Here is a 144,179-nt window from a genome sequence, read left to right as displayed (position 1 = left end):
TTCTCCGGTAGGTAACCCTTGGTGGGTTATATACAGGGTGTCCCAGCTATCATGCACCAAGATTTAAAAAAAGAGCAATTGCGTTACTCGAAGAAAACCTAGTGCGTAATGTTTGCAGTACTGTGGAGAAGCGGTCAGTAATTTTTTCGTTAATGATACTTAACTAATTAATTATCTAACTCGAGAAGTACTGTCCTAATTACTGAATTGTCAAATAGGCCTTGTAGGCCTCGAGGCCACGAGGGGTACCTAACTTCGCTATTTTCAGCGACGAACTAATTGCGTACTCATTTATTCTGGCTGATGAAGAAGACCCGCGGAATATGAAAAATACCACGTGACGGCGCCTTTGCGCGCATTGTAAAGCAATGCCCTCAAACAGGCTGCCTCTGAGTTAGGCAGGACGAAATAAATAAAAAAAAGAAAAAAAAGAAATCGCGACCGAGTTTGTGCCTTATCTGCACACGCACCCCGCGAATCTCGCTGTTGCTGCTCCTTCCATGCATGCCATTATCACGGTGATGCGCTGTTTCTTCGGGCGGGTGACAGGCGAAGCAGTTGCTTTCAGTCAGCTTATTTGGGGACGCTGCTGTACAATGCGCGCGGAAGTGCCGTCACGGGGTATTTTTCATATTTCGCGGGTCTTCTTTATCAGCCAGAATAAATGAGTACGCAATTAGTTCGTCGCTGAAAATACTGCAGTTAGGTGCCCCTCGTGGGTACCTACAAGTGCCTCATTGACACTTCAGTGCTTAGGACAGTACTTCTCGACTGAAATAATTAATTACAATTAATTAGTTAAGTATAATTAACGAAAAAATTACTGACCGCTTCTCCACAGTACTGCAAACATTACGCACTAGGTATTCTTCGAGTAACGCCATTGTTCTTTTTTTAAATCTTCGTGCATTATAGCTAGGACACCCTGTATACATACATACATACATACATACATACACACACACATACATACATACATACATACATACATACATACATACATACATACATACATACATACATACATACATACATACATACATAATCACATACATACATACATACTACATACTCACATACATACATACATACTCACATACATACATACATACATACATACTCACATACATACATACATACATACATACATACATACATACATACATACATACATACATACATACATACATACTGTAGGGATTCTACCCTCTCAGCCGTCGCGTCGCTGCATTCGAATTACCGCGCCCCACCTCAGGCTCCTGCCTTCTGTAAACGCACGGCGGAAAGACTGTGCGATGGAAGGGGGCGTGGCACGTTTTGTGCACCCTAGATAAGCGCAGCGGTGCTTGTTAGCGGGTGGAGTCACCGGCCGGGAGTGCCGCCAGCCAGAAGAGACAAGCCACCGCCAGCCACCTTCAAGGAGCCCGCACGGCAGCAAGCGGTCAGCCGTCCGTCCCGTCGTGCCGTAAGCCTCCGGACATTGAAGTGCTTTGGTGATGTGCGTTGGTGATTGTATCTTCTGTGCCCTTTATATTTCGTTTCCACTGCTTCAGTAAATCCGCTTATTCCTCTCGCAATGTTCTGTGCCGTAATGTTTTGACTAGGCTGTTGCCTGAACCCCTTCGGTAAGCAGAATTACCTAAAATACATACATACATACGTGCATACATACGTACATACATACATACATACATACATACATACATACATACATACATACATACATACATACATACATACATACATACATACATACATACATACATACATACATACATACATACATACATACATACATGCATACATACATGCATACATACATACATACGTTGCATGCATACATACATTGCATACATACATACATACATACATACATACGTTGCATCATCTCTCGAGAAAGCACCCCGGACTAGTCCCTATAGGACGTATAAGGGCTGGGCGGGAAAGTGGCTGGTGCATTGTCGCTGTCTTCGGTTTTAGCTAATATCTGCCCAAATTGTTTAAATTAACTGTTTGGCATATATGTAGCTATATCTAAGGATGTAGGCAACCTTCAAATGTTCGCCAGGCTCTCCAAAAAAAAAAAAGACAGGAAGTGAGCGAAGAAAACCAAAAACTCTACGCAAATTAAATTACTAGCATAAATAATTATTAGTGTGCCGACCCACCGAGTTACGTAGGAATAGTTAACAGGATCGACAGTTTGTTTAGTGGGATAAGGTTGCGTTATCACACAGGAGCAGGCCTGACGTGCGGGACGACCAACAGCGGGGACAGCTCCGATGCTTCGGAGGCCACGGAATGTGTGGTGTCTGTGGTTGCGGAGTAGGTGTATCGATCTTGGCGATCAATAATGCCGTGTATGCACGCGCGAAGCAGGGCCGAACGGGCATTGCAAGCACGTGGGCGTCCCGGCGCCTTGGGCCGCTCCGCCGCAGCAGGTGGGCCCACGGTCGGCGGACGCGTCTCGCGCTCGCGGCAAAATGGGGGCGTCGCCGCGTTAAATCGCATCCGAAGGCGCGCTCGGCTGGACGTCCGACTGGGCGCCCGAGCGGCCTGAGTGGCCCGTCTGGCGAACGCTCCATTAGCCAGCAAATGGACGCATCGGCGGAGCGAAAGTCAAGAGATTCACCTGTGCGCTTTGTTGGTACAAACTCAATTACCAGCCCAGCGGCGTGAACGCTTTAAAGGGAGCCACTGGAAGCCCCCGAGATATTAGTAGCGCGAAGAGTCCAATAAAACCCGATAAAAAGAGCGGCTGCGTTGCGGGGTTCCTCTCTCTCCGAGGGGCGCCGTTCGGCACAAAGGCCGCGCCAAACAAACAGGAGGGCGAAAGTGCCGTGACGACAGTAATGAAATGACGCGCGAGCAGGCGTCTCCATATGGCTCACGGCCCAGTGCCCCTTTCGGCGCGGCCCTCCCGCTCGGAGCGCGGCTCGAAATGAAAAATCACGGCCCGCTTCGCTTTCTGTTGTTGGCTCTCCGAACTTTCTCGCCCCGAGCCCTCGGAGCGAGGGGGCGCCCCGTCCGTAATGGCCCCCCGATTCCATGGGCAGCAGCGGCAAAAGCGCCCGAGCTCGGCTCCCGGGCCGGCTTCCGCTCGAGCGCGCCTTCCGCGCCGCCACCGCGCGCACGTGCGTGCGGCCGAGGCGCTAATTGTGGCTAATGAAATCACTGCTCGTCGGCGCGGAAGATTAGCTCTTGCGTGAGCGTCCAGGCGGCCGCCTCTGTATCAACAAAAATCGCCAGCTCCCCGGTGCGCTCCACTATGAGCGCCCGCGGGAGGCCGCCGCGAAGCATGCCGGGCACCGACGCCAACGCGCGCCGGGCCAGACACGAGGGTCTCTTCTCGAATCCATGGCCCTTGGCGCTCATTGCAACTTTATGGACCGAGGTTCGAGAGGCGACCGCCGCAGATGACCGAGCCGCGACGAAGCAGCGTAGCAGGTGCGCGAACCATGCTCGCACGCCATTCGATGCGCATTCTCGCCTGCTCTTTATATGGAGAGACTGTTTAGTGGGAAGCCGAGAACTGTCAGTTTCATTGGCGGGCGTGGTATCCTTCTATAAGTGTGCAAGGACCAAATATCCGCCAAGTGCCCTTTCCAACAAGCAACTGTATACACGACCACTGCTTTCTTAATACAAGCAGTATAAAACTGTCTCTTATGAAAGAGGTGATCATGTAGATTTGTTTTAACAGCGAATCTTGACTTGGTCGAGGCTTTAATAATGGGACGAGGCGTTGTAACGCGGGCGCAACGATTTGGGGAAGTCGCGGGTTCAATTCCCGGCCGCGGCGGCCGCTTTTCTGATGGAGGCGAAAAGCAAAAACGCCCGTGTGTACGAGATTTCGGCGCACGTTAAAGATCCCCAGGTGGTCAAAATTAATCCGGAGCCCTCCACTACGGCGCGCCTCATCGCCTGCGTTGCGTCGGCGCGTTAAATCCTACAATCAATCATTTGGGGAGGGCATAACCTAGCGAGTATCTAAAAAGAGAGCACGCGCCAAACACCGCAACGCAGTGGAAGATACGCAAGTAGTCCGCAGCGAAAAATAAACAAATTGTATCGCTCCGCCTCGCGTCGTGGCTCAGAAGTGCGCGCCGGGGAATAGTATCTACATGGCTGAAAGGAAAGGCAGGAGTGGCGAAACCGTTCGTTTCGGCTGCTCAGGATTCAGACGCTCACGTTTCGCAGCATTTCGCTTGACACATGGCTTCATGTCTGAGTTCCTCTTGTAACAAGCACTTAAATAAGCTGTAAACGTACGTAAGTTTTGTCAGTCCAGATAACACTAGCAAAATCTTAATTATAATAATTGAGTTACCAGTCTTTGGCAGTTTATTGCTTTAAGGAGCCCTGCTCCCTACTTTCCTCGTCGCTGGAAGCGCTCGATCCCACGCTCTTATCCTTGGCAGCGTTGCACGCTAGTTGAACGGTGTATGGACGAGGAGGCATGTCGTTCATTTCTGGAATGTTCGGAAAACCGCACAGCAAATCGGTCTGCTGGCCTTTAAAAGTTTTGGGAAGGTTAGCCTTACGATTAGGTAACGCCAGGTAACTTTGCCGTTAACATAAGCGTTCGTGACGTTGTCAGTGAAGCTGGAATATATATATTTTTTCATGCACGGGATTTTTTTTTTTTTTCAAATTGGTGCAAGCTGAAGTTCGTGAAATTAACTCGTTCAACAATGAATTTTCTGTCCGAAGATACAAGGAAGACTCGATGGTTCGGTGCAGCCTTGATATCTAACCACTTATCAGCGCAAGGTGCCTCGAACTGAGTTACTTTCGCAATAAGACGGACCTGGCCTAAAAAAAAAATGAGCCGAATGGGCCTCGGGGCCGATTTTAAAGCGGAGCTTTCACCCTCTCACTGATGTCGTCTGCAGCCCACCCAAAACGCAGTGCAGGAAAGCCAGCTGTTTCTTACGATGACGATGATCGTGGGTGAAGCGAAGAAAAATTAAAACGCATCCCGTGGTGGGAATCGAACCTGGGTCCCTCGCGGTATACGGAGCCGACGTCTATCTAATTGCGCCATTCCGGCCCTTTCTTTATTGTTTTTTATTGCTCGCCGTTACGGCACGGTCGAAGCAGATTGGATATGTAGAGGGGAGCGTGGACGTGCAAAATTAGGCAGAGGATGCACACCTCCGTCTAACGACTAGGTTGATTGAACGGCAGGGGCAGTAATGGAATACCCGAGCACAATCGCAGTGCAGTAAACCGTCCCGATAAGAAGCAGGTGTTAGCATAAAGAGCGCATAGTCTTACGTCACACTCTCGACTAATAGGATCCGCTCGTTTCTGCGTTGGTTCGTTTAATGTTGGACTTGATTTTGGAAAGCTTCGCGTTCACTTACCTTTGTCGTTTCGACAGAGGGGTAGTTGGCTGCTTTCTATTCGCGCTGCATCCAATTTTTCTCCCCAACGGATACCAAAGCGTAAGAACGGCTACCAGAGATGATGTTTTTACTAGGGTCATACACAAATACATAACTCGCCAAGTTAAAATCATTAAAATTTCAAATTATTCTTGCACGCCTCTCGGAGTGCCGGTCGACAGAGTGTACCCTGCTGTCGCACGAGTGCACTTCCCGGGTCGAAGGGCGCGGCGGAAGCGGATGTCTTTTCGTTCTGATTGGCTGCGCGGGCCGTGGCTCGTGTTTTTCCACGCGCGCGGACTCAGCGAGGTCCGTACGGGTCTAATATCGGGCGGGGCGCGGCCCCGTGGTCCGAAATTACGGCGACACTTCCTGGAGACGGCATAGAGCACGGCCAACAATGGCTCACTGCTGAGGATGTGCGCGCGGCCCCTCGCAGGGGTCTCGTAATTACAAGGCCCGGTGCCAGGCAGCACGACACGCGCCCAGTCGAAGACGCGTTCCGCGCGCGCGATCGGAACGTGGCTGCCGGCCGTGGACGCTGCAGCCCCTTCCGCGCGAGGCCGCATTCCTGGCGAAGGGGCGGCTGCAGCCCTGGCTTGCCGCGGTCATGTGAACGAACTCTCGGCACGCCGTCCCCTCTCCGCATTGTCTTCTGTCCCGTGCACTCCCCGTGGGTCGATAATGCGTGTCCATCAGAACCGCCGCCTGGTTGAGCTCGGTGGCCTCGAGAAACGGAACAGGATCGAATAGCGCAGCTCACATATTCTCCTTCTACGTATCTCAACAGCACAGGGGTTGAGTATTTTGCCTGAAGAACCGTATGCGAGGTAGAGTTTACGTTCTACTCAGTACACAGCAAATATAATGCTTAGGAGGACTTGATTGTTGGCTAGTTGGTTCATGATGTACGAAGAAATAAGTTTGCGCAAAATACGAGGACGAAGACAGAGAGGGCAAGACGAGCGCAACTTCCAACTTTATTTTGCATGAAATAACAACACACATGCATATCTCCCACCGGTATCACCCTCAATCCTATCAACAGCCGCACCACCTGATTCGGCGTAACAAGAATGAAACAAACGAAACAAACAAAACAATTCCATAAAACGGGGTAACCAAACAGTACGCACCAAATAACGGATCCAACTTAGACAGTATACACGTCTACCAAAATCAACACGTGCCGCACTTACAATCAAAGATGAAAGAACAAAATCAGAGCCAAAAGGGCACGAAACCACTAAGAATAAAATGATAACCGGGGTGGGAGAATCGAAGCGATGGACAAACACAGAGTTTGCGTTTTCAAGGCTTATCAGAACCTAAAACAGATCAAACTTAGACACTGCACACGGCTTTTAAAATCAACACGTGTCAAACCTAAAATCAAAGATAAAAGAATAAAAACATAAAATCGGAGCCAAAAGGCATAAAACCACTAAAAAAGAATAATAACAACAGAGGTGGGAGAATGGAAGGGTTGACCAGCACGGAGGGTTCGTTTCCAACATTTATTAAAAGCCTAAAAATCCCCAAAAGAAGTTATTTTGAACATGTCCTTCTAAGAAGGTTAAATCTGTGAATAGGAGGGTTACCGAGGGCGTGCTGACGCAATCATCCCCATAGTCTCTAATTCTGTAGGCTTCAATAATTTCTCTCGAGAGGAATTCCTTATTCCTTCGTACAAATATAATGCGTGCGAGCTGCTGTCGACGTATATTTCGAAACAGCCGACAAAAACCAGTAGAGACCTCGCTGCACAGTTTCTTTTGTTTTTCACTAGTGACTCATTTTATTCACTTGCATAAAGAACCATTAAGGCTACTCAACTGTAAGTACAGAAAAAAACTCACTCTGCCACGCTCTATGGCTTTCCTTGAAAAAGGAGAATTGGTCAATTCATAACAGAGAAGATAGAACATCCCAACGACTGCGGCCATATTCGTAATTTGTGAACATAAATAAAAGAGCGTACCTAGACACGCGTAATGGCATAGGGATGCCAAAGCTAACGTGAATTAATGCAAAAACACATTTTCTGGCTATAACAAGCGAATCTGGCAACGAATTGCATGACGAGTGTAAAAATTTGAAGGCACTTTTGTGGAAAAGAATGGGACCATGTATAAGGTGGAGGATGCTCCATGGTAGCAAGACTGGATATCTAATGCATGTTTTGGATGGTCGTGTTGTTCCTGCGAGTACAGCTTTTTTGCTTGTTCAGAGCCACTCACAAAAATTGGCCGAGTATCTGCTTGTGTGGCTGCAAATTCCGTCGAGAGACGCTAGTCTTCTGTCGCTCCTGCTACGTAACTGCCCCGCCCCCCTCTCTGCCCCTCCTACCCCCCACGCTATTCCTTTCCTCTATCGCTCCTCCTACAGTGAATGCAATTGAGGTTGTTCAATTCAATGAAATTTACCCGCCTTTCCACTGATCGCGCGCCATATGTTGGAACAGCGCGCGTTCTTTTTTTTACGTTGTTTTTTACTATGCTTCAAACAGTACGAGCAGGAAATTTCTTTCAGTGTTTGCTTTTACCTTGACCCTCTTCCACATTGTTTAACGAGTAGTTTTTTTTATTTGCTATCATAAAAACCAATTCAACGTGTCTTCCGAATAAAAGAATGCAGGTCCTCTCAGTTACTTACATTTTGCCTCAAATACGCCTTTAGTTTCGTTTTCGCTTAATTATGTGGATATGTATGTATGAGCCATGCCAGCGGCGACTGAATTGAGTGACAGACAGACAGACAGACAGACAGACAGACAGACAGACAGACAGACAGACATACAGACCAAAATTTACCCTTTTAGCTGGCCCAAGGAAGGCTGTCATTTTCAGGACGTAATTAATACAGCTAATGCGTTTCCTGCAGGGCTGGTCTGCCCCTGGATCCAGTAATGAAAACCTCGCCTACATTTACGCCCATGGCAAATTAGCTGAGGTTCTAGACTCGTGCTAAATAGACAAATAATGAATTATATACACGGGTCAAACTGCAAAAAGCAACCCCGAATAAACTTGTAGAAAATTCACTTTAGTGTACCTCGCACTTAGTCATCTCGCACTTATATCCAACCTCCAGAATAGGTTATATTATGGAGGTTTGATATAAATACAAGGTCGAGAGAGAGAGAGAGAGAGAGAGAGAGAGAGAGAGAGAGAGGGAGAGAGAGAGAGAGAGAGAGAGAGAGAGAGAGAGAGAGAGAGAGAGAGAGAGAGAGAGAGAGAGAGAGAGAGAGAGAGAGAGAGAGAGAGAGAGAGAGAGAGAGAGAGAGAGAGAGAGAGAGTAAACATTTATCTCGCAACCCGTGTCCGGGTCCGCGCTCCATGAGGTTGAGATCAAACGATCTCCCCCCTGATGGTGCGCAAGTGGTCAAGAAGGGTTGTCCACGACGAGGTCGTCTTGCCCAGGTGGGCAACCCAGGCCTCCCAGGTGGATACGTGGTGGGGTAGTGAGTGACGTTGTGGTGTGTAGGCTCTGGGGCAGGTCCAGTAAGTGTGGGTGAGTGTGAGTATTGGGAGGTGTGCGGAATCCGCGGGCTCCAGTACTGGTTTCCACCACTACCTACGGGCACTTTCGAAAGAAGCCACGTAGAACTTCATGTTGTGAAAGGTTTTCGTCAGGTTCTGGAATCGGTGTATTTTGCGACCAATTTCGCCGACCTGTTCATCTCTCCCAGTTCCAAGTTGCCCACTGTGGTCACACGATGTCCGGCTGCAGCGTGAAGAAATAATGTGCACTGTGCTTCACGTCACGCCGCTCGAAATGGGCAGACATGCTGTTATAAACGTTCATCGCGATTTGGCAGCAGCGTTTAGGCGTTAGCTAAGTCACTCCATAGCATGATCGTTTAATTAAAATGCTAAAACAAGTCGATTTCCTTACGGTCCCTTACGGGTTGAACCTTCCAACATAAATTTCCATCTGGCTTCATTGAAGCGGTGGTCTTTTTTTGGGTATGTATGTGATACCTCAATTTCCCTCGTGCGAATTCCTCCTGGGCAGAAGCCGTGTTCCCTGTGCTTGCCTCGCTCTTTGCCCCCCGCGATATGGTGCAGGATTGTTGAGATGTTACAGTCCCACAGAATGAAACGAGGAAACACTCTTTCTGTCCGTGCTCGCTTGACAGAGCCATGAGCTCCACAGAGAGTCGCGGGCCTTGAAAATGGCAGCGACCCGGAGAAAAAAAAGGCGCGATCGGTAGAATTATTTGGCTCCCATTCTCGGCGCCGTTCCAACGGCAGAAAGTCAGGTCCCCGGCCGAGAAGCACGCTGTCGCGGCCAGCGGTCGGAGGTCCGCAGCCTCGGCCTTTGCGTCGCGCCTTTTCTTCCCCCCGCCGGGCTGACTTGGCGCGGGGCTTTCAGCTTCCGTCCTGATTGTAAGCCTTGTATATGCGAACGGCGGAGACCCCCCCCTCAGGTATGGGAAGTTTTCCCGCTGTGTTGCCGCAATGTTGGCGCCGCTCGAGTGTTGACAGTTGGGCACAATGGCCTTTCTGTGCCCGAGGAAGCGGCCCGTCAGCGTGCGGACACTTAGCGGTTTTCCAGCGTACACACACGCACACCCAGGCGTGCGAGCCCCCTTTCTCCGCGACCCGTCCACCGGCCGGGCTCGCACCCGTGGCATGGCCACCCCCGCAGAGACTTTGTTCCCCGGTGCCGAACCCTCGACGCTCGACGCGTTCTCGCGGCCCGCGAGGGAAAAGGGAGGCAAAAAGCTGCCAGCGCTGCCCTGCAGGCCGCAGTCCGCAGCATCGACTCAATCGCTCTCCGTCGAGACCCGAGCGAGGTGACGCACAACGACACTCGCCGTCCACTTCTCGTGGCGCCGCGACTACAGGGATCTCCTTCGGGGTCGGCTAACTTCCGTTCCCACTATCCGATAGTCCGCCGGGACCGAAGTGGAATGGTGAGAGGGGAGAAGGCGAGCTGTGAAGTGTTTGATGAACACGTGTAAAACAACGAGCATCCAAGCGCCTGGGGTAAAATGGGGTCATTAGAAATCCAGGGTATCGCAAACTGCCAAGCTTTGTAACAGCCCTCCAGTATATTTAATAAAATCGCTGCCAGATTTTTCGGACGACCATTTTCCCCACAATTCGGAGGCTTTTGCTGGAGCGGTCTGGTAGTGTATCAGTGGTTTTACCTACTAGATCTTTTGTACATTTTTATTTCAATCTCCGCATTAAGTCCTCAACGCCCCTGATTTTCCCTTTAGTATTTTACTTCCTTTTTTTTATTTTGTATTTTAATTCGTCCTTGCTTCATTTTTTCTGCCTTTAGCTTATTCATGTGGTGTTTTGTCTGTTTATATTTGTATTGTTCATAACTGTTTTATTAACAGCAGAACTGTTTAGGCTGACCCAAATCCGTCCGGCGTAGACAGAAAACCCCGAGCGCACGTGAGCGCGTGCCTCGTGGCTTCCGCCCGGCGTCGTCCGGGCTTGCGCGTGGGCTTACGCCACATGAGGAGCTCCCGCATTCGCCGTCGTCGTCGTGTAGCGACACGCGAGCCACTGGTCCGCCGCGCCAAAGGCGAAGACGACGAATCTGTCAAGCCATCCCTTCACAATCCACACATGGAGACGGCCACCGGACCAGCTGACGAAGAAGTGGAGGTCTGCCAAGGCGAGGACGCGCGCTACATCAGGATTTGTCCTACGCGGCTGCGCCGTCGGAAGACGACGACGAAAGAGATGACGATGGTTGCTACTGAATAAAACACTGTTCATACTTTAATTATCTTTGCTTTGCAGTGCCGTCCAAAGCGGTTTTGCACTGCTGGGATCCGGCTGCTCCCTCTCTCCTGGGATCCGCTGTCAGTGTGGGGAAAAGCTAGGTCGACCCCCCCCCCCCCCTCGGCTGTTTCCCCAGCCTTGCACCTCTAGTGCACGCTGCACCATCTTTTCAATTCCTGATTTCCCTTTCGGTATTTTCATTGTTTTTTTATTTCAGTAATTCTACTTTAAAAAAAATTCAGATAAGGCGCCACACGTACGTATTTTTTTCGTTCTTTCAGAAGCCGGCGCTGTCGCTCCGCTGTGTTCTTCTCCGTGCGATGATTTCGCTACGATTCGCGTGTTTTTGTTTCACAAGTTTCTCCTCTTTCAACAGTTTGGGCTTCAGCGCAATGATCGCAACGTTATTGTGTTCCCACCGTTTGGCGAAATCAACATGTGAACAGTTACCTGCAGGCTCGCTGGAAGGGTACGTGATTCTATGGCAAGGGCATACTGGCCGTTTCTCTCGGAAGTGCTCCGATCCCCACGGGACAGCCGCGCGGCGCCGCTGTCATGGCCAGCGTTTCTAACTTTGGTGATGGCGGCGTGGCCGAAGCCGCACAAAGCGGAGCCACCATGCAACGGCACATGACGTTCCGTGCATAATGATTACAAACTGGTATACCAAACGATGTGAACGCGATCGAAGCTCACTCATAAATGTTCTTTGGCCGCTAGAGGCGCATTGTTATCTTTAAAAAATCGACCATGTAAACTCCAACCAGGAAAAAAATATTCAGCCACCTTCGCAATTGAAAAGCGAATACTGAGAAAACAGCAGTGGTCTTCACTAGGCTCAACTTAGTTTATCTTAGGTCTTCCTTTTTCTTAAAAGGAAAATGGTTGAAAAGCGAAGCTTTCTCCATGCAAACTGAGTTAAGTCAAGTCCACAATCCGCCCTCGTAAAGCCCAAAATCCAAACTGCTAAAGTCCGAAGCCAAAGTCCAACTCATCCAAAGTCCAAAGCCAACCGCGCTACAAACCCAAAGGAAATACTGTGCGCCACAAATGCGATGGTAGCGTACTCATTCTGTTTCCGGCTGCCGATAGGAGCGGACGCAGGTTGGTTGGCTCCGTGCGAGCTGGCATAACGGCCGACGCCGGCCTTGGTGAATCCATAGAGAACGAAAGACAGTGAATAGGCTTCTACGTTTCCAAAGGATTACCGTGCTGTTTGCCCCCCCCCCCCTCCCCCCTCCTGCTCACTGGAGAAGCGATAAATTGCGTGGTCGTTCTGGATTGCGAGTTGCGACTTCGCCGGTCGACCATAAATTGACGACTTTAGACAGCCGTTGAAAGACGCTGAAGTGATAAAGTGACAGACGACCCTGCCTCGACGTAAACCCTGTAAGGCACGAGCTCCGGGTGAAGCTACATTGGGTCGCCATCAACGTGACTAACGAGACCATACGCAAGGTCCTCTCCTAGTACGGCGACGTGAAGAATTGGCGAGTGACAAGCGGCGTTTCCAGGACTTTGAGAATTCCGAGTCGACAACACGGATTGTGCGCCTTGTTTTGCGCGAGGGTGTCACTCCAGACCGGCTGCCTTACCAGCTGCGGTTGGGTCCCGGCACTGCGCTCGTCGCGCGCGGTGCCTGGACGAGCCCCAATGTGCCTCAGGTTTCACAAGGCCTGGCATATTCGCCGAGAATGCCGGGTACCCAGGTGCAGTGAATGCAACGCCATCGGGCACGAGAAGGCTGACTTCACCCGCTCGTACTCTCGGGCGGTCGGTCGAGGTTTGGAGGGAGACAACAGTGACCTCGTTATGGACGAAGAAAAAGCAAAAGGCGCAGCGGCGCCCGTAACACCTGAACCCCTGACCCCTAACCTCGGGACGGCAACGGGCGCGGCCACAACGGGAAAGGAAGATAGCAAGATAGGGACGAAGCAGGAGAGCAGCGAGCCACCAGCCGACTTTTCCCGGGAGGCGGACGCCGCCGCTCAAGAAGGGGCCAACGCTGGAACTACCAAAGCCGAGAGCGGAAGGATAGACTTCGAGGTGCAGTCAAACAAGCGCCGTCATCACGATTGCCCGGAGGCTGCAGAAGAACCCAACCTGTGAAAGGTAGAGCGACCGTGGCAGGCTGGATGGGGAAAGAAGAATGAGCGATCAGGTCGATACCTAAGAACAGCGGCAGGAAGATCGCCTGACCTTGAGGCCAACGTACATCATACAGTGTGAGATTAACGTAAGCGCCTTAGCTCGGCCTGGTCCCTCTAAATTGTTGTCCATACATACTAGCTACCCTCAATATACGAGGACTTTCAGCTAAGAGGAGGGAAAATCAACTGCACCGCATTGGTACGGAGAAAGACCTTCACGTCGTCGCCATTGAGGAGACGAAAGTCGAAAGTGAGGACAACACCGACGTTATGGTGCGGCCTTATACTATACATGTGTTAGCCACGCTGTTGGAATCTCGGCAGGCTGTGTTGTTTGATACGCAAGTCGTTGTAGGTGGTAATAGAAAACGTGTGTGTGTGTGCGTGTGTGGGTGCGTGTGTGTGTGTGTGTGTGTGTGTGTGAGAGAGAGAGAGAGAGAGCGTGTGTGTGTGCCTGCGTACGTGTGTACGTGCGTGCGTGCGTGTGCATGTGCGCGTGCGTGTGTGCCTGTGTGTGTGCGTGCGAGGGTGCGAGCGTGCGTATGTGTGTACGTGCGTACGTGTGTGTGAGCGTGTGTGCGCGTGCGTGCGTGTGTGCGTGTGTGTGTGCGTGCGTATGCGTACATGCGTGTGTGTGCGTGTGTGTATGTGTGTTTGCGTGCGTGTGTGTCTGTGCGTGTGTGCGTGAGCGTGTGTGCGTGCGTGTGTGCGTGCATGTGTGTGTGCGTGCGTGTGTGTGTGCGTGCGAGTGTGTACATGAGTGGGTGTGGGTGTACGTGCGTGCGTGTGTGCATGCGTGTGTGCGTGCGTGTGTGTGTATGTGCGTGCGTGTACGCGTGCGTGCGTGTGAGTGCGTGCATGCGAGTGTGAGTGCGTTCGTGAGTGCGTGTGTGTGTACGTGTGTGCGTGTGTGTGCGTGCGTCCGTGTGTACGTGCGTGCGAGTACGTGCGTGCGTCCGTGGGTGTGTGTGCGTGCGTGTATGTGTGCTTCCGTGTGTGTGTGTGCGTCCTGTGCGTGCGTGCGTGTGCGTGTGTGTATGTGTGCGTCCGTGTGTGTGTGCGTCCGTGTGCGTGCGTGCGTGTGTGTGTGCATGCGTGAGTGCGTGCTTGCGTGTGTTTGTGTGCGTCCGTGAGTGCGTGCGTGTGGATAAAAGGGTGGGTGGGTGGGTGTGTGCGTGCGTGTGTGCGCATGTACGTGTGTGTGCTCGTGCGTGTGTGTGTGTGTGTGTTTGCGCGTCCATGTGTGTGCATGCATGCATGTGTGTGTGCGTGTGTGTGTACGTGCATGCGTGTGTGTGTGTGTGTGTTTGTGAGGGCGTGTGCGTGCGTGTGTGCGTGCGTGCGTGTGCGTGCGTGCGTGTGCGTTTGTGTGTGCGTCTGTGAACGAGTGCATGCGTGCGTATCTGTACTTTCGATTTGTGGGTGTGTGTTTGTGTGCGTGCGTGTGTGCCTGTATGTGTGTCTGCGTGCGTGCGTGTGTGCGTCTGTGTGCGTCTGTGTGCGAATGCATGCTTGCGTGCGTGTGTTTGTGTGCGTGTGCGTGCGTGTGTGTGTGTGTGCACCGCTTTTTGACAGAAGTTTTGTAACCGGCTGAAGAGATTGACAAGCGTCAAATATTAGAAGCCGAAAAAATATAGTTCTCAATCAGGCTGCGTCTGCACACATTCTGTGAGTGAGTGAGTGAAACTTTATTGAACACTCATGTTAAAGCACATGAGGAGGCAACCTGTTAAGGCGCCAATACAGGCCGACGGTTAGACTTCGGTAGAGGGGTCCATGGACATCCCAGGAGCGACTCGATCCAGGTCCCGGACACTCCCGGTGGTCTCCTGGGCGCTGCTCCTGGTGGGCTCCTCCTGGCATTGACTTAACGGCCGTTGTAGCTCCAGTGCTGCGATGATAGTGTTGACCGCCTGGAGCTGTGTGTCTAGGTTAGCGCTGAACTTGGCGTCTTCTATTTCCTGAGGAAGCGTTGTTCCCGTTGCTGCGTTGTTGCATTGCCGTAAGATGTGAGCCAGTGTAGCCCTCTGGTCTTGACATAGGCGGCAGATGTCCGTTTCGTACACCTCGGGGCAGACGTATCGGGCAAGGGCTGGTGTAAGGACAGGAGTGTGTTTGTAGTTGTCGGTAGAGGACTGCTTCCGCTCGAGTTAGGCCCGGGTGTGGAGGAGGCATGGTCCGCCTGCTGAGTCGGTACCAGGTGACAATCTCGCTGAAGGTAGTCATGCGTTCCTTGCCCGCGTTGTACGACTCCGAAGTATCAGTGTCGACTTCTGCTGCAGTGCGGTTGGTAAGATCTCGCGCTGCAGCATGGGCAGTCTCGTTATGGTTGGTGTTCCCCTTCCCAGAGATGTGGGGCCCCATGTGGGCGAAAAACCACTTGAGGTAGATGGTGAGGTTGCGTTCCCGTATTTGAGAGCAGCCGCGCACACATTTCCCCTGGCATAGTTCGTTATCGCTGACTTGGAGTCGCTGGGGATTGTCGTGGTCGTAGGAATTGTGATGGCCAGGGCGATAGCCATCTCTTCTGCTTGCGTTGCACTTGGAGCCTGGATGGATGCTGCGATCTTGACGTGTTGCCCGTCGTTGCCGCGATCACCGTGGCTGCGTAGGTGTTTCTCTGCTGACATGGGCCGCATCTACATATACAGCCTCGTTGTCGTTGGCGTGATGGTCGATCAGAGCTTTTGCCCTGGCCAACCTCCTTTCCCGGTTGTGCTCTGGGTGCATATTTCGCGGGAGCGGGGGCACCACCAAGTGTTGGCGTATCTCCTCCGGTATCTTGTTCTTAGTTGTCTCTCTTTCTCTCGTGGGTGCGAGGTTCAGTCGATGGAGAATGTATCGACCAGTTCGTGTTGCTGATAGCCTCTCTAGCTGTGCAGTTCGTTGTGCCTCCGCAATTTCCTCCAGAGTGTTGTGTACACCTAGGGCGAGAAGCCGTTCAGTGCTGACACTCTGGAGGAGGCCTAATGCGAGCTTGTATATTTTGCGGATTGCTGCATTGAGTCGGTCCTGTTCTTGCCGTCTTCAATTGTGGAACGCGGCTACATAGGCTATGTGACTGATGGAAAAGGATTGGATAAGTCGCAGCAAATTTTTCTCCTTCATGCCCGTTTTCCTGTTTGAAACGCGTCGGATTAGGTGGGACGCAGATATTGCCTTTGATGTGATCTTGGTGACCGTGGCGCCGTTACCACAGCCGCGCTCCAGTAGAAGCCCCAGAACTCTGATTTTTGAGACCTCAGGGATTCTTTGCCCCTCCTTTGTATGCACCTGGATGTTATGGGCATAGTATTTCTTTCTCTGACCCATTGGCGGTATGATCAGGAGTTCTGGTTTAGCCGGTGAGCATACAAGGCCCGACTTCTCGAGTTGTTCCTGTATTGTATCGACCGCTTTCTGTAGCGCGGCCTCAATGTGACCGTCGCTGCCTCCCGAGACCCAGAGGGTGACATTGTCGGCATAGATGGTGTGCCGAACACCCTTTACTTGTTCGAGGCGGTTGGTGACGCCAATCATGGACAGATTAAAGAGCAGCGGGGAGATGACAGACCCCTGCGGGGTCCCCACGCTGCCCAGTTGCTTTTCGGGTACTTCTAGATGACCCGCGCAGATCTGAGTGCAGCGCTCAGTGAGGAAGTCTCTGATATAATTGTATGTGCGTTTGCCCATGTTCAGGTGGGACACCTGGTGAAGGATTGCAGAGTGTCGAACCTTGTCAAATGCCCTTTGTAGGTCAAGTCCTAGTATTGCTCTATTGTATCTTGTGGAGGTGTTATCCACTATTTCGTGCTTGAAGAGCAGCATTGCGTCCTGGGTACTCAGCTTTTCTCGAAAGCCCACAAGAGTGTTGGGATAGAATGCGTTGTCTTCCAAGTAGCGTTGCCAACGATTCAGCAATACATGTTCCAAAACTTTACCTACGCATGAGGTCAGAGAGATAGGCCGGAGATGTTCGATGCTGGGCGGTTTCCCGGGTTTTGGTATTAGGATAGTGCGAGCAGTCTTCCATTGTTGTGGGAGACAGCCTTCGCGCCAGAACTTGTTGTAATACCTCGTGAGTGCCTCGATCGCAGGGTCGTTGAGATTCTTGAGTGCCTTGTTAGTGACCCGGTCAGGTCCCGCTGCCGATTTACAGTTGAGTTTCTGTAAGGCCGCTCGAACTTCCCAGACCTCTATATCGCGATCTAAGTCCTCGTTGACGTTTCCAGCGTATTCCGGGTGATTGTCCGTAGGTGTTGTCGGCAGGTACTTTTCGTCCAGCCGGCGTTCCACTTCACTTTCTCCCATTTCTACCACGGCTCTGTGCAGGATTCGATTGAGCGTGTTGTGATGGTGACTCTTTGTCCGGGTTTCGTCCAGGAGGTGTCTAAGTAGGTTCCAAGTTTTGCTCATGTGGAGCTGCCCGTCGGCTGCATTGCAGACTTCGTGCCACTGCTGGGTGCATAGTACCTTTCAATGGGCTTCTATTTGTCTATTAAGGATTGCCACCTTCTTCCGGAGTCGACGGTTCGTACGCTGCGTCTTTCAGCGGGCCATTATAGATTTCTTGGCTTCAAGAAGATGGGCCAGGCGGCTGTCCATCTGTGTGATGTCGTCAGTCTCTATTTCTTTGGTTACGTCCGATGTCGTTTGGACGACCGCTTTCACCCAACAATCAATATCGTCGATTTCCATGCGCTCTTGGGGTAGGGATTTGCGGAATGCGACCCAGTCCGTGATCTTGTGCTTTCGAAGTGCTGGCGTCCTTTCATGAAGGGGGACGACGATTTCGAGGACGTCGTGGTCACTCCCAAAGTCTTCGTGAGTGTTTCTCCATTGGATGTGCCGTGCGTTGTTCTTGACAAAAGTGAGGTCCATGGTCGTGCCCCTTGTTACAGATATGCCACAACGCGTTGGGTCAGTGGGGTCTGTGATCAGGTGCATACCGACTTCCGTTCCTTCCTGCATCAAGAAGCGGCCTTTGGCGGTCGATATCGGGTAGCCCCAGTTCTGGTGCGGAGCGTTAAAGTCTCCACCGACGATCAGTGTGTTATCCTGGGCCAATCGCGACGCCTTGTGCAGAAGCGCTCTGAAACGTTGCTGGCGATGTGCAGGGTTACTGTATAAGGTGACGAGAAAGGTGCTGGCCTTTCGCTTCTTTCCGGTGACAATTTCTACTGCGCAGTGTTCAATGGCACTTCTTCCGATTAAGTCGTGTTCTATATAGGTGATCCCTTTGCGTATGAAAATGCAGACCCCACGTCCGGCTCCCTTGGCGTCTGCACGGGTGCTTGGCGGGCTTGCATACGTGCGGTAGCCAGAGAGCTTTGGTGGGGTCTCGCTGAGTGTTTCTTGGACCATGATAACGTCCGGGTTGCGACTAATGTTCTTAAGATGCTGCTGTATGATCGCTTTCTTATTTTGATACCCGTTACAATTCCATTGCCATATGAGGAGATCTTTTACTGGGGCGACCATGACTGGTAGGGGATGGGTAGTGGCTGTGGTTGTTGGATGACCGACATTGACGGTGGTCCCGGGGCTATGTGCTGTTCTGCTGCCTGTGCGTTGGTGTTGAGTCTTTCCGTAATTGTGGCCAGCTGTGTTTAAATTTGGACGAGGATACTTTGTACTTGTTGGTGCCTTTCGTTTGTGGTCTTGATGAATTCATCGAGCCGATCTTCCATCTTTGCCTGTCGTTCCTCTAGCTTATCCTGCCGGAGTCGCAGCTTACGGTCTTGGGTAGACATAGCAGTGTTCGATGGGGCTGGGTCAACAGCCCTGCGCTTGCTGGTCGGCTCTGTTTCAGTCGTGCGCGCCTGCTCTGGAACAGGACCTGGGGCAGGTGACGCTTGCTGCTCGCGGGTTTGTCGCGTCAGGAGTCTATCTAACTTTTCGTTAATTGATCTGTTTGTCATTTCGAGATTTGTGATTCTCTGCTTCAATTGTTCATTTTCGGCTCTAAGGGCTTTAAGAACAGCTGATTCGTCGGAACTTTTTGGTGCCATTGTATTTTGTGGGGTTTCAAGGGTGTCTGCCCAGGCTACTCTCTCTCGTGTTTGAGAGTGCTGCCTACTTGCACTTCTGGTGCTCTGGCTACCATCTCTTTTCTTGCTAATGTTCCTGGTTGTAGATCTACTCCTACTGTTCTTTTCAGTTGACTGCTGTCTCAGAGGCGGGAAGCTTGTTGCGTCAAGTTCGCTGAATTCGCGCAGCTGTTGTTGACGCAGCTGTTGACCGTCCGATAGCTTGCGGGCCCATTGTCTTTTTTTAACGACGTAAGGAATTTTGAATTTGTTGGTGCATTCTTTAGCCCCGGTCATGTGACTTCCGCCACACAACTTGCACTTGGGTTGGCAATGGCCGGCATGCTCAGCGTTAGGGTTCGCTAAATCGCAGGCTATGCAAACTTTTGTGTCTGGAAATGGGCATACATCGCTTCTATGGCCTATTTTTCCGCATTGCCGGCAGACATCAAAATGTTTTCGGTATAGGCTGCATTTGAGCAACAAGGGGCCGTATGTAACATAGTTCGGTACCTTATGTCCTTCGAAAAGCACTATGACTGTAGTTGTAGTACCAATTCTGTGAGCCTGCAGTGCAAATGGATTGAATTCATTGATAATATTGGCATTTATATCCCTCTGAGTGTCTTCAATAGCCACTCCTCTGATCACTCCTTTCACCGTATCTTCCTGCGCGGCTTGATACGTGCATATTTCATGGGTTTTGTCTCCAATCAGTAGGCTCTTCATTCTTAGGTATTGCACTGCCCGTTGGTGAGCTGGGGTGCTAATCACTATAATATCCTGGGCATTATTAGTGCATATGGTATCAGCACTTGCTTCCTGTCTTGGTATCCCATATGACGCCAAAATGGCAGCCATCGTTATCGTGGCCTCTGTCCTTGCTAGGTTAAGTCCACCGCGTGGCCGAACAATGATCTTGATTCCTCCCGCGGCATAACTGGTGGCATGCGGGCTGCCTTGGTGAGTACATTGGCTACCTTCTTGGGATAAGTGACTCTCTCTCGTGGTGTTGATTGACGTGCATTGGTTGAGGACTCACCAGTGGTTGACTTGGCTTGTTGTGTCCCACGTCGCACGGTGGTAGTCCAACCGGCCGTGTCCGAGGGATCGAAGTCTTCTCCTTGGAATTCGATGCTTGTAGTACCTTCGTAGGTTCCAATTTGCATTCCGGAGGTTGATTCTCCTTCCGTCGATGACGTAGTATCCATTGCTGTCGCCGTGGAGCACATGGCGTGTTCTGTTAGGCCTAGCGTGAGGCCTAACTCCCCAGCGCAGCAGCTGCGGCGGCGGGCACTCCGATCTAACCTCCTGGTGGCTCGATGACTGAGATGGTGGTGTCCAGGTGATCCTCGTGACTTAGCGATTACAATGGTACCACTCTCGATGGCCTGGGTAGCGGTTAGCCAGCGTGAGTGGGAGCGAAACTTGGAGCCGATGCAAGGGGCTTGTGCATCTTGCGGCCCCCTCGCACACATTCTGTGTCCCTCTAGTGAAAAGAATAGAAGACCATTAAGACCATTATAGGCTGGTATATTGAAGTGTAGAGCGTCCACACGTAAAAATGCCAGTTTTTTTTTCTTCGCAATATACCGTGTTGAAAGTCTGAACTTGTAACTTCGATTTTCCGTCCTTCGTCTTCATTCGCGCCATTTGTCTAGTTGTACGGATGTCAGGTTTAGCTCTGCAAGGTGAGGGAGAATACGACGAGGAAATATAACACCCTGTAGAGAATAGTGAATGTTAAAATTATTAGCATCACGGGACCAGTATGTTGTACCCTTGCAAAACTGCGCAGGCTAATGTTCCGCCAATTAGAATTCAGGTAAACGGAATGAGAAACGATATTAGAATTGGACTGGAAAACCTTTTTTGTGCCCCGCGCCCCGACGGGGCCTACGCCGTCTTCGGAGCGCCTGCCGCGCTGCTTTGGTCACGGAGCTCGCGTTGCCGGTGTTGCCGGTGTTGCGTACGGGAAGGCCGACCCGAGCCGAGCTCCGTCGTCTCCGACAAACGTTTGGTAGCGTGGTGTGAAGCGAGTGGCCAGCCGCTCTTGCAGCCGTGAAGAAGTCCAGAAGCCGTAGGCTAACGTAACTGTTTACTTCATAGCGAGAGGTGGACCGAAGCCAAAGAACAACCCCCGTCGGGCGAGGTAACAGTACAGACTGGAGCAGAGTGACAGCAATGATTCACTGCTCAAACAGGAATGAGTTATAGCGCTTGAGGAGCTCGTATTTATACCCAAAAGCGCCAATGGTCAAAACAGCGTTCCCTCTAGATTGTGCACCCGCCACGAACGTCACAGACACACAACGCTCTTTCCAGAGTTCGCGACCAGTCGGTAGTAGCGGCGCACGCTGAGTCCGAGAGAGGGGAGAGAGGAGGTCCCACCAGCGGACGGGGGGGGGGGGGGGCTTCTGTGTCCTTGGGGCAGGTCTGGGCCTGTTGCGTCGGTACGCCATCGAATGTTGATCGCGCCAATAGATAGGCGCGCCAGAGATCCTGGGCTTGTCGAGACGTGAAAGCATGAGTCACCGACAGGGGGGGGGGGGCTTGCGTGAAAGGCGCACGTAGCGGAGGCTTCGCCGCACAGCCGAGGCGTATTGAAACGAAGCCCAGCGGCGGGCTCAATCGTAACAGCTTCTCCGCCGGTGGTCCGAGATCCCGATGGATAAGGGTCTTCAACCGCTGCCCAGAGGGATGCTTTCGGAGAGAAGTGCTCGCCAGATGATCGACTCCAGGTCTGGGCTGTACGACACCGTGCTGGAGCTTCACCGGGGCCGGTCACTGGACGAATAGTGGCTTGCCATGAACGTTTCAGGCTTGGTCAGCCAAGCAACAGAACAACACTGGAAGACACAACCGCATTGCCATCAAGTGCGAAGACAAATCCACACTGAAGCTCTACCAGGCTTTTAGTGGCGATAAAATACGCGAATAACTAACTACACTAGTTATATTTTAGCCCAGCAGTACTTTAGACAAGCATACAAACCTGAAAGGTGACATTTCGCGTGATTGGAAATGTCCCACACAAAAAGAAATGTAATCGTAAAGGGCGAAACCTGATTCAGGAAAACCAATGAAATTGAGAAAGTCAGGCGTCTACAGGCCACTTCTCGCACTGAGAGCTGCGATTGAAGCTCTCGTCATTGCCCTGAGCTCTCCCCATTTTGTACTGCACTTTAGGTGCGCCCGTTCTCTGAAAGCGACTGCGACCGGTCGAGAGGACATCGGCCTTCTTCCAAGACGTGTCTCGGGCACGTGGAGAGAACTGCACTGCTTTCCACCGCTCGAGGAAGGCGTGCGCTTTCGTTCTCGGCCGCTGCGTGGTCTGCTGAGACCCGGCGCAAAGCGGGAGAGCGCCGCTCCCACTCGGCAGGCCCGCATAGGAGCTCTCGCCACACTTATTCGCGACACTGTCGGCAAGCGAACACCGCAGGGTGCTTTCGCTCTCCTTTCCGTCTGTCAAGGCCAATCTAGGCACAGGCAGCCCGGACTCAGACGACGGCTCAACCCCAGGCGACACCAGAAGGGCTACGTGCTCGGCTGGCCGTTGCCTGACATCGAGTATCTGAGTTTCAGGTGAAACGCTAGCGACTCGCTCCGTTGCGGCGTCGTCGTTACGCTTAGCTTCCCCGTGAAAACCGTTCAGTGTCTCGACTGCCGGCTCTGCCACAGCGTTGCTCGGTTCGGAACTCGCGTCCGGAAAACAACCGCCGTTTCAACAGACTCGTGTTGCCCGCTTTCGCTAACGTCACGGTTTAGGCTTTACCGCGGAACGTCGGTAGCCTGCGAACTGCGCGCGTTCGGGTCGGTAGACGTTTTCAAGGCCTCCCGTTAACCTGAGCACTCGGAACACGACGACGCTGACACAACTCCGCTCACTGTAGGGTGCTTACACACAGTGTATTACGCTGCCCTCTGTCGTGAGCCTCCGGAAATGCCCCATCCTCGCTATCTGTCTGAGTTTCGCCGTTCCTCTTAGAGGTGGCGACACTATCGTTACTTGAGCGCTTCGCAGCGAGCTCAGCTGACTCTTTCCTCGGCAGTTTCTCGAAATTGTACCCCTTGTCGCGTAACAGCTGATCCGACCTGTTCGAGAAGAGGTACCTGTATTCCGGAAGAAGTTGTGGGGATACCACCGCGGCGTGACAAGTTCACCAAACGGACCTCCGATGCTGACCTTAGCAATCGGCTGGCGCACGTTTCGTGCTGCTACGGGCTGCTTCACCCAAACACTCTGTCCCGTCAGCTGATCCGGTGCAACGTACGAAGGGTGGATCATGTCTACCGTCGCCGCGGAGTCGCTAAGAACTCGGCACGGTTTACCGTTCACCACTAGCTCACGTACGTATGGCTCTAGAAAATGCCTGCTATCCTCACTCTGATCTAGCACGTGAAAGACGAGCGCCAACGGTCAAAACAGCGTTCCCTCTAGATCGTGCACACGCCACGAACGTTACAGACGCACACAACACTCTTTCCAGAGTTCGTGAGCAGTCGGTAGTAGTGGCGCACGCTGAGTCCGAGAGAGGGGAGAGAGGAGGTCTCTCCAGCGGACGCGGGGCTTCTGTGTCCTTGGGGCAGGTCTTGGCTTGTTGCGTCGGCACGCCATCGAAGGTTGATCGCGCCGATAGATAGGCGCCAGAGATCCTGGGCTTGTCGAGACGTGAAAGCATGAGTCAGCGACAGGGGGGGGGGGCTTGCGTGAAAGGCGCACGTTGTGGAGGTCCCTTTAACCGCGGCGCCGCGGGTGAGGGGAGAGAAAAAAGAGGAGGGCAGCGGAGAAGGAGGGAGCAGTTGGCGCTACCTTAGTAATTTTAGGGACCTTCCCCGGTCCCTAAAATTACTAAGGTAGCGCCAACTGCTCCCTCCTTCTCCGCTGCCCTCCTCTTTTTTCTCCCGGTCCCTAAAATTACTAAGGTAGCGCCAACTGCTCCCTCCTTCTCCGCTGCCCTCCTCTTTTTTCTCTCCCCTCACCCGCGGCGCTGCGGTCCCTTTAACTCCGCGGCGGGGCCGCCATGTTTGTTGGCTTCCTCAGAGCAGACGCCCTCGCAACGCTTCGGGCCGCTCGCTGCAGTTTTTCGTGCAGTTTGCTCTTGTTTTCGCGCCGCAATCGCTCTTTGGTAGCATTAATAATATTTCTAGAGCCCCGTTTTACCAACACGCAATAAGTGAGGCTGCTTTGTTGTATATTTGTGTCTAGAAGGGGATATTTGCGGGGTGGATGCCGCGGGCGCATACGGACAGCGCGGTGTTTGTTTACGTGTGCGGCATGCTCAGGATAGTTCGTGAACGCCAAATGATCGAACGTGGATGTTTCAAACTGCTCTGTTACATAGTATTTCTAGAGCCCCGTATTACCAACATGCCATAAGTGAAGCTGTTTTGTTGTATTATTTTGTGTAGAAGGGAATATTTGCCGGATGGATGCCGCTGGCGCATACGGACAGCGCGGTGTTTGTTTACGTGTGCGGCATGCTCAGGATAGTTCGTGAACGCGAAAGGATCGACCGCGGACGTTTCAAATTGCTCTGTTACAGTAATTCCGTTCTTGCATTTGCTTGATTAAGTTGTGGTCGTGCAAGCGCTGCACAGAGGGCTTGCGCATGGTTCGTGGTGACCTTGGTTCGCGGCAGTTCGAGCGCTGCGCTGGCTTTTTTGCGTTCGCGTTTCTTGCGTTAGTTGTAGATCATTAGGCAGCGCTCAGTGTGCGTTCCGCATTAGCTACTGACATTCATGCCACCTTTATTCCGTGCACTTTCCGGTGCTTTGACGCTGTTTCAAAATATATGTCACCTTCACGCCGTTATAGGCTGCTGTCAAGGTCAAAGTTCTCGCATCTCCTCGTTGGCCTAGCCCATGACGGCTGTACTTTTGGCAGTGTGTCCGGGGCATAGCAATGTTCGTGCGATTGGCGTTCACAATTACTTCGAGTAAGGCCCTGTCGGGCATATCTGGAAAAGGCTGGCACAAAGAACGCGCACTTAAAGAATGCGCTCAGCTTACAATTAGCTGTAGTGCCCAGTTCTATAATAACTACTGTATTCCAAAGCCAGAAGCACGCTAACAAGCGCAATTGTGAATCCTTTTTATGCTGTACAGCTAACATTGATTCATGTGTGGGCTTTGATAAATTATAGCTTGCTACAGCCGAGCTGGCCGTGACTGCACTGACCTTATTCGAGCAGCCGAAGGCACAACAACTCAGCATCGCGAAGCTACATAAAGTGACGCCGACGCAACACTTATTTGAAACGAGCAGCTGACTCTTCGGTTGTTATCGGTTCTTATACGCTGGCGGCTTCGATAAGGCCTGCTCAGAGGCAGCTGAGCCTAAAATGGCGAGTTTAAATGGGCAGTGGCGGCGAAGAGAAGAAAAAACAAACAACGCGGGGACGAGGTACTACGTCACTGGCCGTTGGCCAATGGCGCGCGGCGTTCGCCGGCGAAAAAGAAAATGGCAAAAAACGAAGGAGGAAAGGAGCGCGGGCGAGGGCGAAAGGCGGCGAGATCTAAAGATGGCGCTACCTTAGTAATTTCAGCGCCACACGGCGATCGTTCCGGAGCCTATTGAAACGAAGCCCAGCGGCGGGCTCAATTGTAACCCCGGCTAGCCGGAACCCTGCTGGGCTAGCGCCTCGATGACCTGCTGGACGGCCCAGTTCTATCCTTCCGGACTTGGCTTCTTCTGGGCTCTTGGTGCAATCCCAAAGAATGTGCGTGAAGCTTGCCGTATCTCCTCGGCAGATTTTGCACTTGTCGGTCGGGTGCGCCTCGGGGCACATGCGATGCATCAGTGACGGGCTGCCGAGCTGGTCTGGAGCTGTCTGAATTAAATGGCTTGTTCTCGACGTAACCCCGAGCATGGGGCGGGAGAGATCTGCGAGCCAAGCGAAATGCCTTCGTTATGTCGTTGTAGTATATGGTCTTTGCTGCTGAACCATGTCGGGCAGTCAGCCGGGGTGCCGTCCCGGAGTGCTCGTGCCTTGCGTGTGCCGTCTCGTTGTGGTTGTCGTTGCGGTGCGACGCGTTGCCCGCTTGTGCCGGGAACCACTTGATCGTCACTTTTCTGCCGTTCTCGGTAACCGTCTGCAGTATGCGTGCCACTTCCTTTGCTATCCTGCCTTTGGCGTAAGTTCTTACTCCTTGCCTCTAATCACACAGCACCGTGTGACAGTCGCAGTCCGAGATGGCCAGTGTGATGGCCACTGCATCCGCTTGTTCCGACTTGGTGCATCTCACGCCGGCGGCCGTCCGCACGACATCGGTCGCGTCTACGGCTGCCGTGAAGCCGTTCTTCAGATTTGGCGTACTCGGCCGCGTCCACGTAGCACGCGTGCCTGTCGTTGGCGTGCAGGTCGACCAGGGCCTTGACCCTCACTGCCCTTATTCCCTTGTTGTACTCGGCGTTCACGTTCTTGGGCATCGGGTTCACCCGGATGTCGCGCCGCATCTCGTCTGGAACGGGGAGTTTCGTTTCCGTTCTGTCTGGGTATTCTATTCCTAGGTCCTTCATGGTATCTGTTTCCCGACCCTGGTTGCAGACAGCCGCTCAAGATGGGCGGTGCGCTGTGCCTCAGCTATTTCCTCGAGCGTGTTGTGTATTCCCAGTTGCAGGAGACGAGTCGTGCTCGTGGTTTCGTACAGCCCCAGTGTTGTCTTGTACGCTCTTCAAATGAGGATGCTTATCTTTTCTCGCTAGTGCTGCAACCACTTGTGGTGGGCGGCTAGATACGCGACGTGGCTTATAACGGAAAAGTGAATGAGCCTGGTTAGGCTCTCTACCCTCGTGCCCCTTTTCTGGGAGTGACTCGTTTGAGTTGTCGCGCTGCGTTCGCTGCGTTCGCTGCTATCGCCATGAGCCGGGCAATGGTTTCGCCGTTTCTTCGACGCGTTTCGATTACCATGCGTAGTATTCTGATCTTGCTGACCTTTGGGATTAGGTTGCCTGATCTAGTCGGGATTCACCTTCTCGTGGGTTGGTCTTGGGTTTGCGTTGCCTGACGGGAGGAAATACTAGGAGTTGTGATTTGCTCGGCGAGCACCTCAGTCCGGTGTCTTCCGGTTGTTCCACAATTGCGTCGACCGCCACTTGCAGTGTAGAATCGATGTGGGCGTCGCTGCCACCTACTACCCACAGCGTTATGTCGTCCGCGTAGATAGTATGTCTGGCATCTTCGATGCTAGCGAACCTCTCGGCCACCCCGATCATTACTAGGTGGAAAAGCATCGGCGAGATGACCGTATTAAGGGTAGCATCCTATGCATGTTGGTACTCCGTAACTAAATAAAATAATTGTGCAAAAAAGGGGAGACACGGACGAAGTAAAGACGGACACACACATGGCTCCATGTGTATGTCCGTCTTCACTTCGTCCGTGTCTCCCCTTTTTTGCGCAATTATTATGGAGATGACCGACCCTTGGGGCGTGCCGGTGCTGCCGTGCTTCTTCTCTTGCGTTTGATGGTTGCCTGCTCGCAACTGGGCGGTCCTGTCCATGACGAAATCTTTGGTGTAATTGTAGGATCTTACTCCAATGTTGAGCTTGGAGACCTGGGACAGGATCGCCGAGTGCTTCACCTTCTCAAAGGTGCTCTGCAGGTCGAGAGCCAGTATCGCTTTGTTGTCGTCGGTGTTGCCGTCGATGATTTGGTTCTTGAGCTGCATCATTGTATCTTACGTGCCTAGGTGCTGTCTGAAGCCGATTATCGTGACCTGCCATTCCAGGTAGTCGTTCCACCTGTTGAGCAGGACGTGCTCCAGCACCTTGCCCACGCAAGACGTGTGCGAGATGGGCCGGAGGTACGTTGTCCGTGTCGAGTGGCTTATATTTACATCCAAGTATGTGCGATGGGTTCAGCACAATATCTGACCAATAAAGTTAAAACAGGCAACCTCCTTTTTGCGGCAAATTTATCTGAAGCGAGGAAAAAGGAAGTGATATTTCAAAACATGCATTTTTCTTTCACTCTCCTTTGTAGCGTTATCAAATACACAGTTGTGTATATTACAGTTGATAACCTCCCACAAAGCCAATAAGGCCATTGCATTGAACATGGTAAATTTATTCGACCAATAGTGAAACGAAATTATATTGTGCTTAATATTACATTAACAATAATAACAACAATTACAGTATATATCGATATAATCCTGCTAAGGGGCGCATAAAACAATGCTGCCACGTGTTCCATTACTGTATCGATTGTTCCCATTCTCTTGGAATAACGAATGCAGCTCTCCTGAGTCTACGATACATGCGCTTTGATATAAGCGTCTGTCCGTAGGCCCGCACCGGCAACAGCTCATATCACGATGTCTGCCGCAGTGAAAAATACCTGGAACCATTCCCGCGAGAAGGTCATGAACCTTTGAGACTGAGGTTCAGCAGCTCCTCTTTGCAGAAGGAAATTTAGTGCCAGAAGGTAGGGGCCATTCGGGTAGTTCGAAGGCCGTTTTAGGACAAGAGGCGGCACTCCTTCCGTGTAAGGCATATGACAGGGGAATCGGATCTGCACTGAAAGTCAAACGTGGGCACCGACGGGCACCCAGCTCATAAGTCGAACTTCACCTCTCTCTTGACAGCCCTCGAAACGTCCCTCGGCTTGGCAGGCTGAAGAACTTATTACTTGAATGTGTGGCCTTCCGACGTGTCCACCATCAGCGCGAGCACTCCACGGTCCTGTTCACCATGTTGGAGGCTTGAAGGCTTTTTTTCACCATCTCGCTATCAGCCTTCTCTGCGCTGGAGAAGGATTCACTGGGGCGGTGTTTGGCAACCTGTAAAAGCTATTTTTTCGCTATTCCTCCTGGTCATATCCATGCGAAATCGTGTGGAAAATGCCACAGTTTTCCAAATCCCAGGGGTTGCCATCTATCCTCCGGAGGGCAGCTTGTCACTCGGGCGAACTCCCCTCTCTTCTTGGGCCTGTTCCTTGTTGGGTGTCAGAACGGCCTTCACGTAGTCGGTCAAGGGCCGTCGGAGGCGCGTGGACAAGCGCGGATGGGCGGGGTTGATCCCTTTGGAGACACTCCGGAAGAGCACAAACACCATCTGTTGTTGGAAGTAATGTAGGGCATGTGCACGTGTACCGTATCCGGTTCTTCACAAATCCCTGTTCCACAATGGTCACGCCCAGGTCCCCGTACTTGAGCTTTTCTTGAGTACTCTCCTGCAGGTCACGGGGTACCTCCGTTGCAGGCGTGCGTACAAACACAGGCACTCCCAAGAGTCGAGTCCCAGCAGGAGTTTTAAGACTCAAGGCCTGCGGTCCGGCCTCAGTTAGTGGTCTATGAACAGCCGGCGATCCAGGAACTGCCAATGCAAATAACTCAAGAACATTAGTCCAAGCTTCAACATGGATGGACACCGATAGAGGGGACTTCAAAGATCCATTGGGCAGCCGGTAACATACAGGCGAGAGCTGCAATCCAAGCGAATATCGACGATGACTACGACGACTTGCGAACAGTTCATGCCGCTTCTCCTTCGGGAATCCGCTCGTCATTGGCCTCCCCATTGGCGGGAGGCCGAAGGTAGTTCGTAGCGGATCACGTGGTAAAGCTCCAGCGTACAGCACGGAGTGACCCAGCTCCTACACGGAGTGCACTTCCACACCGTCCACGTCATGGTCCTCCACTTGCCCCACTGTCCAGTGGGGCTCTTTCCTGTAATTGGCCGACATCAGAATGACCGTGCGAAGCAGGAAGATCAACGATGGGTGTTCGCTGAGGTCATAAAGGCCCACCTCTTGCTCTGGCACCTGCTTAATGTTTGAGTTTACTTCGCTTATCTCCTTATCCCCAAGACCAAATTTCACCTAAAGAAAAGTGGCGTCATTCCAGTCACAGGTTGGGTGGAGCTCGAGGAACGAGAAGTCACTTTCCAAAGAGGCGGCTTTCAAGAAGAATTGCGCCGTGGAGTTTAAGGCCAACATCTCACTGACCACCCCGCTGGCAGACTCCCTCACGGCTGCTCGGACGATGAATACCGCTCGTATAAAAAGCACTATCCCACCTCTCTAAGTGGCTGAGCTCGTCTCATTGAAATAGCGCAGGTCACGTGAGCAGAGACTATCCTAATGGCACCAAGTAGTGCCCGTACGCAGCGTAGGCAGTCGCACTGGCCACTTTTTCGGCGTCTCCGGGGTTCGCATATGAGGTTGCTGCCGGCCATTCCACAAAGGTTGGTCGCTGGCTGCCCACGACTCTCGGTTCCTCTATCCTGCGGAGAGACGTACTTGGAGGCATGGCGGCCCTCCTTATGGCTGATTAGGAGAGGCCTTCGACCGGAAGTAACTGGGCCGCCTAATTCCTCTGAACACGACTCAAACGCGTGTATTATCGTCCTCCTGTCGAGGGTCCTCTACGATGATAATAATGATGACCCGTAACGTTTTACGTACGTACTAGAGAGGGGCATTGTTCAGGATAATTACTATAACGCCGATGTTTATCCTACCCAGTGGAATCTTGCGGATGACACCCTCAGCGAGTTTAGCACGTACACGTAATTGTCTACGTTGTACTGTCTTTATCATTATTATAATATTTACCAACTAAACCAACAGTATCCCAAGATGGATAATATAGAATAGCGAAAACTCGTTCTAAGCGAAGTTGTGCAGTGTATTGTTTCCTACCAAGGTTGCCGCTGCTGCATCGGCGCTGTGGCCCTGTCAAGCTGTCTCTACAGCTTTTTGCTCGAGTGACCGTCAACATATCGACACTGTTAGCAATAACACTTGATTTGATTTGATTATTAAGGGAGGGGGCGTATTCCCAGCGTGATCGTTCAGTGCATGGTGAGCCGCCTGTTGACCCAGGGAGTTAATTTGTAAACTTCAGGCGACGAAGTGCATGCAAACAGCTGTGGCACCGATTGCATTCAGACGATCTGGCTTTATTTATAGTAACCGAAGATCCCCTCATAACAGTCTGCTAATTGGAACGAGGCGACCATTTGGGAAAAAGGCAATGCGTTTGGGTTCTCTGCTAAGCCACGAAAAACAAAACTCCATTGTTGTTGTTGTTGTTCCACGTCTTATGATGCATACCCACGCGGGTGATTGGCCAGGAATCGGGCAAGAAGGGGGTAATGCGCCCGCTCACAACTTAAAAGTGGGTACCTATCCATTTGCATCCAGTAACATCGCGAGGTTAGAAGAAAGAATTGGTTACAAATTGAAAGTTTTTGTTGAATTTGAAAAAAAAAACGTACCCGTAATAATCGAGGCTAACAGGGCAGACGCCTGGTCTCGGACACATATGCATGAATGGCTGCAGCCACCCCTCTGTGACAATATCCCAGTTATGTGGCCCCTAGCGACAGTAGTACGGGCATGGAGAGGAAGTCCAATTCGTTGTAATGGCCTGGCAAGGTGACGTTGTCTGATAATTGAAAAACCACGGCAATGTAATAGGAAGTGCTCTATAGTGTCTCATGTTCATCGCAAATAGCACATAGGGCGGACCTGTGCATATAGAAGTTCAGCTGGGGAACCCTACATCTGAAGTTGGTTAATGTGACCTGGCATTGACGGGATTCATGCAAATGGGGATTCCAATTATGGCATACTCTTCAAAATTAATGATGACCCCTTTCTGCGTTCTCGTTAGGCGCTGATACCTACGGAACCTTGCTCCTACTACACTAGCCGGAACAGGGCAAAGATCAACCGAAGGGCCATCCAAAGACGATCGCGCCAAAGAGTCAGCCTCTTCATCAAGGAGTAAACCTTTGTGCCCGGAAACCAAAATGAGGCAGATGTCCTTTAAATGGGAAGGCATTAGAAAGTTGACTGCACGGATCAGTGGTAAATTTTGCGATGATGCCAAAGGGGAACAGACCGATAGAGAATCAGTAATTATAGATGTATTCAAGTGCTGCGGTGGCACTTCTTTTAAGGCCAGTACTACCGCCAGGAATTCGGCTTGAAATATTGGAGTGAAGTCTGGTAAACGCAGCGAGACTGCCCAGTTAGGCTGTGGACTAAAAATGCCCATACCTACCCTCTCCTCACGTTGCGATGCATCAGTTGTCACAATTACATAACCATTCAAACTTGCCAAACCCAATGTAAAACTGCACGGGCACCCTCCACTCGAAAGAGACTTCTTCTTTTCCTCCTTCAAGTAGGGTGGTGTCGCATACTTACGAAGGGGGACTGGCCAAGGCTTGTGAGCAGGCGGCAGAGTCAACGGCGCGTGGTTAATAATAGGAGATTCGGCGAGTGCACTTGCCTGTCTTCGTCGCTGTAGCACGGTCAAGGAAATGGTCTCAGGGATGCTTCCATCTTCCCTTCTGTTACAAAGGCATAGGTGTCGTAAACGCCCAAGAAAGTAGGGAGAGAATGCTCTCACTCATACTGCGGCATGTACGAGCTGTTGCACCCGATCATGAAATAGGTGCACGCGCCAATTCTGCTTCTTGCCTATCTGTCTGTCGGAATTTAGTGCTGCTTTCATTCATATGAGTCGCGTCTTTATTTTTCCCCTCCAATGTGGCGTGGGCCTTTCATTTTCCTCGGAACAGGCGCCACCACCAGATGGAGCAAAGGCTTCACGCGGCGCGCTCCAGAAGGGTCTCGGTGTCCACCGGCTCAGCGACTCTGCTCCCTAGGCCGGCCTCCGGGATTGACACTCCCCCCTTGCCTCCCTGCGAAGATCCGGGCGCCTCAACGAGACCGCGGTCACGATGTTCGGGAGCGCTTCTTCTGGCACGGAGCTCCTGCTCCAGGGAGGCGATATCCGGTCGCTGATGCAGCACAGCCGCCGCAGCGCCAAGGCCCCCGTTATCGTGGGATCCATCATCTTTGCTGCCTTCGTCATTTCGGTATCGGTGGCCGTCGCGTCGAAACATCGCTCAAAGAACCAAAATGCCTCGGAACCGCCACACGCGGTTATGGCGCGGCTCGCAGCTACTGAGGTGCAGTTCAACTCGTCGGCGCATGCACGCAACAGTTCGGTTCCAGAACTAGTGGACTTTACCAACCACCGAGGAAAGGGAAGTGACTACGGGGAGCTTGATAAGATTTGAGGCGGCCGACAGTGCGACGGTGTGTACGCCCCACGCAGAGAAACAGGGAAGTGTCCGGTGAATTTTTCAATGGACTTACGCGTGCCGAGCCATGAAAGGCCTTCAGTTTCCCTGATCAAAAAGTAAAGGCTTTTTGCTACTTCCTTATGAGTAAATACGTGTTATTATAATGGTACAGGGACAAGTGCGTGTGTGTCTGGGGGGGGGAGGGGGGGGGGAGCGCTTGTGTGTATGTATGTGCGGGTGTGTGTGAGAGAGGGAGGGAGGGAGGGATGGAGGGATTACAGCACGGGCGGTGATTGAGAGTATTTTTCATTTGCTGTTGGATGGGCACGGCATTGCGAAGGCCTCTTCAAGTGACTACCATTTACCCCTACCCTGCATCGGACGAATCAGTTATGTCCAGAGCATTTCATCTCCGCCGCTAGTGTTCTTTTTCCTAGTTGTTTATCGTCCTGTCCCTGGGTGATCAAGCCCTGTTGCTTGTTTGCATTCCCTGTCTATTGTCCGTCCTTTACACGCCCTGCACGACTGCCCTGTTTATTTTAAATGCGAATGCATTTCTTAGTCGGGGTTGTCGTGCGTGCGTTGGCCGGCGTGCGCCCGCAGGTGTTATCTCTCCGCGCTCCTCCTCGCCCCTAGCAACAGCTGTGGCGCGCCTAGCAACCGGAGCAGGTGGTAGCTCGGGCGGGAGTAGCGGAGGGCAAGGGGAGAGGAGGAGCGCGCGCGGGCGTGTGAGGGCGCTCGCATCGCGGGGCGGGCGTGTTGCGCGGGTCTCTCACTCCTCTCCGCGTACCCCTCTCTCCGCTCGCTTGCGCGCGGAAATATATATAAATGCAGTGGAGCGCGCCTCTCTCCGTGACTGCTTGCCGACTGGCGCCTTAATAGCGATGGACGCCATTAATAATAATTACTCGCAGCGCACTCATCGGTGCACCCAATGCATTCGCATTTCCGCACGATCCCCTTCGGGGAGGTGGGGGGAGTTTTTTGTTTGTTTGAGCCAGAAATTAAACCTTTTTTGCTTGCCCTGTTCACTTTATATCTTTATCACCCTAACATCTTACCGCGGCGTTTGGGATAATCAAAGTTGTCTTTTAAGGAGCTGCGTTCGATTCTATGTCTCTGCTCCACACGGGAGCGTGCAGAGAAAGCATATATGCGTCGAATGTCAATTTTATTTCTCGGCGTGAGCATCGTCTCCGTGTTTGTTGGTATTTTTAATGCTCGCCGAATCCAGCCCAGCTTATGCCAATTCTTCGCCCTATTGGACATCGACTAGTACTGTCTTGAGATGCTTCATGCGTCGCGTCACTAGCATTGCGAATCAAAACAATAAAGCTGACCCTTTAAAGATCGCTTAATTGCAAACCTTTTTGGAACGAAGGAAAGCCAACTTCGTATAGAACGACAAAATGGTCAGCATATAAGTAAAAAGTTTTACAAAAATCTTTAAATACGAAAGCATATCTATCTCTCCAAGAAACATACTCGGAAGAAATGGCTTGCGGCTTTGCGCATCCGGATGTCTCAGTATGTTGACTCCAGTCGTCACCAGAGTTGACATGGAGCGTCCAGAAACTATAGATTGGGATTTTTCTTTCTCCTGGGGTAAGGTTTCACTGGGGAATGGACAATGGTAATTGTATTCCTCCACTTCCTTTAATATTTCCTTACTGATGTTGAATAACGGGCTTGACTAAAGAACTCAAATTTCCCGAGTTGGTTTTTTGGCGTCACTGATGATTTCTTCCCAAGTATCGTTTCGTCAGCGTGGCAATCACTGAGACGCTGGCCACTATCTCCACGACGCAAGTCGCCTGGGCAGCCGCCTCTGTTGAAGATCACATCGCACTCCCCGGTCTACTCCCAATGTCCAACTAGATGGACGCCACATTCCTTCCGGAGAAATCCGATTGTTAAGGCTGCTGTACTAGCCATGTTCAGGGCAAAGGAAGGAAACGCCCACGCCGAGGAGTTGGAAGAGCGGTAGGTGAGCCTTTATGACCCCAGGGGACACCCATCCTCTTTGTGCCTGTGTTGATTTTTCCTCTTGAGGCTCACCAACCAGAACAAAGTACCCGAGTATACAGTAACCCTGTTGGTCTACCTGTACCGTAACCTGGAGAGTGCAGAGGCACGCAGGGTAGCGTGCTTGGTCACTCTGTGCTTACCGCTGGAGCTCTACTACCACTTTGGCCTCTACGAACACATGTGGCTCCACGCTAACGCGGCGGCTGATGAGCCATCTCGCGTCTGGGTGCGGCTTGTCAGTCAGAACGAAGAACCGGCATCTGAAGAGGACAGAAGCATGCACTCCCCAAACTCCGTCATCGTCAGCGTCGAAATTTGTGTGGATGGAAGCGTGGAGCTCACTCCTGTATGTTCTGAGCTTCCCGATGGACCTTTCAAACACCATGCATCGGTGTCCATAGAGGTAGAAGCTTAAATCTACGTGCTTCAGTTTTTTGCGCTGGCTGGTCCTAGACCACAGTCCGTTCTAAAACCACTCATTCAGACCGGAACGCAGGCCTTGCCTTTTGAAACTCCTGCACCAGGGTCTCAACTCTTTGGCATGCCTTTGTTCTTAGGCCCACCTGCATTGGAGGTGCCGCATGGGGGGGGGGGGGGGGGGGGGAAGACTCAGGGCAAGTCTAAATATTGGCACCTCAGCATGAGCAGAAACCCGAGGCGGAACACGTGCACATCCGTGCGAAATATGATGTACATATTATACATGCGGCTATACTACACGACAAGTGAACCTTGCTTCCAACAGCGCATGATGTTTGTGCTCGTGCAACGGGTCTCCAGTGGGGTCCACCCCGCACCTCCGCGGCTTCGATGGATTCTGAGGGACTACATTGAGGCCGACCTGCCCCCCAACGAGGAATAGGTACAGGAAGAGAAGGGAGCTCGCCCGAATGAAAACCTACCCGCCGGAGGATTGATGGCGATTTGTAGGAGTAGTGGAGCTGTGGCATCTGCTTTCTGTGCTTATCAACGTTATGATCGCAAGGCTCCCAGGAAATTGCAAGTCATTTTCTAATGGGCCTTACACGCTGCCAATAAAGCTTCCTCCGCCCACCCCACTCCAAGCAAGGGGTCGAGTAGACGCAAAAGATTAAGATGCGAAGGATGACGCAGCGAAGGCTGCAAGTGAAAGGGTGAAAGGAAGCCTTCAGGGTGGTGAACAGTTCCAGGGAGTACTCACGTTGGTGGAAGCAGTGCCGGGGGCCACAAATTCGTGTTCTCCGTTCTTGAGCTCTCAAGACGGCGAGGACTGCCGAGAGGGAGGACTCTTGGCAAGAACTCTTGGCGAGGACTGCCAACAGGGAGATGAAGACCCTCATCCCTTCGCTGTCGAAAGTTGGGCCTTTAGAGATTGTAGGGACCTGCTTTCTCTGCAGAACCGATGCACGCTGCAGAGGCTCCACAAGGGCGGCTTGCTCCTTTTTAACGTGAAACTGGGGCTCAACAACCCATAGTCGTCTTCGCTCTGCCACTAGCTTCCCTTCAGGAGGAGCCACAACTGTTACTAACATGCCGAACAGTGGCATACTTGGGGGGACGGCACCCACGGCAGTAGTTTTGACATTATCCTTATCATGACCGCATTGAGAACAAATGGTTGTGATTATTATTATTAGTAGTATTATATTATTATTATTATTATTATTATTATTATTATTATTATTATTATTATTATTATTATTATTATTATTATTATTATTATTATTATTTTATTACTGGGCTGTTCAATACAGTATGTTAAACATCCATGATGTCTCTGTCGTTCTTTTTTCTCGATTCCTGGAATTTATACGCGTTTCTGTTTTAACCAAATGATAGTTGCCTATTTTTGAAACTGTTTCCTGTGATTTGTTTGTCTTATCACTTTTCTCTATACTCTTGCCGTTGTTTTGTCGTATTACTGTTAAGCTTTGTTGCTTTGCTTGTTGTGCGGTTTTTACAACATGCAGAGCCTCAATGGCGTCTTTGTTTTTCTTTTTTACCTTTACCCAACTTTCACTCCACGTGTTTTATTTGTCATTTTCCCTACTACTTCAATTTGCCTGTCTTGTCGCTTGTTTGTTTCTTGCAATATGTTTCTTCTACTTTGTTTTTATGTAACTATCCATGCGCCAGCACTCAGGCCTTTGGCTGTTCCTGGGCACGTAAATAAACATGATTGATTGATTGATTATTATTATTATTATTATTATTATTATTATTATTATTATTATTATTATTATTATTATTATTATTATTATTAAACACTCAGTGATTCTTTGATTGATTCATCGACTTATTACTGGTTGCTGAAATTCATCGTGTTCTGGGAAACGGGTTCCCAGTATACCCGCTGGAATATACTGAACTCCAGATTTTCATAATGCTAGTAATGAGAGCGGGAAAAAAATGGCTGTTTTGAACTCGCCTTTTATTCTCTTATTAGAGCTAAAATTTCACAAAGGAGGTTGGTTTGACGTCGAAACTATCGCTCAAACAAGTTGAACCGGGTGCATGTAAACATACAGGTCAGCGCTTTCATGGGGCGCGGTACGCAACGGCTCGCCCTCCGGTCGATTATGAATTGAACTGGATTGATTGATTGATTTTTTTTTTCGAGCGTATTGACCTGGGGGTGTCGGTAAATCAGCGTATAGTTGTTGACTTATTTAATTGAAAGGAAAGCCAGAGGCCAGCGGGGGGAGGAAGGGCAGTGGAGGAGTAGGGTAGTAGGAGGGTCAATCTGTATGGATGTCGATTTGGAGTTCGGAGCACGTGAGAAATATTCCGCAGAAATATGAGATAAGGTCGCAGTTTGTGCATTAATGATAATTCTGAGCCCCGTGTCATTTGATAGTATTGTTGGATCAACGTGAGTTGTGGCGGTGGTGAGGCGGAGGAGAGGTGAATGTGTGAAACGGATAAATTTTGGGTGCTGGGATGGCGTGGTTGCTGTGGCATTGTGCAGGTAGTACAATTTCCGGAGGGGGCGCCGTGGAGGTGTTCGTGACGTTATAGTGGGGCCCTTTAGAAAGGAAACGCAAAACCGGGAATTCATATCAGTAAGCGTGTTGACCCACCAAGTCCCCCAAAAAACCCAAAATCATCGCACCCGTAGAGGGAGAGAGAGAATGCATTTTATTGGTAGAAGCGAGGACAGCCAAACCTTTTCGCATAGCTTGCTGCGCCATATGAAGAAACAAGAACACGAAGGTTGGGGAAATAAATAAATAAATAAATAAATAAATAAATAAATAAATAAATAAGATGACACGCACGAATTTTCAAGCTCATATACAGAGCTTGGCAGTGAAGTTAATCACAACACTTGGTACAAGCCAGTGCTACGCAAGGACACCAACAGAGCTTTGGTAGCCCGTACGGCCTGACGTAGGTCCGACTAATGGTCCAAAACTGGCCTCAGTTCAAGGTCTTCGTGATGTGGCATACACAAAGATGTTAGGAGTGTCCGCCTTGGCACTGTGAACTTGGGACAGATGCAGTGCCACACGCATACCATCCCGTCTCCTGCATCGTCGTTGCAGGACTCGCCCGAAGCACGCGACTTTTCCGCGGTTTACAGTTTACATAGGACGAAGTTTACATAGGGTGGTGTTTACGGAGTTTACGGAGTTTACGGAGTTTACGCAGTGTACATAGGGCGGATTTTTTAGTTGTGCCCGTTTGAATGCGTCCGTTCAGCCTCCGCTTCAAGGCGTGGTCGTGATGTAGCTCCTGTCGCGTGTCATTTGCGCTAAAACCCACGGTTGATTTGTGCCACATCCGTCCGGGTCGTCTTCCTTCAGTCAATTTGGTCCCGTAAACAGAGGACACCTTTGAAGTGGACCAATCTCAGAATTGTGTACCTGGACGGTGTCGAAACGACCGCTAGAGACTAAGCATTCGCGGCCGCTATACACTAAACACGATCGCCTTTACTTAGGGATTTATCCTACCTCGTAGCAGTGGCGTACGGACGACTTCCTTTCGAGGGGCCGGACCCATTAAAACTGGCAAGAGAAAGGAGGAAAAAGTAGAGAAGAGAACAGCAAAACAAGAAGAAAATCCAAAGCAAGTAATCTAGACAAATTAAAAATACTCAGACTCCGAGATGACAACGTACTCCACATAACTCTCCCATTAGTTTGTCGATTTTTTCGCCACTAACTCTGCAAAATGGCTGATCTCGTTGTGAGAACTACATTTCTGGAGGGCCCCGGCCTCTCGCACTCTTCTGCGTAAACCGTGCTTCAGAGTTATTTGTCCTGTTGGAACTTCCTCGAAGGATAGTTCCTTTTAAGCAGACAAATATTTGAGCCGCTAAAATTTATTTCACGTTGGTTCTGCTGAACCTGTTGAGGCCTCCTCGAACGTCTTCGGGAACCGGCGGCTTCATGTCACTTGTTTTAGAACTGCGACGGCTAATTATCTGATACTGACGGAGATAAACATACGCACGGTTGTGGAGTTGACTGAGTAGTCAAACGCACAGCGGTCTGACGTATAGAGCTCGTAATTTGCTTAGATGGAATTTGATTCTATTGGAGTGACAGGTAATGTGACGTCACGGAGAAACGGGGTGTTACAAATGGTTCTAGCCACAAGGCATCTCTATTGATCGGTGTTGCGTATGCTTCTCGCATCCTACACATTAACTTAGCCACAATTTGCCAAATGTTTTGTGTTCGCTTTTAGAGTCACTCTGTTGTATTTATTCGTCGTATTCTGTCTCATCTTTCGACGCCAACCCTGATATTCGCACGAGTCTGCCTATCTACAGCGCACTCGACTGATCATTCAATGCTATAAGCATAGCAAGGCCTACGAGCGACGAAGCCCCGTATACGATTTTGCCCCACAACGCTAAATTCTCAGGGCATTGAAGCCTTCGGCCAGGCGAGCCTGACTGAGAGCGGCGAGACTGCCGCGCAGAAGCCAGTCGCGCACGCTTCTCCCCGTTTCTCCGCCGCAGCTGAAAGGCGTGCTGGCCTTTGTGGGACGTCCGGCTCGCGCTTGGGATTCAGTCGCGACCCAGACCCGCAGGGGGTCCGATTATTTGTGACTTCATCTGTTCTCCGCAACGCCACACGGAAGCTGTATGAGCGCCGTCGGGGGGCTCGATGACGCTCAATATTTCAACTCGGCTTAGGGCGCTGAGTGATCATGGCCGGCCAAGTGGGACGGTCGGACTGCGGCGCACAATGGCGTAGAGGGCGGGATGCTCCCTGGGCCGTTAATTCGGACCGAGAGCCCCTGTTGTGCGACGCGCAGCTCTGAATGCCTCGCGGGAGGCGATGCACAATGCTGCTCCAAGGAAGATGCCGTCAAGAAGGCGGTGAGATTAATGACGCCATCCCCACATCTGACTCGCACATATCTCGCAAAAAAAAAAAAAAAAAGAAATAGAAATAGAAAAGAAAACCTCGCGGTTACAGCCCACACAGGCGGGACCTGGACTAAACAGTTCATTGTGCGCCGTCCCCGTCCGACCTGGTGACTATATCTTGAAGCGTAGCGGTCCTGCCGTTCAGTGCTTTCTCAAAGCATTTGAGTAAACGTTACCCAGGTTGGTTACTATATAAATTACTATACGCGCAAGCTAATTCCTCTTTCAGGGGAATTGCTAAGGTCAAAGAATGAACAAGTCTGGCTACTTTTTCTGAAGAATTAGTAAGCACAAAGAATGAACGTCCTTGCGCAATGTACGCATATGCTGTGCTGCGCGCCTTTCGTAACCCCTGCGCGTATATAGGATGCAAAAGCAAGCGCTCAAGGCTGCGGGACAGAACACCTCGTTCCTTATCGGCGGGGAGGAGCGAGCGCTACATGGTCACATGACGCCAGAGGGTTACGTGTGCTGCACTGCTCTCTCAGCCGCTTTTACACGTTTCCTCCAACGGTGCGGTTTCGGAGGCACAGAGGAGACGGGGGCCACCGCTACTGCAGCACTCGGCCTTTCCCCCCGCGCCGGCCACCTTGTTATGGGAATATGCTTGGTTTGTTTTTGTGCGCCGCTGACAATCTCTGAACACCGCAGCTACCGTCACTACGCGGTAGTAAGACGCGTTGCGTGCGTGACGCTCGTTGAGTCTGATGTCGGTGTGCTATACAGTCAAACCCGGATAGAGCGAATTATGCTATATATCGAATAAAAGTAAATCCGTTGCGAAAATGCTTGCGAAACATATTTCTTATAACGAAGTTCACATCGGATATATCGAACTCGGAGCGCCTACAATTGCCACCGAAATGCATGGTCTCGGAGCGGCGATTGAGATGCTGACTGTTGGGATGTTGAGATGCGACGATTGAGATGCGACTGTTGAGATGCGACGATTGGGATGTTAAGCCTTGCATGGAGCAACGTGACGCCTGGCAGCTTCCCTAACTGTTTCCAACGTACGGGATTCAGGACGGAGTACATCCAGTCAGCGAGGCGAGGCCGGACCAAGACGGCACCATCGGCGAACTGCGCGAAGAGCTCGCCAACGTTTCAGATGCTGTGCCGAAAGAAGTATCCTTTGAGGATTTCCTGAGTGTCAACGACGACTTTGCCGTCACTGTGAGCACCTCAGGCACAGACAGCGTCAAAGATATCATGGCAGCTGTTGCTGCTGAAAGCACCGAAGAGACTGAAAATGTCACAAGGGACATCCTCAGTCTCTTCGGTGTTTAATGAATGTTGAGGAAGCGCTTTCTCCCGTCGATGTGCTCTGCCAATATTATTTCGATATTGAAGGACACGGACGTGAACTGGCGCAAACGACGTCTCCACAAAAACGAAGGTGAAAACAAAAATCACCGCTTTTTTTGTAAAATAGGCAGTTAAGGCGGAAAGCGATAAACGGATTGTTTTGTGTAAGGTAATGGCATAATTTATGCGTTTGTTTCTCTACATGGGAATGGCAGGGGGGCTCCTGCGTATTGCGAACTCGTATCAAAAAAATTCGTTATATACGGGTTCGGCTATATTGAACTGTTGGATATATCGAACTAATCGCGGTACATATTACAGTTCGCTATAACCGGGTTTGACTGTACATGGGGAGACGTACCCCGCGAAGGCCGTATACGATCGAAGGCTGGGGCTTATTCGCTGAATTCGTTTTTTTTTTTTTTCATACGCTTTCGCTAGCTAATGGTGGCTGAGCAGGCTATAATCCCTTCTACTACTCGACTAGCAACCTTGCACCGAATAGAAATCGGAATTCGTTGTATTGGCGCTGCTGAGCGACTGATTCGACAGCTTATATATGGTGTACGAATCGGACCAAAAACAGGAGGATGATATAGTTGCGTCCCAGTGTGGCCAAGAGTTGTGTCAGGTTGTTTGTCAGAGACCTCCGTGATGTTACGAAGTTGCCATCCGACCGCTGGCAACCAGTTGTTACGTACGATTCATTGATTGATTGTGGGGTTTAACGCGCCGACGCAACGCAGGCGATGAGGCGCGCCGTAGTGGAGGGCTCCGGATTAATTTTGACCACCTGGGGATCTTTATCGTGCGCCGAAATCTCGTACACACGGGCGTTTTTGCTTTTCGCCTCCATCAGAAAAGCGGCCGCCGTGGCCGGGAATCGAACCCGCGACCTCGTGCTCAGCAGCGCAACGCCTTAGCCACTGAGCCGCCGCGGCGGATAGTTGTTACGTACGAGAAGGAGTACCCGAACTGGGCTCTGTCGCCTTCGTCATGCGTGTGGTAGCGTGGTGGTGAGCGGCCAGCTACGGTTGCTGCCTTGCTGACGACGACAAGAAGCCGAAGGAAGCTTAACTGGTTTACTGCATGGCGAGAGATGAGCCGAAGCAATACAAGTGGGCGAGGTTACAGCACAGGATTCGAGCAGAGTGACAGCATGAATTCGCTGCTCCAAAACAAATGTGAACTATCCGCCCAGAGGACGGTTTTGTGCACAATAGCCGCAACGGCTGCGCACCTTTCCCCGTGCTTTCTGTGCACACGGCACGAACAACACACTTTCTAGAGTTCGTAAGGGCGGGCAGTAGCTGTGCTCGTTGAGTCTGAGAGAGGGGGGAGAGGAGATATCGGGCTGCGGCGTCTGCCCGCCCAGACAATCCGCCTCTTTCACAACCCCACTGCGCATGCGCAATCCCCTAGCGGCCAAGTCCCTAAGCAGTCCGGTAGGGGCAGCAGACGACATTCCCCACAGCTCCTGCACAAGCGGGAAGGGGTCGTGGTTGCATTTACATCGTTTGATTTTTTGTGTGTGCTCGTTGTGCGCGGAACAATGCCCACAACTTGTGCTGCGTTCCGCTGTAACTCGGAGTGCCGAAAAGGGAACGGTGTCGGCTTCTATCGCTTCCCGTCGGCCGCACGCGATCGGCTACGGCGGCTTGCGTCGCTCGCGTCGGCTCGGGTGATGGGAACTTTGGGCTTAGCATCCTGGCGGATATTTGATCGCCGCTATCTGTGCAACTGCGAATGACAATCCGCAACACAACTTTTCACTACACTATCATCCCCTTTCTCGCATGAGGAACTCTATTTAAGCTATAACTGCCGTTTGAGCGATCGGTGACCGAGACGTCTGCGTAGCCTGTTTCGATGGTTCCGCGCAGGTATCGCCATCTCTGGGCCGCTCGGCGCACCGCGCGCCCCGGCGACCGGTCAGCGTAGGCTTGCATCGCGGCAGATGTCTGATCGCCGCTTTTAAAATAAGCCCTGACAACAATCCTTAGCACAATTTTTCACCACACTAACACCTACTTTCTCGCATGTGGAACTTCTTTTTAGCAATCAGATTGATTCAGAAGAGCAGCGACAAGCGCGGTTGCTACCGTGGTCTGCGCCGGTTCGAGCCGCTGAGTGTGCCGAGCTGGCAGGCGCGACCGGCGTGTGCGCGGACTGTTTCCGAAGGCAGAAAACGCTTCACGATTGCTTGCTCTATCCATTTCTTGCGAACAAACGCGCAGAATCTACAAATTCAGCTCAGCGATCATCGTAGTTGACCATGGAGCAAAAGCAGTGGGCGGAGCGACGCCGTCGACGCATCTCATGCGCGCATCGGGCTGTCTCAAATTCACTCGTACGACTAGTCGGGGCGACAGTCGTAACGATCAGTCGCATGCGAATCGCGTGTACCAATCGTACATGTGTCCAGCGCTTAAAGGCATTTTGCGAACTGCCGGCCTTTGTTGAGCTGGCGATCGCACTTCATGCCAGACGACTCCAAGTACTGCTCGCTCTGCTACTCGGACGGCACACGGATCTGTCCGAGATTTCTCTGCCAGCCCTCATTCAGTGATAAGAAGCCGCCTGGTATTATGTGATGACCAGGGGCTGTCATCTTAAGGCGTTATAACACCAACACAGAAGAAAAACTTCGGCTGCTCCTCGCCGTAATGTGGGATTGCCGTGCATACAACGAGAACGCAGCCGGAGGAAACGCCGGCAAACCCTACCGCCTCAACTTCCGCTAGGCACGCTAGGTGGCAGCACACCGCAATGAAAAAGGCGGATTCGCTACACGAAGCGTTTGCCGCTGCCGAAGCTTGAATCGCCGACAGCGAGACGCCCGCGCACCGGCCGTTTTGCGGCATGTTGTGATCTGTCCGAGTCACACTTTCCCTCGCAACTTGAAAAACGCGTGATCATGGTAGGGGTGCGCAAAATCGTAAACAGTGATTACAACTAGAAGCACTGGTGTTAGCTGAAACAGCTGGGTGCCAGCGTGGCCAAGGTGTGCGGCAGGCTACAAATCTGATTTTATTTTCGCTTAACAACTGTATTTGCGCCCTGGTGCAGTAGTCGGCCTTTACAGAACCCCGATCGCTTGTCAAGGGAGCGCTTTACGCTTGTCTTCGGCATTTGTTGATTCCCCCACGGGGTATTCGCCTCAATCATCATCAGCCAGAGCGATTACCCGTGCCATTAAATCAATCATCACAGTTTCGAGCAGCCATGGCCACAGTATCCCTTGATTCGTTCTTCCGCTACAGCATTCGTATGTTTTACTGAGAAGCTGTTAGCCCTACAGGTGATAGTCATTTATCGTGCCATCGGGGCCCTCACATAAAAAAAAAAAAATGAAGCGAGAAATTCTGATGCACGCGCTTTCCTTTCCGTTCATTTTGTTTTAGATGAACGCGCTGCTATGGTATACGCGTCGCAGTCAACGGGATTCGAGAGCGAGGGTTGGCTGTTTTGTGGACGCTTTTGCGGACACCATCCTGGTGCGCGCTTTCGCCATGCAGACAATCCAACCATTGTTTTCGGGACAATAAGGGACCCGCCTATACTGATTCCGCTTTTGCGGAATTCATTGCGGTTACCACAGTGACCACAAGGTGGTTATCACTACCATCACTGCAATGTAATAAAAAACATTTCATCCCCCCATCAATTGATTGATTGTGGGGTTTAACGCGCTGACGCTTCACAGGTGACGAGGAGCTCCGTAGTGGAGGGCTCCGGATTAATTTTGACCACCTGGGGATCTTTTAACGTGCGCCGAGATCTCGAACAGACGGTCGTTTTTGCTTTTCGCCTCCATCAGAAAAGCGGCTGCCGCGGCTGGGAAACGAATCCTCCCTCCATCAACAGTTGTAGTGGTTTTTCAACAACTTTGCAGGCCATTCCCTTTCGCAGGGCCGTGGTGACGAGTCAATTTTTTTATCAAAGGTTTCCGATGACATTTTTCGACCCGGCTCTACACAGCACGAGCTCACCACTGCATATTATTCCGAAACTAATGGTCTGACGCAACGACTAAACGGGACGCTCACTCACCTGGTGTCAATGAATACGGGCCTACCGATCATCGCAACTGGGATGTATCTTCGTATACAATCCATCATGACAAGTGATGGCTAGATTTTGTGGATGTGAATGCACCTTGCCAATGGACACATTGCCGCCATCGCTTACATCGGCGACCAAGTACGCCAGCGAGGCTATTGCGCGTGCTGATCATGCCCGTCAGAATGCCCACTCCCGGTTCTCCGCGTCGCAAACCTCTGAAAGGATCCTTATGACTTCAGGCTCCACAGCGTCCATATTTCTCCAGAATCACTTGCCTTGCTGTAGACTCCTCGTCGTGGTGGCCTTCTTACGTGCCCCGCCAGTCCTTACCGCGTGATGTATCAGGTTTCCGACGTTACGAACGAGATATGCTCTATCCAGGGTGTCGAACCGGAATTTTTTCGGGTTCGGTTCGGGTTCGGGTTCAAGCCTTTCGGGTTCGGTTCGGGTTCAGTTCCAGAGCACCATTCCGTTCCGGTTCGAACCGGTTCGAACCGGTTCAAACGGGTTCAAACGGGTTCGAAGAAAAAAAGCAGGCGTGATTTTCCTGGTAACTTTTTTTGCTTGTTTTTCGTTTCCTTATAAAGTCGGCATAAAAACAGTCATAATGAAGGTTTCTTTGTCCAAATATTTTGTCTTCGCCAAACTAATGCGACCCTGCAACACTTTTTTCAACTTTTTTCTAAATCTTGAGTGCTTGCAGAAAGTAGCCAACCAACACATTAGATTATGGGGTCGCAATGTGCCTCAGCCAAAAGTTACTGCTACCTCCTCATCAGATAACTTAGAAACTTGCTCAAAATATTTTTCTCTCCTTCCCGGTCTTCGCATTCTTCGACCGCTGAATGACGTCATTACAGTGGTGTAGCGGCTGTTTGCCGGCTTTCCTTAAGTTGCATAATAGAGCGCATTTGATAGCCACTTAAAAAAAAGCCACAAAAGCGAAGCAGAAACGGAAGGTGTGTCCGCAGCGACGAGCAAATCACGCACTGTTGCTCTGTGCTGGCAATAGCTATAGTTTTCGCAGTGCTTCCAGATGCGAAGAAGAGTGAAAGCGTTTATGGAAAGTGTTGATTTATTTATTCACTGCTTTTTTTATTTATTTATTTATTTATTTATTTATTTATTTATTTATTTATTTATTTATTTATTTATTTATTGTTTGGTTTAGCGCGCCCACGCAACGCCGACGGCGAGGCGCGCCATAGTGAAGGGCTCCGGAATAATTTTGACCACCTGGGGATCTTTACGTGCGCCGAAATTTCGGACACACGAACGTTTTCGCTTTTCGCTTCCATCAGAAAAGTGGCCGCCGCGGCCGGGAATCTAAATCGCGTCTGTGTGCTCAGCAGCAACGCCTTAGCCACTGAGCCACCGCGGCGAGTTTATCTAAAAGTGTTGAAGAGCTCCTTTAACTGTACCTGCAAAATGTTTTCTATGGTAGTGTGACGAGTATGTGGCGCCCGCTGCCAAGCGTGGGAGGTGGCATTTAGAGAAATTTCCTTCTGCTCCTCTTTTATCTGCTAACAGAGCTGTTAGAAAGAAAGAATGGATACAAAGACTCATTGGACGGCGTGTATAGGACGGCATTGGATAGGGAAGCACCGGAGATAGGAACTTGCTAATGGCCCTTCAGCGACTGGTGACAGCAATTGGGCTCTAGGAAAGATGATAGCCAAGTGAAGTCACAAGCAACAGTAATGATCACTTGTAGAGAGAGAGAGAGAGAGAGAGAGAGAGAGAGAGAGAGAGAGAGAGAGAGAGAGAGAGAGAGAGAGAGAGAGAGAGAGAGAGAGAGAGAATGAAGTTTAATTCAATCGAGGCAAAGTTTCAGAGAGGCGACCTCATTCGAGGGGGTTGAATCGACAGCCGTTTCCATCAAGAGCAACTGATCTTCCAGGCCGGAGCTGGCCATGGCTGTCTCCCAATTCTCTATGAAAACGTGGAGGTTGGATGGATCTACGGCACACTTGTCGCAGCCGCCTACTATGTGTATGATGTTCCCAGGCTCTTCACAGAAGCAACAAAATGGAGAGAGTTGTGTCCCGTCAAAGAGGTGAAGTCTGGTGTTGTGTGGGAAGGTGTATGCCCACAGGGTGCGGAGTAATCTTTCCTGGTTAATCGGTAGCAATTTGTGCTGGGAGGAATACGTTCTATGGAAGAGGCCATAGTGCTGAGTAACTTCCTGGTCTATGACTACAGGATGCATGCACTCGGGCCGGGCTTCATCAGCGCTGGCTAAGCCAGTCAAATCTCGACCCACGAGGTTGGTGATCTTGTTTGCCGGGGATGCCAGTATGAGCTCGTGCTCATACAATCGTGACTGGTCACGTTGGTGGTCTCTAATTTATCATCGGAAGTGTTGTAAAATGCAATCGACCGTTGGCAAAGTTGGGCCATGCTTCTAAGAGTCTGCTATGAGAGTTTTGGCGCCGCTTTGGCTAAGCGAACGTGCTATCGCCGCTTCCTCAGCTTAGAGGGGGCTGTGTTCGGGGGTTGAGATGCTACACGTGTGGGAGGCTGCAGAACGGTAACACAAAGAGAAGGTATTAAAGAATGCTATCGGGCGTCTTTGCATCAAACCAGTAGATCGTCCCTCCCTTTTTTTCTTGCAGTTTAGTTTCTTTCCAACTGTCTCCCCTCATATATACACACGTTTCGAAAACCATTTGATGAATATAAAATATGCATTAAGCAATTAGTAACTTTAGTCCGAGATGCCAATGTTAATATAGCAAAAACCTAATAGCGCAATACGGGCATAAAGAAAGACTTTTATAGCATTCAGGCGTCGTCACATAACTTTGCGGATACTTTGTGCGTGACAAAATTTCCTGATTGGTCGAGAAGGAGAACGCTGCAAAATTTCTAAATGCCAAGGACCCCAAAGATATCATGTTTGGTCCGACCGTCGAATCCGCCTTAACTGACCCGCTAATTCCTTTATTCCAAATTAATCAACACACCAGTCCCACTAATTCACATTAGCTCATTCACTCACTTAATTCACCCCAGTCTACCCGCTAACCCACACTCATGGACTTCAATCCATCCGCCTCTTAAGTTTAAGGTTGAGCAGATTCAAGATAACATGAAAATGCTATAAAATATACTTTAAAAGTGGAAATTAGGTTTCCCCATTTTTTTATATCTCATGTTCTCTTAGAGCAGTAACCCAAGGACACAACGGCTCTGTATACAAGAAAAAGTGACGTTAATTTTGAGAACTGCGAGTGTTGGTGTCTCAGTGCTGTTTGTATATAACTGCCCATTCAAACTAGAATAAGTGGAAGATATGGATTTATTGTTGACGGTGTCCCTGAAGGCCTTCACAAGCGGACAGGTATGCCTGCAAATTAACAACACATTGAAAACTTTACACGATTTTAAACACCATGTAGATAGAAACCATGAAGAATATTCCATGATATGTTGCCTCGCAATATGCGTTATAACTTAAGTTATGCTAAATGTAAAAGATAATTGGGAGAGATGGGCAGTACCTAACCCAAAGTGATTGTATATACGGACAACTTTACATTAAATTGAGGGCAATACCGTAATTACCCGATTCTAACGCGCACCCGATTTTCCTGGCAAAAAAAAAAACTAAAAAACTTGCACCTCCGATTGTAATGCGCACGGAACTTTGTGAGCAAGAAAAACGAATGCGAGAGAAACGGGCGATTTATTTTCCGAAGTAATCTCACTCATCTCACTCCTCGCCGCTCTCCGCTGACCACAACATCTTGTCCTCGGTGCCGTCAAGCGCGCTCGCGACTTCTGAACGAACGTTCAACCATGGTCGATGGGATCGTGGCCCACGCCTCGCACGCCCATCCCGCGAGCTTCTCCAGAGGCGCACGCTTCAGACGACCGCTCGTTTTGAACGCGTGAGAGCCGCTTCTGCTATTGCTGTTATCAAGCGCGCAAGTGGAACGATTTGACGATTTGTGTGAACGCCGATAGAAAAGCTTAGGCGCCTATGCTTCCTGCGTCCGAAAAATCGTTGCTAAAAGTAGCTTTGGCGCCATCTTGATATGGCGATGGCGATGGGTGGGAAAAAATTTCCGCTGTTTCGGCAGTTTCGGTTTCGTATCCGATTCTAACGCGCATGCGATTTTCGACCTATTTTTCCGGAAAAAAAGTGCGCGTTAGAATCGGGTAATTACGGTAATTAGAAGAGAACATGATAGGCCTTGGGAACTGCAGACTACGCAAAATATTTCATGGTTCTGTCTGGCGAGTGGCAAAATATCTTCAGACGCAAGGTAGGGTACCGAAATGGAAAACTAGAAATCGCATTTTTGAGGCCCCGGAACCGGTTCGGAACGGTTCCTTCGATTCGTTCCGGTTCGGGTTCAGTTCCAAAATGGCGGAAAAAATACGGTTCCGGTTCAGTTCCGGTTCAGGGCGAAAATTCGGGTTCGGTTCCGGTTTTCGGTTCGGTTCCGGTTCCGGTTCGACACCCTGGCTCTATCATCGCCCGGTCACTGACGTAGTGCACGTCATTCGCCTGAAGCCATGCTAGTCCTCGGGCTCATTTCGCGTTCCTTATTGCCTGCAGCGGGTCGGTTCTCTTGCGGTCTGGGGTTGTGTTGCAGGAAGTGTGCCGATGCAGCTCGGCTACGCGTCTAGGCAGCTGCGCTAGGCACCAAGACGACAAGGGGAGTGTTCATTATGTCCGGCGATGTCCAGCAGCGGCAGCGAAAGATAAGGCTCAGAGCACAGCCGATGAACGCGAATCTCCCTCCATCTTTCACGGCTGCGTATTTCGATTCCAGTGAACACGCCACTATTCGAAATGTTCTCGCGTGCGTGTCCGAAAGTGCGCGTGCTTAACGATTGAAAAAGTGGTGTAAGTTTCCTTTAAAAACACGGTAGGGCAGAATTTTGCTGGAATCAGCCAAGGCGTGAAAGCCGGAGCCCGGGAGTTACCTGCAGAGATGCTTTGCCTTGATTACGCGAAGACAGATGTAGGATTTCTGCGCACCTGCGCGTTACGAGTGCGTGAAATATGCACCCGAAGCTGTGCCAGTAAGCGCCGGCCTTCAGTTTGTGCCGGCTGAGCTTGGTCTTGCTTGGGCTGTATAGCGTGTATAGGGCATGCGCCCGATTGAGATGTTCGCAGACGATAAAGTGCGGCCATGCGTCAAGGCCCAATTGGCGCTAGCTTGGGCGGGGCGGCCTGTCACTGCTCGGAGCGGGGGCGCCGCCACGCGGCCGAAGTCGGGCCACCGAACCATATATATGTACGGCTTCTCGCGTGGGCTGCTCGCGGGATCCCCAGCGTGAGCTCCAGGGGAGTGTCCCGGCCGACTCGAATGTGCTAATGGCGCCTGCCGGGCACTGTGTTTACGCGGAAGTCATCGACGTGTGCTAAGGCTTAGACATGCGGGCAGCGCTTCACCTGCCTGTCACGCCTGCACCTTGGTGGGCTACGCAAGGCAGCTGTAATGCGGGCCGAAACGCGCAAATTTGGAAAGCGGGCCTTGGACGTCCCCTCGCCGCCTCTCGCCTTCTGTGAGCGTTGCTCTTGCGTTGAAAAAATGTCATGTATACGTAGCTTTTTAACAACAGAAAAAAAAAATCTAAACGTAAGGATCTCTTAACAGAACAGGAGCTCCGGTGCAGTATTTTGCCGTAACAAGAAGATTAATTCTTTCTCTTCGACATGGGTTTCACGAATGCATGCTTTATGCTTTCGGAAAAAGAACGTGAGCACGTGTGAGGTGGCAAGAAAATCGGACTCTAAACGTTTTAGAAGCAAGCCCTGATATTTTGATCCGACGTAGGGAACGGAAATTCTGCAACTATAGGGCAGCAATTTTTACGAGGAGTCGCTTTGCTTTCCATTTTCATTCATACAACGAACTTAAATAACGTTAAATGCTACGAAATTAAAGTTCACATTGGGCTGTTGTGCACCGATGCTGCATTTGGACTATGAAGCACGCCGCAGTGGAGGGCAATGAACTAATTTTAATTTAGACCCTCTGGGGATCTTTAACACGCGCTAACTCTAGACACACGGGAGTTCTGCTTGTATCCCCAGTCAGAAAAACGGCTGCAAAAGGCGGGAATCGAAGGGAGGGCGTCGAGCTCAGTAGCGCAACGCCATGTGCAGTGAGAGTGTTATAAAAGTATTGCATGTGTGTGCATGTGTGCGTACGAAGTGGCAGGGGGGGGGGGGGGGGGTTAAGCCGTTATGATACGTACAAAAACATTTCAGAACAAGGCGAATCATTAACAATAGTCAATGAGTGTACAATAGAACAATGAGAACAAAGTGGACGTGTAGAAATGGGTAATTAATGACAAGGATATGTTGTGAACCTTGGTTATAACGACGTAATCGAGAAGGAGAACAAAATGTTGTAAACGGTATTTGGATATACGTTATGGCTACTTAAACGCACATGCGTTGGAGTATGACCAAGATAAGTTTGCAAGAAGGGCGACAATTTTATTACAACAATAAAAACGATGCCTGGGTTATTGCTTGTTTAGGAAAACTTGGTGCACGGTTTTTACTATTAGCGGTCTGTCTCAGATACGAGGACAATGCCATGCGGAACATGTAGGGAAAATAAGAACGACTGTGCCCGGCAAACGCACAGAAGTGGTCGGAGAACCATTCAGATTGGCTCCCCTGAAGTGTCTGTCTGACTCGTGGGTTTGCGGGAACAAGCCGCGGACCTAAGAAAATGAAAAATTGTCCTCCAAATTTCACGTTTTTGGAAAGAAAGCTACAAACCTCTCTTGTTGCGTTTCTTTGCATTCACTAAATAAACGAAAGTACCTATTTATTTCCTCATTTATTGCACAACTTAAATCTTTTCCTGTAAAAGTAATCCCTGTGTAATAGTAAACCCTCGACGCTTTTTTTTTTTTTGTTTCAGAAGAAGTGGCGCTGTGGGCTTTAAGGGGCTGTAATTTAGACCAGCGTCGGCATGGGACGAAGCGAAATATCCGGACAGTAGCTAAAAGCTACACTCGTGCCAGGCGGCAAATAGCCCCTTTGCCCATGGGCGTAGCAAGATTATTTTTTTAGGGGGGGGGGGGGGGGGGGGGGGGGGGGGGGGGGGGAGGGGAGGGGGGTTATACCCCGCCGATAAAAAAAATTAAAAAGACAGACTGCGCCTAAACATTAACTTATTTCCTTTTTTTTATCTTATACCCCTGTTACACTAGCGTTCGAATGTCATTTGAACCGAATGTCATTTGACTCAAATGCCAAGCTGTGCGACTACATTAGGTTTTGAAATGCCATTCGGCTCAAATGACATTCGAGCCAAATGCACCGAGAGAGACATTTGGGATTTCAAATGTCATTTGTAGCACTCTCGCACGCAGCGTCTTCGATCGGCAATAAAAAATGTAGTACTTCCGTACGTAAAACAAACAAAATATTTCTGTTTGTGGAACTTTAAAATATTAAATCAACATATTTAATTTTCATACTCTCAAAACCACTGGGTCAGTTGCAAAAAAATAATAATAAAACTACGCAAACAGCCACCGCATTAGAGTCAAAACTGGTGTCTTCTAATTTGATATCATTTTGCTGCCTTAGACTGCTCATAAATGTGATCGTCGTATTATTGTACGAAAACGTAACGGGGCGACAATAGCGCCACTACAGCACGGCGAGCAATTGTGAAAGCTTTCAAATGCCATCGAAATCGTAGTGTAGGACGGCGGATTCTGAATGGCATTCGAAGCGCCCCATTTGAGTCAAATGGCATTTGGTTCAAATGAAATTTGACCCTAGTGTAGCCGGGGTATTATTCTCGTGTTTACATTTGATCTATAGATGAGTGTGTAAGAAGCATGAGCGCGGAAAAGCCGAAAGGAGGGTGGATGCGCCACTTATAAAATTTCTGGGCGTGTTCTGACGCCGAATTACCTCCCTGGCTACACCCCTGGTTGTAGACATACCGAGGGAAACTCCTAACGCCATGAAGTCATGAGAATACCTTGCACCGCAGGCGCAGCAAAAGTGCGCGCGATTCTGACGTTTCGCATCAGCTCCGGCAGATGGTGCCAGCACTTGACAATTGCGCCGGCGTTAGTTGGGGTCGTTTATCTTCGTTGACCTCGCGCCTCCGACGCTGTGGCGCATAAGTGGACCGTGAAGATTGACCATTTGACGCTTATTAAGGCGAAAGCCTCATATGTCATAATCTTTTAAAGACCTTGAACGTCTATGCAGCAGAAACACACGGTCTACTCGAAACTGCGAAGGATCGAATCCATTATGATCTTGAATGTCGCAGACGCGTTACGTAGGCCGAAGGGCATGAACTTGAATTAATAAAGGCCATCGCGAGTAACAAAAGCAGTTTTTAACAGCAGAGCGGTTTAGGCCGACACAAATCCGCCCGTCATAGCGGAGAGTTAGCAGAGGTAAGGAACAATAACATGTGCAGGCAATCAGAAAAGAAAAAAAATGCTTCCCGTAATCGGAATCGAACCTGGGCCCCACGCGTTATCACACCGGCGTCATCCGATTGAGCTATCAGCGCTTTCTTTTTCTTTATTTCCAGACAAACACCGCTATTACAAACATAATACACAACAACAAAACAAACCCATTACACTAAGACATAAAATCACTGTTCCACTCTAGGATACAGTGCTGACTGTTAAAATATTTTCATTTTTGTTAACTTCTCCACTCGTGACAACCAGTCTGCAACACATTGGCGTGCCTTTTGAACTTCAAGAAAAGAGAATATGGCCTCTCAGAAATACTCATTTACTGGCCGCGCATCAATGTCCGAATGGCGGACTGCCATTCGGCATCTCCACATACTGTGCAGACCTAGTAACATTATTAGATCTAGAGGGACGCCATCATCATCATGTTCAACGGACAAATACCGAATACCATGGGCATCGATTGACAGATCTTTTTTCAGCGTACGTTGCAGCACATCCCAAAAGAAGACCCCGTCCCAACAGTCAATGAAAACATGTTCAATGGTTCCCGGTTTGTTGCATAACCAACACTGTTCACCCCACGGCATAAAAAGGCCCTTTTCTTGCATCCATGTTTTCACAAGGAGTGTCCCGGTGTGTAGTTGAAAGAAAAATGTTTTACATCCCACTGCAACTGGCATTCTTTTAACCCGTTTTAACACATATCGACCCCTGCCAGCCGAGTGAGCAATTCTGTACATAGGAATGGGAAAAACAGTGTCGCAGAGATCGGTATACAGTCTCTTACTAGCGGCTGCGCTCAAATACTCTAACGAAAACCGTGCGCATAGAAAACGTAACGAGTCCACAACTTCTTTTAGATAGCCACGGATACCACCTGGCATACACAATGTCGTAACGGACAACTCAGGCAAAACCCTGCCTAATCTCACTTGGCAAATGGTGCGCAAAAAGGGATCCTTTACATCCCTCCAAAACAGAAAGCGGTTTGCCAACTGACGTAAAAAGAGATTCGTTAAACCTAACCCTCCTTCCCGTACACGTCGAAAGAGATTTGTGCGACTCATCCTCTCCCAGGTTGAACCCCAAACAAAAACTGCGAAAACATGATGTAACTTTTGGACGTTTGCCCGTGAACAGTGGAGTACCTGTAACACATACCAAAGTTTTCTCGCCATAAAAATGTTGCAAATCATTCTGCGAGTGAAAATAGATATATTCGCGCCCTTCCACTTCTCTGCCTTTTCTTTAAGCTCTACGGCTTGTCTCCTCCAGTAAGGGTCACTGTCGGAATAATACTCTAGGGGAACACCAAGGTACTTCACCGGTGTCGTCACCCACTTTACATTTTGAAATACCACCGGTGTTGAACTCCACTCTCCGTGCCAGATGCCCATGCACTTGTCCCAGTTTACAGCCCATCCACTAACATAACAAAACCATTTAACTGTATTAATGACCCTAGCAATGCTCTGTTGATCTGCGCAGAAGATAGCGATATCGTCCGCATATGCTAAAACTTTAACTTCAGCTGCATGAAGTTGAAATCCCTTGACAGTGTCGTTTTTTTATTATGCTTAAACACAATGATTCTATGTATATGCAAAAGTGGAGGGGGGAAAGAGGACACCCCTGCCTCACGGACCTCTGCACTTCTATACGCCTTCCAACCACTTTGTTAACAATAAGTCTAGTTGTACAGTTGCTATACGCCATGCGCATACCCTCTAGAATGACTGACCCGATGTTACTATGTTCCAAAACCGCCATAAGTCCATCGTGGGGCACACGATCAAACGCATTTTCTAGGTCTACCTGTAGCCAGTGCCGGATTAGGAAACTTTGGGGCCCGGGGCTGCTGTGTCCTTGGGGCCCTAATGATTATTATTATTATTATTATTATTATTGTTATTATTATTATTATTATTATTGCTTTGGCGATAGTAGTAATTATAACCCTGGATCGCCCTCTTCATTGACACTATCATGCTTAACTTCCAGGCGGAACAAGGCTGATATTCTCTTCCTCTTTAAAATTATGCACGGCATAGTGTCTTGTGGTGAGCTGCTACAACATGTTCGTCTTTATGTGCCGCAAAAGTGGACCAGGAAACATGATACCTTTTGCAACTCCAATTGTCTGCGTGTCTTGTGCCCTGTGTGCCGACTGCAATGCACGTACAATCGGTACTCGGATTACCTTGATATATTTAATGATTGTCCTACTCTGTTTCGCAAACATGTCTGTGAGTTTGTATTGGCGTAACTGCCAACTTTTCTTATTCTGCATTTGTCTTTTATCCTTGAGTTCATGCACTTAAATGACTTTCATTCCGTAACTTCAACATAAGCTATTCTTTCGTTTTTTTTTCGTATTTTATTTTGTATCTGAGAGATGTGTACATTATGTTTCGTGTGTTTCTGTTTCCGTGCGCCAGCACAAAGGCCCCCCCGGCTGTTCCTGGGCACGCAAATAAATGATTGATTGATTGATTGATTGATTGATTATTATTATTATTATTATTATTATTATTATTATTATTATTATTATTATTATTATTATTATTATTATTATTATTATTATTATTATTATTATTATTATTATTATTATTATTATTCCGCTTTAATATGCGAAAATTTTCGAAGCCCATGTTATGCTCTCTGATCAGTGCTAAATTATACATAATTTTACGCTTTCCGGAAACTAATTTCTTGGCTTGACGTCTAGTATTATAGAACCGATTTTATAAGACGTAAAAGTTAGTATGGTTTGATTGCCGGTGCATCACCGATTCACATTTAATCGAAGCGCCGTGTCGGCCTCACACGCCATGGTACAGAAGAGCATCTTCTTACAAGAAGCATATTTTATTAAGCCTGTAAGGTTTTAGTTCTATTGTAAAGTTCTCCACCTGCATATACGGGAGGGCTCAAAGTCCGCGTAGGCAGCTGCCACTCACAGACATCTGCCAAACAGTTAGCCGCCACGGCTTACCGGCCAAAGTCCTGTATAGGTTACCCGCGCAGACGCGAAAGCACGCGGCGCTTAGAGCACGCGCCGCCTTTGAAGGAGGTTGGGGGCAACATTTGCGTTGGTTGGTAGGGGGGGGGGGGGGTGCGCTCAGACGTGTCGCGCAACGCAACCTTCCTATCGCAGCACGATTGGCACAAAGACGATAAGCAGAAAAATATCGCTTTTTGGGCTGGGGAGTGGTTCGCTTCGTGCGTGGATTTGCGCATGGCCGTCGAATTTTCAGCGGCGATGAACTGCTGTTGCGCAGCTGTGATGGTCAGTCGGCAAGCCGTTACACATTAACGGGTCCCCTTTGGGTTGGAGGGCGACAGGTGAGCACGAGAGATGGCATCAGACAACAGTTTAATAGGGATAGAATGTATCTGCTCACTCCCGTGCTGCTGCTCCCGTCGGTGCCGCGCAACAGTTCCAGCAGTCAGTAGTTCGTTGTCGATCGGTCGGGTCGTTCTTCGGTCGTAACTGCCAGTGGAAACACGCTGAAGCTTCTCGTCTTGATTCGGGGTCTACGACGAGTCCTCAACAGGTTTGCCGCATCCACTGTTTTACCGCGCTCCTTCGGGGGTTCCTCTCCTCCTGCCGCCGCGCTCAAGCGGGACCAGATGTGCGGGCCGCCCTTTGGTCCGCGCCGTCCGCCGGCTCATTCCAAAAAGAAAAGCACCTCGTCCCCGAGTCGCGGCGGAGGTGCGTTTTCAAGACGGCATTGGAGGGGCTGCATGCACGATGCATTTTTAAGTGGACACAGCTTTCGTCATCCCGAAAGGAAACAGGCGTTGTTGTTGCTTTGTTTGGCGTCCACGCCTGAGCTCTTCACACCACCTAGGCCTGCTGATTCCCCAGCTCGAAGGGAGCCGCTAGGGTCGGGCTGGCCCGGCGGTGTCTGCGTCCACACGGAGTGGGGCCTAGAGACTTATGCTACGACTGGAGTCGCGCGGATTGTTGCTCAGACAGCCTGCAGAGGCTACAGCACAGAGGCGCGGGCTGAAGCCGAACGACCCCGCGAGTGGCCTACACAACCTTTGAACATTTAAATAACCATATATACGCTGACCATTCAGCGAGAAATATCTAATCGATATCAATGACGTTGGTGTGATTCAACTAATCCACTACAGCATTTTTGAACGGGTCGTCATCGCAATGAACTTCCTTGTCAAGCGCTATACATTGAAATTTCTGGCAAAAACTGTGTATGAGCCCGTAGGGCAGTGCTTGAGTTGTCAATAATTACATATAACGTCCCTCAGGCTTAAACAATTTACACTGTCCTTCGGACATTATTTCATCATTCGCATGCCTGACCCTTTTTTATACCGAAACGTGCGCGCGTCGAAACGTCCGCGTACTATAGATGTCCTTGTACCGAAACGACCTGTGCCGAAAAAGACTGGAGCAGAGCTCGGGGCCTTTTTAATGGCTTCTTAGTCCCGGTCAAGCTTGTACCCACGATTTTTGTCCAAGACGTCTTCTCATAAACCTCGGGAAAACAAGGAAGAGGAGTAGGAATAACTACATTAAATTGAAATGGAATCGAAGGTTGTCAACAATAACGTGAGGGGCCCCTCACTCCTCCCCACCTGTCAAGAGTTAGTCAGCTTCGGTGGGAAGGTACACACTAAACTTTTTTACACCCTTTTAGCCAAAAAGGGCGTAGCATAGGTGGAAAAAAGGTGTTGGGAGGCCTTTACACCCTTTTTCTTGAGTCTCAACACCCTTTTTCTAGCTCTACGCCCTTTTTGTTTGAAAATAAAGGTGTTGATCAACTTCAACACCCTTGGTTTTTCTTAGGGTGTTTAAAGGGTGTGGAAAAGGTGTTCAGCTGTTCATTGAATAAGGCCATGTTCGGATGCATAATAGCACTGTAAAGAAGAAGACATCCCCTCATATACTCCTCTACTCGCAAGAAATTTCCAAACGCAACAAAAAAAATAATTGCTCTTATGCAATGATCGCTCGTTTCCTTATTGGGTGCACCTCATGCCCCAAGTTTAGCTTTGGCACGTGAAACACCAATTTGAACCTTCAAAATTAAGAAGACTGTAGTCGTGTGGCGAAAAGGATGTTTACGAACTGCAACACGCTTGGCTTTCTGTAGGTTGTTGAAACGGTGTGAAATAGGTGTTCAGTTGCAAAAAAAGAACAGCGGAGCTGGGGGTCGACCTAGTTTCTTCCGGTGTTGCTAGGTTTGGTTATGTTTGCTAAGGTTTACAATGTTCTTGCTAAGCCAGGATGACCGCTCAGGGATGAGGCCAAATATAACCAGATTTTACAAGGCTGTTCCAGTGTGGCCGCCTCCCCCCCCCCTCCCCATTTCCAGGAGATCCAAGAGGGAAACAAGGTAGGTCGGCCCCCAGCGTTGCTGTTTCTCCAGTCTTGCACCACTATTGCAAGCTGCCCGAATTTTTTTACCTTTTAGAATCCAAAAAAGACTAGTACCTTTGAAATGGTACAGTAAGAGGTGCGGATACGCATACGCTCCTTGTGCTCACACTCTAACAAGCTCGAAAGCCGACTTCACTGTCATAATACCCTATCTGCGGTGGTGCACCCTTTACAGGCGCCCCAGTTTTTTCTTTGTATGTTTTTGCTAATGTTGCCGAAACTACCTCCTGAAGCTTAAAGAGCTTCACTGGTAATAAATTATGCCAATTCATATTGCTGTAAACATCGTGAGGCACAACCCCCCCCCCCGCCCGCTTGTAGAGAATGTTCAGTCCACCCGTGTAAACAGGTACAAAATGCCTCCAAAATTGGAGGTCTCTCCACCTTTTTTCTTCGGTGGCGGTCTTTTCTCACACCCTTTTTTTCTTTACGCCCTGTTTCTTAGTTTCGAACACCCTAATTTGTAGCTTTACACCCTTCTGGAAAAAAGGGTGTTGAAATAATGAACACCCTTTTTGAAGGGTGTTGAGGTGGCAGGGAAGATTTGTATGATATTTAATAAAATTCTTTAAGTTACGGATCAGAAAAACTACCGCGTAATTAAAAAGTTTTTGCAAATCCGCGTGTTGATTTGATTATTCTCGTAGTAAAATCCATACTTCCAAAATTAGCGCTAAAATATCAGTTTTTTGCGACAAGCCCACCGACTCCATCTGGGGGCTTTCCTCTGCTGGGTATAAAAGCAAGAACAGCACATGTATTGCTAAGTAAGTATGCACTCCCTGTGCCGCTCGCATCCCGTGTTCCAACTGTGACTTGTACGTATTGGCTGTTTGTGTTGAATGCTGCGCGCTCCGCCGTTTGACACTGCCTCTGCGCATGCCATCACCTCAAAAAAAGGGTGTGAGACTCCACACCCTTTTTTTAGGGTGTTGAGCATCCTCAACACCCTTTTTTAAAGGTGTTGAGCTCATCACCCTTTTTTCATCCATACACCCTTTTTTTGCCAAAACTCCTTTTAAGGGTGTTAGCCATGGGACAAGATTTTTACACCCTTTTCGGCCCAAAAGGGTGTAAAAAAGTTTAGTGTGTAGGGTTGAAGCTCGTACATTCAGCTTTCAATGCAGGCAGCGAGCACACTCAAGATATTTTTTTTTTCATATGATCGATCGAGGCCCCTGACAGCTGGGGGCTCGGGGCTGCAGCCCCCGTAGCCCCCCCGTTAATCCGGCCCTGCCTGTAGCATTGCGACGCCTGATTGCGTCACGTCGCAAATCTCAAGCAGACTCCGTGCCTTGTGTATGTTCGTAAAAATTGACCTGCCTTTAATACCACATGTTTGATGCGGCCCCACTAAGATGCTAATTACAGTCTGCAACCTTCTAGCCAATATTTTCATTAGTATTTTATAATCAACGTTTGTTAAGCTTATGGGCCGGTACGGTGTGACTTGATGGAGTTTGACCATATCTTCTGTTTTGGGAATTAAAATCGTGTGGGAAGCCGAAAACTATGGTGGAAGCGTTTCTAACATATAAGCTCCTTCAAACACAGCAGTTAACACTGGGGATATGTCATGTTTAAAAGCCTTGTAAAAAGCAGCACTCAGGCCATCTGGGCCTGGTGACCTTCCCAGGTTTAAGTTGTCAATAGCTTCCTTAACTTCCTCGACGGTGATAGGGGATTCCATAAGTGACTTTGCTTCATCATCAATTTCTGGCAGAAGTGACACAAATTCACTTTCAAACTTTGCCAGTTCAATGGGACTTCGAGAAAACAAGGTCCTATAGTGTTCAAAAAAAGCACGTTCAATATCTACTTTTTCACTGCTAATTGTGCCATTATATTCAATCTCCGTTATTTCGTTACGGCGAGCGTATCTTTTTTCCGTCCCCAGCGCTCTCTTGGTGGGCATTTCACCCGCTATAATTTTTTCCGCTCTCGCTCTGACAAGCGCTGCGTGATACCGCTCCGCATCTATCTGCTCAAGTTTAGCTTTTGTGGCCCGTATCTCTTCTTTAAACGCCCCCGGTGCTCGGCTTTCTTCAGCAACCATCGTCTGCAACATAGTGCGCAACAGGCTTTCTTGTTTTTGTTTCTCCTTTTTAATGGCACTTGCCCTTTCGATTGCCCCCATTTTTATTTCTTGTTTGAAGTGTTCCCATTGAACGCCGTATTTTTCACTGCTGCAATTTTCTATTTTTTCCAAAGAGTTTCTTACTCGTTCCATAAAAATATCATCTTCTAAGAGTTTGTCATTTAATTTCCATAAATCTTATGTAAGTGTATTGGTGTTTTCCTTTTTACTACCAAGGTAAAAGCAAACTAAGCAGTGGTCGGAGAACGAAACAGGGGATACGCTATAGTCACAACACGATGGCAGCAATTCGGCTGAAATGTATGCCTTATCCAAGCGAGCGTGGGTAGCCCCTTGGAAATGTGTAAACTGGACATCTCTTCCGCTGCCAAAACAATCTCCCACGTCTTCCAGACCGAAATCCTTCACAATTTCGCACAATAATACAGTGCTTACGTCACGATAAGGCGTATTGCTGGTTTTGTCCCATTCTGAGCAAACACAATTAAAGTCACCCAATAACACTGTATATCGTTCAGTGCTGCAGTATTTTCCTATTTCTTCAAAAAAATCGCGCCTTTCTTGCACTCTAGTTGGTGCATACACAAATCACTCGCCACTGCGCTGATGATAATGCGAAATCACAAAATACAAAGCGCCTATTTTGGCATGCTGTTACGTTTTCTATCACCACCTCTAACGACTTGCGTATCAGAAGAACACAGCCTGCCGACAGTCCAACAGCGTGGCTAGTTAAAAGGCCACACCATAACGTCGGTCTGGTCCTCACTTTCGACTTTCGTTTCCTGAATGGCGATAATGTCAAGGTCTTTCTCCGTTACAATGCGGTACAGTTGATTTTGCCTCCTCTTAGCTGAGAGTCCTCGTACATTGAGGGTAGCTAATCGAACTGGCTTATGTAAGGACAACATTTAGAGGAACCAGACCGAGCGCATGGCGCTTACCTTAATCTCACGCCGTATGATGTGCGTTGGCCTACACGTGTTCACGTAATCTTAGTGCCGCCTTTTCCAGGTGACAACCCTCCTGGCTTGGCTGCTGCTCGATGATTCTTTTTCCCCCGTCCGGCCTGCCACGGCGCCTCTGGCTTTCGCTGGTTGGGTTCCTCCCCAGCCTCTGGGCCATCTTCATGACGGCGCTTGTTTGGCTGAACCTCGAAGTCCATTATTGCGCTCTCGGCTCTGGTGGTTTCAACGCTGTCCCCTTCTGGAGCCGCGGCGTCCGCATTCTTGGCGCACAGCATTTTCTTTGGGTTCGTAGCGCGGGCGTTGGCTTTGGACGTGGCCGCGGGTTCTTCTAGCGCGTGCTAACGCGGTACGCTTTGGGAGAGATGAGAAAGCTGAGGACGAAGCGATCCGGGCCTCCCAATCATAGAGAACTTTAGCGGCAGGTTCAGAAATAAATGTGAGGTGACGGCACATGGAGCGGAAACTTGGCACCTTACAAAACAACTTGAAAGCAAACTTAGGTCGACTCAACGAGCTATGGAACGAATAATGATCGGAGTAATACTCAGATACGGGAACAGAGCTTCCTGGATTAGAGAACAAACTAGAGTAGAATATATCATAGTTCGAATAAGACAAGAAATGGACTTGGGCTGGCCACGTAATTTAGGCGAAATGACAATCGGTGGACTACCAGGGTGACAGAGTGGACACTGAGAGACTGGTCTAGAAAAAGAGGAAGGCCAATTACTTAATGGAGGGACGAAATAAGGAACTTCGGAGGCAAATAATGGACTCGAGAGGCGCGGGGCAGGAGCGGTTGGAGGTCGATGGGAAAGTCCTTCGTCCTCAGCCGACCTAGTGGGCTGCTGCTGATGATGATGATGCAACAGCTGGGTATTCGACGAAGGGAGAGGGGCCGCCAGCTCTGCTGTTTCTCCAGCCTTTCACCGCTAGTGCAAGCTGCGCCAATTTATTTCGCGATTCTTTTCATTCACTGCGATTTTCCAATACCCCGAGCGAAGGTCTATAAAAGAAAGGGATTTTGCCCCGTTAAGAAAGTATGCCTTAATGGCCCCGTAACGACAACGGCTTGAGCTGCTGTCTTACTGTCCAATCTTTGTCACGATACAGAGTGTGTCCCATGCGACACAGTTATATCCCCCCCCCCCAAAAAAAAAAAGAAAAAAAAAAAAACTTGACATCTTGCCCTATAGTGTTAGATTCTTGCCTTTGGCCAAACACCGCTCCGTGCAGTCTGATCCTTTTGTGCCCATCGGGTTGTTCAGTCTGCGGAAGTGTCGTATGATTGACCGCCAACTGCAATGCGTTGGAGGCTCGCAACCCATCAGTGAATTTTCTGCGAGCAATGAGCTCTTGTGAATACAGTCTGTCGGGCTCAGTTTCGGCTGTCGAACTGGATTCATTTTCTTGAAGCATGTGTATGTGTGCATCAGCTAGTGAACGTACCGTCACTGTGGATACCATGTGATTTTAAAGCTTTTGGGGGTATTATTTCGTGCAATAAACAAAAAAGGGGCATAATTGTGACGGTGCTCTTATTTGTTTTTGTTATTTTGAGCATTTTTTGGTTCCTAAGTTAAGTATTCCTTTTCGGAAAATTTAAATTGTTGGTTTTGTTGCATAGCTAGATTACATTAGGCAGCGCAATGGAGTGCTCGCTACACGCGGAGTTACGCAAGAAAACTCAGTAGTAAGGCACTTTAATGGAATTCTTACAATGCCGTTGGACGTACGCTAGACACAGCATTAAAATGTTTGTAGACTTGTTATTACGACGGGTAATCGCGTCTTTAGGCGTCCCCCCGTGAGCGCAGTTTCGACGTTTAGCTGCTTCGTCGTTGAGCCATTTTGCCATCTGTGGTTTTGTCGCCGCGTGCTGTCTTGCCGCACGCTGTTATGACGGCGGCGTTTCGCGCTGGTGCCGCCTTAAGGCACATTCCCACTGGCGATGCGCCTCGTCGCGCGACGAAAAGCGACGTCGCAAAGCGACGAGCCGGCCGTCGCTTTTCGGAGTTTTGCGACGGCGGAGCAGATCGCTCTAGGTCCGAATTCCCTCGTCGCGCGACGGCCCCGCAAAACCGGTAAGCCAATCATGGCCGCGGAGTAGGCTGCGCTGCGTTCAGCTGCGCTGAACGCAGTCGCATCATCGCTCATCGCAAGTGCGAACACCACCTCAAGGCCTCATCGCGCGACTCGCGCCGTCGCGCGACGAGACAAATCGCCAGTGGGAATGTGCCTTTAACCACTTAGCCGCTGCTGCGGATACCTTATCCAATCTCTGACGTCAGCTTTGACGAAACGCTCACAAGTTCGCTGGCCAACGTTTTCACGGATTGTCGCCCTTTTTATTTCGTCGAAACTTTGGTTCAACGAGCCCAAAGTTGGCATCGACTACAGTATAGGCAACTTATGGAGTTTTCAGGCCTGAGTTACCGTCAAACAACATTGCAGGTCATTCAGTGCGACGCCATCGCGGTATTCTCATCAGGCATCCGCTTTTTTTTTTACAGCTGTGAAAGTAAAATAAAGCTCTAGAATTGCACGAAACAGTGACAAAACAGTAAGCGCACCTGCAATATGCACGTTCGAACAAGACTTTGACCAGTTAGTTTTAGTGTCCCTTTACATCGTATTAAACAAGCGCAAAAGCCCTGATCTAGCGCCACGCGGTCCCAAAGAATGTGTAGCATGTCCGTTTAGATCGCTTTCGACAGGACCAGTTTCGTAGCACCGTCTTCCGCCATACCTTATCCGTTGTCGGACGCATCGGACCCGCTGTTGAGGGAACGGAGGTCTTTCGAGTGCAGGAAAACGAGTTCATTCCAAGGCATACGGGACTCAAAAGGTCCTATGAGCACCTGCTGCTTAATGCTTCGGAATGGGCTCGAAATTATTCATAGTCAAATGAGACCAAGGACACCAACGAATACGCCAGCTACAACACTTTGAGTCAGCCACCCAAAGATAGAAAAAAATCTCGAAAATTTTTGGGGGAGATTCGTTGCCTCTATAGGCCTGAAAACTTGTCGACGTTTTTAGGGGCCGCTACCTGTGCCCCCAGGTATACGCAAGTGAAAAGTTATCGGTAAAAGCGCGCTTTAAACGGGGTGAGGAGTAATTTATCGCTGCACTCTTAAAAAAAAGGTCGGAGCATTCACTAATGGAATACTAACAAGTTACTTGTCCCAGTATACACTAGGTACTTAGTAACTGGAGGTAGTAAATGTAGCACTTGTCAAAATTACTAACCGAAGCAGGCAGTAAGCACCACTACCCCCACTAGTAAAGTCCCAGCGATAGCACTTTTCTGAGCTACATGCGTTTACTAACTGGCCATGCACAACCTAGTCATAAGCACGACCTTAATCTAGTGCTACCACTTCCTACACTCAGTTAATTTACTAACCATGCCGTTGTTAGTGCCAGAGCCTAGGTACAAAACCGCGGGGTAGTAAGGTTCGTAAGGAGTTAGTAAATACGGCCGTTACTGCCTTTTTACGACCTTTTTTATTAAGAGTGTGGTATATGGAAAGTGGTACGAGGTTTGACCACATGGTTTGTGCCTGCACGCCTATCGTCACAAGCGCTTTTCCTTAGTTCACGGGAGATAGCGGCCGGTGCATAAAGGCGTACGAAACAAAAGCGACCGCCCATAGAAGTGTTTGTTCAGGGTGTATCCACGAATTGGAAAACTTTGTGAGCACTTGCGACAAAAGCATACATTGAGCGAGCCGCGAAAACGTGAGAGCACCGACCGAGTCATATGTTCCGGTGATTTCAGACTTTCCGCTACCACATGATCCACGGAGTAAGGTCAGCGGCTTACTGCCAGCGGCAACCTTTCGCTACCCTCACTTTTTCACTGCCGTTTATTAGGCTACGCTTACCAGGCCCCTTAGCGCATGGCCGAAGCCTCGAGCGCGAGTATTCTGCACCCAGAAGTTGTTCTAAGCATGGGCCGCACGCAGCGCATCTATACTCATGCGGTTGGCAAACAGTGACCGTTACCCTTGCCGCATGTGTGGCGCATGTTTCTACCGAATATGTATGGCGCGCTTGTTAGTGCCCGCCTGGCCCCGAACAGATGCCTTTACGCATGTTTCTAAAAGAAAGATTACTTTTACGTTAATTGATGTGCAGAACGCCCTCTTTGGTCATTTCTTAAGTTGTGATCCAGGCCCCATGCATATCCAGAAAGGCTACACAAGACTCGTTCAATAATGCCTGTTGAAATCTCTCGTGTGTAGCCGGATGGCCGTGGAACAAAAACATGACAAGGCGCCAGAAAATCACAAGCCATCCTACTGGTTTGCGGTTCTGCGGTCAGAAAGGCCTCCCGCCTAGTTGTTGTAAACACTTCACTCTACCTTACCTGATCTTTACCTGAGTTGTGATTTCTAACAAGCAATATGTATATTGTTTAAATAATTCATACGATTTAATTACTGCTATTACTTACCGTTTTGTTTGGCGCGCGTGAGAACAGAAGCTCCAGATTCCTCTTATCAGTTCTCCGTTAACGCTGAGATGTCTCATCAATTTTAAATTCTACAGTGGAATCTGGATAAACAGAAATCGCTTAAACGGAACAGTAGCCTGTAAGTTCGCTGGTTTTGTATTCGGTAAACTCGGTAATCGGAACTAAAATTTCCACGTCCCCGTGTAAACGGAACCGGAAATGTAACTTCTTGTGAAACCCATTGGCATGAGAATCAGCTTTTTACGGTTCCGGCTGTTTCGTTTTTTTTTTTCCTGTTTTTTTTAGCCTCGTTGGCCTCGTAAGCCTCGTCTCGTTAGTGGTCAGCCGTGTTAGCGCAACGAATGCAACATCGCAGTTCTTGTTCCAGTCGTTCGGTCTCGATTCAAGACGCCTGGGTTACAGGTCTCAGTTCCTGCCGCCTCGTTCGTGCAATCGTGGTGCTATTCGCGCTTCATTACCGCGTTGCCGTCTTTAAATTCCATGGCTCCTAAGCACTCGCGAAGTTGAGGCCACTAGCATCCGTGAAGATGAAGTTTGAAGGACTCAAACAAAATTAATCGATGCATGCTGTAGTGAACAGCGACTCTTTGTTGCCAAATCAACTTTCTGAATCTCTTGTAACTTTGTGAATCTCTTGTAAATAACTTTGTGAAACCTCCTGTAGTTGTCTTGCTTTCTAAAAAATTATCAGCTACATTCACCTTCTAGTGCTTAGAGTTCCATGAAATGGTGCTAAGAAATGGTGGAGTTCCATGAAATGGTATTAAGAGTGTGTACGCACATAAATTTGCACTTTCACATATCTATCTCAGTAAACGGAACTCCTTTTAAACGAAACTAATTTTTTCGGTTCCTTGAAGTTTTGTTTACCGAGGGTCTACTGTATTTGGATCCCATTGCGATGGCTCTGAATAACCAAGGAATAAAATAGTATATTTTATATTGGCTTCTTCGCCCAAGGGATACGGGAAGGGCATTAACGCAGCCGTTTCTACCAAACTGGCCTTTGTGGTAACCTTGTTGGTATGTGCCGCTATATGCAACTCTGTTACAAAGAAAGCACACGACAAAGAGTTTTGTTTATATATACGTATTTATACAATCCTTCGCATATACAGCTATAGCATTACACATAGTACCCCGACTAGACTCAGTCCTTGGTTGTTCCATTGACAAAAGAGAATTGCTTCTGCCACCACAGTGATAAAAGCGCACGAAGGGAGTATGAATACACAAACAACACTGTGCGCTGCACTCAAAAATATGGAAATGAGAACACATTTGGGGGGTCAGAGCTGGGAAAGGGGCGACAAGAAAATATATAACATCGTCCAAGGAAATTTGGCTCACTCACACTAGATCACAGATTGTTCCGTTTGTCGCCACATCAAAACTTCCCGGTGAGCACACACCACGGTAACAGCATATTTCTAAAACGATCTCATCGGCGAATACAAAATGTTACAGTTGCATTCCTTAATATGAAAAAATTCCCTCATAGAGCCGTTTCCTTTAGCTAACTTTAGCTTAACAAGCGCGTATTTCTGCAGGCGGGACATGCAGCCAGAATGCAGAAACAACGACATATTCGTCGATTCTGTCTTCCATACACGCCTCATAAAGCAGTATTGACAACAATGACGTTAATGCTGCGATTCCATAAGAAACAAAACAGCAGAAAGATTTCAGAAAATAAAAGAAAGCGAGAAAGATAGAGGGAGAACAAAATTCGCAATCCGCGACAAACATTTCATTCGGCTCGGACGAGCGTACGAACTTCCGCATAACATTGTACATGCATGAATCAATAAAAAAAGAAGAGAAAAGCGTAAGGTTTAAGGAGACGAGCATGTAGCTTGCCGCCTTGAAGCATCGTTTGAAAAACTGGGTGGAATACAGGAAGCAAGGCGGTGACACAGCCGAGCAAAGCGACGTATTCACAATATCTACAGAAAACAGTGGCAACCAGGAGATTTCCGCTTACACATGTATGCACAGATGTCCTTAAATGTTTTGGTCTTTTTTTGTTCATTATTAACTGTCTTTTTTGTGCCCACATCCCCAATAAGCAAACGGTAACCTCGCAAGCGGTATCTCCTCAACGCACTTGACGCAGATGTGGAGACAGTTTGGGTACGAACCACTGAATGTGGGTTCTGGTTTCAGTTTGAAAAGCGTATACGAAGCAAGCAAGCCAGGAGACGGGTTGACGGGGTCGCTTGCCCAGTTATCTGAATTCTTAAGAAGGGAGGTGAACCCGATGATGCGCCCCAACACACGTACCCAGAACTACACCTCCCGAAAGGAAAGCGAACTCTCTAGAATATAAATACACTATGGTACATGCATATAATAACTGCGAGCAGCGAAGCCGAGGCTCTCCCGCTGGCAATGTTCAGGCCTGGCTGCCACGCGTGCCACGGTGGCCTGCACTGGGCGCGCTTGGGGCCAGCCTTCGCTAGAGTTCCTGTATATAGCTCCCCTAGGGCAGCAATATACAGGAACTCTAGCCTTCGCGGGGCACAATGCCGCGCATGCGCAGTAGGCTCGTCCGAGTTGAGCGCCGAGCGTGGGCCTCGCTGCTGCTTTTCACAAATAAGGCCCCTCATTCGACACGGATGCGTGTGAACACGCTGGCGAAGCGGCAACAGAAAGCCAAGCGGTAATACACGCGGCCACAGCACGTTGCACACTGTGACTGCGGAGCGCGCACACACGCTCTATCCATTGAAGGACGTCCGTCATAAAGGATTGGCAAGCGCGATGGGTAACGATGGGGTTTTTGTATCTGCTTTTTGAATGACGTTAGTGAGACATTAGCTAGAGAACGTGCTGAGGTGTTTCATTGTGGTCCCCCGCACTTTAGCGGCACTCTTCATGGCGTGAGTGTTTCACTGCGAGCAAGAGACCTACACAGTCAGCAACGAATGAAGCCTGAACAGGAAAATATCGAGACGAACACACGATTGTCTTAATAACCCGCAATGCTGAAGCAGTGGAATTGTTCGAGAGCACGTTATAGAGCGTAACGACAGTACTCCATCCTATGTATGAGCCACGTCATAATTGATTTTTTTAACCAAGTCCAAAAATGTGTGCGCATTTAGAGTTGATATTCTCACGTTCGTGTTTTTGTGCTGACTGCGCGTACCATGTGAAGACCACACAATGGCTTGCTTTTGAATTTGCTGGTACTGCTGATCAAAAAAATTATCACGATTTACTATATCATTTTTTTTTTGCTTCGCGATTGAAATATTTGTCCAAGAATCGAAGCGAGCACTCAGGGTGAACAGACGCAGCAAGATGAAGCAGCAGCAAGTGATGGTGTCTTGTACATCAGAATCGCGTGCCGTGGAAACCTATATTGCAGCAGCCGTGTCCGGGACGACGCATGTTGGACAAACTACGCGTTCGTCCAAAGCCACGAAGCTGGATGATGCCCGATGAGGGGGGTGCGGATGCTTCATTGCGTTGTCATTTCATGGGCTCAATTGCTGGCAGATCCTCCGCGATCGGGGCTCAGTTCCTGGTGTTTCCTTCTCGCCTGCACAGAGGACAAAACAAAGGTTGGGGTCAAGGATTATATCTGGAGATAACCGTCAACAGGACGAGTCATTACCACTTGGAACAGTCCTTTGTCTTAGCTGCTAAGAACAACACCGAGGCTGTCGTAAAAGAGAATAAAAGAATCCTCTTTTAGTCCGCGCCCGGCATATTGAACATATTAGGTCACAACAACAACAAAAAAAACAGTAATGAGGTGAGCGATTACGCAGAGGTATTAAAGCAAGGCAGTAATAAAACAAAGGGGCCAGGAACCGGAAAATCGAAATAACATTTGTAGCAGTGACGTCCTTACACTTTATGTGACATCGCCGACAAACACGAAGCTTCGAAATGTCTAGCGCGGTTTGGTGTACGAAGGAAAAATACTGGCTACGACAGCGCCCACCGCCCTGAATACGCATGTGGTGTGGCCGGCAGATGTTTTCGTTCGGTTTCACGCTCCCTTTGCCCGGAAAGCCAAGTGACAAAGACGGTCCCGTTGAGAACATTTCATTTTTTTTTTCTTTTGGCTGACCTGCTGCGCCACCAGGAGACATACCCGGAACAAACGTGCTTAACCCTGGCTCTTTCTCGGCGGCCCCTTTTCAGTTGAAGCTCCGATCCTGTTACCGTCCAAGACAGCGTGGAACCGACCCACGGTGTTGTTGCTGCCGGGGGGACCTCTATGGGAACACGGGTGCGTGTAAACGTGCGGGAGCCGGGTTCAAGGAAGATTCGAGCGGCGTGGATGAGCTTCACCTTGAGCGGACACGGAACATGTCTCTCGGAAATATCTATTGTAACCCAAATCACAAATACGTAGGGATAAGGACAGAGTGTAATGGAGGGTTAGATCTGATGTCCACATAAGCTTGCAGAACTCCACCATCATTGTCACCATCATCCTTTTCGTCATCATCAACCGATAATTTCCCATGGCAAGCCGATGACCAATTAAAGTGATATTCGGCATTATAGCTATCCTTAGTTGCGCCAATTCATTCCTTCTTCCTGAATGCTCCTTTATCGTGCTTCCATTTCGGCCTGAGCGGTTGCTTCGGTCCGTTTTATTCATCTAACAATCCACCCGTCACTTACACTGCATGCGATGCCCTTCTCTTAGTTCTATCTCGAACATACTCTGCATAAGATTTAAAGGTCGGAACACGGTCCTTGATAGTGTCCTGCATTCGACTATATAATTTAGGAGTTCACACCAAGAAGAGTAATTCGAAAAAAGTGGTCTTTATACTGCCTCGCCATCAACTAATTTGCCTCCCAAACTCTGCAAATTACGTTGCAGCGACGATACGCCCCGCGGAGCGAGACTGCAAACATTCACGAACGTCGCATGCTGTCCACCCATGTTTGCCAGTTTATTTTCGACGGCGCGCACAGGGCGCGGGCGGCCAGCCGGTTACCGTTCGTGCCCGCACGTGCCTCACAGATGAGAAGCGAGCAAGAGTGCTCTTTCATTCCTTGTTCCCGAAATCCCGCGTTACGTTGGCGCTGCGCTCCTTCTCGTGCGAATTTTTTTTTTCTTTTCTTTTCTCGGTTATTTTTCGGGGCTGAATTTGGCGCGACTTCACCATTTTCCCCTCGTGTTTCACTCAAGAGTGCTCTCGGAGCGGCTGCCGAGCTTTGGTTCCCGCGCAGTTTTGTTCGCGACGCGCACTCGCCGGGCGCGGTTCGCACGCCGGCCGTGCGTTTACACCCCCCCCCCCCCCCCCCCCCTTCGTGGCCGAGTGTCGCTATCACCACGGCGTGCCTTCAGCTATTGCAAGTTGATCCGAGCGCATCCGACGTGAGGAGCGGCGATCGCTTTGTCGCGTGGGCGGCTCGTTCGGTCGAGCGCGAACAGCCGCCGAGGCGTTCGCTTTTGACCACTGTCCACTGCTGGACCACGCAGAGATGTGACTGTGGGAGCAACAGGGGAGCTGCTTCGAAGGTCTCACGTACAATTCGCGCTATGCGTCTCTGCGCGAGGCTATGCCCGAAATGCTCACGGTAACAATACTTTCTGCATCGCTGAAGCAGGAAAGCTCTCTCTCTCTCTCTCTCTCTCTCTCTCTCTCTCTCTCTCTCTCTCTCTCTCTCTCTCTCTCTCTCTCTCTCTCGTACTTGTAATTACAAAAAACGTGCGTGTTTGTTTATTTGTTGCTCCGTATTCTTTTATTGGTTTCACTCTGGGGGCCAGAGTGCGAGAGAAAGGGGAAGGCTTCATTCCCAAGCCAAGCTAAGCGACTTGGCGTGTGAAACCTTCTCCGCCCTGCGGGTGGAGAAGGTTTCACACCCCCACATTGCTTCAGAATGGCCAATCGAAGTGGCCTAGTGTGCAAATCCGGCGGATGACGTGGCCTAGCATTCAATTTAATTGACAAGGGGCATCTGTGCAGGTGCATTGCGCAATGCAAAACGCCATTCAAGACTTTGTTGTCCCTGCGCACATGCATTGCTTTTTTTTTTTAGTGAAACCTTATCTTGGGCTTCGTCATTCGCCTAATTCGCACATTTGGCCACTTCAATTGGCCATTCTGGATCACTGTGGGGAAGACGACCTACAGGGACTTCTTAGAATGTAGACAGAGGCACCCACGTTCGGCTTAGTAGGCATTTCTTAAGAGCGAGGATATCTTTTCACAATACTGAAATTTGAAAAGTTCTTATGTCTCGCCTTTCAGCAATCTTCGGAGCATTGTTTTTTCGGGGATTGCGCTAGAACCTTAAAACCTCGCAGCTTTCTTCTTCTTTTTTTCTCTCTCCTTTCCTTTTTTTCGCGGGGTCCCGTCCGAGCATTGCGCCAAAAGGCAATAGTTGTCGCCGCTTATCCTCTCATCACCTCTGGGCCGCGACTGCACCTTTCAGCGCGTGCTCTCATGCGCAAAATCACAAGTCAGCGCGCCAATATCACTTCTAATCCTCGCCACGGAAAAACGCCGGCTGTCAGGACACTCATTCAGCGCGGGAAAATATTTATACGCGCCATAAAATAAACGCCCCACTCCCGCGCAGCAGCGCCCCCGACGGCTTGTGCGCCGCCGAGGATTATCCCCCGTATAATGGACGCTAATGCGGTAATCCGGCTTTTGTAGACGCGCCATGAAACATATGCGAAGAAGGCCCCGTGCCCCTCTCGCCCAGCTACCGCCAGGTGCGCACGAGCCCGGGTCGCGCTCGGGGCCGCCGCCGCCGCCGCCACTCATCCGGGGCCGTTCGAGCCTGGCCGGCCGCTGTGTACACACTGGTCGCGACGCGCGCTCCGATCGATGGGCCTGCTGTTTGCCGTGCACTTTGCAGTGGCCTGCGCGGCTCAAGGACTGCCGCTGCTCTCTGCTCGGCGCTGCCGGGGCTTCTTCCTCATTCGAGTGGCACCGCTGTTTCTCCTGCTACGCGCATCTTCGCCACACGGAGGCATTCGGAAAAGACAAGCGTGGCTTTTGCCCCCTGCGACACGGCTTAATAAATCGAAGCGGCATATCGGTGCACAGGAGTTGCGATGACTCTGCGATCAGTACATTTCAATTTATTTGCATGTTTATATTTAAGGAATCTGTTACCACCGGATATACGTGAATGGCTTAAATACTTTTTTCCCTCTCGCCGTTACGCTTATATCTATTGCAGCAAGACCTATACAGTAGGTGCTTGTAAGTGCACTTAGTGCAATTCATAGAGCCCTTGTACCGTGAAGTTGGCGATATAACCGCCATAATTGCAACGGAAATTGTCAAAGTGCTTTACGAAGGAAATCTACGACGTTTCGTCAATTAGTTCTTTTCTGCGAGTCTGCAGATGTTTCCCGAATCGGTTGGCGGGGCGCAGTTCGGTCTCGAACTTTCTCAATGAAGACCATCTCCGCGTAGCGACGGGCACAATGAGCGTCGATCGTTCGTTCTTTGTGCCCCAAAATTCTACCCTCATATGCGCTGGAAACGTCCGCGCGCTCTATGGAGGAGGAAGCCTCTTAACCTACATAATCGCGCTCCCGTTTCAAATCTGGCTCCGTACGCGAGATGATCGAGCTACGTTGCCTGGCGCATTTCCCTGTGGTTAATGGAAATTCGGCGAGCGCATTGTCAGTCACCCCCTACGCTCCCCGCTTTTTTCACTGCGGCTCGTGCGGAATTGATGCGGCGACTGTGCACGGACTCGGGGACTTCGCTGGTGCGGCTTCGCTAGGCTGCATTTCGCTGCTTTTTCTTCGATACCATTTCTGGCCTGTAGCATGCGCTTCTGGTCCTAGATGCGCGCGTGGCAAATGAAAAAAACTGTGAGACTCTGCTTCGCGAGCGGCCAGTGTGCACCAGGGCGTCGGTTAACTATTCGATGGCTCATCCCTTAGCAACGGCCCGAAGGCCTGTAAGTGACAAAGTTACTATTCCTACTTACTACTACCAAAAAAAAAAAGCGTTGCTATGTGGCTTAGCAACTGTTTTCAACAACAAAAGTTATATTTTAAGTTACTATTCCCAAACAGTCACAAAATTACCTTAGTGACCGTTTGCAGCGATCACCTCCAGCTCTTTATAAAACAAGGTCATGGAGGACGGAAGCAAGAAGCCAACCATAGCTCAGCATTCATTGAGGAGTCCAGAAATTTTTGTTAGAAATAGTGTCCATGCAGGTGCAGGACATCCGGTGGTTATTTTTTGCTTTAAAAAGAAGAGCCACATACATTGAAATAAAGCCCATGAAGCGTTCATCATGTATTATTCATTGTTCAGAAACAGTCGCGCGTTCCCTCCATCAATGCGCACAATGATCGCGACCACACCGTTGGGTCTTTGTTTTTCGGTTGGTCGATGCAGTGGAATGTCAGCTTTCTTTCTTTTTTTTTTTTTTGCTCGCCATATTCACTGCAGGCACGTGCCACAAGATGTGCGTTGACCAAGGCGCGGTCTAACCCATCTCAAACATGGTCACCCAAAAATTGTTTGTCGGCAACCTTTCTGTGCACCGGTTGCCTAAACTGGGTTTTCCGTGGCATAACAAAGCCGCGGCATAACAAAACAAAGCTTTGCTGTATAAAAATTCGCGACGAATTTTGGGTAATTGCTGGGAGGTTCACGAAAACTTGGGAGCTATTTGGCCAGAGGCGGTCCAAGGAAAATAAAGATAGTCCTCCTCCCTTTGACCCCCGAAAGTCGTGTGATCCGCTAGCTACCCTCTGTTCTCCCGGTGCTCCTCCTCCGGTGACGAGCGGAGCTGCAGAAGTCGTTCCCGTGAACACGGCCACGCGCGTTGGGTGTCCCGCGGTGCGCCCGTGGCGCACCCAGCGTGAGGCCCGCAGCGGTAGGCGGCGGCTTCGGAGCCGTGGGCGCTAATCCCGGGGACGTCTTAGGGCGATCCATCTGGCCGCTCGGGAGCGCGAGGAAGGGTTGAGCGGCTGGGGATTACTGGTGCGCCAAGACAGAAGGCAGATGCGCGGTTGGGGGCCAGCCTAGGGTACCGGATTAACGCGAGCGCTTTGTGCTGGCCCCGTGGAAGGGTTGCCAGCAAATGCGGGCTCGTTTGCATATACATACTCGATCCTTGACGCCCACGTGTAAGGGGCGACACGGTTGCCTTGAAAACTCGTGTCTCTGTTTGCGACGACACCTTTCGGGTCTGGCCCGCACCCCAAGTTTTGTATTCAACGATGTTACGGAACACAAAAGCTAAACAACGAGTTCCCGTTATGTCAAAAGCTGTCACCACCCACTTATCGGCGTTGCCAGCCGCTGTGATTTTGCGGCATTATCGGTAGGAGTATACCGACAACGTTAACCCCTAAGCTCTGCGATTGCTACATCACCCAGCGTGGCCAACAAAAAAGCAGCTGTTTCGGGAAAACAATCTCTTCAAATCTTTCGTTCAAGGAGACGCAGTGGTGCACTCGCTGCGGTCTACATAAGTGTCGTGCACCGCCATTAATCGGACAACCATATTTAAGCCAACACCCATGGCGGCTTAAAGTGCGTCGTAGCGCTTACCGGCAATATTTTGGGAGGGGGAAGGGGGGCGGGTGTGTTAAGCGTTTCTTTGATTCAGGAAGATAGCGATAGTTCTTAACGCACCTTAGTTCACGCATCCAGTGCTCTAATTATATTCTCGCACAATTGTGCGCCAACCACAAACGTTATGTGGTTACATGTGTGAATCGAAGCTTGAAAAGGTGTTCTGTTATATATTCACTGACTTGATATTTCCGACGCCGTGCCTATGGCCCGCCGATTTAGGGAAACAAAAAAAAAGTCTTGATGCCGTGTCTCGAGGGACGGATGCGAAAGACGTAAAAGTGAGTACTGATCTGAAGCATCTCCCGTGTAATGGCGAACGGGAGATATCTCGTTGTTGAGAAAGAAGGCTTCGCCTGCTGGGCCAATATTGACCGCGAATGGCGTGTTTTGAACGCTCGTGCATCAGCGGGCCCCTTTTTGTGTCGCTCCCCGTCGTCCTTCTCCCGGTGTTCCACGCTGGACGCGCGAGAGCAAAGCCTTTCAGGCCGCGTGCTTTTGTCGTTGTTAGTTGCCGCGCACGACGGGCAATGTTGTTCCGCTGCACGAGCGTCAAATCTCTCCGCTCCAGTGCAGACTTCCCCAGTTGATTTTTCAGAATGGGAATTGCGGGCGTTCTTTCTTTTTTCCCCGGAAAAACGGGCGAAAAGGGGACAGAAATGACGAGCACCAATGCGGGGGCATCCGACTACGACTGCTGCGTCTTTTTTTGTTTTGTTTTTACCTCTGCTTTCTCTTTGACGGCCGCCCGACTTCGGTCTTGCCAGCTCGCAATCGGCGGAGACGCACATTGGGAGCCGTCGAAGCATCTATTTTGATCGCAAGGGGAGCCACCGTCGCCAGCGCCAAGCCCGCCACGCAGCTGCCTTCAAAGCGCGCGTAGCCGCACCGTGAAAGTTGGGCGGATAAAAAAAAAATAAAACGCGGCCGGGAGAGATGCGCGTGCTAGAATGAACGCGTGCACACAACACGGCGACCAACGCAGAATTAGGCGAAAAATTTCCGAGCGGCCGCCATGGGCGAGAGATGAAAGGGACGAACTGTGCGCAACCCCTTTCCTTTGTGCGTGTTTGCGCGTTGGCGGCCCTTTGTAATGGAGACGACGGGCGCCACGCGCTCAGGTGCGCGCGCGTCGCGCCAGATGCGGAGGCGTCGTGCGCGTGTCCACGCGTCGGCGAGAGGGCAAGGGTTGCGCACGCCGCCGGGTGACTCCATTTTTGGGCCGCAATCGGGCAGATCGCGGGTAATGCTCGGGAACTGGTGGGAAAGTAGTCCACCCGAAAGCGGGAAAACCGCCCGGACGGGATGTTTGTTCGCCACTTGTCGATGGAGCAGCGCTACAACTCAAAGGGTTGCGGCCGAATGTTTGCACCACCGACTCGCGCACCCTTGATCCCGCTCTCGAAGGCTGCGTTTTCGTGGAATGAATCCGACAAAAAGCCCTATCCTGCGACTCCAAAGTAGCTGTTGGGATTTTTAGGGGCGAAGCCCCTCAGGGGACTGTTGGCGTCTCCTGTCGTCGTCGTCGTCGTAATCGTCGTCTCATGTAGTCACGGTACTAAAACACCCACCGGGTTGAACCCACGCAAGACTCTGGCTCAGCAGATAGTACACTGTGGTTGAGTTTTTCCACAATGCACCAGAGCGACCAATCCATGCCGCCAAACACAGCAAATTGGGCGAGTGGGAGCAACAGACTATTTGATTGCAAAATGTAATCTGCGCAATGCGGAACGGCATGCTTTCATTGCGTGATGCCACAGCACAGGTTAAACCTTTGAGTCAAATTGTGTGCTCGACATCGTCACGCGCCAAAATTGAATTGTTGGCTACATGGATTGGTCAGTAGAGTGCATTGTAGTCAAGCTGAATCAAGACACCTTATAGACACCTTATAGTGTTTATACATTCTTATCATGTGGCAAACCAAATGTAACCTCCTCAAGTAATTTTTTCCCTGAAAGATTGCAAGAATATTTACCTCGAGTTCTGCCTCTGCCTGCCGTTCGTGGCGCGCTCGGAAGGCTCTCTGTTTTTCTTCAAAGTCTCGCAACCTTTGGTTGTAGCACTCGATTTGGTCCCGCAGCACAGCATCTTCCAACTGAAAAAAGATGTTGCAGGCGTCTGGTTAACTCCTCGCAGCAAATTATAAAGTAGCGTACAGTAACACACCTTTAAAAAGGCAACGGAAATTTAGACAGTACGCAATTGGAGTCCGCGTGCGCTCCTTCCAACTTCATTCGAGCTACTGGCGAAGAAAGAATTATGAGATACTGGCGAAGAAAGAATTATGAGAAAGAATTATTAAATACTTCCAGATTTATACTTGCAGCGAAAACAGGTACACGCTATTCCTATAGGCTGCAATGAAACAGTAGTGAAGGCCTCGTTAATGCAATCCGCCAGGCGAACTGGATCATTGTCCGCGGAGGCGTCGTACATCATGTCAGCGATGCACGGCCCGAACTGGCTACGTAGTAGATTGGTTGGGGGATCGTGGATTTTTGAGGTACAGGCAACGTGCGGCAACCCAGACAGGCAACCAACATACAGACAGAATTTTAAATACGAAGGCCTTGGGTCCCGTTGCAGTCTTTCGACTACGCATGGGACCCCAGTGTGTATTGTATCATGAGACAGTTGGAATGGACTGAAAGGACTGCAACCCTCCTAATCCAGTGGTGGACACCTGAGCTCATGAAGGGGGAGGGGTGTGTCAGAAAAACAGTGGTAAGAGAAAGTAAGGAGTAGGGACGGGAACAAGGTGACGAAGGAGATTAACTAAATACGACTGGATTATGACACTGAGGCACTTGTTGCAGTTTACGTTGGAGAGAAACAACATTTTTGAGATGAGGAAGAGCTGGACGTAAAGTGAACAGTAGATGCATGAAGAGGAGCGCAGTGGCCGGCCACACAACACGCGACGCGCGATCCGTGGACCTAAACAGTGATTTGGACAGTTGTATGAATAGAGCTGCAGCTGATCAAAGTATACTAACAAGATACTGCCGATGTTAGGCGGGCTTGATGAGTTATCTCATCAAGCCCGCCTAACATCGGCAGCAGCAACAACGGTCTCGTACATTTTGCTTCCTCGCGGACCGCGTTCGCTCGCTCCCCCAGCGGCATGCGATGTTCTGTCGGAGCATCTGTTTCGCTAAGACGAATGCCGCAAGCTGGAAGATCGGGCTGCCGTATCGGCGGGTGTGCCCTGACGTCTGGAGAGGCCGCGCCGACTGTGACGGACGTGTTTATCGCGAGGGCCTCGACGGCAGTTGCTAAGCGGCCACCGCCGGCCGGCTGGCATGCATGGGAAAAGTGCTGGCCGCGCAGCGGCGATGGAGGCGCACCGCGTTCGTCGCGAAACCTACAATTAAGACGTGCCGCTTGCGCAAGGGTTTGGCCACAAAGAGAGTCGCGACACCAGCGCGGGCTCCCCTCGGTGGCTGCCCCCCTGCCTTGCCGGCAAGTTGTTGTTGCTGCTGCTGCCGCCGCCGCCGCGACCGTAATTAGATCGAGAGGCACCTGTGGTGCCTTGCGATGGCCGGCCGCGCCCGCCTTAGCGGCCCATTCCCACGCGGCTCCGCTACCGTTCGCAGAGCAGCCACAGGTGCGTCCGCCGCCCAACCGACGCTGTGGACGCCCGCCTGGTATGGATCCTTCAGTAAAACCTCAGGTGCTTCAAGCAAATAATATTTTAATGTGTGGAATGCGTCTTAGCGGGAAGTAAACATACCACCCCTCCCTTTGCTCTCTCTCTCTCTCTCTCTCTCTCTCTCTCTCTCTCTCTCTCTCTCTCTCTCTCTCTCTCTCTCTCTCTCTCTCTCTCTCTTGGCGAGCTCGTGTGCATGAGCATTAGAAGCACGCTTAACATGCCCAGGTGGTGGTCTAAGTTACTCTGTATCTCCCTATAGCCAGGTACATAGAGTCGGCGCGTTTATAGGCCGATTAAGCCCCAATTTTAAACACGAAGGTCTTAGGCTACGTCAGCGAGAGAGTTTGGTTGTCGGTCTGCCTGTCTCTCTCCGTCAACCGATTCAACCACCCGGCCGGAACCCAATTGAAAAAAAAAAATGCCTGAACACAAAGCATATACAGACAAGACGGTTCTAAAATACCCAAACTGCTGGCATGGCTCATATATGTCCATATTATTCAGCGCAAGTGAAACCTGAGGCATATTTGAGGCAAAATGCAAGTACATAAGCAGAGGTTTTATACTGAAGAATACACGTTCGATTGGGCTGCACGACACCAAATTAAAAAAAAAACGCATTAAAGGCGGGGCTGAATAAGGGCGAGATAAAAACAAACACTAAACAAAACATGCCCGCTCGAGCTGTTCCAGGCACAACAGAAACAAAATGTGCCTACAGACGGCGCGCGTGCTGTGTAAACGTGCGCAAATTGAATTGAGCAAACCTCTGCTGCATTCACCAAGGGAGGAGCGGCATGGGTGGGGGATAGAGAGAGGCAGGGGTGCGAGAAGACTATCGCTTTTCGACGACATTTGCAGCGAAGCAAGGAGATACGTGGCCATTTTTATCTTAAAATGTGACGAAAGCCTACTCCAACAAATAATTAGCCCTCACGACTGCCAGTTGGTACACAGCTCCTCTATAGCTATCGCCATCATCAGCATTCAGAAGGAGTTCTGGCGATGGTCATGGTGACTGGGACAGGCTGTGGTGCACGTATACGTACCGCACCATGTATCGTCAGCGTTATCGTCTATGTGGCTCTTCATGACGATGTAGAAGTATAAAAATCGGCATTGTCGCCACCGTGGGATGAAGCGTTAAATAATAGGGGCCCTCAGAAGGACACCTGCTCCGAAGGAATACAGGGGGGTTTTCATATAGAGCTGTGTTTATATTCACCAGCTAGTGCATGTTCACTGCGGGATAAAGGCAATAGACTTGCAAGTTCTAATCGCTCCTATCTTGCTCCATTGTTTTTGCCCCGAGTTTTCAATGTCACCCCTCCAACCAGTTTTCTGCCCTCTCCTGCTTCTTATTCCGTCGGACGTGGCAGTAAAGGTGCAGATCCTTTTGTCCTGCTAATGTCGTTGTCGTCCCAGAAGTAGACAGGAGAGAAGTGTACCGAAATAGCCTGTCTGACACAGGAGGCGCTCAAGAAACGCGCGTGTAATTCATTTCCTCACTGCTGAACAAAACACACATTGCCATTGATCGACACTTGCTGAATTAATGTATGGCTACGGAGACAATACTGCGAATGCGGGTACAGTGTAGCAATGGGGAGGGTCTTTAAAAAGAGTCAAAAGAATGGGTACGACATGTCATTGTCCAGGATTCGAAGAAGTTTTCATCACTCACAATGAACATCGCCTCGATGAACGCCTCCTTGCTGTTCAGCAGATAACGACCAATGAAATCATAATGCCAGTAGAAGACAATCACTAAGCTCAAAGCCCGAAAAAAAGACATTCAATTAGTTACAACATCACAACTCCAGGCTCAAACTAGCGTCGCGAAAATGAATTGCAAAATGTGGCTGGATTGTGCTGCCACATCAATCGTACAGTCCACACTTAGCTTACTGAGACTTCGCCTGCTTTTTCCTATGAAAAACGGATACACTTTAAGTCAGTCTTGTAGAAAATGAATCAGGTTGCAAAATTTGGCTGGATTGTGCTGTCACATCAATCGTACAGTCCCCACTAAGCTTACTGAGACATCCCCTGCTTTTTCCTATAAAAAAGGGACTACACTTTAAGACATTCATTTAGTTCAGTTTCCCCACAATACACTTAGGGTTCTTCGTTTTCAAGTTTCATATTTTTGTTTTAATATGGGGGTAAAAGTCGGGTACTATTTTTCAAACTGATAATCCGGGAGAAATCGTTTTTTTTTTTTTTTGTAAAACCATTCCGCAATTCGGGAATTTTCGGGTTAAACCTACAATGCACCAAGTAATACTCCCCGTTTATTTTATCGTAAGGTATCTCGAGCTTTTTAATTCTAACGTGTTAAAATTGGTGTTTTTTTTTTTCAAGCTGTAAATGGGTTGACATCAGTGTTTTCGAGCAAATACTCTCCAAAATTTGGCATTTGCTTGGAAACGAATCAATACTGACAGAAAAGAGCATAGATAACTTCAAAGAAATGAAGCAATCTATTCCCGAAAAGCTGGTCATTGATTTTTTTACACATCTTTGTTTTCATACATTGCCGTCTGCATGCGCAACATCTCGGTCTCCATTCTAGAGTCGTCCGATCGTTGAACGTATCTCAGCTGGCAGAGGAAGTTCGCCCTACATGCCAGCTTCTGTTAGCTAGGCACAGCAATGTCAGTGCAGCACCTGCCAATCTGCAGCGTAACGAGAGGTATACACTCACACCAATACTATCTGAGTTCGAAAGCTGTGTTTGTGGGGCTTGCTTCCAGCAAGTATACCGGTTGAGAACGGCGGGCCTTCAGAGCACGATTGTGCAGATCTTTACATTTAAAAGGTCTATTCGGAAAGAAATCGGGTTTAACGCGATTCTCCTGAAACATGTTCGGGGTGCATAAATCGGGTAAAATCGGGCTTTACCCGCAAACGAACAACCCTAAAAATACACTCGACTGACCGATCCAAGCAGCCAACAATGAAATTTCGGCGAATGGCGTTGTCGAGCATACAATTTGCGATCTGCTCTGTGGCATCCAGCAATGCAAACAAGGCGTTCTGCAATTGGGGAGTGCCGCAGCGCACATCACATTTTTTATTGAAATGGTATGCACGTTGCTGCCGTTCGTCGAATTTGCCTTGTCGGCGGCATGAATCGCTCAATTGGTTGTATTGCGGTAAAGCTGAACCACGGGGTTGCCTTAGAGTGTTCTTGGGTGACTTCCCTGGGTCAGGTGCTATCGTCCCAGCTGCGAGCGAGCGACTTGCCTCTGCTGCGGGAGATTTCTACAACCAGAGCGTACAGGCTTTCGTTTATCGCTGGTAAACGTGCAAACGGCAATGGTGGCGACCGTGGGATGTAATGACTGCGTGTAAGACCTTGTTTTGCTTTGTTCAACGAGCGCTTTACGACCACAGGCCTACATGTATAAGCCGCTCCATTTCCACACCAACAGCTTGAACAGCGCCCATGCTGCGGATCGCTGTAGACCTCCATTGTCCTTTCTTAACGTTCTCCCTTCCTTGAACGAAGAGAGGAGGAAACGACCTTTGCGTTCAGCCCCTGCCGGACGCACCCTCTTGCCTGCTTTCGGCTCTTCACCGCCAGTCAGGCTACCTTCCGTTGGGCGTTCCCCAAAGGCCGTGAAACTGTATCTAACTAGAGGCAAAAGGGCCCGCGGCGCAGCTGCCTTAAACAAATTCATCCCGCGGGGAAGCTTCCCGGCGGCATCCGTGCACTATCCTCCCGCCTCCTTTTTGTGCGCCCAAGAAGGATCGCGCTCTGAGCCCGAGCCCGCGGGCGTTGCGGCACGCAGGCCGGAATGCGATCAGCCCCGGTCAGGTGTCCGCCGCACAGGCGCTGGGCGGGCACCCGGCCGAAACAATCTGCCGATTAGTCATAGCCGCGTGTGCAGGTAACAATTAGCGGGTAAGTCGGCCGGCCGCGCTCGGCGGCCGTGCTGCCCGCATGCACCGCAGGGGCGACCCGGGCGCAGACTGTTATTTCAGGCCCGCTTTAGGCCGTCCGCTAATTAATGAATGGGGTGTGGGAGCCTGGCATGGGGGCCAGAATTACGGCCGCTCGAGGAGAGCTGCAGGAATCAGTGGAACACGAGGCCGTGTCTGCGCCGTCCTTGACAGCGGAGAAAGTGAGCGGGGAGGGAGAGGGCCGGCGAAAATAAGCAAGGACCAGAAAGGGAAGACCAGAAGTGATGAAAATTGGAGAAGGAGGTGCAAACTTTTCTGTTTTCTTGTGGGGGCATCGGCAAACACGTTGCTATTACGCTGCATTTGAGGTTTCTCTCACAAGCTCTAATAATAGTCGTTGTTTTATAATGGACACCAATTTTGTGGCGTGTTTAAGATCGTGAAGGACAAAACACACCATGCCGCGCGCGAGTAGCAGGACGCTACGTTCGATGAGTGTGGCGGAGAAAACTTTTGTGCCTGCCTTTTCACAGGGTTGCCCGTCCTTACCTGGCGTCAGTGGCTTTCTGATCAAGATGAGTGGGTGAGAAAAGAAACCTCATGTGTGTTTCCTCACCGTTAAGATTGCGCTATATGCACTGTTAAAAAATTCCACCAATTTACGTGCATGGCCTTGGTTCGACGATGTGCATCCTGAGTACAGAGCAGTTCAGGAAATACTGAACGTTAGAATGAAATTTGACAGCGATTCCGCGGGCGTGACTAAGGAGACACATCATTCCACAGCCAATTTTTAAAGCCGGCAACCTAATCTCGCAAGCTGACGGATCATTTACACAGTTCTCTGGAGATTCGCTAAAGACAGAGTGCTTTTGATCCGTCTATCCCCTGGAAGGGGCAGCGATGGCGAGGTGCTTACCCGTCCCCGCTCTTCGTCGTACTCCAGGCAGCCGACTCCGTCGAGGCGGTCGAGGTCGATCCATCCTCGGTACCGGACGCAGACGCCGTTCATGATGAAGCTGGACTTGATATGCACCTGCGCGGGAAGGAAGCCGCACTGAGCACAGCAGGCCGGGCAGAGACGGCGGCAGTGGGCGGCGCCGGCCGCGTGCATTGGCGAGCGTGCGGCGGTGGGCCGATCTCGTCTGCGCGCTGTCCACGCGGCCGACACTGGAGGCGCGCCGCGGAGCCCATAAATCAATCGCGTGGCCGATGCCTTTCTACGGAATACGGGTTCGCTAGAAATTAGAACTGGCCCCGGGGCACTCCCCGAGCGCGCCCTGATGAATGATGGCCGCCCGGGGCTCCAGGGCGAGCAGGTAGCAATTTCCCCGTTTTTCTTGCAGGAAGAGAGATCTCTGTCGAGCGCGTCTCGAGAGACGGCCATTCGGCGGAAATGACGCGGGGACCGGCGTACGGACGCGAGCGGGTCCATTGTTGGAGACGCGCGCGGAGGCCCGGCGGCGTGATTAGGGCGCCAGTCCACGCCGATGGGCGGCACGTCGCCAACGAGCCATTTCCGCAGTTTGATGCCCCGGCCGCCCTCCCACGCGATGTGTACGGCGCTCCTTGCAGACACGCTCGGCACCCAAACGGTAGCAGGAAAGGCGGCCATGCCGAGAACAATGGGACGCTGTCGTCTCGCGGGCAGTGCGCGGGTACTCTTCGCTCGTGGAGCAGCTCTTAACGTCTGCACCCGAGTTTGTTGGAGTTAAACAGCGCTCGGCTACCTCCGCTGCCCCGGATGACAAAGAGTGGGAAAGGGGCTACTCCTTGTTTTCCTTTGTTCGGGCATCGTGTCCGCGGGATCGTTCAACTTTTCTGTACCATCAGGCATGGCAGCGCCATATATAAACAGGGCTTCCCGTGTAGGACAGAATTCGCGCACGTCTGCGAAGTGTTGTGCTGACAGAAACAAGCCCAGTTCTTTTTCTCCACCAGCACGTTCTCAGGCTACAAGGGGCTTGCAAGGACGTCGTAATTTAATTTATTAAAAGGGTAATCAGGTAAAACGTATCAGCAATCCTATACAACTCTGCAACGTCACAACCTCTTAGGCCACGTCTCGTGACGACGTCCAAAAACTACGTGAGCACCACGCTCTCTCTGATAATGCGAGACTGAGGGAGCACCACTTCTCGCTCAGTTATGCAGCCGAGTTTAGTGTCGCTGGGTTTGTTTCTGCTGAGCCTATAGTGTTGCTGAGTGTATGATGCCGCGAAGCACAAAAAAGCACAATATCTCTTTATAAACAGGCTTCACTGCACGACTCAGCGTGAAAAAGCACCGAGCTTACGTAAAGTTGGCTTCACAACTTTACATAAAGGCATTGCTAGGATGAGGTCTTTTTCAGCGGCACTATAAGCTGTCATATCGTCACACGGAGACCCTGGGACCTTTCTTCATTTCTATATCAACATGCGCTCCCAGGCAATGGGAATTCTGATGAAACGTTACAAACTTAGGGGTAGCGCGGACCAGGGGGCGGCGAGTTCTTCACCAAACAAGATTTCGCGTATCAAGTCCCCGAGTTTTCTCTTTACCTGCACATACGGCATTCTCAATCAATTTCTTTTTCATCTTCTTAGAAAAATTATTAACTATACTACGTTGGGCCCTCCGGTAAACACTGCTTATGCAAAGAACAGTGGGATGGGGAAACGCAATTTTGCAGTCTCGTAGCAATACTTGCCCGAAAACATAGTAGACCATAAAAATTCGGCACCGGACAGGTTGCCGCGCCCAGTCATAAAGTGTTGGTATACAAGCGACCAGTCGTGACAGTGGTTCCCTATATTCAAATCAGCTTCGAACAGACTACTAAGGTAGCTAGATCACTGAACTTTTTTTAGCACCATTTTTTCATATCGCAGCATTTCCGTTTGTTCTCGATGTCTTCGGTCCGTGGTACGCTCTAGGCGCACACGAATTACACTCTTATTTTAAAATCGTTGCTTACATAGTCACCTATAGCAGCGGCGTTCCGCTGCTATAGCGCCGGCAAAGCCAGCATGTACCCCACGCGGTTACGTGTACTATAGTGTAGCTGGTAGCCGTACAGCTGATACCAATTGTTTTATTTTCGTCAGGCGATTGGCTCGCCCTGCGACGACCTGCACGAAGAACTTCGGGTTTTTTTTTTTTATTGGCTAGGGTCTTTGTTCTGATTATGTCTATGTACTAAGGTTTTGAGGGCGAAATATTAACCACGCTGCTCACTGCAGCCTCCCTTTGTAGCCTAGCTGACTCAGCGAAGACACCAAGGAAAAATACTAGAAAGCAAGAATGAAGGCAGTGTCGCAGTATAAAAAGAAAATGTAGTCCATTGTGTCGAACTTGACGCGTTTCCGAGCATCTCCTGCACTCGCCCCACGCCACCAGCAACGTACCTAGCTTATAACTTTCGCTGTGGTCTGTACATATCTGCTGATTAGTTTAAAGGAGCCATGAAGAGAAAATACAACTTCGTTTAATTTGAAAGAACTAGGATTTAGTATCTCACTCAGCTCCATTACAGCCACAAAAGATGTTTTAACAAAAAAAAGCAAAGAATTATTTAAAAACTTTCAAATTTTGCGCCACAGTGACGTGTTATGAGCAAGAATGACGTCATACGGGCCAACAATAAAACATAATTTTCAGTGCCTTAACTGCACGTTAGCATTCAAGTGATGCGGTCATATGGAACTAGAGACCCCATTACAGGCGTCCAGTCATGTGTCGTCGCGACAGGTCAGTTAGACGGCCACCAATCGCACAAACAAGGTTCCGCGACGTCATAGAAAAGTTGCGGGAAATTGGCTAAGGGGTCGCGACTGCTTCACACGTTTTCTTTAATATCTCCGCAATTTTTTGGAAGATTGCGATCATATTGGTATCATTGTTATCGGGACTAAGCAGTCTTTCTAACAAACTCAACTTGTATTTTGCCTTCACGGCTCCTTTAAGAATCATTTGAAACACACCCCTCAGGGGGCCCAAATTTCGTCCTTTTTTTCGTTTGCCGGGATCGTAGGAAGAAGCTGAAAGGATTAGATGATACACAGACGTCGGCGTAAGGCGCGCAATTCGCCGAGATGATGTGGAGCCACCGTCGTGCAAATGGTACATTACGCCCACTCGCATGTCAAGAACGTTGCATGAAGAACGTGGCTCTAAGTTTACGAAAATAATTTTGGTGCGTTGTGGTAGCAGCGTACGCGCGTAGCTTCACCGATACTGCCAGTGGAAATTTCGGTGTTACAACACGTGTATTGGTACGAGTGCATTCACGTTTCTCTGTTAACGGTTGCCAAATCTTTACGTGCACGGACCAGAAAATTTAGAATTATCAGCCTCACTAAAGGCATTTCATGCATAAAAAGCGGCAGCGTTAACGCGGCCTCCATATTTGCTTAGAAAAAAAAAAGAAATCGCGTGTTAAAAAAGAAAAAATAATAATTCGCTGCAGTTATGACAACTAAACCACATTATGCAAACACATGACCACTTGCAATCAGGACCGAACCGTTAGTGTGCGCCAGATCGCAGAATTACCGATACTCTGAAATGCCACTGTTCTGTTTTCGAAGACCTAAGAAAATACCAAAAGACCTGTTGAACCGCTCCCTGAAAAGCATCAGTGAGTTGATCACACACCATTGCCTTATAAGTGTCAAGCCCTAAGCTTAAAGAAGGCAGATGAGGCAGAGGCAGTGGCGGGGGCATCACAACAACATAGTGGCAAGATATTTTCTTTGCCAATAAAATCCAACGTAGTCCCGTGTATGTCTAGCCGAACTCACGTGCCCACGTTTTTTGTGCCGCGTTATAAATTTTCTGCCGTCATTCGTGTTATGATTTCTTCATCATATTGATGGCTACGGTTGCAGGCAGTTTGCTCGCTTTTCCCGTGCACGCTATGGGAGGGCGCCAAAATGAAGGGCTAATACTTTATGCCACCTGTGAAAACCTAAAGAACGCCCAAATCTCCCGCATGCAGGCACGTTTTTCTCTTCCCCTTCGCTACTGTTAGATAACAGCCGACACTCCAGGGAATTCAACTTGCGATTGCGTACTCACCTGCAGAACATCTCAGCAACTGAGCGATTGCGGCTAGTTCTCACTCAGTACAGACACGATGAAAAAAGTCGTAGGGCTAATCTTTCCATCGAACGAATTTGTGGGGACGTAACGTGGGCGACCCGTCGCGTCTTTCTCCGTGCACGCCCACAGGTGCGTGCGTGTGCGTGTGTGCGGAAAGGGGGGGGGGGCAACGCAATTATGCAACGCTACTACACAGTCAGAACGATCTCATTCTATTAAAATATATACATCTTTCTGTCATTGCTTCAAGGATGGACAACGAAAGAGAGAGAGGGAGAGAGCATTTTTTTCTGATGATACATCCCGTTTCACCAACTTCTCGATTAAAAGCCCTGTGTTAAAATGACGCGGCGAACAGAGAAACGAGGGAACGCCGATGAAAACAAGACTCGGAGGTAGTGATCTTCGTGGTTGCGAACGTCTTCCGAATGCGCGTCCGTCTTGCGTGGTTAAGAAGGATAGATTGGAGGAGATGCGTGGTGCGTGCGGCGCCGCCATGGCAACGCGTGGTGTGAAGACGATCGATAGGCGCGGCCATGTTGAGCCCGGCCGCGGTCTGGGCGGCAGGCCGGAGCCCTCCTCCGGGAGGCGCTCATTGGACCGTCGCCGCGCTGCGGGGAACGCGGCTGAGCCAAATCCCATTGGACTAAGTCGGCGGCGCCGGGGAGGAGCGGCCTATGCGGCGGCACACAAAGTAACAAACGCCGCTCGCGATATGGGCCGCAGCGTGACTAATCCATTGGGGGCCTCCTCTCAGAGTCCACGCTGGCAGCCACATGGCCGCCGCCGCTCTCCCCCTCGCCGGGAACAAAGCACGGCCAGGGTGAGCACCGGGCTGGCAAGCGCTTCCTCGTAATTTCTGTGACCGGTCGCGTAACATTGCGCCCAAAGGGCATTGTGCGCCGGCCCGTTTGTTCCCTGCAGCGCGAGGGCAGTCAATCATCGCGCTGGCAGCCCAACGAACGCGAGACTCACGGCACAAAACGCGGGTCGCGATCATGAGACGCCTCGTCCAAGGGTGTCCCGGTATTCTGCACGAAGGCTGACGAGCTCTGCCGGCAGGCGCAAAAACGACTCTCTGCGCAGCGACAGCCAGTGCTCGGCTATGGGCCCAGCGAATGCACCGAGAGCAGCTGCCCTTGTACGAGGCCGCTTCAAGCGTTGATGGGTGCCCCACAGGGTGCTGGCACGGACTCCCAGCGCGACCGTGATTGACGTGCCCACAGGCGGCTGTGCGCTCGTTTTCCTAAAGTCAATCCCGGAAAATTGCTCGAGTCGTTTTCTTAAGGCTTGTTTTCTTAAGGCTTGTTGTGTAAACTGTGCGAGTTGTGCCAACAGAGGCTAAACTCCGATCGCATCATTTCGCGTTTACTTGAGAATGCGCTGTTTCGCCCCTAATACAGCTCCTGTGAGCGCGCTCACGTGACAGCACGAACACACACGGCGCTTTAGCGGCGTTGATCGACTCATGGGGGTACTGCATATTCATCCGCCGCTCGTGAGGCCTCTTAAGATAGCCATCGGGCTGTTGAGCGAATCCCTTCAGCGCAGCCGACATGGGCCGAGTGCACAGTGGCAAACGAATCCTCCGCGTGAACGACGTCTGCATGCGAATGGGGGCTGCGAGACGGGGAACCATCACTCAAACGGCGATTTTAAAGGCGAGTTCAAGGGTGCCATGACATTCGCCCATTTCACAGCACTTCAAAAAAGCAGGGAAGGAAGGCAAGGGAAGAAACATTCGAAACAAGCACCTCAACATGTACGCCTTGACGGACAACGTAAAATACAACAGCGGTACACGCGATGCAACAGATGGCGAACAAAATCGGCGCATCTGTTTTTCAATTGTCCGGCTGCACCTTATATTTGTATTTTAAATGCGTAAGCAGGAATAAATAATGGTAACGCACATTATTCTATTGTTGAGAACAGGAAATAAAGTAACTATAGAAATCACTCGTGGCGTGAGAATATCTACGCTCCAGCAAAAAATCGCGCGCCGGATTCTCAAATCAGTTTGGTAACGTCCTAGTAATTCCTGCCTTCGAAGTCAGCTCTAACCAGCGCTGTTAAGCATTCTCTTCGTCGACTTAACAAGTTGCTCCGACGACACCCCAAAATGATTAGTCAACCTTTTCTGGTCAAATAATTATTGAGGGCGAATAGACGGGGCCGTATTTTAATAATCTCAGGTTCGGAACATCCCCGGAAATTATAAAAAAAATTATTTAACTATAAGCATATGTAGTAGAGCCTACCATCTTAAAGTAAGCCAAAATATACCCGTTCATTGTTCGTGCTTGCAGGGGGCGCTAACTCTGCCTATACATGGCTATTAATTAACGACTTCCAATAAATGTTTCTTTCGCGAGCTATGCACCAATCTTACGCCGCTTCTGTGCCTGCACTCACCACCAGCCATTCAGCAATGACCCCGGAGAAACGAAAAAAATCAACAAAATATTTGGAAGGTGTCCGCCAACGGCTGTTTTGGAGTGTTTTCATTTGCAATTGACTCTTTGTTTAGGTTTTTGTTTTTTCTTGATTTTTCGCGCTTTCAATAATTTATTCCTCCTTTCACGTTCTCCCTCCCTATTCTGGTGTAAGAGGGAGCTTCTCCCCCCCCCCTAGAAATCCTACGCACGCCACTGGTACAAGTTGTTGGTTTACAAAATACCCTGCTTGGCTACTAATTGAACATACTACACTTTCTCAATCAGCCCCTTTTTATGGGTACGAAATGTGGTAGCAAGACTTCCGTACACAGACAGTCCAGGCGACCCACTGAAAAATTAAGGCTGCCCCAAAAGGTCACTCAAGGGACGCGAGGAAAATCGGCTCAATCTTGTGTCCGCCGTGAGTGATCGTTTATCCCTCTACCTTCAAGGCTAGTCTCCACAGCGTGACGAGCAGCAGAATATGCTTCCAGGAGACATCGCATGCGTGTGCAGCGAATTGTACATACAGCAAGGGGAGCTTATAAAGAGCGAAATGAATACGTTGTTCCCACAATGCCAATAATGGCGTTTACGCTGAGTTACAGAAAATTCGTGCATTTTTTGTGGCTCTAAATCATTTCTGATGGCGAGGCGTAGCGCAAAATGGCTTAGACTATAGAAGTATTACAACGTATTGCAAATGTAATGCGTAATGCGACGTATTACAATTGCCTGTCTCGGACTGCATCAAAAACTTCATTTCTTAAATTAATACACGTATGGAGACATAGGTAATGCTTTCGGAAACTAGGAAACTCGGTGTTTCCAGAACTGCGTATACCACAGAAAGCATAAAAAGATTATACTTAAGACCGGCGGGGCAGCGTCTTTTCACGGGACTCGATGATACACATTCATATAATACAAAAAAGTTCAGATACTTGCATCATTCCCTCACATACGCTGCTTGACTGTGCTAGTTCTACAAGGCTATGACAGGGGCAAGTAGCGATCGAGTATAAACGAAAACGAAAAAAGAAATTGACCGCATTATGCGACTTGCAAGCCTCAGTACTGAAAATCTCTGCACTACCGCAGCCGTCATGGGTCCCAGAAACATTGGACTGAAACCCAGAAACAACCAAATATACTTATCAGTATATTTGGTTGTTTTGCTCAAACATGTTAGCCGTTATTAGCCCATAACATTAGACCAGACAGTGCGGACCAGGAAGATTTTACTTGAATATATCCAGCTGCGTTACCCCAGATAAAATTAAAAAAAAACGTACGTACATACTCAGTCGAAGTTCGGCTTGGGATAATTTTCTGGACGGGATCGTCCACGGTGCTCTATTCAATGGTGTGGTTAATACAAATGCGAAAGTCTGGGCGGTCTGTTAAAAAAATGCTGAGCATGCGCGTACAAGCGCTTCTTCGCTGGAGCGTTCGGCGTCCTCTCGGCCGAGGCGTATTACGCACATGGTGGCGCGTCCACAAAGAGAGCGTCCCCTCTCTTGCCGAGGCGCGGGGTCATCGGCGTGGAGCGGCCACCTCGGAGCCCATGATTAGCGGACACACCTTTGGCGAGAGCCGCGCGCATCTATCGCAGGAGGCCTCGGAATGCGTTCCGTCGGCCTGCAGAGGACGGCCTTAGAACTGGGCCAGCCCGCGCGCGCCTTGACCGCCGTAGCAGCCGCAACAGGCCCGGCGTGGAGACGCGCATTAGTCTACGCTACGCGCTCGACGGGCCGCGGGCATCCATCACGTGTCACGCGTTCCCTCCTCCAGGGGCCCCCGAGTCATCACGGCTGCCCGAAAGGACAATTAAGCTGACTTTCGCTGGTCGCCATGTGTGTGCGAGCGTCTTCGCCGCTGTCCGAAGGGAGGCCATATCGGCCTCGCCGGCTCAGGGGTGAGTGGTGCGGAGGGCGCCTCCAGTCCCGGGCCGTAGTTCGCCCGGTATGCGCGGTAGACGGAGAGAAGAGTCACTCGAGACGTCTGCCGCGGTCTTGACTTGTCAGTATTTCCACCTCAATGCTGCTCTAGCATGTAATTTGCTGTTACAGGACACTTGGATGTAGCGCCCGACAAGAACGCGTTTAAGCCATACGGGCCCCTGCCGCCGCAGTGTACTTTCTCCAATCCAGCTTAGACGCAAGAACTTCTGCTAGCCTGCCGACCATATGGCATGCGCGAGGCCTGTAATAAAGCGCCACCGACTGGCCCGAGGTTGCCGGAAGCGGCGACACTCCAGTGCGGTGGTGTCGTGGTAGCGCGGGCCGATAGCGGCGGGCAGATGAACCGCGGCGGTGCGGCGTATCCCACTTTTAATTACCGCAGCCCCGGGGCCTGCCCCACCCAATGCGACGCGCACGGAGAATACCGGTCCCGTGGGACGGTGCCATACAGCGCTCCCGCCGCATGCATTAAACATGAGTCCGCCCCGAGGGCTCGGCCATCGCGAGCCCATGGTCCGTCTTCGGCCGCTGCTTATGCGGCGGCTTCCCGCCCGCCCTGCTGGGCAGCGCGCACTTTTCTCGCAGGCGCTGCTCGTTCCCTCGCGCCTGCCGCTACTGCCCGGGCGCGTAAATGATAAGCCGCAAATTTTCAATACTCTGCCACAACGCGTTTACGCGTTCACTCGGCCGTGCGCGTCGAGTCAGCAATCACTGCTGCGAAAGGGCAAGCCAGTTTTCTAAAACTGCCCTCCGCCGAATACGACGGCACCGGTGACCGTTCTCAGGTTTCCTCAAAACCCAGGCTGGGGCTCAGATTTCTCCCGGTGTTATGCCTTGCACGTGCAGGGTATTTTTCTTTTGCTCCATAATTGTACTAAACATATTGTAAGTTCAATATGTAGAGCCTGAAATTCATTGGACGTAAACTCTGACGGCAAGAACTTCGGAAAGCACGAACGACTTCGGCCACCGGTAGTTGGCGATGTTTCTCCTATATATGTGGCGACAGCACTTGATTTTCGTAAATATATCTATCTTCACTTACAAACAGCATAACACGAAGAGGAATGCAAATGCCTCCCACCCAATGCAAACGATATAGAAATTGCCCAGTTAGTGCCGCAGCAAGGATAACGCCCACGGCATTTCTACTGAAGGTTAAATTCAACCTGAAGCGACATTTACAGCCCGCATAATGGGTTACCCGCCTTCCTTACGCAAAAACCTCGGATCTTAAGGCATCACAGCTGCTGAATGCTATCAAATTAATGTCTATAGAACACCCGCACTTTCAAGTGCATAGCAGTTTTTCTTTGGCCCAAAATTTGAACACGGATGCATGTTGTCATACAGCAACTATTCTACGAGTCAGGGCAGAAAGGAAATACATATAAGTGGACCAACGTAACGTGAACACAAGCGTATAATAATATTACTAATTATAATGGTAATGATGACGATAATACTATCAATGGTAAATACAGGTAAAAAAGTGGCTCCAGCGTTGCTTCACTCCCCTGTTAGTATTTCTTTTAGTTGCTTAATTGACTGGAATGGGTGGTGAAGGGTATATCGCTATGTACGAAGTCATAGCGCAGTATGAGCCTCATTTCTTTGGGGCTATATCCCCGGTAACGATGGTGGTAAAGGCATGGCATGTGGCAGCAAGGAGAAGAGGGAGATTTTTCTTAGCACACGCATAGGCGCGGATCGGGTTCGTTCTGCTCAAAATCAAAATGCTCGAACGTCAATGATCCATTGCATATCATGGCTTAAGAACGAGAAGGATTTATCTGTAACGCGCAGAGAGCAGCGTTGATGGGCCCGATTTTGTTCGCTAGCGGACGACGAAGACGAGGGCGCTTCGCTAAGTATGGGTGCTGACAAGCGCACAATGAGGACGAGTTGAGGCAGACAAGGACCAGCGCGCGCGAATGTTTCGATCAACTAGCTGCCCTGTTTCCTGCTACTATACATTACATTCCTTCGGGGAAAAGGCGTGTAAATAGACGAAATGCCTGCTACGTCAGAATATATATATATATATATATATATAAATGCACAAGTTATTTAAAGTCAACCCCCCACCCAGACGTTTTTTTGTAGATTGGCGCCTTTACTTTTTCTCAGGACCACATTGCAATGATAACAATGGCAGCGTTTGTTGGCTTTCAGAAACTGGGAAACCCTCCGATGGCGTCACAAGACAACGAACACGACATTTAGTGAGTCGTCTGATATGAATGTGCATGCAAACACTGGCGCGTACCGTAATCACTGTTCGCAACGACGTGCCGCTATTAAAATGTGCAGCAGAGCGCGCTCCTCGGGAGCGTTCCTATAGCGGCGCCAACAGTGGGCGGCGAGCGAGATGCGGCGGCCGGGTCTCGGAAGCGCCGCGAAATTCCCCTGCGGACGCCATTATGCGGCGCGCCTCTGAATCCCGACCGGGAGGATGGGGAGCGCGGTGGAGGTTCCGCATCCGTTGCTATGGCAACCGCGACCGCAGCTCCGGCTTCCCCAGATCTCCCCGGCGGCTCTCCAGCTCGGTTCAAGATGGCCGACACCGCAAGACAAAAGGCGATTGCGTGCGCCTCAAGCCGCCCCCGCCACCGCGCCTTGGCGGCGGGCGCTCGCGTCGCCCGCCGGCTTGACGCGCCTCTTTTGGCCGCTGGCGGCGGCCGAAGCGGGGGCGCGCTTGCGGGACGCGGTCGCGTGCAACTCAGCAGCGCGCATTGGACCATCGCAAATGGACGAACTAAATATCGGATTATAATTGCTGGAGAGCGTCTGAGGGTTCGTTTACCATGCATGCCCACTAGAAGGCTGATATTTGTGATAAAAAACCCAGTAGCACTATTCCACAGGGAGATCTACGCGGAACTTGAAGATAAAAAAGCGCAGGCGGGTCATGGCAGAATTACACATGGTTCAGCACCGTAAGGTCATTTAGGAATGGCACAGTGAGTCTTTTTCTTGCTCACTCGATCTGAGGACTACCGTAATTTGCAGACCTAATAAACCTTCTGTCAGCCCGGTACAATGCACAAGAGGGCGCATGCACAGGGCAATATAACTTGTCAGCGTTCAGTACTTGTACTTCCAGCATTACTATAGAAAGCAGTGGTTGTTCCAGGCACTGAATAACGAATCTTCAGATGCGACGGGTAACTGCATGAAAATATTATAGAGCACGACTGATTTTAATCCCGGCTCCGCATATTGTGTTTCCTCTTTTGTTTGAGTTTGTCTCGGAAGGAATGCCTCCTACTGAGCAGCACCGTCGACGAAAACTGAATGACCACTGCGGGCACAGTGACGGCAGTATTTTTTCCCGCTCCAGTCTTGCGTCAGCCATTCTACGCCCACAATTTTCTAGCATGGTGATTGAACCTAGTTTGCTGTGTCAATTTTCTTCCCTTACCGTGGTGGGAACAATCCGTTTTCTGTCCTTCGCAGCACAGACATCGTCCTTTTTTTTAAAAAAAAAAAAGAGCGAAGATGTCTGTCTAATCCACAATGGCCGCTTTCTATTCTGACACTATCTCGTTCCGTACCACTTTTGCTTTATCTGATCCTTTATTGAGCCGCTTAATAAGGAGCCAGGTTTGTTGAGCTTGGCAGTGTTTAAATGATGGCACAGCTTAGTGGCGCTCCTAGGGCAAGTTCACATACATTAAGTGGATATCAGTCGATACTGGTGGGGTACGTAAATAATTCTGTCTTTTATTAACAAGGTTTTCCGCAAGAAAGGAAGCTTGGTGCAGGCTTTCTTCGTATAACCACAGTGCATAGAATGCTGAGTCATTTTACAGTCAAGTGTGAATGAGATACCATCAGTTGTAAATTAATCAGTCTCAGCTAGAACCATGAGCCACAATGATGAGGTCATGGGAAGGTTCTGCGGGAATGCGGAGTCGGCAATAAATAAAGCAAAACCCAAAAGCACAACAGAGACTTAAGACTCCAGTGCCAAAGTGTACAAGGGAAGCAGGTTTTCATTCAAGGTGTGACTTTACAGTTAGACAGTTAGAGAAACACTTTGAACTTTACTTTTCCTTCTGAAGGACAAAGAAGTAGAATCGGGCGCCGGAAGCATAGAATGGCCAAACAAAACACAATTGTGCCCCCTTCATTGCAAGTGCAAGCTCCACAATCACCCGGTTATCGGAGCTCCGCGCATGTTTTGCTTTTCGTCCAGCGCGCGCTTGCCGCCGCGGCGAGGAGATGGGAAACCCGCGGGGGCAACTGAGCCTGCAGGTGCACAAAGGCGGCCGCCGCCTGTGCTCGGCATCCCTGGCGGCTCGGCCGCAGAAACCCGATCTGGCGGCAGTCGAGAGCGCTGCCGCGCGTCGTCGGCGTCGCGCACAGAGGACGCCCGTAACCCGTGCCTGTCAGCGGCAGAGCGATCGAGACGAGGGCGCGCGTGGCCGGCGTGAGGGCCTTAGCGTGAGCGCAGCGTCCTCCCCCGCTGCTGGGCCGCGCCGGTTTCCTTGGCGCAGAGAGCGGCAATTTGGCCAGCAGGAAGCAATTAGCAGAGTCCAGCCAGCCGAGAATGAGCGCCTCCGCCGCGGACGGAAGCGGTTGCTCGCAGCGAGAGAGGTGCTCTTAAGCGGTCATGCGCGGATCAAATCTGCCCGGCGAAGGACGTGCACCTCGCCGTGCGTGGGGCTCTAATGTGGCCGGCCGGATCGCTGCGGACGAGCGGCGGCTTTCTGCCCCAACTCCGCCGCCGCCGGGATCATTTTCTCCTCCAGCTCGAATACCCAGTATCGCGCGTACGTGGTGCACGCGGGGTAACGAGCGCCGCCTTCAGCCTCGCCACGAACCGCGACAAAACAGGTAGTATACGTGCACGGAACGGAAGCGCGCGCCCAAACACGGCGTGTGTTTAGATGGGGACAGAGAAGCGTTTATGCCGTTGCCCTGTCGACGCCATAGAGTAAAGTCCGCCGCGTACAGCTTACAGGCTCCGGACAGAGTGCAGCTATCGGACGGAAGGTCGCCAGCCTTTCCTTTTACTTTTAGACCTTGGAAAGTACCAGCTACAGCGCGAACAAAGCACGCTACTGTTCGCAATGCGACTTTGACGCGGCGTGCACCCTGCAGACAGGGCGGGGATCGCGCAAAGAAAACCTTAAACGCTGTTTAAGACAAAGCGAAAGACAGCGGCAGTCGTCCCCGAAGAGAGAAACAAAACGGCCGAAGAAGGCCCGTGTAATGAGGGGGCAGCGTTGCTCGCCAGTTCGGACAACCATCCCGGGCTTCTCGAGAAAGACCCGTCGGCAATAGCCTCTGTTCGGTGCGCAGTGGGACTGCGAGAGGATCTACAGCAGCCATCACCTACAAAAAAGAACGAAGGAAGGAAACAGCGGGCGGAGGAAAAAGCGCCATCTCGTCCCTTCTCTTTGGGCCAACAGCCAGCAATTTCGCCGTTGGAAGGTGCTGGACAAACATTATTGGTGAAAGCTGTTTAGAAAAGCACGTGATTACACGCGACCCCAACTTTAAAGCAGCTGGATGTATCTGTCAGACATTCTATGCACGGGTGTTGTTGTGAAGAGAATAGACGCCCGGACCAGATATATTGCTGTCTTCACAGCGCATGCATTCACGCCGAGCTTGAAATCGCAATTGTAGGCCGAGCGGCGTTATGTGAAAGCCAACCTGCGACAGGGGTGATGTAACTGGACGGGCGTAGTGATCTGCTTTGTTCCCCCGCGTGTAATCCCACCATCACGGTATCAGTGCAGACAATGGCCGAACCGGCGCACGCATGCAGATGCTGTTTCCGCGTACGCGCTTTCCAGCGCGCATTCGGGAAGCTCCGAGTCCCGTTCACACGGCGACCGGCAACGGAAGAGCGTCAGGCGCGCTTCCGGCGTGTTCCGATCCCAGGCCGCGCGCGCGACAAACCCAGCAGCGGACGACGCTTCCTGTTGTGTCTCGGCCGCTCCTCTCCGGCGGCGGCATTTCTCACGCGGTGGCGCGCTCGGGACGCGCGGCCATTTCGCGCTCCTCTGCGCAACTCGTGGCGAATCTAATTGCGGGGCTCGAAAGTGGGCCCTTTTCTTCTCCGGGCGCCCATCCGCGCCTGCTGGAACGCCGGGCGCGCGGCACCCTTTTGGAGCGCCGATGTGCTCCGCGGCAGAGACGACGCGCGAACCGACACCACCCGTCATGCTCCTGTGAAAGTGCCCGCCGCCAAAATGGCCCGCACGGGCAGCCGATCGGCATATGGCGGCTTTGACCGGAACCTGCATGTGCACATCTGCGCGGCAGGCAGTTGATCACGCTCTGACGCCACGAGTGGCTTCCTACGGTCCTGAATAACATTCGCTGTGCAAATATCGGCGCGTTACACCTATCTGGCACAAAATGGTCCATCGCGGTGATTCAGGTGCGACGGCGGCGATCATTGATCTCGCAGGCAGCAATCGTGACACAGTTCTTCGACTTGCTTTATGGGCGAAGCGGCTGGCTCAACTGCGGTATGTCCCGCGCTCCCGATGCGCACAAGTCAGCTCTGCAAACTAAAACCGGCGGCCGCTCCTCTCTGCGCCTGGCTGTGCAAATCCTTTGTGTTGCTGCTCGCTGCCGCTCGCCTGATGTCCTTCCCGTCGGGCCGCGAATCGGGGAGCGACGCTTGCCGAAGGTCAAATTATAGATCGCCTCCGTCCTTTCACGTCCCGCTGTCAATCAGGTTCCCTGAATGATTCAGGCGTGTGCATTGCCAGGACCGTCATTATCTCCGCCATTTTACGACGCTCCGCAAACAGCAGGCCAAACGAAGCGGGCCTGTTTGTGTTCCGCGCACCGCCTCGAGAGGCGAATTGCGCGCCACGGCTCGGAGCTGCGCACCGCCATCACCCAGGGGCAGAAAGAACGCGGCGCGGCCGGTTAATACTCGCCAGCCCGGCGTGAGCCGCCCAGAGCCAATTTCGAATCACTGCATTCAGCCGCTTTTGGACACTCCCGCGTGCGTACGGCGCTTTCTTCGATAGTATGTGTTCGATGTACTTCGCGCGTGTACGTGTGTGGGTGTGTTTGGTTTATGTTATTTATCCACTGCCAACTTCGAACAGTGACATCATGCATGAAGACAGGTTCACTTCGCCGTAATATTCACGTTTCAGTGGCTCCGGCTAGCCGGTCCGGTGGGCGCCAAGAATGAACACACACATGCACGCACAAACTGTTCCGCTTCTGACGAGAGCGTCACAAAAGAGCATAGGCGCCCTTTGCTGCCCTTTTGCAAAGAAATAAGAAGACATCGGCCTGGCCCCACGTACTTGCTGAGTTTGTTGTACAAGCTAGTTTTCCGTTCAGCGCGTGGCCATATTTTACACAAAGCAAAACGTGTTTGTTCTGCGCCACCGCGTGTTAGTATAGTAGCGTCGGTATTGCAGCCCTGCCTTTCGAGCTCACTGCGCATTTACGAGCACTCTGGGTGCTCAGTCGCCCGCTTTACTGCTTGTTCCTACGAGCGCAAAGAATGCCGCTACCCGGACTGCTTTTTGGTGGTGCCTTCTTTTCGCCGCGGCTTTACCTGCTTGAACAGCGTAGTCGAGCCCCCGCCCTGCTCTTTCGGGAAAGCAAAAGAATTGCGGATGAGCATGCCGTCCTTATTTTGTGAGGAGAGCCCGTCCAGGAAGATCTGTCAAGCCTGCATTGTCCTCGCCCTTTGATGAACCTCCAAAGGGAAAGCACCTGTGCACCTCGGCTTGGTTTTTGGCACCTTCTGACTTCAATGATTTCCTGAAACGGACAGCCCGACGCACTTGTTCCCCTGTACAGACGTATTCATTCGCAAGACCTATACTTCCTCTATTGGTAAAATGTTTGGTAAAAATCATTGCCCAGAGAGCTTCTCCTTTTCTTACGTCTTTACATTGTGCTGAAAATTTTGTTACGAAAAAGTCCTTATCATTAACGCGATACGAAGCGAGGAGTTGTGCGATGAGGGAGGCTGTTGGGGTAGCGGGTAGCTCCAAGTCAATCTCGCACCCATGAAAAAAGATCAGTGAATCGATACTCCGAAGAAACGGATGCGTGTGCTTCGCCTTTTAGGAATAAACTGAAAAAAAAAAAGTGCGGGTGCGCACTCCAGCCTGCCGAAATCGACGCACTAAGTACTTCATTAATCAAGTGCCATAGCACAAGCAGTTTCTTGGACAGCTCTGACCCCCGCGCTTTGCATCCGAACGGGAACCATGTCAAGACTGCCTTCTATACTGCGTGCAGAGGTAACGCAATAGTGCGCCAGGCGCATTGCCCATGTTTAACTTTATTCATCCTTTAGACATATACTGTGACGTACACACACTGTTTCAGCTGTAGCACTGCCGGAAGCTCCCAAGGCCCAGAAAAATAATATTTCCCACATGACCTATCCACACGTATAAGTTCGCAATAAAACAACTACGGAGGAGATGGGCCAATGCGACACAAGAAAGCTTAACGAGGAAATTGGGGCGGGAAGGTGTACAGCTGTCGTCCCTGCATCGGTGTTTTAGCTTCCGTCGCAACCTGAAAGTGCACGGAAGTGGCAGTTGCTTGCCAAAGCGCAACATTTACACGACAGTTGGTTCTGATTCACCACATTCAACATTGCTCGAGTAATTCAGGAGGTAAAATGTTGAATAAACATATTTGCTTACTATCTTCTTAAATCACATTTCTTACTTTTTATTTAATTTAACGTCCACCACCAAATAGTTATATTAGTGGCGAAACCAAAAAAAAAAAAATTAGTGCCCTTCCACACTGTAAATAAGAATGACCAGCAAAGCTGTGATGCTTAATGGTACAGTTGTCTTTGCGGCTAATTAACCTAATTTGTTTCGGGATACTTCCGGTAACACGACAGTTAGAGCCATTTTTTTGAAATTAATCTCTCTCCGTACATGGACGTGCTTCACTGTGCACTAAATGTGGAGAAGCCAGCTGCCCTCTATAATGCCATTGGCCTTGAGGGTATTGCTAATAAATAAATAAATAAATAAATAAATAAATAAACTAAATCCAAGCTCACTACGATACATGCAAATTCGGCTTCACGTCTAAACAAATGCACGTCTAAACACAAAAAGTCTAAACACAAACAACTTCCGAAAGAAATAGGAGCAGTCATATTAAAATATGAAGGCCGTGGGACTTCTTTTAGTTTTCTATGAATTTTTTCTCTATGCGCTGAAAATGAGTTTTACGAACCCCTATATTTGAGTGGGCTCCGCAAGGCAGGCGGCGCTGCGCTCGCGTGCGTATCTTGTCTACATCACTCTGCTGCCGAAGATAATCTGCTGGATTCTAGCCATAGACCTTGTAAAAACCTTGTTACCTCTATATTGCAATTCGGAGTTCGAAGCGGGAGCCATTGCCAAATGCAACAAGTGAGACAACTGTATATCCCAGCTACATCCCAGCTGGCGATTTAGCTTCACTGCAATGCCGACTGCTCTGTGGCCACGAAATATCATTCGGAGAGTGGTGGGATCTTTAACTCTGCGAGCAGAACGAAGATCCATGCTCGAAACACGACATTTATTTTGTACAGAGAAGAGACCTTTCAGGTGCGGCGCCAATTTTTAGGAGAAATCTTCTTACGTCGGAAATGTAATTTGCAATTTCGAAGCGTATCCTCATTGAAATTTTTTGAAAAAGACCAAAGAAATGTGACACTTTTGCATCAGTCTGTATTTGTTAAATGTTTTCGTGTCTAATATAGTTCTCCTTACCCCCCCCCCCCCCGATGGGGGGAAAAGCTCTATAGATGCCCCGCCCACCCCCCTTCTCCACCCCCGTGATCATGCAGCATGGTATCGCCCATCCTTGGGCACAACAGGGTGTGCGACCCATTGTAAATTGTCTCTAAAATAAAAAGAAAGTTTATAAATGCGTTCGTGGGCCAAAATAGAACGCATGAAACGCGCCGAAAAGGCGGGCATTTCGCTTCAGATCAAACGCGCAGACAAACCATAAGCTGTAAAAGGAAGGCCAGCACGCATATATTTTTTCGGCAGACGAGAATAAACTTGCTGTAGAATGGACAGGCCTCCAAACCGAGCACTTTTGGAACATGGCGAGGACAATCGGTGATACATAGCTGAGTGGGCTTATTTTTGTTTGCCGATATTCAGCTTGAGAAATGCTGATATCAATGATTACAATATTTTGATAAAAATGTATACATCTTCAAAAAATTGGTGGTTACTTGTCCTGCTCAAATCGTTAGTGCGGTGCTTGTCATTTGATTGACTACAGTTCTTTCTCAGATATTCGCAGTGACATGTGATGGAAGTCTCGGTATGCAGCTTCTGGCGTTTCACAACAAGAAAAAGTGTCGGTACATGCTTTAGTAGCCGGCGTAATATGAAAATAAGGTGCGTGCATAAAGACTGACATTTCACCGTGCATCCCCGGGTGTTTGTGAAAAAAAAAATGCAACAGGCGAGGTAGAAAGGCTCATAAGCCACACACCGCTATAAGCCCAACCTCGGCATCTAGGTAATATGCACGCGGTGGCATGTTAGCGCCCAATATTTATAGCATAAATTTAAACATCGGCCAGGTGGCTGAGAAAATAAGGATGGAGGGGGCAGGCAGGGATCCTTGGACGTGGGCCGTGCCCAATGCCAACAACACTTGCGCGCCACCGCTCCAAGGCCGGGCGGTGAGTTGACACACAAGCAACATGATCCGTTCGGTCCACAAACCCGCACAAAGGTGTTCCGGCGAAGTACTCCCCACCGCTTACGGACACACACCGTATAGCGAAAAAATACGTGGAGTGCGGCAGTCGATGACGCCCGCGTGTGCATATACGCTACTTTGTCAAACAGTGGTTAGCAATCGGCGCGTGCGGCCGCCGACTCTCGAAGGGGACACGCACGGGCGAGCTGCTGGCTAACTTCGCTCGTGAGGAGCTGTAAGTGTTTGCGGTCGAGGGGCTTTGTCTGGCGACTTGAGGAACACGCCGCGGAGAAGGTGTGTCCGGAACCGCACCCTCCGCGGCGCGCACCGAAGAAAGCGTCGCTTTTCGCTGTTTTTCTTCTTCCCCCGAAATTACACGTCTCTTGAAACAGACTCGCGGGGCAGCACGCGGCGAAGCAGTTCGAACCGCAAACGGCAACTCGTACGACTGGCCCACAAAGCCACGAAGACGGAGGATGGTCTAACGGTGGATAATTTTGGGGTAGACGAGTGGCTAATGGCCGGGGCATTCATCAGCGGGGGGCAGCACCACGGCCGGGCCACCGCACTCTGGAGGCGCGCGCGCCGGTTGCTGACCCGCTCTCGCCGCACTGCTTTGGTGACTCGAGTGCGAGCACTCCTTTCCATTCCGCCCCGCGTACGCATCGCGGGTGGGGTTGTACGGAGAGCAAATTCTACTCTTACCATCACCTCACCCCGCGCAGTTCTAGCACACCTCTGATGCCAACACGCGAGATCATTTCTTATAGCTAAAGGCCCCTCGGGGACGCCTCATGAAATTTTTATAAGCGTATCGTAAAATAAATATGCGTTGACGGGTTCGAACAATGTCTCAAATAGACACCAAATTTTCTGCAGTCCCAATATTCTATCAGTATTGAACGGAAAGCAGCGCACGTTAACGAAGGTGCGAAAAAAAAAATGGGGCAGACAGTGACAGTGTTGGGTCCGCCTGTCTCTTTCTTTTTTTCGTGTCTTCGTCGATTTACACTGCTGTCCTTTCGCTACGAACACAAACAGGCCTTCCCAACCGCGGAGTAATCGTGCCAAATTAATCCACTGCCTACATTTTATTGCCGCCCGTCCGGTTTGGTTTAGCCCTTCGCACTTGGCAGCTGGTAGGCATACGGCGTGTTTGCCATGTAGCACGATCGGCCGCAGATTCTCGGAGCAGCCGCAGTGTTCGTTACGCGTCGCTCGGACTACGCTGGAATGCGCGGAGGAGGTGCCGACAATGCTGCCGCAAAAGGAGCGGCTCTCCTTTTCGCCTCGCGGCGGCGAAGAATGCCGCGGCCGGGCACAGTGGAGATACAGTGGGGAGCGGCCTACAATTAAAACGGACGGAGCAGCCGGGTTGGGCTGGCGCGTGGGCGGAGGCGGCCAGGGGTCAGGCTGGCGCGTGGCTGCCGCCAGGCGCCGCGGCTCGTCTTCGCGCGAAGTCCGCCGAGCAGGGCCGCAGCCGAAGGGCGCCCGCCGCTTCCTCGTAACCCCGTTCAGAGAACTCTCCCAGCCTCGGGGGGAACCGGGCCGGCGGCGGCGGCGGCGGCAAAAGCTACGCACGAACGCGCCACGCATGCACCTTATGCGATAGCCATTGAGTGAATCAGAGTGAGGCTGGTGATGCCAACAAGTGTGTACGCACGCAGGTCACGTATCTGTTTTGTGAAGAGTATATATCCTGGCGAACAACAGCTAGGTATTTCTTTTCTTTTTTTGCGTCGGTGATTTTAGCTGCGTGTACGAGGTTTTGCGCCATTACCACCCAATCCAAACAGCGCCTGTAAAGGGTGCTTCACTGCAAGTATATGTGCGATGATAAAAAAACAACTTTAAAACTAGTGTAAAAAAACTGACACGTGATGGCGTGAGCACTTGAGCTCACACCGAGCTTCCAGCAATGATTGCTCCGGTTTTCCTAGCTTCGCCTTTTTAGGTCCAATACAAAATAATGGCCAGTGAGATGTTAAATTCTTGGCTGTTAAGCCACACCGCCGACGAATGGGCAAGGGCTGAGGAGGTGGATAGTGACTGCTGAGCATCAGCACCGGCATTCCCGATGTGCGATAGGTGAAGCGAAGTTCGTCCGTCGTGCGATTGTAAGAGAGTCTGCAAACAGAGCCCAGCTGAACGCAACCGTCTTTCGTCGCAGGCGCCAAGGGCAGCACCTCGAAGGAGGAACGCAAGCGCCGGTGGTGGGCCATCTCGCGGCCCGGGGTAAACAGAGGACGACTGGCTCTTCGCGCGACCTGACCGCTGTCGCAGTGCGGTCGGCGGAGCCGCGCGCGAAGCAGCGCCGGCTGCAGGGCCGACGCACGCGCGCGAACCTCTCGCTGCTGGCGTGCCGCTCTCTGGCGGAGCGCGCGCATTAGACGCGCCAGCGTAGCGTGACCGTGCAGTGAGCCGGTGAACTTCCTCATGGCTGTTTTACACCGACACGGACGGCTTGGCAGCTGCAGCAGCGCAGACCTGTGTACACAAGCGCACTTGGCTGCTGCGCACGCGCGCCCCGGCGATTGCCGTCATCGGGTGCCGCGGCCTGATGACTGTATTGGTGCGCCCACGGCTGTGTACGGCGCCCACGGGTGGGCGTCACCGGCCGGATGGGGCACCGATAACCATCGCAATAGGTGGGCTCGGCTGACGGGAGCAGCGCCGATTGAAAGGTTCCTTACGGAAGTGCTACACTTCGATGGCTGTGGTCCCTGCGGCCGATGTCAGCCGTTCACCTTTTCGGAATACGGCTTCTCCGTCGCTCGCGTCCCTTCCTTTTCCGCTGTACGGGGGCCTCCGCACGTCGCAATTCTGCCGTGCGTCTGAGCAACGCGCCGCCGAGCATATGGTCGGTTAATTGATCGCCCCGCCAATCTGGCATCGTGTGCGCACGCGCACCTGACGTTTCGCCTGGCCAACCGTTACCGACATCCTCGGCTGCATACGGCGAAGGCCCGCCTTCGACCTTCAGTGCTGACGGCCCAACAAAGCTCTCCGCAGCCGTGCGGGTCTGGCTCGACCTTTCTGGGCGAAAAAAAAAAGGCGAGGCGCAGTTCCTCGATTGTGTAGATTTGATTTATTTATTTATTTATTTATTTATTTATTTATTTATTTATTTATTTATTAATTTATTTATTTATTATGGGGTTAACGCGCCGGAACTGCACAAGTTATGAGGCGCGCCGTTGTGGAGGGCTCCGGATTAATTTTTACCACCTGGGGATCTCTAACGTACAGCGAAATCTGGTACACACGGGTGTTTTTGCTTTTCGTTTGCACCAGAAAAGCGGCCGCCGCGTGGGGGAATCAAATCCGCATCCTTGTGCTCAGCAACACAGCGCCTCAGCCCCCGCAGCGGGTAATTGTGGAGATTTTGAGTCATCCTGTGTCGTACGCCCTTTCCTAGATACCGTCGCGACTTCTGGCGTGTAACGGGCCAAACGACGCCGGTGATATAGCGGTGCGGCAGTAACGTACATACACAAGCGCCTAACTTAAAGGGACACTAAAGCCACGAAACAGTTTGGGCAATATCGATAGACCGAGTTTACAAACAGATCGCTATTGGACTCCATAGCAGAAAGCTATATGATTTTGTGCGCGCGTGTAATGTTACGCCATCAACTTTCCGGGAGTATGCGGGAAGCGTGTGTATGTGTGTGTGAGGGGGAGGCGCAATAATTACGCATTGCCCCCGCTTTTACAAAGCTCGCTAATGACGCGAAACCAAAACGTACCAACTATAGTTCAGAAGCTTCGCTAGGAAACAGTAAGCTAAACGTTTCCTTGGGACCAGGCATTAATCATCACTGCTCTGCACTTCCGACCGCTTTCACACCGAGTGGAACTGCTTTAATTTTAAGAGATCTCTCCTCGGCTATAGGTAAACCAAAACCCTATCTCATGCGTTCCAGAGGGGATCACTATCGATGAAGCCACACGTGGTATACTGTACTGCGTTTATAATAATGGCAGACGCGTAGAGGCTGGGGTCAACCGAAACGGTGTACCGCTTATCATTAAATGCGCAGAGGCAGCCATGTCATGGTCGCGCAAGAAAAGGATGCCTGTATTACACACCATTGCGCTTGTTTTGAAAACTTCATTATGAGTACCGTGCCGCATATATAGTGAGGCGGACGTTGTTGTACCGGTGTCGCACTGGAGTCCAATGGAAAAAAGTGTAAACTAAATCTTGATTCTTGGGTGTTGCATACAAAATACGGAATCCACAACTAAATTGAGGAATAGAGACGTTGCCATGCAGTCGCAGAAACACTTTCATCTCGCGACATCATTTGCAACAATTACGCAAACCCTTTTAATGGGAAACGAACGTGAAAATAGAGACATTTGCGCGATGACGACAGTTATATTAGCATATGTGTATTTAGTAGGTAAACAAAGGACGATTGCCGGCTTCCGATGTAATACGCGAGTGCTTGTTTTTTGCACCGTTCAAGGTGTTTCGGCAATGTTCGCGCTGTGTCGCCCACTGGCCGACTTTTCCCCCTGCGGAAGCAGCACTGAAGAGAGCCCAGCGCCGGTGGCGGATAAGATAACCGGCCGCGCGAAAATACTTGACCGCAATGTTGACAAGCAGCTATCTGCGGTTCAGGGAAACACTGGTTGTTTACTCGGCCATCGGTGCGGTCTCCTTGGAAGGCACTCCGCTGCTTCAAACGTGAGTCGATAGTCTGGACACAGCGCTCTACCCGTAATGAATCACTTAATCGCAAAGAAAAAATGGTTTCTGTGCAGTACAGAAATAAAATCTTGTGAGAGGGAGGGGATTCTATTAATGGGACTGAAGACCCAAGAGGCAGCAACTATATATCATAGCTGGTCACTTTGCTACCGAGAACAGTATTGCAGTTTCATCCCAATGCACCTAAATGACCAGTCGCTCGCCCGGGGTAGGAAATTTCAGGAACAGGGAAGCCCAACATACCATTTTTTCACAAAAGCGACGACAACATTTTACGACTTGGTCGCGGGTTCGGTTCCTGGCCGCGGCGGCCGCTTTTCTGATGGAGGCGAAAAGCAAAAACGCCCGTGTGTACGAGATTTCGGCGCACGTTGAAAGATCCCCAGGTGGTCAAAATTAATGCGGAGCCCTCCACTACGGCGCGCCTCATCGCCTGCGTTGGGTCGGCGCGTTAAACCCTACCATCAATCAATCAACATTTTTACGACTTGAATACAATGCGGGGATTTTTCGAGTGGAATCGCGCGCAGGGCGTCATGATTAACCTGCGTTGCCTTTTTGATCGCAGATTGGTCATCCGCGAGCGCTATGTGGGAAGCGGTCCCATGGGTCAATGTACAAAAGGTACAAGGACAAATGAGACAACCATCACAGTGGGTTCTTCACGCAACGTTCCATTTGGTGGACGTCCACCTGAGCAGCTGAATTCTTAAAAATAACAAAAAAAGCCTCACGTAAGAGAAGCCACGCGAGCCGCATGCATAGCTTGTGGCAATGAGTCATCGTCTGATGGTAGACTCGCTGGCCTTGTACGTTCCCCTGCCCCCTCTCTTGCGTAGGCAACAGCTCAGAACCCCCCCCCCCTTTTTTTTTCCCCTTTATGCACGCAGGCGTAGGCGTTCCATTTTTTCTATCTAGCAATTAATTCCCCACTTAAATGCCCACCTCATTAGTACGGCGGATTCATTTGATTGATTGTAGGGTTTAACGCACCGACGTAACGCAGGCGATGAGGCGCGCCGTAGTGGAGGGCTCTGGGTTAATTTTGACCACCTGGGGATCTTTAACGTGCGGAGAAATCTCGTACAAACGGGCGTTTTTGCTTTTCGCCTCCATCAGAAAAGCGACCATCGAACCCGCGTCTTCGTGCTCAGCAGCACAACGCCTTAGCAACTGAGTCACCACGAAGGGTATTATAGTACGGCGGAGAACTTAGATTCGGTTAAAGACAACGGATGAATGGTAAATTAAGTTGAGCTGGAATGCAATTAATGACGACAACAAATCTAGGAGTGCCTTTCAGACCGTGAACTTCGATAACAAAATAACGGGTGGTTCGGTTGGTGGCGAGCGTTTGTAGAACAGACACATACGGCGTAGAAAAAAAAAAAAAAAAAACGACGAAACAGTAGAACCGTCCGCAGAAGCCCAATCGACAAGGATACTTGCATAACGACCTTGTATAACACCTGTATAGGAGCTGTGACCCGTAAATTCAACAAAGTAAACAAAAAAGGCAGAAGAAGGGCGATTCACTTGTTCTGCCTTTTTATAATATGTATCTGCATAAGAGAACATTTTTTGTAAGTTTCTTCCCCCATCTTTTTCCCACGCGAAAGTAATGACGCAAAAGCATGTACTGAACGTCGACAAACTATTTAGATCTAACAGCTTGTTTCCCCGTAGCCCCAGTATACCCAGTTACAAGTACGTCAATGTAATGATTAAATGTTATCTACGCAATTGCTTCCGCTTTGCTTTGCATGCGTGGACTAATGAGTAAGCCGACGCCTGTTTGTAAGGGCTGCCTGCTGCAGCTTGCCAAGCGGCAAAGCATGGGCGCAACTTTGATGGCTCCTCGGGAGCGCTGACACGGTTGGTTGGGGCGAGCACCCTCTCTGCCCGGGGGTGCACGCATACCGGGCGCACCAGATAAACGGCAGGCAGAAGATATGCAGCCGCACTGACCTTTCCGCGCTCCTTATCGAAATCACAGCAATCCACGTAGCCGTTGTGGCACGGGCTGAACACAAGCTGCAGATTGGTGCCCGTGGCGACGAAAGCCTGCAAAAGGAGAAAGCACAAAGTGTGAACTAGAAGATATCGCGGAGGGGGGGAGGCCCGCTGAGAGCACTTTGCTACACGCACTGGCGGCAAATGGCCCGCAAAAGGAAACCGAAATGGCGGAGGGTATCTTTCTAGTCAGCCAGTGTCGCCAAATGTTTGCAGCGGGGAGCCGGTCTTTTTGAACGATGACACGCGGCGGCGCCTCTGGCAATAGAGCCGCTACTCTTAAACGGCCGCCAATCTTCGGTCAGGCGGCTCCGAAGACGACCGCCCGCCCCCGACTTTCAGGCTCCGTGCGCCCCTGGGTGCTGCGGGGGTCGACGGGCGCGGTTTTGTTTGGCTTAAGTCGGCGACAAATTGGCCCCGGCCTGGCTAAAGTAAAGCCGACCCCCGTTGGGGCAAGTGCGGGACGATGCGCGGCCACGAGCCAGAGGAGACAATGCTCCGGAGGGGGCCGGCAGTACACGGCCTCCCGTTTGTGCACGCACGACGGGCACTTGAAAGGGGCCGCCCGCGAGCCTTAAAAGCCTTCCTCACCTCCGTCGGGGCAGCTGAGCACCAAAGGCGAGGAGGAAGACACCCATCTCGGTGCACATGCAAAGCGAAACCCGCAGTTAAGGGCAATTGCGGCAAGAATTGCCGAGAAGAAGAAAAAAAAAAAAACCGATGGAGGGAGGCGGTGGCGGCATTCGGAAAGTGACACCGCGTTTTAAAAGTGTCCGACCTCGCCTTACACTTGTTAAAATAAAGGCAGCTTAAAAAAAAAAAAAAAACGGAATCTAGCCTCACACGGACCGGTGCCAAACGCTGAAGTGAAATGCGAGGCAAGACTGCAGCTATCAGCTTGACGACCACGTATGAAAGCTTGCGGCCATGCTCTCTCGAATTTCGATCGGTTTCAACACCAGCGCAGTTCCAAATTACACCGGAGGAATCAATCGCAGCCATTTCTGAGAAATGTCAGCTAAACTGCTATCCACCCCTACGTGCACGGTATACTAGAGTGGCGTGTTTGGTCAGTGTGCCCCGCAACCCTGAGAGAAATAAGTTACAAATGCAGTTGTTGATACGCATCACCCCTGCTTTCTTTAAAATTCGCTTCCCATAACACAGCAGAAAACTGTTGTATACCTTCCTGAGCAGCTGCTATAGTGGTGGAAACGATATTGTTTAAACGTGGTAACTGACAAACTTGCCATTAAAATCCACCCAACAGCATATTCTTGCTGTAGAAGAGGATATGAATTAATAATGAAAAAATGGCAGCATCTCCACTCCGTGGATGACGGCGAGGGTGCGGAGTACGGGGACTCGAAATTACATTCAAGTTGCGCCACGAGTGACATCCGGTTTGCGCCCCGATCGTCATTCGATTTGAGCCGTGAGTTGCACCTTGATTATTCCCTAAATGAAACTGCAACTCACGGCTCAAATCGAATTTCGCTTGATTTTCGCTTGGTGGTGGTGTGCGCGCGGATGGACGCGGACGGACATTGGGAGGTGCTAAGGTACTCCGCACCTTTACAGGCGAGGGAGTAAGCCGTTTGACTGCCGGGTACTAACTCACGGTCGCAGCCCAATGGGTAAGACGACTAGCACTAACTGTCTGGTCTACCAGACACATGCTCGATCTGTAGTTGGACTGTATTTTAAAAAATGGGAGGGTAAAAAAATAGAAATTTCGAAGTGGTAAGTAAGCAAGAAAAAATCCGAGTGGCGTCATGGCTACCAACGCCAAACGCACGACAAACAAACATACACATAAATATATCAGCAAATGGAGTGCAATGCAGCCCCCCGTGTAGCGCAATCGACGGAGCACGTGTCGGACGCGTTATCGCTTCTTAGAATTTCTAAATTTATATTTCCACACAAAAAAAAGAGATGAACTATCCTCTGCGCCTTCCTTAGCGTCCTTGACGGCTGACTTTTATTTCTCATTAAACGAGTCCCTCTTACTCAATTCCAAGCTACACACACACAAACATTGTGTGTATGCATACATGTACACACACACACAACACACACTAGTGTTTGAAAAAGTTTAGTCTCCCAGCCGAAACTCAATGTACATGCTACAACACACATTCGTCATTGTCGTCATATTCGCGAACTATATGCAGCCCGTGCAGTCGTACGTGAGCGTCACTCTTGTGCAAATAATGCCGCGCAAGAAAGCTTTGGAATCAATACAGGGCCTGAGCCCCACGGCTTGTACACCCGAAGCCCATGCGCCGAGTGTACGTCGCGCGGAGCGTTTCCTCAGCTCTCGGGGCCTTGGAGCCCTGCTGTTGCTACGGGTGTGTTCGCGCGTGGCGCGAAGGCTGCGCCGATAACCACAGCCGGCCTGAGTCGATCGCATGAAGACATCGCCGCAGCCCCGCCATTAATGTCGATTAAGTTGCTAATCGCAATCTTGGGCAGTCTGCATGCACCGAAGTGCGCTCCAATCGTCTAATCTAGGGCAACCCGGCGAGAGGCAGCTAATAAGAGGGAGACGCCCGAAACACCGGGGTGCCGCCGCGAGCAACGCTTGCCGTGAACGTGCCACTCGCCCCAGCTCCCAGCTTACGTGGGCGCTCCATCGCACAAATGATGACTTAGACGCACTACACTGCCTTTTTTTTCCCGCACCAGCGTTTTTTTCTTTCTTTAAGGCGAAGACCTTACATGGATCGAGCTGCGAAAATCCGGCGTCCGACGTATACCTGCGATGATACCATAAATTCTATTGATAAGAGGTCAATTTACCCACCCATAATTCTGGATTGGCCAGTGACAATGACAGCAGCCGTCAGAAGTTCACGGCCGATTCAACAATTTTCATTTGGCTGCCCCGTCAACAAACCCATCACCATCGAACGAGCGCTTTTTCTCCAGCGTCTGTCTTTGCCTTTACTTGAGATGGGCTCTGTATACAATCCACCTCAGCGGCGCCTGAGAAACATGTACGCTCGCAGAATTGGGCATCAGAAGAAGTGTATACAAGTACTCGAAAATGCCGCAGGACGCGCAAAGAACCCACTATACCCCCCCCCCCCCCCCTTTCCCCTTACCCCGCTATCATGTCGCCTCAGGCACACCACGCAAGTTTACGGCGGGCACGACGACAGGCGGACGCCTAACTAAGACAATGCAAAACGGAAAAGCCAGCCAACGCAGGGCGTTCGGAACCATCCTTTTTCCGGTTTCAAGAAAATAAAACGCTCGCTCGCTTCATTTGCGGTGCCCTTATTATTATCGGTTACAAAACTATTGCAAAAGTATCGACCGTGACGGAACACACACCTACACAGAAAAAAAGGAAAGAAAGAAAATTAGAAAATCGCGCTCAAGTATTGTTTTATGGCACTAAAGTGGAGGATGGTTCAACTCGTGGACGTTTCAACGTCTTGCTAACAACCTTGCTTCAGGCTTTAAGTGTCTGCAGAAAACCGATTTCGTCCCGCGTGAGTTGAAAAGATACAACACACGGCTTCGCTATTTGCCAGAGGTGAAGCATGAGCGCAAATATGAAAAGATATTTTTTGTTGATAACCACCCGCAGCAACAAACAGCGTTGAGACCAGAGACACAATTGACAGCGCCGATATATATGTCCGCGCCTCTTCATTCCGTTTTAGCGCGGACTGCAGCAATGTTCGTTCAATGCACTTGCTTTTAAAGCCCGAACGTTTGTGAGGATCGATCGAGCGATGATATAATGGAGCACGGTACTCGGAAGTGGTGCATTCCTTTCGCGACGTCTCGACGGAGCTGGCGGCATTGAAATAGTTGATGGCATTCGTTTGTCACCCTATTTCCTCGCTCGAAAATGTCCACCGTTTAGAGCGCCCATGCGGGCGCCAGCGAAGAATATCGGCTCGCTTCCCGCACGTCCGCCAACGACAGTCGCACGAATTTGCTAAGAAGTGACATGCCGATACAAATTGGTCGTTACACTGAATCGGCATTATCACCCGCACTTATCTTCAGGAGATGCACGCGCCCGCGGATAGAGCAGGGCAACTCTTACAGCGAGCACAAATGAGCCCATTAGAGTGATTACGTTCTCGTAGCGTGTTAGTGATAAAAATAAAGTGCGCGAGGTATAGGCCCAGTTGTGTGCACGGATCTGCCCTCATCACTCCGGGGCCAACGCGGTGGAGACAGCCGCTTTTTCCACTTGCGCCCGAGTCGTGACCGCGCCATTGTGACGGCGGCCACCTCGCGGAGCTTACGAGCTTACACGTACGACCTGTTGCGACGACGAGGTTCTCGGTCCGGCAAACAGGCGTGACTAATGGGCCCGTCGAGTCACACGCCTGGCCGCCCGCATGAACCGCCGCGCGGCATTGCAGAAAAGGCAAATCACACCGACGACTGCGCGGGGGATCGTCGTCGTTGTGCTCGTGCGTGGCGCTCCGGATTGGGCGAAAAGCTTCGTATTAATGGCGGCATTAGATACAGGGATCCCGATTTAATCGCCGCCGGAGAGACCAGAGTGGAAACGCCGAATCGCCGCTGAGCGCATGCCGTTCGCTCCGTACAAGTGAATAAAACAGGCCGGACGGCGGGTGAGCGCTCCGGGCGGAGTATAATTGCATCTGCAGCATTGCAAACCGTGTACAAGCAGGCCCCGGCAAGAAGTCCGCCGGTGATTGCCGGTGCGGTAATGACGGCCAAGTGTATCCCCGGGCCCGAGAGAAGGATGGCGCATATGGGACCCGCGCTGCCGCCGCCGTGCCAGACGGGAGGAGCCCGATCGGAATGCGATTAGCGACGCTCCGGGCACCCGCCGGACCAGCTCTCGGTTGCGAGACGTAATTGGGGCTGTCCTGCTCTGCAGGCCAGCATATAAATGACCGCACGCAGCATGCTAATGCATAACGCTCGGGCCTGTTTGCAACTGCGGTTCGTGGGCTTGCGTGTGCTTTGCGTATAGTGTGTGTATCCAAAGTATAAGATCGCACTCCTTCTCGTTCACTGCGAAAGCCCGGGAGCTCCAGATGTGAGCGATGTCCGCCAGGACGCAACCGACTGCATGCACGGTGATCGGCATGACGCCTCAACGGCCCTCTCGTTACGTCCATCGCTAAGCGGACGAACGGAATGCTCTTTTTTATGAACTTCGCTTCGGGGTCCCAAACTGGCACTCCTCCGATGCGACTGCAATTAGCTACGTGTTTATGCGTACACGGGTGGCAACGCGGTGTGGGCAAATCTTCTTCGGCTGTTTGCTTTTTACGCGGGAACGTTGCCGGTCAGCGAAGAGCTGCAGCCCTCGCTCGCTGTGCTGTATTACTTGTAGAGGAACCAGACACGGAGGAAGCCACCATAGTTCATAGTGCAGATATCATTCAGAGAAGAGACTGTAGCATGTTATGTAATAAGGGCAGTCAGTGTACCATCTGCTCGTTCAAGTTCGTTTTCTCTGCATTCATCTGGCGAATGGCGAAACATAAAACGTATACATCGAAATGATAAAACGTGTGGTTAACAGATATCTAGCCAGTCAGGCGTAACGCGAATGCTGCCCAGCTGTCAAACATTGCATAAATGGTTGCACAGCAACTACAAAATGGACCGCTTGAAGTATTGCGTGCTTTTGTTTTCGCCGCATTGTAAACACTTGGCTATCATGAGCTCTGCAGCGCTGTGTTCAGCGTATACATCCGATAGGACGGCTGCTGTCACTTTCGTATACGCTGGCAAGACTTATCATTCCTCGTTCTGCTACTGCGCCTCCCCGCGGTTTTGCTGCTGCCCTGCATAGTTCGAAGCGTTCGTTTCGGCATGTGCAGGATGTCCCGCTGAAAGCCCGCTGCAACACCTTTTGGTAACTTAGAAACTCGCTCAAAAGGGTCTCACTGAGTGATGTCACTCAATCCGTGTCGCTACTATTGGTGCTTCCAGACGTGAAGGAAAGAGTGAAAATGTTTAGCGGCGGTGTTGCACAGGCCGCTCTGAAGTTGCAACTGGGTTCGAACGCTATCGAAGCTACACATGAACTACGAGGCGCACCATATGGGGGAGGCCTGTGCGGATTTGATTGGGGTTCCTAAGCGTACGTCCATGGCTCGTATGCCCACGGGGCGTTTCAACATATTGTCTCCACTAGAAATGCAGCCGCTTCGGTGGAATATTGAACCGGCGGCCTAGAGCACCTTAGCCACAGGGGTGTGTACAGAAAGTTGCAGTTTTCAGCACCAAGATTCATGATAGTCACTCAACACGATTTGCAGCATTTATGCACTTTCGTGTTCAGATTAAAAACAAATCAATGTAGTGGGAATAATCAGCTTTTTGCATATTGCAGAGGGGACTTTTTTCATTGCAAAGTTGTAGAGTATCCAAGCTAAGAAAAAATGCGCACACTCTGCCAGAAATGCCACTTATATAACTCATGTTTCCATGCCCATTTTGTATATAACTCTCCAAATTCGAACTACAGTCGATTGAGCGTACTGTATAAAACGTCGCGCGTGAACCCCCGCGTACTGAACACGTCCAACGTCAGCAGCCGCAGTCGTTTCCTGCGTTACCATTTGCCGCCGAAATGTAAGGTTCCTCCGACGCTGCAAAACCATAGCGAAGGCTGCAAGTGATAGGCGGGGATAAGTGACTGGTTGGGTTTCGCGCCATCGTGCGTGCTAAGAACGACCGGAGACGTTCCGGCCTGCAAAGGTTGCTTCACTGCACAAAGTGTCGTACTGAGGAAAAGCCAGCTTCTTGAAACAACACATAGCGGGGTTGTAGTAAACAAAAGGAAACTTCAATGCGAACATTGCGCCAAAAAAGCTCGTCGGAATGGTTCGTAAATCTTGCCCTCCCAATGCGCGGCCTGCCCTCATGGGGTATTGGCTAAAATATGAACGGGAACCAAAAGTAAGCTCAGCGCGAGCATTTAAACGCAAAATCACGCGTCGGTGTCAATTAATGGTCACTGAGACGTGATGCTCTGTGGCTACATGTGTGTGGGTCTCAATGCCTGGGATGCCAACTCCAGCTGCCACTGGACGCCACTGGATGCCAACTCCAGCTGCCCAGTGAAAGTCGAGAAGCGATTTTTTACATTGATTTTTTTTCGGCGTCATAAAATATCCTCCGTGCTAGAAACTTGAACGAGCATTTGAATATTGTACATTTGGTACCTCTTCTAGCTCCGTCTGAACAGGTCATAGCCATACAGGAAAGAAATTACTATCAAGTTTTTGCATTGGTACACGCCCAGTGTCTACGCATGACTTTCTCTGCACACATAGTGTGTGAGGTGATAGTTGATGTATACATATTTAGACTGAGAAAACGTACAGAAGAAATTGGTGGTCAGCGTATGTCTCTGATTTAATTTAATTTGAGCCGACGCCCGTTCAGCCACGGCGGCTAGATGGCAAGGGCGGCATTGCTTATACGGCCGATATATGCCGGAGTATGCTTGGAGCGAACGCACCGTTTCAATGAGCAAAATTGTTCCCTGTGTCCACAGAAGCTATGGCAGATGGAAGTAGGCACTGGCAAAGAGGCAGAGAGAGGGATACAGGGAGAAGAGAGAGAGAGAGAATTGAAGGAGTGGAGTGAGTGAAAGGCAGGCCGAGAAGCTCAGATATTTTCTGTTGAGTTGGTGATTACTACACGATATCACACCGCCTGGCCCTAAATCTTATGCCCACTTTTTAATCCTCGCCATAATATTTGACAATACGTTTTAGTATGGCGTTCGCAGACCTTGATCGAATGCCCTCCTATCCTGCGAGCAGTGGGTAGACCATCGGACCAGCGCGGAGCTTGGAATCTAGCGTGAACTGGTGGCGAGAGCCCATACCGCCAGCCTAGCCCATGACATCCCGGACTATACGGACTATAGGGTCGCCCCCCACCTGGCGGGTGCCCTGACATCTGCGCCTAAGCTCGATCAATAAATGTTTAATAATCATCATCACCGTCGTCGTCGCAGGGTGGTGTTTTGTCACTTCTGTGTTGTTAACCTTGCCCACTCCCTTCAACAGGGCGACCTTCGAGATATGGCTCTGCAAGAAGACTTTTTCTCATCTACACGATTGTTTCTGAGCGCGTCAAACGTGCTGCACGATCTCATTCCACGATGCAGTCTTCAGGCACTGCTGGCTGCGCCCGAGAGGGGATAAGGTATCTCGACAAACAATTCAAGGTCAGCGCAGACTGCGGACCCGAACAGTGACGTGTTTTTGCGTCCTTTGAACACGCGCCAGGGACGGCTATCGCTTGTTTGCGCTATTGTCGAACGAAGGGTCCACGGTCACTTCCCAGCAACGCCACACGCCACCGCGCGCCCTGTGTCGTCTCTCTCGACCGACCGTGTGCAGCGCACCCTGTTGCTTGACACACTGTATACCTGGAATCACTCGAGCGCTCTCCCCACAACGATAAACAACATTGCGATGCCCTAAAGAAAAGCAAAAACCAACGGGAATACTCCATGACATCCCAATTTTTCTTCAATGTAATTATGTGACTCAGTCAGCGAAAAATGCCCCGTGCCCGAAACGTCGCCATTAAATTCTCGTCGGCTGCGACGCGTTACCTTGCGCGTGCCTCAAAAATAAAAGCATACCAAGAAAATGAGCGCGCGCTGCTAGGCAACGCCTGGGCAAGCGCAGAGCCAAGGGAAATGCGTAAAGGGCGATGGGGGCCGCTGTCCTTGCGCCGAGCTTCGCACTGCCACTGCTTATCATCTTCTCAGTTAGCGTCGCTGCAGCCACTAGCGAGCCAGGGCGCACTGCAGAACGCCCCGTGACTTTCAAGTGGACGCTCATCGGCGTTCAAATGGACAATAATGCTTTTGCATTCATACGCCATATAATGTGGTTAGACCTTTTCGGAGATATTTACTCGTAATTCCAGAGTGATGCCTTGTTTAGCTTTTTTCTTCCATTCTTTGTTCACTTGTTATCTTTTTTTTTCTACTTTCATGCTCTTCCTACCCCTTTTTTTTTTTGCAGGATCCCCCCCCACTGACAGTAAGTAATATGTACGGTGCAACCTAACTAGGTAGTTCCCCTGCTTTGATGAAAGCCCTCCCCGCACCAACTCCTGCAAGGACGCCGAAAGAGAACACTGATGCGTTGCGGGTAACGTACGCTACAGTTGTGATGAGAGCTCACTGAGAGCCTATAAGTGTTCCTCAAACGTAGTCGCCGCAGTGACTCATGCTTGCCTCTATTACAAATGACCGCGCAAAATAAGCAGGCCTGTTCCTCCAGAATGGACTTTTTAAAACTTGGAATTTATGCACGAAACACAGAAGTGCAGAACTCGCGCTGGCGAAAACCAGGCGTGCACGTTAGTGTACGGCACGGCAGTAGAAGGGTGTAACTAGGGGGTCTCATCAATTAAAGCAGCGCAATTAATTAATATCCCAGAACTGCAGGTTCAAGGATGTGTACAACGCGTGTACTCGGTGCGAGAATTGGAGGCTTTTCTTTTTTTAACTGCAAATACAAAGGTAAGGACCAGTGAAACGAACCGGGACGTTCTCTATTTAGTGGTTAGAACTTATAGGATGGTTTTCACATAGACGCAGGATTACGCTTACGCGGCGGCTATCAAAGAAATTGCCTAGGGTTAATTGGTGAGCGCCACGTACACACGCGTAATGGTGGAGAACCTTAGATGCTGCAAAAGTTCACCTGTTAGTATATATCGCCCAGAACTTCGGGTGTGCCGAAAGCGCTGCACGCAGTGGCAAAGGTTGATTTCGCCACTATACACGTCACCGGACTTCGACTAGAGTGCGTTAACCGACACCGGACGTGTCCATGTACGGCGCACTCTGGGTGCTGCCCGACGGGATGTCACGTCCAACTCCCGTACTCGACAAGATTGACTCATGCTCCCCAATAGCGGACAAAAAGCGCTCACAGCTTGACAACTTCGTCAGCGCGATGCTCCGCGCTCGGCAAGTTGTTACTATAAGCATTAGGCGCCCAGAAAAACATGGCTTTTTTTTGTGCCCAATTAGCCGTCAGAAATAGCTGTCCTTAGAGTTACGCCTAATGACTTTCACCTCTCTGCAGAACTTCCACTCGAAAAGAATCCCGTGGTTCAACTTCACCGCAATGCACTTTAGTGACCGATCCATGCCGCGGACAAAGCAAAGCCGGCGATTGATAGCAATGCGCATACCGTTTTACTGAAAGATTTAATCTGAACTGTGGCATTGCGCAGTGCGAAGAGCGAACTTTGCACAGCGCAGAGCGAACTTAGAGTCACACCGTACGCTCTTCGTCGTCATTTGCCGACATTTCATTGCTGGCTGCATGGATTGTGCGTTGTTTTGGAGCTGCCACACTGGATTACCTTGGAGCGTACCAGGTACTATACGCAAAGCAAGCTTCGGCGTTGAATAATAAAGAAGCGAGAGAATCTCGCGACGCAGTCAAGAACTTTTTATGATTAATTCTGACAAAAGTCGGAGGCCCCGAAAAGGTGGTCAAGTGCTCACAGAAGCCCACGTGACACTGTGCCACGTCCACGAGACCCGCACCGCATGCAGTGCCCGCCCGACCGGCGGGTGGGTGAGAGCGAGCACCTGTAGGTAAACAAGGAGGGCCACGCTTACCACTTCGGTGTGTCCTTCCCGGCAGGCGTTCTGGAAGCGCACCTGACGCTCCTCCAACGGCCTGTCCCGGTAGCCCGTGTACCGAATCTGCGCATTGTTAAAGGGGTACACGTGTACACCGCGTGACCAGCTCTCGCTATGTGAGGGGCGCACGTGATCCCCTGATCGAGCACAGCGAGTCGACGAATTAGGGCAGAATTGTGGGCAGTTTCTCGCGTATTTTCCCTCACGTAGTTTCCCCTGCCTTTCTGTGTTCACATGACCGCAGGAGTGCGGGCACGCAGTGTCAGTAGATGTAGTGTCACAGCCGCAGAGCAGGGAGGACAAGCTGAAACTACCACAGTTGACCGACAGAAAGCGCATAAGCAACAAAATGGCGGCTCCCATGAACCATCGCGGTGTAAACAAATGTCCACGTGATGTGAACTGACCAATGACCACTGCGGCGGCAGGGAACAATAGGAGAAAAGAGTGCCGATACTCTGTAACCTTATCTAGTAACACTACGGGCACGTATACAGCGCGAGGAACACGCGGTTAATGTTTGGAAACAAATAAGATGAAAGGTACGGTTTCAAGTATCTGGGAGTATCTGGAAATGCTCTTGGAGCCCAGAACCGCAAAAAAAGTGCTCAGGTCAATAGCAATATAAGGGCTTTTTTTCCCTGGACGAGTTTTTCACAAGTTCATGGTGTGTAGGGGGTGGCACGCATATATTGAAGGCCCACAATCTCCTACGTCATCTTGTCAGCTCGGAACGTTTAAAAGAACCATTGTTGTTCATTAAGTTTTCCCTTAGCAGGAATAAACAAAATTTTGTAGAAAACACGGTAAACATCGGAAAGCTGCTCTCAGGTCAAGTTCTTTTTTTCCACCTTCCGTGCTCCAGTGCAGGTGAGAGTGTGGCGCGAGCATAATCGTTTCAAATCATGGATACGGCTGATGCACGAATTTCGGCTTTTCAAACAACCCTGCGTACACTTTAACGTGTTCAGCTTGTATATTTAAGCAGAATAATGCACACAGGGGGTTCAAAAGAGGAGCTGCATAACTACCGACTGTGACGTGCACAATTCTCAACAGTTCAATATCCGCTCAACAGTGCATCCTGATACACATATTTGTGGATGAAGGTACACGACTGTAGACCCGATGAAGTCATCTTTAGGTTTCTTTTTTTTTTTTCAATCCATGAAACGCTTAAACCAGGAGTACGTACGGCATCGCATTTCGTAGTGGGTGCTAATTAGACGGGCAGATTTGAGTACTAACACACAAAAACCGCTTACAACCAGATCTCCTCGTTCTTACATTGGCCCCACACCCAAAAATCATCCTGAAGAAAGTTATATGTGTACACAGGCACCTATATTGTTATTAGATTTGGCTGGACTCAATCTCGCCTAGAGGGCAACATGGGCTAAGCCAACAAAGTCATTATTTTACATTGATTGAAAAAGGAAAAAAAAAAGACGATAAAAGCTGGTTAGTATACGAGACACACGATCCTCAAATAGAGCACAATTAAAAAAAAATCACATTGGGTGCGTACGCCTAAAACAGCGACGCCATGACGATGTATATTTCGTACATCGCTTTTGAATGGTTTTCAACAATCTCCTGCACGTAAAATCGCATCTGGCAACTGCACTTCAGGGGGGGGTATCATGCAAAGATAAATGATTCAAAGTCCTTTCCTCGATGGTGTTAGTAAGAATCGAGGAAATGGCCTTGACCAAAACAACACCATGGCGACACAAGCAGTCCGTCGTACGAAACTAGCCGTCTGTTAAATCTTCTGCTTCAAACCTTCACACGTACTGTAATATAACCGCGGCTTTGTTTTTATTGAAGTTTTTCTTTTTTTCGGATCACAACCAATTCCCGTGATATAGGGCACCTTTGAATCGACACTTCATACATACGCACAGTAAGGCAATAAATATCACAAACATCTTTTTTTCTTCATTTAGATATTATGTGGCGCAGACACGTCGATTACAATTCGCTAAAGGAGTATGTGCAACCTCACAAACCCGCATGAAGCGCAAAACACGTAACATGCTGCGTGCACATCAAAATATCCATGGCTGCGAGGGTGCACAAGTGGTTTAGTACGCGATGAAACGACGACGTGAGATGCAAATCAGACACTGCGTAAGATAGCCGCTACATGAAAAGCGTAGTCCCCCGCGCACGTGGCGTCACACGAAACGGCCCAACGTGAATGGAGACGGGGAAAGCGAAGGTTTCGAGACAGGCGTATGAAAGGCGCGCCACAGGCCGTCGTAAACGGCGCGTGCGGGAAGGGGTGGTGTCGTACCTCGCACTCTCGGCTCAGGCGCCGGAAGAGCTCGTCGGACTCGAACTTGGCCTTCTGGTCGGGCACTACCCGCGGCATCTTGAAGACGAACCGCGGGAGCTGGTCGAAGATGCTGGGCGTCTCGAAGGGCAGCATGTTGGGCTGCAGAAGGCACCGGCCTCCAGCCACGATCGCCACTGCGCTGTACGGGGTCCGGCCGCCCGCTCCTACGCTTCCGAGAGAGAACGATACTCCGCGCGGCCGCTCACCAGCAGCTCGAGTGGCGTGCGGACGGCCGCCACGGCATCGCGGCGGGAGCGCCCCGAGAAGGCGGGGCCAGCGCGCCTGGCCCCCGCGGACGCGGCCGCCAATGGCGCTCGCCACCGGCCGCCATTGGCTCGCCGCTGCGGTGCCACCGCGGCCGCCGCCGCCGGAGGGCTACCCGCCGGGGCTACCCGCCGCGCCGTGTTCTTGGCGGAAGCTGGGCGCTTTTCTTCATCCGCGCTTCCCGCATCGGCCGCCGCATCGGCCCCTTGATGCTTTCTTTTTTTTTTTTTTTTTCTGCTTCCCCTCCCTGCTGCCATTTGCGAGGCTCACACTCATGGCTTCGAATGGATCCCATCTGGGGTGCGCTGGGAAAATCGCCCTTCTCCCGAACAAATACCACGTCTCCTTCGTTTTTTTTATTTGTTCCCGTTCTGTCGGCCGTGGCATTGCACGCTTAGAGAAACTTATAAGCGAGCATGACTTATCCATGGCTCAAAAAGTGCGCTAGTTAGCACCCGATTGAAGCTGGAACTCGTACGACGAACCAGGCAAAAAGTACGAGCAACATTAGATCATAACATTTGACATACTTTACAGGGCTGGGGTGGAGCTATGTGGGTTGGCCAACACACAGATGCTGCATCTTTGTGTGCCACTACGAACATGTTAAAACTAGTAGTCATTGAAAATCTTTATTAATAAATAAAGCGGGTCAATTCACTTTCATGCATCAAAACAAACATTTTAAAATTTCGAGTGGTTAGAAGTGTAACAACTACATAAATCTCTATATTTCGCAAATGGTCTTCTATTGGCGAAGAACAGGCCGCGAGAAAAATTGTAGTAAAAATACAAAGCCATTTGAAGCAAAAATAGTGAAGTCATTTCAAGTCGTTGGAGGCGCCAGATGAGGAAAAAAATTTCTTTTAAAGGTATTAAAGTGATTGCACTGCATAGCTTAAAACGGTGTCAGATTTCAAACAGAATAATACTCAGAGGAAGAAAATCAGTGTCGCAAAACGAACAGTTGTTTATCACTATAATATATCATTTATTTATTTTATTTATTTTTATATTTCACCACGCTCGTGTAGACTTCAGTAACGCCACGGTAGCTATAGCGTAAGAAACGTTTACACAGCCGTTGATAGAAACAGCTATGAGAAACGGATGCACAGCCTTCAAAAAGCACATACCTAAATATCACAAACGTACAACCAGCAGTACAGAAATGGAAGACGCTGACAAGGACCTTCGCTTTTCCCCCTCTAGTTCATCAAATTTAGAAGCCGCGAAATATTTAGAAACTACAGATTTGGTTGAATGCGTGATTATTCAACTCGAGAATAAAAAGTCTGTAACATACATCCTTTATAGTATTCGCACGAGGTCTTCGCGTTCGCAGAACTCTTGCTAATGCAATACTTAACTATTATCGAACAAACACTATTATCTGCAATGCCCATTGCGGCATACTGCATGGCAGATAATTCCACGTACTGGGCCCTCTGATGTCGATACCAAAAAGTGTGACCTCTTAAAGTTGGCTACGGCGTTGAGCAGCGTTGTCTGGCAGAAAGTAGCCGTAACACAGGGAAGGAAGGGGGAGAAATGGGGAGAGGGAGGGGGTCTAGTTATTACTATTTTTGTTTTGCGTGGTGGTCACGTGTTAGAACGAGCTAATCGAAAGTTCCTGTACACCTTCTTACCCCCATGCGTGATCATGATTCTAGGTGCTGCAGTTATGTGAGGCCGCCAAGCGCCATTACCCTCCCTCACTCCCTCTCTCCAAGAAAAACAAAAAAGAGAAAAAGACTAGGCGCTGTAAATTAGCGCCCCGTATATGCAGCTTTTTGCAAAGCAGATGTGACTTGCCAGAAAGCAAACCTCGACGAAGACAGTATGCTCGAGTCAGATGGAAGACCGAACTAGCGAGAATAGTGAAGGCCGAGAGGGAAGAAAGGCCGAGAGAGTGGTGACGAGATGAACAATGAGAGAGAGTGCGTAAAGAACGGACCGCTAGGCACTTAAAGCATACCTTGAAATTGAACAGAGCGCGTGAAACCTCTAACGCCGGCCAATTACTGACACAAGGGGTCATCTATCAGTCAACATCGTCCGCACGCAGGCAGTTTACCCTCATCCATACCAGTGGCAACCTGCGCATCGGAGATGTAACGAAAACAATAAAGCCAATTCCCAAGTATATTCGCAGCAACAACAAGATAAGCTGATTGGTTTCAATAACATACCGTTATGGAAAAAAAAATCATCATCCTCTGATCAGGTGTAGTCGGTGGAATGCATACTTACAAGTGACTGAAAAATCTTGCCCTGCTTAGCTGCACACCGACCCTACTCCCGGTAAGCGCGCATAGACGTGCGTAGGGAATCGATATCTGCAAAAGCGGACGCACGCACACACGGCCAGTCTCAGGATTCGGCCCGGTTTCCGTTGCCACTCATTTTCTCCCATTCAATTGGGGAAGGGGGCGGGGGACAATGAACTATCCTCTTGAAGAAATCGATAGCTATAAATTTTACACTTAACATAAGAACCGGGAGAAAAGCTGTGATGTTAAATTCTTCCTCGCATGACTTTATTGTTATTTTTTTATTTTAAGTTCAGGTGTTTTCTCTGAGCGTCAAGCGCATTCTACAGCGAAAGCAACTCCGTAAGAAGCCGGTGGTTCATTTCACATGCTACGAAGAGCGTAACGCCACTGCTTGGAACAAACTTCGGCGGCTTTTGAAAGTATATGACCGAACCATGTGGGCATTGACTATGTGGGCAAAGGAGAGGGGGTCATTTGGGTGGGCCTTACGAAATGGGCCGCCAGAGAAAACTCTTTTCGTCTTCCGTAAAACTACGGTGAAGTTAGACTTATTGGGCCGCGGCTCCAGCATATACGGCTGACGCAGCGAGCGACAAGTTAGGCTTAAGCTGTGCCTCCTACACTGAAGTACGTGAACTCAAGCAGAATGCATCATGTGTTTTCCGCTGCCGCCCGGCTGGCGCATCAAACAGCGACAACTGTACTCATCCCATTGTCTAGGACGGACGCAGCTAGGATCCTCCGCATTCTTGTGCGGGAAACAGCTATCTCCCAATGGTCTCCAGAAGATTTCACATGCGCACGCATTGGTGCCTTTGACCCGCACCTGCAACGTCCCCTTCCACTAGGCCTCCCACGGTCTGACGCAACTCTTCTTTGCCGCCTCTGGCTGGGGGTGGCATTCACAAATGCTTACTCGTACTTAATAGGAATGGCAGCAAGGGCGGAGTGCGAAACGTGCGGCACATCGGAGACGATACGCCACGTTTTATGCGAGTGCCCACGCTACTCGGCTGAAAGAAAAAAGCTGTCGTCAGCGCTGAGGAACCTGGACTCTCGGCGGCCATTTTCGGAGGGAAAGATTCTGTGCCACTGGCCTTCTCAGTCAGCCGCTCAGAAGGCGACTAAGGAACTATTACGTTTTCTACGGGCGACGAACTTGAACAAGACTGAGATCCTCCAGTGTCAATCACTGTCAGTGCCTCAGTGCTGGGCATACGTGTCTGGTCCAACTTTTCCTCTTTTTTCCTCTCTCTTTTTTGCCCATTTCCCCTTTCCCACGTGCAGGATAGCAAACTAGGCTCTAGCCAGGTTAACTTTCCTACCTTTCTTCTACATTCTTCCTTCCTTCCTTCCTTCCTTCCTTGCCATAGCCACAAAGCTTAATAAAAAGTATTTTTTTTTATTCAGTCAGGAATGACGTACGGCGCACGACATTGGACGTGCTCAACAAAGCATAACACGCATATAAGTGGAGATGCTAATACGAAAAAAAAAGTTCATCTTGCTGGTAAAACCGCAAACAAATGCGGACATTTATAAATTCATTTCTTCACAGACACATTGGATGAGGCAGCAGTTAACGGGCTCAACTGGTCTTTCAGACATGGAAAATGTTTTCAATAACTTTTTTTTCTTCTAGTAACTACAACCTCGAGGTAATACTTGTCAAACTTCTCTGGCGTGTTCCATATCGTTTTAAAATGCCTCAAATCTTCCAACAATAAAAAATGTCTTCAATTATTTTTTCCCCTCGTAACTCCAGCCGTGAGGTAATATTTGCAAAGCTTGTCTGACGTGATACACACTCGTTTTAAATTGCATCAGCTCTTTCACCCATGGAAAATGCTTTCAATGATTTTTTCCCCTGGTAACTCCAGCACTGACGTAACTCTTGCTAAACGTCTCCGACGTGTTCCATATTCATTCTAATGCTTCAGCATTTCTATGTAGACTCAACGGGGAAAACGGTACGTCCGTCTGTAACGCTTGACGTGTCTCACTTTTGCCGCATTAGGAAATGAGGCGTTTGGGCCTTAACATGTCTATCTTGCCGGTTATACTGCCCCTAAAAGACGTCCTTCTTTTCAGTGTATTTGGGCAAAGCAGTCAAGTTACCTTCAAGGGCCCTAAATGGGGCCCTCTTACTTTAATATTAGACTGATTTCATGGCGCCTGCAAAATTTTGTTTCCAAAGTAGCGTTTGTGTATTAAAGCGAAGCCGACTGTAAGAGGTGCTTTTTTATGTTGCGCATTTATCCGAAAATTGCCACTTATATAGCATGGAGTTTCTGTACATGTTTGGTAGAAAATTAAGTTGTGTATAAAGAGGGATAACATGGGCATTGCAGGGGCTGTACGCAATGATAAACGAGCAGCTTCAGTACGTATGCGGTGCAATTAGGCGAGGTGAGAAATACGAGCCCCCAATATGCAGTCATTAGAGAGTTTTAGCAGTCCGTCTGTTCCGTCGTTTACGTCGTTACCGTGTTGACCGGGACCCGTCTGGGCACTTGCGCTTTCGTCGCGGTAGGGTGGATGCCCGTGCATTCGTCGCGGCGGGGTGCGCCTCCTCGCCCTTCGCGCGCGCGCAGGCGCAGTCGGGTCCCGGTCAACATGGTAGCTACGTAAATGACGGAACAGACGGACTGCTAAAACACCCACCCATTAATACGGCAATATGTAATGTCATAGTGAAGATTACTTGATGCTGATATACGGAAGAATGCCGGGACCTTTAAAAGTCTCCCGATACCGTCAGCAGTCTTCATCAATACGAAGTTAATGTTATTATCGAATTAGAGGAAACTGTCCAGTTCCCCTCCTTGAGAAAGTACATTGACGGTTGGGAAAAATAACATGAGAATTAGCACGTAAAAGGCGCAGAACAACAGTACTTTCCTTCGATTCTGTGCTAAAAATCATAAATTTGGTTTTCGAAGGATTAATTGTCACGTGATTAGTTTGGTTATAGAAGGATTAATAGTGAAGTAATTATCTTAACATTCCCAATAATATTGTTCTGGCATTGATTCAATGGTTATGTTACTCAGTTGATGGGCCTGTAGATGCTAAAGATGGTGTACGTCAGTACAAAAGGCGATTAGACTAAGTAAAGTTGAAAGGTCGTTAAAATAAACTAAAAATGAGCGAGGTCCGACAGTCCAGCCTTATGGACTCTCATGTAAGTAACTTTTGTGCACCAGATACGCCAATTGTTCGCTCACAATCGCGCAAATAGCTTGTGATTAGCTGTAACCATAGTTCTAATTTTCCAGACGAAGAGCATTCACCACATGAGATATCATGGTGAATAGAACCAAATGCTTAAGCAAAATCAAGAGAAACTGATGTTAGATATTTTCCCTCCTTAATTTACTTTTTGAATATATCTGTGAGCGTGATTGAGACAACGCTATAGAATATCCGCGTTGGAAATCAAACTATCCTCGTGTGAGCAAATGAAATTTATATATTTTCGAATGCACTGCTCAAATTAATTTTCAACCGCCTTTCTGAAAAATGGCAATATTGAAATTGGTCGATGTGGCCTAAGTCCCTCTTAACCCCTTGCTAAAGAAATGGGTAATACTTTGCTGCTTTTGAACTCCAGACGGAAGACCCAAGATAAAGCTGTCGATGAAAGAAAATATCTGACATTATATTCCATGGCTTTTGGTAGAATTGCAGCCCCAGATAGAACTGGTAGAATTGCAGCCACATTTCATCAGGGGCTTTTTGGAGCAGGAAACAAAAATGACAAATGGTTCGGCTCAGCCTACCCCGGAATATTGTGCCGAAGCTGTATACATTCATGATTACAAAATGTTGTCTAATATCCACTGCGGGTATATTCACTCTGTGGGTGCGAAGCACCTTAGTAGGCCTCAGAGTACGCCCACAGGATTTATAGTACCGGTACAGATTTCTTGTGGTCGACCTTACTAGTGCTTGTGCTCTATGCAATTGATATGATCCATCAACTGCTTGGCTGTGGGCGGCTGCGTCTGTAGCACCGCGTGCTGCAGCAACATACGTTCTCGCCGGGTATGAAACGTTGTATGATACATCCCGCAAGTATGTGCTACTCTGTGGGTATGTATCTCTTTGCCAGAATAGAGCAGCAACAGTCGGGTTTGCGTCGGGGCTTCGGCCGCCTAACGTTTCCCTTTGAGGTTTTGCGACGTGAACTGGTACCCGCGACTTGACGTACAAGGAACAATGAACACTTTTTTTCTAACGGGTGCCCGTTGACGATGTTCCACCTTAAAAGCGTGATGGTAGGCGTAGCATATGGCGGCCACACTCAAATTTCACCCCCTCCCTCTGGTCCGCGTCAACATTTGCGCAAGCGAGTTGAAAACTGGAAAATGTGGGATGCTACATTAATGAGGCTTCATGATTAACGATCCAACCCGTTAACGCACAATCAGAAAAAATACAACAGCCATATTCTTAGACGTCATATGCGATTTAACACTGCAATTACACTGCCGTATTTTCCCTTAGATGAAAAATAGGTGGGGTGAGGGTCCTTTGATAGATTAACATTTTGTCCAGAAGACGCCATCTGTATGTGCAATAGTATATATAGTCAAAAGCACGTAGTAAGACAAGAAACAGTTTTAAGTTTGTTACTGTTTAACGTTTTAGTGGCGTAATTAGCGACTTACGAAATTGCGACGCACGAATTTCAGCTTTCCCGGTGTGGTCCTCCGATTCATCAATAAAAATATCGCGGATTTTTCGGAACCTGCTTATGACTATTGTTTACGCGGGAAATGCCTATTGCTTATTTTTATAAAATTGCACCACGCCACTTATCCTTCATAACATTGCTGTCACAAGTCGGGGGACAGTTTTTTCAATGCTCCCGAACTCTTGTTCGCCTATTGCACCTCAGCTCTTCGTCGTCTTTCCAACTGGCGGCAACAACAACTGCATGTATTTGGGGCTAGGCGCCTCCGATGGGCCCTGGAGCAGCACGAGTCCACGACACACACCCGCGTTATCCTATGTTTGTAGGAGCAAGGGATATCGTGGAACATTATCTTCGGGTGTAGGAATTGCGTCGGCAAGACGTATACCAATGGCAACACACATCCTATCCCATAACTTGCACTCTTGTACTCTGCGGTGGATATAAAGAGCCTACGATGTGAGTGTTTATAGCTCTATTACAACTCCCTTTTTGGTGATACAGTTCAGAAACACAATCACGGACGGGTACGCTCTTGATACTAGCACAGAAATTGGTGGATTGCCGAAACAGTGTACTGTAAACGCACCGACCGTAGCACGAATTACACTTACCAAAGTCACAGGCACGACCAACGCAAACACGTATGCACTCTCTATGCTTCATCGACACCTGTTTCTCTATCTTCGGCTTTTACAACACCGCTGATGGTGTCGACCAGACATTCAAATTCTCTCGCTCCACGTCATCAACTACAGCTGAGCTCTACACGTAACAATTACCGCTACATTAGTGGTGAAAATGTGGTATATAAATATACCCACCTATGTAATCTTCACAAGCTCTACACTGGGGTATACGTCAAATTTGTGGAAATCTGTGAATATTTATGAACATTTCGCACTCGGAAAACCGTTCGCTTCAGCGCAGGCACTTCGCACCGGACTTGCCGCGCCAGCCACCCCGCGAAAGCAAGAGCGAAAGTTCCCCTCGCTTTCTTTAGCCGAGCAACCAGCCGACAACGGCAACCGCAGCGCCCCTACTGAGCCGCGCGCCTCCTCCGGCCACAATCGCCGTGGCCTGCAAAAGCTTGAAAGAATGTACGTCGTCTCCTTAGTTGGAATTCTGTTGACAGGATGACATATACTCCAGCAATACTAAAGAGACCATTCGGGAAATACGCGAACTCCGCAAGGAAGTTAAAATATGACTTCAGTTTAACAATTGAAATATCAGAGATCAACATCTACACAGATGACTGTAGATAAAGAAGTCTGCTTATGGCGTTCCAAGATCTCAGAACAAAATAATCGTAACCAAATCATTTGAGATTCCGCAGTATTCAAAAACTTTTGAAGCCGTCGCTATTCTCGAAGCGCTATAAAAACTGAAGATTCGTACCGTCAACGTTAGATGATATCGCATAGTATATTCATATTGCAAGGGGAAAATTCAACCAACTTAAAAATTTCGTTCGACAAATTAAGGATGCATTAAACAAACTCAAGGTCACTCATGGAATGGTTTTACTTACATCAAAGGACACGCCGGTTTTATAAGCAATGAAATAGGCGAGAAAGGCATAAAAAATCTATTCTTTGTGACGTGGTAGATGTCCCTACACAGACTTAGTTCATCAATATTCAACTCTGGAAGCGAGTACAAAATGTGGAAGGATCAATGTATGGAAACAGCCGCTTAAGGTTGCGCATGGGTAAAAAGCGTGAAAACTATACCACCCAACTTCCTCCAAATTATTTCTCAACATATATCAGGTCACGATAAATAAATTTCAGTTTATTGAAAAAAAAAATAAGATTAACGGCAATATTTTCTGCAGAGGTGAGCCGCCAGCCTAAAGCCTGAAACACTGCCCCCTAAACTTTAAAGAATGTCCAATTTTTTCAGGAGCTACCAAGTGGTGTAGTTGCTCTGCTACACCACAATCCCTATTAAACTCGGCTTCACTACTACGCACATATGTATTGCGGAGAAGACGCTTTTAGGCACCACGTAAGCAGTCGGATACCAAAATCTTGGAAGGCCCTTGTTCCTTTTATTAGATACCTCTATAAGACAGTATGTATCCCTATCAAATAAAATATTCCGAGCTCCTTTAAAGTTCTTCAACATTATGCAAAAGTGCTTCGCTCGGAAGACGTTTCCCGGGGCAACTTAACAAGTCGTATACGAAAACACGAAAACTCCAGGGTCTTATATGAATAACTGCCTTTATTAAATACGATAGTATTTCTTGGGCTACTTGAATGCAGAAACTTTGGTCTGTCTGTATGTCTTTCTGTCTGTCTGTGACTTGATTCAGCCGCCCGGCCAAAGTGAAACAGAAGCTGCGCAATAGTCTTATGTACCCACAGCCAAATTAAACGCGTAAGTCCGGTGTCACTGTTCATACTTGTCACTATTGTTGAACAAGAACAAGAGATAACGCAAATATACGGCAGAAAATGAACACATAATTGATATTTTCAGTGCTCCTTTATTAAAAATTCATGGATGTTTGGTTTCGCCATAGCAAATGAAATACTACTCGACTGCAGAAAACCGTCACCTGCTGTTGCCAGCGCTACTATAGCTCCTGGCGGCATTTACGAAATTAAAAGGCAAACCCAATGAAAGGTTCCATTACATAAGTTCGACGTTCCACTTGGCACCCTCGTGGAGCAGGCCAACGTGGTTCTATAAAGGTTGTAGTAGGGGGCCTCGATTCACGCGCGTCTCCGCAGTACGGCAGCGCTGGCATCGAGCCCCCCTCCCCCCCTCCCTCACCCCCCCCCCCCCCCCCTCCTGGAGCAGTGGAACGCGGTAAATTTAAATTGACTTGAGCAAATCTCTAGCATGTAATCTTGGGAGGAACGAGACGGAAGAGGAACAGTATGAGAGGCGGGTGCGACAGAGAAGGGAGGCATTCACTCGGCAGGGACGCCAGTCGACTGTCGTCTTTCGTCGACATTTGCAGCGAAAGGAGCAGATACGCGGCATTTTGTTTTGTTTATGCGCAATATAATGAGCTCTATGTCAAAGTAGAAAGGCCATAGCGCTTTTTAAAGCGAAGCTTTAGTGGTACCACTGATAGCGTCTGTAACGCGAAAATGCCCTGCAAGAAAGCCAACTTTCTCTGACGACGTTGATGAATGATCGCAAGGGAAGTGAAAGAAAAAAACGCTTCAGTGGCCGGCATCGAACCTGGGTCCCCCGCGTTGTGACGCCAGCGTCTATCCGATTGATCCCTTTCGACACGGTCGAAACTCTATCAAAACTCAGACGAGAACCAAATAATCCGTCACGAGAAAGCTTCGCGTTCAACCGTCATCGTCGTTAGACGGAGGGGTTCACGATTTTTTTATTAATGATGTTTCGTATGCGGGGAACATGTGACCTATCAAGTGTTTCAGACGGAGAGATGGGCTTTCTTGACTCCACAACACGGGATTTTCACGTCACCGTCGCTGGACGAGTTTCTTTCCCATTTTTGTTCTTTTATTTGTTGCGTCAGGTTAATCGATATGCGTCATGACGCTGTCTGCATAGAATAAACAGAAAACACATTTATAGGGTCACATTTATGTAACAGAAGAGGGAACTAAACCTTTCGTCCCCAGAACATGGCATGTTGCGAGTGAAATATATGACCAATAAGTAAGTGGGAAACGATGGTAATGTTTGTTATGACTTCATTAAACTGCTTTTGCAGGTGCTACTGCTTGTGCTTATTCAGCGTTACTGAAAGGTCAATACAACGCAAAATAAACTGCAAGAAACAGGAAATGGAAATTGAAGCGGTTCCTTCTCTTTTGCCACTTTTGAAGAATCGCTGCCATTCTTACCAAGTATGATTTTCAGATTTATTCTCCCAACGTGTATTTTAAATTCCATTTTATAACTTCAAACGCTTTACAAAAAGGCTCAAAATGGTTTTTTTTACTATAACCAGTTCCTATAAAACAGATATGCTTTCGGCAAGTGAGACGTATCACGTATGCTGGCAATCTTCACGGCACAATGGCCCTCACTGCAAGCTTGGTGCGTGCCTTTCCTTCGTCGGCAGCAGTGAACAAAGAGCGGGGCGCTCTCTGGCGGCTCCTCCCGCGCGTCCATCAGCGGCTAATTGCACTGTTTGCAGCGAGTGACGTGCCCCGCATTTTTTGCTTCGCCGTATCTTCTTTTCAAGCAGATGATGTGTTGTACACAAATAAGAGTCAGAAGGCATGCAGCTGGAGCTCGTGTATTTGCTAGAACGTGTGCGACAGCCGCAGATAAGGGGAATAAAAGAAGGAGGGCGAAAATGAGCGAAAAAAAAAAAAGGAACGAGAAGAGGCAAAGACGTTGCGGTCGAGGCTTCAGCGTCGAGCCCCGCTTCTTTTGTCACGAGGGAGCCGAGGGCCCGAGGCGTAAGGATCCGACAGCCGCGGTGCATGCCCTACGTGTGCGGGCACCAAGGCTGACCTGTGGTCGGTTCCCAAGGCCGCCGCGCGACCACATCCTCCGTTCTGGGGCTGCCTGGGCCGCTGTCCCTCGCGTAGTAGCCTCAAGCAGGGCTGTGAACGACCCCCGGCCGCTGCGCCATTAGGCGCGCGGCTCCGAACCATCCCTTTGTTTACTATTCTCTGGACATCTTTTCACCACCCACTTTTTCTTTTCTTCGCAAAAGAAAGCTAATGTCAGTTTTTTTGGACAGGCTGTTCACCATAATTGCCCAAGTACGACATCTGCAAAGCAGTTTTGTCCCATTAGGCTGGCGCAAAAACTGTTTAGCTGTTTCTTTTCTACTTTGAACTCGTCCGCCTCTGCGTGCTTTTTAGAACTGTGAAGACGTGGCTAAGAATTCTGTTTTTCATGTATAGGCGCAGTCGAGATTGCGGACCTTCTGGAGTGTTCCGACCTTCTCATGCAACAGTATAAGCGCCGTGCTACAATCTTAAAATGGTAACTCATAAGTTTCCCGTGAAGAACGAGAACACTGGATAAAAGGTTGTATCTTGAGTACAAGGTTCCACTTAAATGAAGGAGCACTCAAATGAAGGACACTACAGCGGTAGGCGAAGTCATTTGCTATAGGTTTAACGACAGAAAATCGACATCAGGTGGTAAACGGAATAAGCGATATGGTGCGCTTAACGTCTTCATGTCCCGCAACCCCGTACTTGCAGATATAAAAACAAACATTAAGCGAATAAAAGCGAATAACCTTGCTGTTACCCATCATCAAGTTCTAGAAGAGTGACCGATAGAAAAGCGCGTTGCGGTTCACATATATTGGGGAGAACGTATTTTTAGCTGGAACATATGTGACAGATTTAAGCGTCTACAGGTACCCGCTTTGTGCGTTAAGCCTGCCTTGCTCACTCAAGGATAGGCCACGCGGAGGCGGGGAGTATTTTCGCTTGTATGTACCCCAATATTACAGGGAAAAAACATCCCAGAGAAAAATTGCTTCAGAAATGGAATTAAAGTTTTGGCACATTTTTTTGGCACATTTCGGTATCATAGGTACCGAAATATAACCGCCATTATCATTCTCGTCGCGGTATTTGTCAACGCCAGATTGGCCAAGAAACATGCGCCTCTTGTTTCGTTCAAAATTGAAGTTCAAATTACGCAGAATTTACGCGCCGAAGATACACCTGGGTTACGAGGCGTGGCGAGGGCTCCGGATTAATTTCGGCCACCTGCGGATCTTTGACGTGTGCCGTAATCTTGACAAACAGCGTTCTTGCTTTTCGCCTCTGTCGGAAAAATGGCCGCAGCGGCCGGGTTAGAACCCGCATCCTTCGGATCGCCTCTGAGCCGCTGCGGAGAGTTACTTTTCCTTCGTAAAATACACTGGCGAACGACCCCTTTGCAAGCCGACCTTCAGCGTTATTGCTGGTAAACCAACACTCGGGATTGGCTGAGTAGCTAACGCATCTTCTGCGTTCGGTGTTCTTAGGAGACCCTGTATTCGTTTAATTGCTGTTGAAGGCCGAAATATCTCCTAAATTCGAAAACGACCTGTACCAGAGATATTTCAGGGCAAGGCTCCGTACGCTCGCCGTTCTGACGTCGCATTGCAGGCCAATATTTTGACTCTTTCAATAGCCTGTTCTATTTGGTCGGCAATGGCACTTTTTTTTTTTTCTTTACCAGCTTCAGCCCGAAAAAGCTCTCACAGTAATTCCTCAGACTTGGTAGCACTATGGGTTGACCGTTGATACACGCAAAGCAAACTGATGAAAGACTACCTTTGGTCCTCACGTATTTATTCCCAAAAGATGCCTTTTTTGCCTTATATAATGTTCTACACCTAAAGAGAGTACGGTTTCCGCCCGTACTGTACTTAGAAGTCTGTAACAAATCCATTTTTTACCGCCAAAATGTTGATAATGACAGTATGAGTATTGCACTGGTACTATTCAGGGATTTTCTCCTGCTATTTTTTTGTTGTTGTTGTTATACACAACCATCTTGTTTATAGACTCGTGTTTGTGGTCCATGCAACCTGATCCTAACGGAGTTTTCCCACCAATATGGCGTAGACCGTATATAACAATGGTTTATTATACCAATTTAATTTAGTCATAAAGGTGTACCGTAAGGCAATATTTTAGGCCCTGTGCGAATTAAGCCCGGATTAATGACGTTCTACATTGCGTTACTTTTACAGATTTTACGAATCGCGTTACATTAAGGAGTTTACCGATAGCGCTACATTGCCCTCTCTGCGCATAATTTATTGCAACTAACTTTGTGAAATGCAATAATCTAGATTTGCAGAGTTTGTCAGTTTGATTTTAACGTAATGAATTTTAAATCAATTAAAACCTGTATCTCATCAAAGATAGTCTAAAAAAGTTACAGAACATTTACTGGCAGTGCGTGTATAAACTGATCATATGTATTTTTCTCCTTTCGTTTACTGCATGAATTTTAATCTACAAGGAATGTGCTACGGTATCACGTCTAATTAACTGTTACTGCTATTACAAGTCTGTAGTTATTCTCCCTGACTTGAATGAAAAAACGTTGGGAATAGTTATAATAATTATATTCTATTTTCTCAAAACTGAAACTGTATCACTGATAGACAAGTGTTTCGGGGTCACCTCTACCACTCCGGCTGCGCAGCTTCATCTCTTAAAAATATATGAAACAAAACTTCGAAAAATTTGCATTTACAGCCTCATGTACATTTACAGTTGTCTAATGAAGTTTTATTTTTAGATTACTGCGTTATACGAATTGTTGTCAATTTTGCAGTTTTGTTGGTGGCACGAGCCATAGGAGGTAATTTGAGATATTAAGCTTTTTGGGCCTCGTGCTACATATGAATAAAACACACAATGATAATGTCTTTTACTTTCTGTGTCCTTTTTCGGCACGCGCGGCGATGCATTCCAAGTTGCGACACGAACTTGCCCTGAAATCCCCATTTGTGATCGAGTTGACCACCGGAATGACCCCTACAGGTTAAATTAACGTCGCGCGCACTTGCCTCTCCTCTTATAGTGCCGCTTTGTGGACGTCCACTCCATATTCGTGAATGTTTCAGAGGCTCTTTGCTCCCGATGCAATTTGTTCCCGGTGCCATCTGCTTTTTTTTTTTTCTTGAACCGTTTGTGACATAACCACAGTCCAATTAAGCTGCGGTCAGAAGGTCCTTCAGCACGCAGACGTGAAACAGCAGGGGCGCAATTTTATGTTGTTTCCTGTGATGCTTTTTCGTAGCAACGGTGTTGGTTAATGCACGCGCTGAAGAAATTTCTCTGGCCCTAGACCCTTCCGGGGCCCCAACAAAAAGTTTTACACAGGACCACCACGCACGCGTACGTTGCGCACAGCGTGGGCCTCCACTCACCACCTTATAAGCCGCGCCGATTAACCCTACACGGGAATCCACTATTCGTGAAGGAAGGAATTTGGTGTGCAATCTGTTTAACAGTACAGTGGCTCACAGTACAAAGCTTTCTTTCAATTCGGTGCCTGATTGATTGATTGTAGGGTTTAACGCGCCCACGCAACGCAGGCGATGAGGCGCGCCGTAGTGGAGGGCTCAGGATTAATTTTGACCACCTGGGGATCTTTAACGTGCGCCGAAATCTCGTACACACGGGCGTTATTGCTTTTCGCCTCCATCAGAAAAGCGGCCACCGCGGCCGGGAATCGAACCCACGACCTCGTGCTCAGCAGCGCAACGCCTTAGCCACTGAGCCACCGCGGCGGGTTTTCAATTCGGTGCACGAAAACACTACTCGGCACTGTATGCATAAAAATGGAGTATTACTAACAGTCTGAATGCAAGATTAAGGTCCCATAAATACGGGTGCAGCAATTTCTGCCCTAGAAGTGGGCCTCCTGCACTTGCCGGTGAATGAGTGCGATGACGAGGTAATCAAGCAAGCTGGTTCATTCAGTGTACTTTACAAGGCCTAGATCGTCGCGCCTTAGTCAACTTAATTAGTTCATTTCTTCCAATTACCAGCACACTAGTCACAACAGATGCTATTAAACCCCTGCGAAAGTTATCTTGTATGCATTATTGGAAAAAAAAAAGTCTTGCTTTCATGACACACCTCACTATCAAGTTTTATATGGGCATATTTTTCATTACAAGGAATGCTTCTTGGTCTAATGGTTATGGGGAGGCGCCTAAATTTTAAGGCTATGCTTTTGTGCACAGTCACCTGTTTTTAACTTTTGATAACGAAGTGAGCGCAACCTCAGCCCTCTCCAGGAGTGTTTTTAATGCATTCATTCACGACTTCCAGTGAGCTTGCGACGTGTACTCACCGCAACAATTGAAATTTTGCTGAACATCAAAAAAGTATAGAAAAGCAACGTTCAGTGGAAGTAGAGTCCGAGTGGTGAGAGAACTCGGTGCACATGATCACAGGTAAATAGGTTATTGGCTGGATGATAACGTCAAGAGCATACACACTATAAGACAAGCGTAAATGTGAGTAGACTGGAAAAGCGCATATTGTACTTTATGGATCTGATTGTAGTTGTATTGTTTAATGCGGGCAGGATTTCGCTTGTTGCCTGGTCATGACTCATGACTGTGATCTGCCTGTGATCATGTGGGTTGTCTTATTGGCACTGCTGTCCATCGAACTGATTTGACGCTCAGTCTAAACGAGTAATTCATTCCACGCAAGTCCGAGGCTCGTTCAGCTGAATCGTTCGCGCCACTTGCGCATGGAGGGAAAAGGCACTGCGCGCGCAGGGAGAGAAATATTGGCGCGTTATTTGACAGCGTAATTTCGCGCATGCGCACGCCCTCCCGCAACCGGGCCACTCAGGGATTGGGAAGGGAAGGGGTGTGGGGAAGAGAAGAAGCATTGCGTAGTGGTTCCGGAAATCAAAAACTTAGCGTCCTGCACAAGGGCGTGGGCAGGATTTTATCTTGAGGGGGAAACCCATTGTATCGCGAGGAGAGAGGGAGAGGGCGGGGGGAGGGTGCAAGTGCTGGGGTGGGGGGAGGTGGGGAGGCAAGTGCCCCTTTGCACCCCCCTGCCGGTGCCCATGGCCCTGCATGATCAATTCCTCATGCATCGGAACTCGGTGCAAATATGGCTACTCCTGCAGCTGCATGTTTGTCGCGTTAGCGACTGCAGTGCGGAATTCGCTGCGTGGAGAAACCAGTGGCCGCGACCCGTTGCGTAAGCTGCCAAGGGATGAGGGTTGTTGAGCAACCCTCATCCCTTCTAGCGTGTGTTTCGTCGCCTCTTTTACCTTTGTCTCTGTTTATTGTTCGCTAGTACGATGATTTCCTTAGTTAGTAACCAACTCGCCCAACTTACCGGCTTAGTTGAGCAACCCGCCGGACGTGCTGCGCAGCACGTTGCGCTTATGCTCCACGGTGTACTAGGGACCGCCGGTGTTTAGAAAAACCTGTTCATTTTTGAGCTCAGGGAAACTGGCGTAGGCCACGAATCATCCAAATGTGTAACTCGCCACACAAGGCCTCTTCACTCAACACAGCGTGTTACATTGGAACACTTCTTTACCGTACTCTTCCCCCCCTCCCCCCCCCCCCCCGTAAATACTGCCGTAATTTTTCTTCGTTGTTGTATGGAAACACAGAGGTTGGGAAACCTGTTTGTAAAACAAAACTCGACAGGAGAGCTTTCACGGGAAGGGTATCAGCTGAGTAAACCTCCGAGCAATAAAGCTGTGATAAACAAGTGGGCCGAAAAAGACACACGAGTCCAATCCGCAGTGTAAGCTCACGCGAAAATCGCACTGCCAACTTGAACAAATGTCTCTTAAAAAGATCGTTTGGGAAAAGGAAGTGCAAAGAAATCCCGGAAACAGGCAGCTGCTGTGGCCCTATAGGCAACTCAAGGGAGAGCGACGGAGTAGTGGAGGCCCTGGGTCGGCTTCGTCGACTCATCGGGACTCCGTCGTGTTCTCTCTCTCTCTCTCTCTCTCTCTCTCTCTCTCTCTCCTCTCTCTCTCTCTCTCTCTCTCTCTCTCTCTCTCTCTCTCTCTCTCTCTCTCTCTCTCTCTCTTGTTTTGTTTTACTGTACGAGAGTGCTGTTACTTTTTCTTTCTTGGTGGGCATGAGAGCTCTGTTTAATGTCGTTTAATGCGAAAGAGTCCCGCGTTCCGAGAAAAAGCGCCGTTGCTGCTGTTGTCCGGTCAAGTAAATGGCCGCCGCAGTAAAGAGTAAATAAATAAAAAGCGCATCTCTGATCCGACGGGATTTAAACCCTGGTCAGCACAGTAGCAGCCGAGTGCATCTCCGTACGTTGCGAGCGTGCGAGGAAAGTTGTCATCGTTGTTCCTTTTTTCGTGGCACATACGAACATTAGGGATTGGCGAGGAATCGGTAACTTTGAGGGGCAATGTGCCCGCTTCGCAGAATTACCAAAATATTAATTGGAAACGTAAATGTTCTGCAGTAATGCGTGCCGCGAGTCACTTGAACGGGATGGCACGTGAGTAGAACAGGTGTGCACTAGTCGCGCAGAACCCCGATTCTAGGGAGGCTGCGGCGTGTGCCAGTCTGCTTGCTGACGTAATTCGCGCCGTAAGACGAGAGAGAGAGAGAGAGAGAGAGAGAGAGAGAGAGAGAGAGAGAGAGAGAGAGAGAGAGAGAGAGAGAGAGAGAGAGAGAGAGAGAGAGAGAGAGAGAGAGAGAGAGAATAAACTTCATTAAAGAAAAAAGAGCCAAGTGGTCGGTTTCCTGGAGCGTCCGGCCGTCTCAGCCTGGTGAATCAGCCGAAGCTGTTCTTCGGAGAAACGACAGCGAAGAAAGAGACACATACACAGTGTAACAGAAAAGAAGCCGGTGGAAGTCAGTCGAGCCAAAAGACCAAGAAAGGGAAACGAAGAAAGCGACGCAAATGCGATGTTGCAGCAAGGAAGTTGTTAGTAAGTATCGCCAGGCATCCGCCTTCGAAGCCCGTAGGCAAAGTTAAGTACCCGCACGGATTTCGATTACTATTATTTTTCTTGTTTATTTAATTTACTTAATAGTGCACTAACTCAAGTTTATGTGTATGTGTGCTGTCCAGGTCATCGAAATAACTTATTTACTGTAACTTTGTTGTCTTCTCCCCTCCTCTCTTCTCCCCTCCTCGCTTTCTCTCTCTCATCTACTTCGTGATGTTCCACATGTTTTTATTTCACCAATCAGGTTATAATTTGCATTTCTTTTTCCAATTATTCCTGCTTTAGGAAGAAAGTCACATCATGTTTGTGCAAGCAATGTACCACGCGAAGCTTTGTTGCCCCCATCCAGTCATTTGGACACATGGATAAGGGAGCAAGAGTGTTGTCGGGGCGTAGCTGAAGTTCCCGTGTTGTTCCGCACAGGACATCGGCCGTATGAGTGCCGACTCCGTAGCCGCTGAAGCCCCTGCCCTTTGTCCCCCGCCATTTCGGCCCGTCATGGTCAGCGTGCGCCTGGACACCCTGCCTCCGTGCACCTGACACGCGCGCTGCTGACAAAACGCCGTTTGGCGCGGCCCGAAAGCGGGGGCTGATGTCCGTTCATCACGGTGTCGGCAGCACTTTGGCCCGGCCCTGACCCATTCCATTCGAGCGACTGCGCGGCGCCGTTGAGCCGCCAGAGACACAGGGGCGACCGTGTCGACGGGTCCTGAGTGCCGCCGTTCACTTTCGCCGCCTGTGCTCCCGGCGGCAGCACCGAGAGCTGCGGGCCGGCACAATGGGCCACTTTTACGGATCATCTGGGACAATGGCGCGCCGGCTACCGGGCCCAAAGTGGACGCTCTGTTTGACACGTCGTTTTGCTCCGTCCGGGTCGTACATCTTTCGCAGGCCCCTCTCTCCGGGCCGCCTTGTTTGCAGACGGGGTCGTTGAGCAGGCAAGTAGCGCGCCCCCGCCCGCCTGCACTCCCGTGACCCCGCGGCGGATCTCTTCCGCGCTGT

General features: G+C 49.8%; 1 protein-coding gene across 1 annotated transcript; it reads right to left on the bottom strand.

The window, feature by feature from the left end:
* Positions 1-68,602: 68,602 nt before the first annotated feature.
* LOC144155319 (protein big brother-like) lies at positions 68,603-124,786 on the bottom strand. The gene is made up of 6 exons (XM_077686669.1): positions 124,503-124,786; positions 122,180-122,266; positions 111,502-111,597; positions 85,554-85,670; positions 79,049-79,168; positions 68,603-71,069 (listed from the first exon to the last, which is right to left on the bottom strand). The coding sequence occupies exons 1-6, from the start codon at positions 124,635-124,637 to the stop codon at positions 71,013-71,015; spliced, it is 612 nt and encodes a 203-aa protein (XP_077542795.1). The 5' UTR covers positions 124,638-124,786; the 3' UTR covers positions 68,603-71,012.
* Between the last annotated feature and the right edge of the window lie 19,393 nt (positions 124,787-144,179).

The sequence above is a fragment of the Haemaphysalis longicornis genome, unplaced genomic scaffold (assembly GCF_048455015.1).
Source record: "Haemaphysalis longicornis isolate Haplotype H1 unplaced genomic scaffold, Haemaphysalis longicornis Haplotype H1 scaffold_1, whole genome shotgun sequence".
NCBI classification, from domain to species: domain Eukaryota; kingdom Metazoa; phylum Arthropoda; class Arachnida; order Ixodida; family Ixodidae; genus Haemaphysalis; species Haemaphysalis longicornis.
Note: the sequence above shows the minus strand (reverse complement) of the source record. Positions and strands in the feature narration are given on the sequence as shown.

Excerpts from the sequence above, each read along its gene's own strand:
- LOC144155319 (XM_077686669.1), bottom strand. The coding sequence starts at position 124,637 with ATGCTGCCCTTCGAGACGCCCAGCATCTTCGACCAGCTCCCGCGGTTC. Across the intron at positions 122,267-124,502 it reads GCCTGAGCCGAGAGTGCGAG|ATTCGGTACACGGGCTACCG; the intron begins GTACGACACCAC and ends AACAATGCGCAG. Across the intron at positions 85,671-111,501 it reads TCGATAAGGAGCGCGGAAAG|GTGCATATCAAGTCCAGCTT; the intron begins GTCAGTGCGGCT and ends CTTCCCGCGCAG.